The sequence below is a fragment of the Adiantum capillus-veneris genome, chromosome 2 (assembly GCF_014529385.1).
Source record: "Adiantum capillus-veneris isolate H3 chromosome 2, ASM1452938v2, whole genome shotgun sequence".
NCBI lineage: Eukaryota > Viridiplantae > Streptophyta > Polypodiopsida > Polypodiales > Pteridaceae > Adiantum > Adiantum capillus-veneris.
In genome coordinates this window covers 13,574,649-13,718,827 of record NC_140932.1, presented here as the reverse complement: position 1 = coordinate 13,718,827, position 144,179 = coordinate 13,574,649, and the positions used below count along the sequence as shown (strand labels likewise).

General features: G+C 40.6%; 1 pseudogene; it reads left to right on the top strand.

The window, feature by feature from the left end:
- The first annotated feature begins 71,205 nt into the window (after window positions 1–71,205).
- On the top strand, window positions 71,206–75,579 carry LOC147462393 (putative xyloglucan galactosyltransferase GT13; annotated as a pseudogene).
- Window positions 75,580–144,179: the final 68,600 nt, after the last annotated feature.

Genomic DNA, 144,179 nt, shown 5'->3' with positions numbered 1-144,179 from the left:
AGCTTGATGCTCCCTTAATCTATCACTTGCAAGAGAGAAACATCCAACCAGCCAAGAGGTCCCAACCAAGAGGCATGGAACCTTGTTTCTCAAACAATTAGGGTTGAAATCTTCATAGGTTACATCCATGTAAGGATCCACCTTGAGTTCAAGCAGCACTTGCAATGAGCCTAAATGTCAAAGTTCAGTTTCAAGTTAGGCTCAAACATAAGCATGGTGCACATGATTTCTTCTATCATGGTCACAAACTTAGTATATGTGCCATGTAACCTTGCACTTGCAAATTTGGATCCTTAGCCATCCTGTTAGAGGCCAAAAATCAACACATAATAGGATCCTTGTTGCTAAGACCCAAGTGGTATGTTTTAAACAAAGCACTTTCATGCTAGGCTTAATTAAAAAATGTACCCACTTTGAGGTTTTTAACTTGATAATGAACCTCTTCTTACCTACCGACATATGTAGCTTTATTAGATGTCTCAAATTTTGTAGTACAATTGTTAAATGTAGATATTGGGAATAACTCATGTCTCCTAAGAAGAAGAGAACTATCCTTTATTTTTGCTAAAAATATCTCAAGGTAAATTTTTCAAGAGGGATTCATTGTGTGTCAATGAGAATCATGAGAAGAAGTATCAACGTAGTAAAAACCTTCAAGACTCCTTTGCAAATAAGGAATTACAAGAGAAATTGGCAAAGAGATATGAAAGATTGTAGGTGATACAAAGATATTTTTTTGAGCCTATGTATGGGACAATGGTTAAGTGCTTGCATGTACATAATCCAATTCCAACATAATTGCAATCAAATGTGATTGCAAGTTGTTAAATATCCAATGAGGTTTTAGCAAACAGTGTGATTCAGTGAGCCCTTAATGTGACTTGTCAATGGTCATGAATGATTTTGAGGTCATATTTTACTAAGAAGATGATGATATGTGTATTTCTATCCAAAAAATTCAATGTTTCTATAGACGGCTGAGACAATTTCACTAGGTGGGAACCGGCTCCTGTGAGACGGGTAGTGAATTAGTCAGTAATTACTATGGTTATTACCATGGTAGACCCAAGGCATATAAATAGGGCCCATTACATTGTAATCGGGTTGGCAATTGTACTCGGGTTAGCAATCATTGGCAGTTGGTTTCGGATGGGCAGTTGTTGTTGGATGTACTCTGTTCATCCTTTTGTTCATAAGCCACATCATCTTCATTGTAATCCTTCATCTGTAATTCCAATTACAGTAGTACAATATATTCTAGTTATACCTACTCTATACTCACTTACTCTGAATCTCATTCTCAGTACTTAGTCTGGTTCTTATTCTAGTGGATGTATTCCAGTTCAGTTTCTGTTCCTTTGTCCAGTCTACTCTTTGAACTAATACATCACTAGTAGCTGTAAGCTTCTAACACTCGAACTAGCTATCTCAAGAGATCAACTCCAATTCCATTTTGGCGATCACGGTGGATAGAGCTGAAGCTCGTTGACTAAAACACTCTTCTCCTAGTTGGAAGCTCTCAGTTACAGCAATGGCACCCAAAACCAGTCGAGGCCAGAAATCAACCATCCGTGTTGATCCTATTCCTCAGGAGTTGGGAAGAGAATCTGACCCTAAGCAAGAGAGGGTGACCAACACTAAGGCTCATGAGGAGCATAGTCAGGCTGATGAGACGCAGGACTCATAGCATTCCAGTCACTCTAGACCCAGATGGGCAGAAAGGGAAGCATGGAAGGCCAAAAGTTCTCGGTCCAGGCAGGGGGATGAGGGTACCAAAGGTAGTAAAGGCAGTCACCACACTTCCAGTAGAGAGGTCAGAGAGGACACTGACACAGAGACAGAAACAAATATTGATTGGGATGCAGATACTGACAACTATAAGAAGACTCCAAAGCGCTGTTCAGACTCTAAGAAGAGAATTAGCAGAACCAACAGTAATCGGCATGATTACACATCCTCACTGAAAATATCTTTTCCTGTATTCAAAGGAGGCAAGAAGGATGATCCGGATGTTCACATCCAGGATTTTGAGAAGTATGCAGAGATGAAGAATATTGATGAGGATGAGTGGGGTGAATAATTTCCGCAAACCTTGAAGGAGGCAGCGCGAAAGTGGTACTACCATTACCCCGCTTGTCAGCTTCGATCTTATAACAAATTTCTTAAAGCCTTCCGACTAGAGTATTCCGACAATAGAGGTGATGAAGATATTCTTTGTGAATTGGATAAGATCAAGCAGAGGAATCTATCAGTCCGAAGCTATGTGGAGGAGCTGACAAGGCAGTTGCAAGAACCGCCGTCAGAAAAGAGACTGCGTGCATGGTTCTTGAATGGCTTTCAAAGCAAGAATCTTAGAGAGCAGGAGGTACCAACACCAACGAAGAAATTCAGTGATCTGGTACAACGGGCATTGAAGCTGGAACAACAAGCCAAGAAGGAAAAGAGCCATAAAAAGCGAAGATCCATTAGCAGTAGTTCTTCAACTGAGAACTCCGATTCCAATGAAGTGTCCAGCAGTTCTGAAAGTATCTCTAATCAGCGGTCCAAGGATAAGTCAAAAAAGGGGTCCTGGACTAAGAAGATTGAAGAGATGGCTAGGCAGATTGCTGAGATTATCCATAGCAGACAACCAGTTAGGAAAATGGAGACCTGGTGTTCAAAATCCAAATCCAAGGACCATGTTTCTAATGAGTGCCCACAGTGTACTTACTGTAAGGCCTTTGGCCATTTATGGAATAATTGTGGTATTAGGTTCATCACTTTAAGAAGGGAAAAGACTTGTTAGTGGTAGCATATACTGAACCAGTTAGAGTGGAGACCGCCAAAGCCTCTCATGGTACGGTTATTGTTCAGACAGTTATTGTTTTCCTTATGGTTATGGTTATTGTCATTGTCATTGTATAGACATGGTTATTTCTCCTATTCTTGTATAGATATGGTTATGGTTCTTGTTTTGTTTATGGTTATGTTTAACTTTCTGGTTATGCTTATGGTTATTGTTAATTTTGTTTATGGTTATGGTTATCTGCATTATGGTTTTGATCAAAGTGGTTATGGCCGGTTATGGTTTTAATTTGGTTATGGTTTTGCACAAATTAAGTTCGTTTTGGTCATGCTTTTAAGTTGGTACGGTTATGGTTTTGCACAAAGTTCATTTCATTTCTTTCATTGGCCTTAAATCTCATGTGAGATCCTACATGGATAGCATGTAGGAGGCGTATACATGATATGGTCTTTTTTTAAAAGTTTATGTAAAAACAAAGGGAACTCTGTCGAAATTTCTGTGGGAGCACGGTTGATTTTGGTGCTTCTCGCTTTCTTCGGCTGAGGACAGGAAGTCTGGCTGTGGCTGTGTCCATCTTTTCATTGGGCACAGGCCAAGCTGCCTGTCCTCTACCCAAGAACAAATTTTTCTGTTATGGTCGTCGCTATGTGTATCGCTAAGTGCGTCAAAATACGCGTCGATAATATTACCTTTCGACGCGTATATCGACGCATATAGCAACGGTTTCATAGGGACGCGTATATCGACGGGCTTTTCAACGTAATGCGTCGATACCTGCATCGAAGGTCCCCTTTTTTGTTGTAGTGTAACACCAATAGGTCGCTCTCCCTAAGGTCTATGAACCAAAATCCCAACTCAAAAAACCTGGTGCAGAATCACGTAGGATGTCTGACCAAAATTTGCAGGTCATCGTTTTCAAAATCTAAAGTGCCTAATGTGTAGCTCTACTCAATGCGAACACGTGGATATGCTGCAATGCAAAATCGGACAACGTATGCTCACCGAATCACCATATGAAGCTCGTAGATGGAGCTCGCAAAACCGGACTGTACGCGCGCAATGTAGGTATTGGCGCGTAGCTCTCGTCGGGGGCAACACGCTGCACTTCTCTGCACTCGATTCCGACCATTGGTGCGTACGTAGCGTCAAGATGAAGCTCTCACTCTCTCTCGTACACAGTACGCTCACTCACAAACTTCAAAACTTTCTAAAATGACAAAAGATTTTTTCAATAAGGTCAAAAAGTGGTATAAATACCTTACAATTCTCAAACCCTAATGTTCCAATTTAACCATCTATTCAATCTAAATGTCAAAACTGGGATACAATCTGGAAACTTCTATAAGTCCCAATATTTACAAGGTGAAATGTCGGGTTTTTCTCAATAAATGAATAATTACAAAAAATAATACTCTATCGAGTAGTCATTTTCCGTAGGGTGTGTCCAGCTTCTAACACTCCCCCCCTCCTTGCTCATGTCGTCCCCAACATGGTTGTTGAGCTGCTTCTTCATCTTAGGGTTTCTCAAATCTTGAGCAATGACTCATATCTTGCATGTTGAGCCAGTAGTGTTGGGCCGAATATGTCAATGCTGATGGTAAAGAAGCCGGTGTAGAAAGCTTCTTCAAAGGCCTGGAGGTGATAGGATGGCAAAAACATGATCCTTTTATACAATGCATGTATCACCTCCTTGGAAGGTTGACCAGACAGATCATATGCACATCTGTATGTATCTTGAAAAAAGAAGATACTGCCTGTTCGCCTGGTCCGGTTTGAACGTATCGAAGACTGCCAAAAGGGATCTTTCTCATCATAATGCAAGATAGGTCAAACGAGCCAGTGAACAATTTGATGGCACCCGTTAAGGTTTTCACCATGTATTGAACACTTATTATCTTGCCTGCCTTCAAGCCTAGCAGCTTCGGATAGTTAAGCCAAGTGGGTTGGCTTCTTTGCAGTAGCTCATGGGCCTTCGATGTTCGTATCCTTGGTAGAGGGCAAAAACTTAAGTTATCTTTGATGACTTTTGGTGCCTCTACCAGATGGATAAGATGCCGTGGATACTTCGTCAGCCATGCCTTTCTTCACTTGGGCTGGGAGTCGACTATCAACTTTACCCCTTCAGGCTTGGAGATGTCTGCTGTGTACAATGGCACTGTTGGCTCTTCTCTATTCCTCTTGTTGATTGTGGCGGCTTCGTACTTTAGCAAGGGATATGGGAGAGAGTGCTGTAGCCATTCACGCCGAAGGTTGCTGGTGTCTATCTTCTGAATGGTCATTGATTTAAAAACCCTCTGCTCCCATTCCAAAGCTTCTTTGGCCGTTTCTCCGATTTCTGCTTCTATGACCTTTTGTAGTTTCTCTTCTTCTTCTTGTGTCAGATCTTGTGTCTCTTGAGAGGGTCCTACAAGGATTTCCTCTTGCATGGGTGTGTCCACAGGATCTGTCACATTCTCTAGGTCTATTCCTTCCATGGCTGTTGGCCCTGTGATTAGCTGCTCTTCTTCTTGCTGGCCTCTCAGCTCTTCTGATTGCTTTTGGAATGTCTGCTTTTCTGCTTCAGCTTGCTCTCCCATATTCACAAGGAGGTCGTTCAAACCGGCATTGATCTTTTCTGCCTCTTTGAGCTTTTTCTTGATGTTTTCAATCTCATCATGCATTACCTTGTGCTCTTCTTCCATGCGGGTTTGCATGACCACTGACCCCTCGGCCATCATTAGCCTTTGCTTCTTCTCTAAGGTCAACTCCTTCTGGAGCTCTTTCATTTGTTCTTCATAAATCTGACTCTTTGAAGTGGTGTGAGTCGAGCTAGTAGCTCTGACTCTGGCAGCGGATGCCCGTAGCCATTGGATGGTTTGATCTTTAAATTTAAGCTGGTCCTTGAGCTCAATGACCTCATCCTGGCTAGCCTCCTGCTCTTTCTGCCTTCTCTTTGGCATTCCACATTGATTCCACTTCCTTGGACTCTTCAGCAAGTTGTAGGGTTAGGTTATCCCTTTCCCTCTCTGCATCTGTCAATGACTTGCTGAATTTTCCATATTCTTCTTTGGCTCCTTGCAGTCTTTGAGCTACCGCCTGATTCTCTCTTTCCATCTCTTGGCATCTTTGCAATGCCTTTGCCAGACTGGCTTGCAACTCTGCTTCTCTCTCTATATGCCTTTGTCTTTGTTTGTGTAGAGTGTCGACTTTAGACTTGATTAGCCATTTCACTTCAGTGGCTTTGAGATTAGCCATTTCACTTTTTGTGGCCAATGATTGTGCCCTTAGCCCGGTTAGCTTGGTCATCACCACATCCCAATCATTGGTGTGTGGTTGTAGGTCCACTGTATCAGCGGCCATCTTTTTTAGCTCCACTAACCGCAGGCTCTGCATCTACTCTTTGGACCCTGTGCTTGCCAAGTCAAATGCGAATGTGGTTGCCTCTTCTTTTGAATAGCCAGCAGTTAGTAGATCTAGAAACGTGTTATACCTTATTTTATTTGGCTATGGATGCTCACTTTTGGGCTTAGCTTCTTCTTTTTGCTCTTTCTCTTGGCTCTGTTCTTGCCTTGAATCTTCTTGATGTTCATATTTGTCTAGCTCCTCCTTCTGTTGAGTTTGTGGAGGGCTACGAGGAGGTGGTGATGGCGGTGGGCTGGACTTAGGGCTAGACGGTGGAGTTGCCGGCTTTTTCTTGAAGTCTCTATCCGCCTTTGTCTTTCTCTCTCTCTCTTGGCCTTCTTGCTCTTCTAGCAATTGCCATCGAACTTCCTCCACTTCTGCTTCTGTAAATGGTACATGTGGGATATTTTCCGCTGTGGCATCAAGAATCTCAAAATTCTTAATATAATCTTCCAATCTGTCTGTTTGCACCCTTCGGGATGATCCTAACATTGCTTCTAGTGACGGCTTCCATAGCTCTCTCAAATCCCCCTTGAGGGCTCTTTCGGCTCTGAAACTTTCCATAAGCCACTCTAGCCGTGCCGCTCTCTGTGATTTTGTCTCTTTGACCGGCGCTTGGACGCTCTCTTTCTTTCCTTTCTTCAACTCTGGCTGCTCCTCTTGCACGGTTTCTAACCGGCATTTCAACCTTGTGGCAACTCTGGGTGCTTTGGGTTGTTCATCCTCTTTATCTTCCTTGAGCCTTAGCGAGTCATTTTGTGACGGAGGGTCATGCCATCTCCCTTTGGCATGCAATGCCCCATAGACCACTTTCGTGATTAACTCACCCGACACAATATAGGTGGGGTTCTTGTTGCCCATCTGCACCAGATTGTCATGTATATAAGCTGCATAGTTGATTACCTTTGGCTTACTCTTCTGCATTACCCAGGTGAAGGTTGTGGCAATTGCTCCGGGTGGCATTCTGTACTTTTGTGGCCGCTTTGTACACATATGGAAGTACTGGTTGTACAGCTGACTCATGATTTTCACTTTAGGGTTGGCAATGTCTTCAAAGGTGTAGTTTCCTTTCTTTTCTGTGTACACCTTTACTTCGTCTCTTCTTTTGGTTACACTATCCCCTTTGTTGGAGAGGTCTAGTGCAGCTGCCACTACTTTCTCTGTGATTTCAATCACAGTTTCTATCCTGCTCTGCAGATCCGTAACTCTGGCCACTCCATATTCTTTGATTGTAGTCACAAACTCCCATACTCTTTTTATGTCAATTCTTGTCGGCACAGCTTCAAAATAATTGTGGAGATCTATCTTCTCCAGGTACTCTGCCATCTTGCTTCTAACAAATTCATTGAGCTCCCGCGGTAGCATGGGTAGCTCTATTACATTTCCTTCAGTGTCTTTGAATACGCCTTGGTAGATCTTCAGATCATTTGACTCTAGCAAGTCCTCTTGGATCCACGTGTTGGTTGGCTTTAAGATTTCCTTCCGGTATGACGAACGGCTCTACTTCTTCCAAATAATCTTTTATGGTCATCCTCTTTTTCTTTACCAGTGATTTTGTGGCTGCCATAGATCCTACTGCATTCAGTAGTCCGAAGTCTGCGTTTTTTCCATATTAGCTGAGAAACTCAATTTTAACTATCCAAATGACTTCAAAATTGAAAATAAAACTTAAAAGGAACTTGGGAAACTGTGCATGTGCTCATAGTACAATTTTGGCAAAAAAAATCATTTAGACATCCTACACGTAGGATGTCTTTTTCATCAGTTTGTAGTGAAACTTGGCATGCTGGTGGTCCTTGGCCTGTGCAACAAGGCTATGTGATTGGAATTGGGTTTGGGCATCAAAAAGTGCATTTTTGGGCAGATTCAGGCTTTAGGCTCACAAATTGGGTAGAATATCCACAACAGGTGGCAAATGATATCCAAATGGGTTGAAAATTGATATATGGGCTCCTTGCACCATGGTAATGGCTCCCATGATGTCATTTTTTGCACAAAAGGTCAAAAATGAGCTGCACCCTACGCGTAGGAAGTCTATTTCATCAAAATAGCTTGAGATTTGTTCTGTGGGTAGCTCTTGGCTTGTGGAACATGGCCATGCTCTTGGATTTTGATTTGGACAAGATTTGGTGTTGGTAAGACCATGTGTAGTGTTTTTGGGCTCAAAAAGTATATCTTGGAGGTGTTGGGGGCCAAAAACGATTAGAATGGCTTCAAACTTGATATATGAGCTCTTGAAGGTGATGTGAAAAGATCTAGAATTGAAAAATACACTCTGTAGGCCAAAAATGTCAATTAGACATCCTACGCGTAGGATGTCTACTTCATCATTTTTTGCAGGTGACCACACAAATTGGTTGGTAATGTGCTCATGCATGTATTGTGCAAGTTTCATGTAATTTGGACAAGTTTTGGTAGGTTTATGGCCCATTATTGCCTCTATGCCCTAACTTTGCGTTTTTTGGTGCATATGAGGTCAATTTTGGTCCAAATGTGATGAAACTTGGTGGCTAGCATGTAAAGGCTATTTAGAAAATGTGTGTAATGAGAGATGTTGGGTTTTGTGCCCAAAAATGGCCTTGAGACATCCTACACGTAGGATGTCTCATGATGAAATTTTGTGTGAAGTTGCTACTGGTGCCTGCCCTTAGTCCCCCTGAGTCTCTTTTAAGCCTAATTTCAACAAATAAGTCAAATGGATAGAAAGTAACTCCCTGTGTGGATTTCAGATCCTCTGAGTCGTTTTCTAACTTTTGGAGTGATTTTCCGCGATGAAATTTCTTGATGTTGGTCTCCATAGCTTCCCGATCCCTTGGGGATCCTTGCCGTATGGTTTTTGTCGAGTTTGGCTTCACCGGAGCTCCATTTGGCAATTTGTCGCTCTAGAAGCACCCGTGGTTGCGTTTACATGTCTTTGATGACTTGTGGTGGTCTACCACCATAGGTCTTGGTTGTTGATGGTCTAGGAAAGCCGCTCGTGAAGTTTGGTGGAAAACGGACATGCGGTTTGGCCGCGAGAGCTATTTGACGCTTTGTGTGTCTGATGCCGTTTTTGAAGTTTAGTGCCGCTTTAGGTCACCTTTCGGTCATGTGGGCTACATAGACTTATCGAGCATGCCGAGATGCTCCTACCCATGAATTTTGGTAGCATTTGGGCGCCTCTCCGGCCGATTTCCCATTTGGTGGCCTCTTTGCGGGGCTCTAGGAATTAGGGTTTTTCCCGATGGTTTTCTACTTCCTTTGGACATCCAAGACTGGTCTCCTATTCTAGGGTAAGCTGCCGATGAAGTCTCATTGCTTTTGGGTTAGCCCCTCGTTAGGTGGCCACTTCTATTTGTAGGTCTCTACTGCCCGCTTTCTGTGTGAACTCTACGCTAGTTTTCGCGACAAAAAGACAAACATGCGCAAAAATCTCAAGGTGGTGAGCCTACCTCTCATGTCTGAAGCCCGTTGGGTAGTCGTGCGCGTTGTAGAAGCTGCTGGAAGTTTCGTTCGCTCTAGGTGGCAGAAGCTCTCTCTCAAAGGTCAATAGTGGAAATGAGCTTAAAATGAAGTGAAAATTTTTTATAATGGGGGTCCCCAAACCACTTTTCATGAAATTTGACATGTGATTCCAACTTCTTGCGAGATGCGGTTTAGGCTCAAAAATTTCTTGATTTGGACTTTATTTGCCCAGATTACTAGAAATTTGGCATTTCGATCAAAATCTGGCCAAAACATGCTTTCTTCTCCAGTTTCATAATTACACCCCCACTGTACCATAGGTTGTCCTATAGTCACTGATCATCCCCATAATTTGTTTTTTCATTACGACCATTTTTCACCTCCTTTTTGTATTTTTGAAGTTTTTCTGCCAAAAATTAGTAAAAATCAAAAGGAAAATAGCAAATCAAACCCAAAAAATTCCCAAAAATCATAATAAATAAAAAACATCACTGCAAAACACTATATGCACTCACATGCAATTTTTATGGCTGGATTTCTTCGTTTTACTAATATTTTGTCCGGAAAATGGCTATTTTTACTTATATATAAACACCTAGGGGCTTGATTTGGCGTTTAGCCCCATATACCTATAGATTCATGTTGTATAAGGGCATATGTACTTGGGTTAGTCCAAAAAATTTTGCAATCAAACAACAACCCTTAAAATTAGTCAAAAAACATGCCCTTTTTTGCTCTTTTTGCCATTGGGTCCGCATTTGAGAATGCCTCCCCCCCTCCTAGCCGGAGTCCGCCCGAACGACAAGGTATTGCCTCGGAGTATGTGCCGTGCAGGGGTTGAAAAAATTGTGCTAATTCTTGGCCGTGTAATGTGGCCCTATTGTATGCATACTCGGTCCATGCATGGAAAAATTAATGCTGTACAAGAGAAGGGTATAAGCAAGATGCTTATTGGCATTCACCGTCGAGGTTTCCTATCTTCTTTGCAAGTAAAATCTATAACTCTACTACTCTTTGTTTGATTGTCTTTCTTGCAAAAATCGCATGGTTTGCCGCTACTATCGATATGGCTGTAGTTGTCTCCTTGGAGAGAATTGGCTTGGCTGAATTGGCCGTAGACCTTGTCTCTTTTGCTTTCCATTTGTAGCTTTGTTTTTCCGGTCTTTGTAGGTTTATTGCTATTGTCTTGGTTGCCATTGTTTTGTTGCTGATGGGCATCCACATAAGTTGGTTTGTTGGTTTCATATGCACTTGTCTGCCTTATGATGTTGTTTGTACTGAAGGGAGTTCCTTTTGCTTCGGTTTCTGAATCCAAATACGAGTCGCATTTGAGTTTTTGTTGAGCATTTTCTTTGGTATCCATATCTGTTTTTTTTTCTTGGTTTGTGGTTGAATTATCGGCTTTTGTTGATTTCTTCTGTTGTGTTGTGGTTTGTTTGCCAAGTCATTTCTATCCTTCCTCACCCAGACTTGTTTGTCTCGCGTTGCTAACTCTGGTCTTTTCACTACGGTTGGTGACTTCTTATGCATGTAGTGAGCATGGTTGGCAGTTCCCGGTTTGTTTTTTAGTATCACCTTGTCTTTTGGTGATTTATCCAGTGATTGAATTGCTGGCAGCAGCTGATTATTCCGGGGTTGTTGAGCAAATGCTACCATCTGTTGTTCTTGTGCATGTTGAATTTTGACTGCATTGACATTCCAATCTATTTGCACATTGTACTCTTTTTTCCAAGGTTGTCCCAACAACATAATGTGTTGTGTGCTTTCATCCTCGAACACATAAAACTTGTGTGGGTAAATATATTGATGTACTTGTACATGCAATATAGTCCAACCCCATGTTTTCAGTGAATGTGATGTACTACTTTCCAGCACTTGTGGAGTAGGATGAGGTTGACCTGTGGGCTTGAGCTGTTTGTATAATCTGTAAGAGATCAAATTTTTTTGAGCTCCAGAATCAAGCAATGCCGTCGATTCAACTTGATTTCTACCCACTTTGACTGCAATTATTGGCCCCACTGTGTCTTCATCAAAATTTGTTATTCGAATGGCATTGATTCGTAACGGTGATCCACATTGTTGTTGTTGTTGTTGTTGTTGTTGTCGTAGAAGCCTTCTTTTTGCAATGCGTTCTTTTGCTTCTGCTTCTGCTTCGGCTTCTTCTCGTACCCTTTGTTTCTCCTTCATTCGTTTTTTTTCTTGATGGATTTGTTGAAGCATATCCTGTGTTAGTGGTAAATGATATTTCTTCAATCGACACCCACTAATCCAATTTGGCATTTCCTCACCGGCGGCTAATGTAGCAAGCTTGATAGCTCCGCTTTGTGATAGGTCACTAATCACAATGGGTCCCATCCCTCGCTTTTTAAGTTTCTTGGCATGTTGCTTCAAGGTATAAACAAGTACATAATCACCTGTTTTAAACTCTTTCGTGCACACATGCTTGTAAAAAAAACTCCTTCTGTCTTCTCTTTTTAGCATAGATTGAAGCTAGAGCTCTCAAGTGAAGTTCATCTAGCTTTTCAAGATCATCTATTCTTGAAGAGAGCTCATGCCCTGTCCATTCTAAGTGTTTCGCTACTCGTAGAGTTGGAATTAAAAACTCTATGGATAATATAGCATTTGGGCCAAACACCATGTTGTACGGTGTCATTCCTATCGATGTTTTGTAAGCTACCCTGTATGCCCATAGTGTTGAGTGTAGCTGCTGATCCTAGTCTGTTCTTGACTCTGATACAATTTTAGTGAGAACCGTGCATAGTGTTTTATTTGTGGCCTCAGCTTGTCCATTTGCTTGTGGATGATATGGAGCAGATTTTCTATGTATGACCATGAATTCCTCTAGCAGATATTCAATGACTTCATTTAGAAAATGTGTTCCTCGATCACTGACAATTTCTATTGGTAAACCGTATCATACAAAAACATTCTCATACAAAAATTATGCAGTGGTTCGTGCATCTGCTTTTTGTGCTGCCTTGGCTTCTGCCCATTTCGTAAGATAGTCCGTAGCCACAATGATATATTGGGTATGGGTGCAATATGTAGTGGGTGAAATAGGTCCCACAAAATCAATGCCCCATTTTGCAAAATCCCTTGCTCTCATCATTGGCCGTAGTGGCATCTTATCTCTCTTTATCGGCACCTTGGTGCGCTGACATGTGTCACAACGCTTTACAAACTCGTCAGCATCCATATGCAATGTAGGCCACCATATTCCCGCGGTTAAGACAATTTTTGCCATCTTATCGCCTGAAAAATGGCCCCCACTTATTCCGCCATGTGCGTGTTCTAAAATCAGCAGGTATTCACTTTCACTTGCACAGATTCTAAGTTGATTTTCCTTTCCTCGCTTATAGAGTTGGTTCCACGAGCCTCCAGCTCTATAGCCCTTTTCCGTGCTCTTGTTATGTTTTTAGGAAATGTACTTGTGGTTAAGAAATCAATGATATATTGGCTCCATGCAGGTGCAATGTTTACCTGAAACAATGTCGCGTGATCCACTAGTCGGTTGGCACTACATATAGTACAATCGTTAACATAAGCATGTGTGTCCGCGCACATAGTTTGCCAATAAACCCCCAATTTTTTCAATCTCTGGTGTGTTTTTACTGTTGAACAATGAAATGCACAATCCTGGACATGTGCTTCTTCAAGATAACACTCAAATTCCTCCGGATTTATACATAATCGTAGAATCTGGTCCGATCCTAGATAATACAGCCGTCCTGCAATCAACTGGAAGTTTTTTGTTGGTCGAATTGTTTGTTGTTTGGATTTGTCTTCCGTGTTATCAAACCTACCTCCAAAGGAAAGAATGCTAACAATTTTCTGAGACCATTTGCATATCATTTCAATATTGAAAAGATAAGCATCTGGTATGTCATCATCTACTCCTTCAGGAGCTTCCCCGTTTTGTAGCCTTGAAAGATGATCCACCCGTAGATGAGTTTTACCCTTTTTGACTACCACTGTGAAATCAAACTCTAGCAATATAATAAACCATCGTACAATTCTCCCTATATTGCATTGTTTTTTTACCAGATACAAAAGATCTTGATGATCTGTGAAGAACACAAATTTGTTTGCAAGCAAATAATGCCGAAATTTCTTTATAACATAAATCATTCCTAACCCCTCTCTTTCGGTGGTTGTGTAGTTCTTTTCTGCATTTTATAACTGTCGACTTGCATAACAAACTGGAAAATCCATTGTTCCGTCTCCAGGTTGAGCCAGAATACTCCTGATTGCATATGCAGATGCATCAATGTGAACATGGAATATCTTTTCCCAATCCGGTGCTTTAAGTACAAGTGCGAATACAAGGTTTTCTTTCAGCTTTTGGAATGAAGTTTCGCACTCCTCAGTCCAGTCAAACTTAACTAACAAACGATACAGAGGTTGTGCGATGACTGCATACATATATATGAATCTTCGATAATATCCGCAGTGTCCCATGAAGGATTGCACTTGTTTCGCATTAGTAGGCCTGTGAAGGTCTACTATGACTTTGATTTTGTCTAGGTCTGTGTTTATGCCATTTCTTGAGACAATGTGTCCTAAGATGTGGCCTTGCCTAACCATAAAAATACACTCTTCCGGGTTAAGACATATTTGATATGTTCTGCATTTTTCAAATACCTTTTGCAAATGGTCAATATGTTCCTCTCGTAGAACAAAGTGTACACAAAGATCGTCCATGTATATTTCTAAGAATATTCTCAGGTATTCTTTGAACGAATGCGTCATTAACCTTTGAAAGGTAGCTAGGGCATTAGTTAAGCCAAAAGGCATAACTCGATATGCATAAATTTCCCATTATGTGGAAAACTCTGTTTTGTATTGATCCTCTGTTGCAATTGCCAGTTGGTTGTATCCTGAAAAACCATCTAGAAAGGAATAAGCCCGTTTACCGGCCACCCTTTCAAGTACATGTTCTGTGATTGGCAAGGGATAATTATCCCTTATAGTGGCTACATTTACCTTTTTGAGGTTTACACACACTCGCAATTTTTCGTTCTTTTTGGGGATAACCACAATGGGTGACACCCAATTTGTATGTTTGATTTCATAGATGAATTCAGCATCCATCAGCTTGTCAATCTCTTCTTTGATTCATTTAGCAAATGTGTCTTTATATGTATAAGGACGTTGTTTGCTAGGTTTGGACTCTGATTTCAAAGGAATTGTATGTTGGCATATTGATGGATCAACTCCTTTGAGGTCTTTGTAGGACCATGCAAACACATCTTTATACTTCTTGAGAAGTTGTGTTAGCCGTTCTTCTTCTTTAGGCTCTAAATCGGTTGCGATATAGAGCGGATGAGCCTTCTCACCTGGTTCAGCGAGGTCTATCCATTTTTCATTTTTCGGCCCATCATAAGATTCCTGGTTTGTTCTTTCCTTGACTGGTGGTGTCATTATGATTTTTCTGTCCTGGATGGTGAATTTCCGATAGTGTGATGGTACATTCATGTTTCCTTTTTCTGATTCCCCCTTACCATCACTATCTCCCTTTGTAGTCCATACCTCTTGTAAAGACCGTTTCAGTTCTTGGTATTTCTGTTTACCCTCCAGTTTGGTCCACTCTGGATCCTTTGTTGTTTTTGCTTTTTATTTTTGAGATTTTTGTGATTTTGTTTATGTTTTAGCTTTCTGTACTTGTTTTATTTCCTCTTGTGTTCCTTCCCTTTGAACTTTTGAGAATCTTCCTGATATTTGATCTTTTACACAATCCTCTCCTTTTAGAAGCATTAGATAGTGAGTTTTATCTTTTATCCTGGGCATCAGATTCTCTCTCGCTTTATTTTCTGCTCATTTTTTCCTATAGCGTTCCTGGCGTCTAGGGTGCTGATTGGCAAAATCATAAAATTTGATATTCTCTGTTTTCTCCCCACGCTCACTTGAGTTGTCTGAACACTCATTATCTGCATCGTTATTTACCTCCAGATGCTCAGAGGAGTTATAAAACTCTTCTTGTTCTGGTGGTTCTACCATCTCATCTCCTCCTGCTATAAGGCTTACCATGTAATAGGGTAGCACATCATAGCCATCCTTATCGCAAAATTTTGTTGTTGGACTATCTGTAATGGTACAGACATCCAATGTTGCTAGTATGTGTTCCCATTCCAGAGGTTCAAAGGAATCTTCATGAAAAGGTTCCGAAATATAATCCTTGTCCTCAATCGCTCTCCTTAAGACGCATTCCTCTGTTTTTAAGCTCCCACAATGTGAAGCTCCGCACATCCATAGCTCTTTTTGTTGCCCTAACCATGCTGGGAGTTCCGACCCTGCTAATGTAGCTGAATCAAACTGTTCCACTGGTGTCTGGTTCACATCCTTGTAAGTATGGTCTTTTAGGTGTATTTTGGTTGTTGTCTCACCATGTCTGAGGTATATGTGGTCGTAACCCCAATCCTGGACCATCTTTAATTGTCTCATGAATGGTCTTCCCAAGATGATCTCGTAATTTTTCTTTTTGTCGAAATCGACTATTGCAAATGTATGCTCATACTCGATTCCTCACGAGGTGACAATCACTTTTTCTAAGAGTCCTAGAGGCTTCTCCATGAACCCATCTGCCAATTGCAATTTCATTCTGGTAGCTCTCAAAGATGGTTTTCCCCATTTTTTCTAGATTTCCTTGGTGGCGATGGCAACTCCTGCTCCACTATCAAGAATAGCCTTGGAAACTACTCCTTGGAATTCTACTGGTAGCGTGGTGTTTCCATATTCTCCCTCGCAATACTCTCCAACCTTGTTTAAAGGTACTGGCCTAGTGTTTAGTTGAGGCATGTCCAATTCTCCGATTCCTTCCTGAAGCTTCAAGGTGGGGTATTTCACTCCAAATTTTTCTAGGAATTTGCCTACTGTGGTCCACATGTTTGGTCGTAACCTTAGGAGTTCGGCTAATGTGATTGTGCATGCCACCGCGGTGGACAATAACTCAATCAACCCTTGTGAATCCATCACTCTGCTAGAAGAAAGTCTTTGAGATGGGATTGCTCTCACTTCAGACTCGGCTTCATACTCTCCTAGGTAAGAGGGTAGAGTTTTCAGCGAGTCTGGTTGGCTGTGCCCCGAACTAATTGAACCCTGGTCTCCCCCATTTGAATGTATATCAAAGTTCATTTGCAATCTTGCCTCAAATTCTTCAATAGGAGGTAAGATCTCATTTTTCTTTTCTCTCGTGCTATTCATGTGGTAACTCACCCTGTTAGCTTCATTGGCCTCACGGACTCGCTTCCACAGATCATCTAAACCGTTACAATGCTTACCCATTTCTACCAATGTTTTAGGCCGGAACCCGTCACTTGCCTCATCTGTCATATTTGGCACTATGATAGGCTCTCCCCTAGACTCACAAGCCTTCGTGAGTCTTTCCTTTGTTTCTACTTGTTCCTCTAAAGTTGGTTTGATAGGGGTTTGAGTTGGTACTTCATGCCAATTTGCAGGTTTACCAAGCGGGTTTTCTATCAAAGATTGAGCTGTTTCAATCATCTTTCTACACATTTTCAACCTCAATTTTTCTATTTCAGCATATGGATAAGTCATCCTCTTTGCTCTTGGGTTTGGTTCTTTTTTGGTCTGGCTTCGTAAGCTTTTAAAAGTGCATCTAACTGCTCATTTACCTTGTCTGCCAGTACTGATCCTCCTGATCCTGCACTTTTGGGTTCTGCTATTTCCTTGGGTGCTATGGTTACCGCAGTGTGTGAGCTTAGGCTAGCTAGATCCTCTGACCGCTCTAATCTATCCTTCATGTGTTTTAACACTAGAATGGTAACAGGACACTTTTATGTCCTTGGACACTTTTGTGTCCAGTTAAGTGACCATTTTGCTTGAATTATTTGAAGAGTATGAAAATGAATTTCTAGGTGCTATATATCCACAAAGTTGCCTTATGAGCTGAAAAAACTTAGCATTTTTTTTGGAGTATCGATCTCACCATTAACCTTACTCTTGCACAACATTTTTGAACCTAAACTGTGTGAAAAAACGGGTCCTGTTTTTGGCTTTTTTTCAATTTTTGGCAACTATACCACTCTAAACTTCATGTTTGTGAGGTTTAGATGGCTAGAGGTTAGGCCTTCATAGTTCTCAACATGTTTTGATGCTTGTAGGGAGAGCTAAGTGTTAAAATTGAAAGTTATGACCAATTTACAAGAATTGCATAATCCTATTTTTTAGCCAAAATTAGCACTTTTATGATTTTTTTGGTGGCTTTCTTGGTATCCAAATTCAACTTTGATTGTGTAAGTGTAATGTATAGCATAAAGCTAATCTTCCTTGCGTTTTGGGGGACCTAACATGCTATATAGCATAGTATATGATGATGGTTGAGTTTTTTGATTGCTGAAGAATAAGATACATTTTAGAGTAGCAAGTATAACTTTCTCAATATTGCTAGATTCTTAGGCCAATTGTGCGTATTATGTAGGTAGTAACCATATCTAATCATAGACTACAAACTTCGCTAGATATTGAGTAGTTTCTATGGGTTTCTAGAGGTCATAATGCTAAACCCAGCTTTTTCATGTTTGTTGTATTTAGCACTTTATCATTGCCCCCAAGGTTCCAATTGTAAGAGATCCATTATCCTTTTGACATGCTCCATGGCTCCTTTTGAATCCAAAGGCCCAAAGGGAACTAAGAAAACATGTATATAGTATCTGTATTGAGCGTGACTATGGAAACTTTGATGATAGGTCCGCAGAATGGCAAAAATGCAACTTATTTGTACCTATTTTTTTTGCCCAAAAAGAAATAGTGAGGTAAAAGCAACCATATGTTTTGGTCACCAACTCATTGAAGTTAGCAGGGCATATTATCTCATGTCCTACAAAAATCCCCACTCTTATTTATATGCAATCAACCGTAAGAAATTGCTGTTTTGGGCAAAATGCACTGGTCCATCAACTTTGGAGGCTTGTAGTGACCAAGGGATGAGAAAAATTACAAGTTTCTCATTTTTTCCATATGTACTAGTTATTGAACTGTAAGCTCATGAAAGGATTTTTCAAAATGAGTGGATCTACTATGGTTTTGGATTTTTTTCCCAAAACCCTGAAAGGACACTTTTATGTCCTGTTAGGTTACCATTCTAGTGTTAAGGAAATTTCCTAGGCTTTTTGCTAAAGACTACACCGATGTGCATGAAGTAGATGCTGTTCAACACAAAATTGAGTTGAAGCCTGAGGCCACACCTAAAGCTCAAAAGCTACAAAGGCTAGGAGTTATAAAGGAGCAGGCTCTACTCAAGGAGGTAAGAAAGCTTCTAACATCAGGTTTCATTTATCCAGTGGAGAATTCAGAGTGGGTCTCTCCCGTTGTTGTCACTCCTAAGAAAAACGGCAAGTGGAGGGTGTGTTTGGATTACTGACCACTCAATGAGGCAACAAAAAGAGATCACTTTCCCCTCCCATTTCAGGATGAGATACTAAATGAGGTAGCTGGTCATGAGAAGTACATTGTGTGTGATGGCTACTCAGGTTACTTTCAAATAGGTATCGCATTGGAAGATCAATTAAAAACAACCTTCATCACTCCTTGGGGTTGTTATGCTTTTAGAGTTATGCCATTTGGCCTGACAAATGCTCCTGCAACTTTCCAACGCTTCATGAACATGGTGTTTCAAGTAGTCTTTGGAAAGTCCATTAGGGTTTTTATTGATGAATATTGCATTTATAGCTCACAATCATTGCATCCACAAAGAGTAGAAGAAGGTTTAAACAAGCTCTACGACATGGGAGGTCAACTCAACCCCGACAAGTGTCACATAGGTGAGGATGAAGTGATCTTGCTTGGTCACAAGGTTTCCTATAAGGCATTGAGGTGGATCCTTCAAAGACAAAGTCTCTTATTGAGCTCCCATCACCCAAGAATCTCAAAGAGGTCATTTCATTCATTCAAAAGGTGAACTATATGTCACGCTTTATTCACTTAGCTTCGGAGTTGCTTCATCCTTTGCAAAAGTTGACACAACAAGTAAAATTTGCATGGTCTGATGATCTTGAAGAGTACTTTTGTAACATTAAAGTCATTTTGTCAGAGCTACCAACACTCATGCCTCCTTGTTGGGAGTACACATTCTTTGTTAGCTCTAGTGTTGGAAGGGAAACAATTGGTGCTGTGTTGCTACAACAAGATCCCCACAGTACCAGGATGTGACCCATCTACTTTGCTAGTAGGGTCATGAATGCCTTGGAGAGAGACTACACAGAAGCAGAACTCATGATGCTTTCTCTTATGTTTGTGGTGAGAAAGTTTAGATCCTACCTGCTACCAAAACCTTTTGTAATTCTCACTGCAAAAAATTTGTTCCCTTGGGTGTCATCTCAAATGAATCTTAGTACTAGGATCTCAAAGTGGATTATGGATTTGCAAGAGTTTCAATACTCTTTCAAGGTAGAAGATAGTGTGCGTGCACAATTGACAGGGATTCTCACTTATAAGGTACATGAGAAGGAAATAAAGGTGCCTGAAGTAAACACCCTACCATTGCCACCACCTAAAAGTATTCCTGATGCTTTTACCTTGTTCTTTGATGGAGCTTTTCAAAGAGCCACAGGGAAAGCAGGGAGAGGGCTAGTTTTGCTCAACCCAAGTGGAGAGGTGGTCATGAAAGAGAATGTCAATATACCAGGTTCAACTAGCAACAATGAAGCAGGATACGACACACTACTTCATGGTTTAAAGATGTGCATTGTCCAAGGTATACGACGTCTCATGGTAAAGGAAGATGCACTTCTAATTGTGAAGCAGATTTTAGGCATTTGGGCATGCAAGAATGAAAACCTAAGGACACAATTTCATGCCATTCGTAGGTTGTTTAATCAATTTGAAGAAGTGCAACTATATCGTATCCCTAGGAAACAAAATGAAGCTGCACATTTACTTGCACAAAAAGCAGCTGCATGTGTTGAGAGTGAAGTGCAGGTCATCATGGCAGCAACAGTGATAAAGCAATCAAGGTACCAGGGGATGGAGTCATTGGCTCCCATTGTGAGCTACATTTTAGAGGGCGAGTTTCCAGAGGGCTTTACAAAAGCTCAAAAGCGGAGGCTCATTAAGAAGGCGAGTTCATATTTGTTTTTGGAAGGTGCCCTTTAACAAAGGTGAAAAGATCAAGTTTGTAGGAGAATACCAACAACCAAGGAGATTCCAGCCATTCTTGAAGGTTTGCATAAGGAAGCGTGTGGTGGTCATTTTGCATAGGAACTCACTGCAAAAAAGATTTTTCTTTTCGGATATGTTTGGCCAAACTTGCACATTGATGTTCAACATTGGTGTAAAAGCTGCCACAATTGTCAGATTAATGGAAACAAGCATCTGTTACATGGTCCACGTCAGTTAGTCCTTGCAAATGGTCCGTTTGAAAAATGGGGCATTGATGCTATGGGTCCATTGCCCATGACTAAAAATGGAAAATTGTATATATTGGTGGCCATAGACTACATGACTAGGTGGGTAGAAGCTCAAAGTGTGGCAAGAGTGAATGAGAGGACAGTTAGCAAGTTTGTGTACACTCACATTTGTTGCATATTTGGCACACCTTTGGAGATTGTTTCTGATAATGGTCCAGGATTAAGGAAGGGCTTTCTCACAAAAGTTTGTGATGAGCTTCACATTATACATCGGCATAGCACACCCTACTATCCTCAATCAAATGGTTTGGTGGAGAAGGCTAATGGTGTCATTGCAGGAATCATTAGAAAGATGGTGCAAAACAAGACAAAATTATGGGATGACTTCTTGGATGGAGCATTGTGGGCCTATCGAACCACCTACAAGGAAGCAACAGAGTTCACACCCTTCCACCTAGTCTATGGTCAAGAAGCTTTGTAACCCATCGAGCTCAACATTCCCAAGATGCGACTTCATGGAAAGGTGGCACAAGGCGAAGAAGCATCATGGGAAGATCGACTTCTCACCCTCGTAGAACTAGAATGGAAACGGGAGGCGGCTTATGACTGCTATAAAAGAAAGGCTACGCAAATAAAGGACAAGCTCGACAAAAAGGTGAAAGACAAAGGGATCAAGGAAGGATACTTGGTGCTAAGGTACGATAATCGCTTTGACAATCGCTTTGATGTGAATTTCAATACGAGATGGCAGGTACCACACATTGTCAAGAAGACCTTCAACTCTAGCTACTATCAACTCATGGATTTGGATGGCAAGGAGCACCCCAAGAAGGTGAATTGGTATCGATTAAAGCCTTACTTGAGTCGAGTTCTACCAGAGGATCTACAAGAGCATGGAACAACTACAATACCATGTAAGTCTTTGATCTTGGTACTACAAGATGAAGATTCAACTAAGCCACCAAATATCACGAAGGATCGAAAAACACTCTCATTAGAAGATATGCCTTTTGATGGTACATGAATGTACCATCATCTAGGGGAGGGCTAAATGATATCCGTTTTTCGGCTCTCATAGAATAATTTTAAGAAGCCACTTCACCCCACAAAAACACCCTAGCACAATGACTAGGCTCGCTTTTTCATTATAAATAGTGTGCGTGCGTTTAGGTTTTTATTATATTTTTTTATATCAAATCATTGAGCGAGTCATTGGGCTAGGAGACCAAAAAATAAATTTATAATATTACGGTCCTCTTTACATGAAAATGTTTTTTATCAAATAAAGGACCTAAGTATAAAGGGTTTTTTTCAAAAAAAAAAGTATTTATATAAATACATATTCCTAGGTGTGCGTTATCAGACCTAAGTGTGCATTTTTCTAAATCTCTTTGCATCCCTTCATGGCATGAAATATTTCTATGTTAGTGTGTACATACCCCATAATATGTATTTTTACAAAATAAACCCATACATTTCATCCCGCACCCTCGTGGAAGTCGAAATTTCTTTTACACTGTCACTCACTTCCACTAGATATTTTCTCACTTGGATCTTTTACTCTTTCACCCAAAAAAAAAAAAAACTCCTATCATGATAATCCTTCATGGGTCCTGCACATATTTTTTCCATACACCATGTGCTCATAAAGACAAGGGCTAGGAAAAATCCAAGCACTAGGTCTATCATGTGCAATTGTTTTTTATTCTTCAAAATTCATCATCCATGCATGTGGCAAGGGCCACTTGGATTCCTTAGGTCATGGCATGGCTCATGGGGGGATCACCTTTGGATGTATAAGGAGAATTCAACCAAAAAGGGTCCCACATAAGCACCTTTGCAGGCCCACAATACACAGCTTTTTGGGTGAATTTTGGCACCCTTCTATCATCCGAATTAGCAAAAGTTGTCAACATACAAAATGAATCTCGTGACCTAAATTATTTTACATAAATATTTCAGCATTTTTGGAGATAAGCACGAATTTTGGTGAATTGTTTTGTGCGACAAAGCCTGTCCACTTTATGCACACAAGGATCCTCTTACTCTTCTCTCACATTTTCACACTCCCACCCACATACACACTCATCCCTTTCCTTCCCACTCCCAAACCTGCAACTCCCATGTCTTAATTCACCCTCTTCACCATTTCCACTTCTCTCACACCTCCATAGCCTTCATCCTCCATTTCTACACCCCTAGGTGCTCCTCTTTCTCTCTACATATATGTCCATATTACCATACTCTCTTCAGCTTTGTAAAGAACTTCAAAAAAATCAACAAAAATCCAAGGTTAACCTCTGCAAATGAAGGCTTTTATCATGAATTTTCCAAGGTTTGAAGATAACATAGCTTCATTGACACGCGCTACTTCGCCATGCTGATCGCTTCTTCTACCGGTGTTGTAAAGAGGTGAATGTCAACTTCTCCAAAGCTTCAACCTTGCTTTACAAGCTTATCCCTTCTCTAACTTTTCTCATTATATATCTCACCATTTGGTGAATGATTTTGTAAATATTTTGTAGTGATAATTACTAACTACTAACCACTAACCTTATTGAAAAATCCACCCTCTACTAGAGTAGGCACTCCCAAATTATTCACTCAATTCTCTCTCCTTTCATCCTCAATAATTCTCTTCCCTTGATCCCACATCCATGTGACTCAAAGGATAAAAGAGGCCCACCCTCATTTAAAAAAAATAAAAATTTGCATAATCTTTGATTTCTTCAAATAAACTTGATTAGGTCTAATCCTAATCGGGGCTTCTAAAACCTATAAATAGAGCCATTCTCTCCCTTGTAAATTATCACATGATCACACTACACCACACCATTCTCAACACATAACACACCACTCTTCAAGCCTAGTTCTGTAGAGTGTGTGCATTGTGAGTGCTCTATTCCATCACTACACATAGGTGCATGGAGAAGCTTGAAGTTAGTTATGACATCTAGAGGAGTGGAGTGATACCATACTCTGCATCACACTTGTAGCCTACTCTTGTCCATAAATAAGATTTATAGTTTTGGGTGCAATTGTATGCTGCAACTACGACTCTTCTCTCCAACTTGACTTGATAAGTTGGCTCATCAGGTGGTTAACGGTATATTGTCCTTGAAGTCTGTTGTGCTATTTCATGCTTGTTGGTTTGAGGGCTTGTTGAATTGTTTGCCTAAAAGTCAATTGTAAGAGGGTGCTCGGTGAGAGGTCTCCCGTGACCCTAAGACAATTTGTGTATTGGCAACAAGGTCAAGTTTTGTGTTGTCTCTCTATTTCTCATCAAACTTTGTGTGCATCTAGTCTTTAAGGCTAAGACTGAGTTTCTCAAGTTGATTTGTGCTCTTTACCTCTCTCTGGCGTGGTGAATGTTTGTTTTTGGTGCGTGTGGCTATCTTGCACCTTTGTGTGTTTGATTACAAGGAGATATCGCGTGCGTCCTAGTTCGCATCTACAACTAGGTGGTGCCCCTTTCTTGTTTGGTCTCTGGCTGTGGGTTCTTTTTATCTTTGATTGTGCTTGCCCTAGCCCGAATTGAGCAGCACGGGAGCCTCAAAGGGTGTTTAGAGACCACTCTTCTTGTTGCCCGCCCCGGACCGCCTCAATACATGAAAGCTCCCCACTCGATGATGAAAGTGGTCTTCCCTCTATCCTCAGGAGCAATCTATAACTAGTTATAGCCACTATAACCGTCCATAAAACTATACATTTCGTATCCTGCAATCTCATCAAGCAACGGGTCAGTAAAAGGCAATGGGAATGGATCTTTAATAGTTTGGGTGTTGAGTTTCCTATAGTCAACACAGACTCTCAATTTCCCATTATTCTTGGTAACTCTACTATGGGAAACAGTCAATCACTACTGGCCACTTCTGCGATGAACCCAGCCTTGAGAAGATTGTTAATCTCCTCCTTGACCTTCTTACAATAGTTGGGTTTCATGCGGTATCTTTGCAGTCTTACTGGTCGAGCATCTGGCTTCAACGGTATCCTGTGCTGGCATACTTCGGGATCCACCCCTTTCAGGTCCGTGTGTTCCCAGGAAAAGACGTCTTTGTAGTTCTGGAACATCCTGCGTGCTTTTTCCTTCATTGTAGGATTGAGATGCTTATTAACCTTGATCATCCTAGGGCTATCCTCAGAGCTTAGGTTCCATTCTTCAACTTCTTGGTCGTCTGGAAGCAACCAATTAGGCCCGCCTCTTTTTCTCTTGGTCGATTCCTCAGCATAATCCCAAGATGGCCCGTGAAGTTCTGAATCAGCATCCTGATTCACTGTGTGCTCTCCAGAATGCACTGGCTCCTCTGCCATGACAATTTCAACTGATTCCTCCAGCCTCCCAGTTAAATTAACTGATCTTTCTCCTGTATTGATTTCAGTAAACTTATCTGGGAATTGCTTTTTCTGCTTGTCGGCCTACTCTTTGTTCAATAGCACCGCATTCAAGTCAATTTCTGCTAGAGGAAATATGTTCAGAGCTGCTAACATTTGTTCAATCTTCTTTGCCTTGTACTTCTAGAATAATTCCTTAGACCTCAGCTCTTTTCTCCATCTCCTAGTATTGTTCGTCTGGATCTGAATTCTGCCGTTGGCCCCTTGTATGGTTAAGGTTTGATTAGCATAGTCATGAATAGCATGTGCTGTTCTCAACCATGGCTGCATCCCATATGCTCCTTGCACATCAAGAACTAGGAAGCTGGCTTTAAATTTTTCCTTGCCTACTCTTATCTGCATATTTTCAATCATGCCAGTAGCTTTTATTACTCTGTGATCTTCCATTCTCACTTTAAATGGTGTTGGCTTTAGATTTGTGATGCCCATCCTCTGCTGGAGCTGTATTTCCATTATATTAACTCCTGCTCCTCCATCCAAGATAACACTTGAAAGTGGTTCCCATTGCTTTCGAACCTTGTAATCCACCTGAATGAGCGGTACTTCATCATCTCGGACAACTGTCAGATCAAGTGTTATGGCTTCCTCTTTAGCTTTCCTTCGCTATCTTTTGAATTTCGCCACTTCAGGCAAGGTTCTTCTGATATCTTTTAGCTCCACAGTAAGCTTCTGAATTCTATCACAGATCTTAACATGGATTTCTTCCTTCTCCTGATCAGACTGGTTGTCGGAGCTCAAAGAAATGGTCCTATCTTCAAAATTCCATTCCTCCCTTGCAGTGCTTCCAGTTCATCTATCAACTCCCAATTCTCAAATCTTTCCTTGTTTCGCAGCCAGCATGGTCTCAGGTATGCCAGGCTTTAACTGATCTTTCTCAGTAGATTGGGCTGGTATCTTCTGAATGACTCGGGCTTCAGAAATTTCTGGTTGCTCTGGTAGCTTCTTGGCTAAATCCTTCGTGATTTTCGCTGCTAGTTCTCTCTGCTCCTGCCATTCATCTACCACCTTTTCTTTGCCCTTGGCCTTTCCTACCTCTCTCTGTTGAGCCCATTTGTTGCTTTTAGTAGACTGGTTTTTCTGGAGTATCTGGAATTCTTCAACTACTACTCCTTTTCTCCTTGTTACTGCCCGTACTGGAACTGGCTCTGGTGCCTTTGCCTTAGTAGCAGCAGGTGCAGGTGTATCTAGACATTGAGCCGCGAAATGCCCATACTTTCCACAAGTATAGCAATTCAAACTCCGGCTCTGGAAATTGCCACGCCCTTGGCCTCGGCCAGTACCCGCTTGGTATCTTCCACGCCCTTAACCAGCAGTTTAGGATTTAATAATATTTTATTTTGTCATTTTGTCATCTTGTTATTCTGACTTTGTATCAGATCCACCCCATCGTAACTTTCTGGTCTCATAGGTCACTTTGGTCTTTTGAAGACATTAATATAACATTTCATTTCATTTCTTTCTTTAATTTTAATTTTTTACGCATACATTAATTCTCTCGCTCTCTCTCTCTTTAGTTTTAATTTCCTATGCATACATTTTTCTCTCTCTATCTCTCTCTCTCTTTCCTACACACACACACACTTCTCTCTCTCTCTCTCTCTCTCTCTCTCTCTCTCTCTCTCTTTCCTACACACACACACCTCTCTCTCTCTCTCTCTCTCTCTCTCTCTCTCTCTCTCTCTCTCTCTCTCTCTCTCTCTCTCTCTCTCTCTCTATCTCTTTCCTACACACACACAAACACACACGATGTGTACAGAGAGAGAGAGGGGGGTTGGGGGGGGGGAAGAGTGCCATAATACCTGCACAGCAGGTTTCGGCCAAGATCTGAACGCGTGCGTTGAGGGCGAAAATGGTCCCTGCGCACGGGTTCTCCTTTTTTTTGCCCAATTTTTTGGAGTCGATAAGTGCGTCGATATACGCGTTGAAATAGCCATCGATAGACGCATGGAAAATTTTACCTTTCCACGCGTATTTCCATGCTCATATTGATGCACTTATCGACGCGTTATCGACGGGGTCCAAGAACGTCGATATCCGTGTGGAAAGGTACGGGCGTCGATATATAGGGTGTCGATAACTTTGGGTTATGTTGTAGTGTTAGTAGGGTCTCCTTCAAATTCTATGGCTTTTCGAGACTGTTTGATGGGTACTCGGCTCTAGAAAGCGTTGTAGGAAGTTTCCTCTTATGCAATCTTGAAGGCTGTAGCTTAGACATTGGGTAGAGACCTCTGTAGGAATTAGTTAGGAGTCGGTCGAGTGTAGGTTGACACCCTATGCTTCCACGAGCCTGCGGGTCAAGCTTCTCATCCTTAGCTGACAAATCTTTCTAGGTGAGTTCTCGCTGTGCTGTCGTCCGTCACGACGTATCAGTCCAACAACACTTCTCCACTCATCATCCCCATTTCTCTCATCTCTCCTCTCTGCACCCTACTCACCTTCTCCTCAACCTTGAAGAATAAGAGAAACCATGGTGAACTCATGTCTCTTACACACACTTCCATTTCAAAATTGACCACCTAGTCTCATTTTTCCTCCTCCAAACTACCTATATCTATAAAAAAAACCACAAAATTCAGCCTCTTCTCTTGAAAGACATCATCATGGTGATTTATTACTCATATTCAATTACCTTGTCTCCCAAGGAAGGTCAAGAGTGGAGAAAAAACGCACCATCAAAGCTAGTGGACTGTCAACAAGTGTCAAAATTGATCTTACTCAAGACACTTGGAGCATCAACCTTAATTGATCCTACTCAAGACACTTGGAGCATCAACCTTGTAAGAAATCCATCTTTTCTTACCTCTTAAGAGTTTTTCTTCCTTATTTGTATCCTACATGGAGACTCCCATTGTAAATATCCAATTCCATTTGTAAATTAATAAAAATACTAACTCTAGTAATCTACTAACACTAACCCACTATGAAAGTCCTATCACCTCCATTTCTCTCCTATCTCTTTTCTTCATCTGTCCCCACCAACTTCTTGATAATTCCAAGAAAAAGAAATTAGATAAGTGCTGAAAATCTAACCCAACCATGGCTAGAGGAGTAACCCTAGCCCTCAAAATTGCTATAAAAGGAGGGTGTAGCTAGCACAAAAAGGGGTGAGCCATAAGCAAGATGACTATGCTATAGCTTGAGCAGCCAAGCTCAACCTCTTGAGAAGGAGCTCTTGAGTGAAATCTTATTGGCTATGCATATGTATGTGTTGTATTAGGGGTGATTAGCAAGGGAGCTCTATGCCATTGTAAGAGAGAGTGATCATTCAATTGAGAGTATGAAATCTATCATTTCTCCTACTAGTGTAAGCCCAACATTTGCTGAATCAAGGAGGGTGGATTTGGACTAAGCATGGATACTTTGTCTCTCTTCCAACTTGAAGTCATGGACAACAATGATGTGTATGTGTCTTGGTGTTTTATTTAAGTTCTTGATAGCTTGTCTCTGGGTGTTGTTATCAATTTAGCCATAAATCCCACCTACTGTAAGAGGGCAACAGGGTGGAGAGGACTCCCCTGGCCTTAAGGCAGTGATTGGGGTGGCTTTTCTTGTGATGTGTTGCAGTTACTCAAGCTATGTTGAACAAAGACTAATCTCACTTTGATTGATCATGTCAACAGATTTGTAAGAAGGTATTAGTGCAACAAGAAGCCCCTTCTCTCTCTTTCTTACGTATTTATTTGCATTTGCTTGATCACTGTCAATACATTTCAAAGAAGACCGAGCACTATCTCTCTCTCTCTCTCTGTCTCTCTCTCTCTCTATCTATCTCTATCTATCTATCTCTATCTATCTCTTTCTCTCTACGCGTCCTAGTTTGCATCCAAAACTAGGGTGTGCCCCAAGGGTTAGGTTGCGGGTTTGTGTGTGTGTGTGTGTTTTTTTTCCAACCCCAACCCAATTGAGCAGCACAAGAGCCTAGAAGGATCCTTAGAGGCCACTCTTCTTTTTGCCCGCCCCGGACCGCCTCAAATTGGTGCCCCCACGGAGGAGTCAACTTGTGTATGATTTTGTGTAAGATCAATCTTTAGAATAGTCAAGTAGTTTGCATGAATCATGAGGATTTGTATGATCCTTATATTCTCATTGCAAGGCAAAAGGTACACATAATTGTTAGTACTAAGTTGCAATTTCAACGTGTAATTCATAGAATTTTAGGTTCTCTCATTAGGCGAGTGTATTTCACCATTGAGGAAGACTCTTCAGGAAACTTGCGGCCAGAGTTCATGCTTGATAGACTCACATTTGGTGAATTTTTCCCTCATCTGTGTCTTATTAATAGTCTTCCTTTCACTTTCAACAAAGGAGATAGGGAGCTATTTAGGGCTTGTCTTAATAAAGAGAGCATAGAGAAGATTACAAATTTGTATAAATTCTCATCCTTCTCTACTTTCTATGACACTTTGTTCATAGAGACATTGTAAAAGTCTTGATGCTTATGAATGATTTAACCATAATCCTAAGGAGTTTTTGTCCAAAAATTTTGTAGCACAAGTGGAGTCTTTAAATCTTGCAAGCTGGATTGGACTTGATGAGGATGGTCTTCATGACATTGTGAGAAGGTTCCCTCATTCCGACTGTGTGGAACTCGAAAGGAGCTCCTAGTCAATTGCTACTTTCTCACAGCCTTCGACGAGCATGAAGATCTAGTTTTTATACAAACCGCTTGTGTGTTGGGAATTGTAGAGCAAGTGCAATTCATCACTTGGGAAGTGGTTGCTCTTCTGGATCCAGAAAATGAAGTTCTAGAGATTTTTTTTAATCGCCTTATCTTTGAAGAATTTCAACCCTTCTTAGAGCTCATCAATAGTCTACCTTTTTGTTTTGATCAAACAAATCGAGACCTCATTGAAGCTTGGATAGCTGAAGAAGAAAACCTAGAGTGGTACTTTCTTACTTCTTCGTTTGCAGGTGAGTGGTTCTAAATTTCTATTGTATCCCTTGTTGTAACTCATGTTGTAATCTTTCATAATAATGGAAAGCCAACACCAAATGTTCGGATATCCTCTTTTCTTTGGAGAGCCTAGAGAGGATGCAGAATTATTTTTAGCAAATTTCAAGATGTCTTGTCGTATCAAGAGGATAGTAACTCATGATCAAGAATGCGTAGAAATGTTTGAGGTGGTCCTTAGGAAAGATGATAGAACTTGGTTTGAGTCTTTGCCTAAGGAAGTTAAGGATAATTAGACAGGGGTTTTGAATCGTTTCAAGTGATACTTCTTTGATCCCTTAAACACTCAAAAACTATGGCAATACATTATTTCTCATAAGCAAAAATATTTAGATGACTACTACTTGTACAAGCAAGAGTTTCTATGTCTTTGGGCTCTATGGATACGAAATGTTGCTGGACTCTTTCTTGATCTTAAGGTAAAGGTGGAGGCGGATGCACCAACCACCTATGATGCAGCTGAAATTAGAGCTTCCAAGAAGTATAGGAAACTCAAGTGCCTAAGGGGAGAGGTTCCAATAGAAGGTGCTAGACCCAAAGGTAAGTCACAAGCATCGACATCTAGGGAGCTTCCTGAGTTAACAGTTGAAGTAATCGAGAAGTTAAATGAATCTTTAAGTAGCCTGTAAATTCACCTTGCACAAGCCGTAGGTTCAAAGGCACAAGCAAAGAAGTCAGAAGAGAGAGAGCCACGACCTATGAGAGTCTTGCAATGTTGGAATTGCGGAGAGTCTGGACATGGCATGCATAATTTTCCTTCGTCCCGTGGGGAGCCAGGGAGACCTAATTTGAATTACCCAGTAATGAATGTACGTGAAGGAATGGGTCAACAACCAAGGCTTCTACAAAGGCCAAATGGAACAAGACCACCTTCACAAGGGGTAGAAGGAGCTCCACCTTTGCCAGATCCAAATGTGCATGTGGTACAGGTGACGAATTCAAACGAGGTTAACATGGAAGCAAATGGCATTAAGTGTGGCCGAGGAAAAGGTAAGGATAAAGAAGGAATTACGTCACAAAGTGACAATGTACAAGAAAAGAAGGTGAAGGAGACCAAGGAAGCTAAAAGGACTCGACATCATGTCAACATCCAAGACTTCCCTCTTGGACATGGTATGGCTCCATACAACCTGTTGGAAGACATGAGAGGTAAGGGTCCTGATATCTCATGGCCTCAATTTTTTGCATTATGTCCACAAGTTAGGAGGGATTTAACAAAGGCAGTTAGCACTAGGAGAAAGGTAAAAGAGAGTGTGTTTGTTGTAAAAATCGCACAAGATGAATGAATGAGGATATTACACCTGTGATAGATTGTTACATCAAAGGAAGACTGGTTAGGAAGGGTCTAGTGGATGGGGTTTCACAAATTTGCATCATGACAGAGGGACTCATGCAGAGACTAGGCATGCACATCCATGAGACACCTGAAATCAAAGTAAAAATGGCAAGCAATAGCAAGGCTAGGTGCGTAGGCATTTGTAAAAATTTTGTAGAGGCCTTTGGCATGAAGAAGGCAGTGGATTTCTATGTTATGTCTTATTTATCCTAGGAAGACCATGGGTAATGAAAATGCAAGCTTTGCAGGATTGGGAAAGTGGAAAATTAATTTTCAGGAATGACAATCATAAGAAGGTTGTCTTTGACATGAAGGAGCAACGCCAAGAAGAGCTCCATGAAGAATCATCACAAAGTGAGACGGAGGAAGGCTGGACCGGTAGCACTTCAGAAGAAGAAAGTAGCGACAACATTACTGAAGAGGAGTCTTCCATTGAAGTCATCGGGGTAAGGTTTAAACCAAACAACCAAGAGACCGCTTGCCCAGGTTTGGAAGAGGTAGGTTTCCAAGAGAACCAAAATGTGGAAGATGAAGCAATGCTAGAAGGTATGTTGTCTACAACACTTACAAAGGATGAAAGAGAGGAGTTCAAAGGTGTGCTAAGGAAATTTCCTAGGCTTTTTGCTAAATATTACACCATTATGCATGGAGTAGATGTTTTTCAACACAAGATTGAGTTGAAGCCAGAGGTCACACTTAAGGTTCAAAAGCTACGAAGGTTAGGAGTCATCAAGGAGCAGGATTTAGTCAATGAGGTAAGGAAGCTTCTAGTAGTAGGTTTCATTTATCAAGTGGAGAATTCAGAGTGGGTCTCTCTCCTGGTTGTCACTCCCAAGAAAAACGGCAAGTGGAGGGTGTGTGTGGATTATCGTCCACTGAATGAGGCAACAAAAAGAGATCACTCTCCCCTCCCATTTCAGGATGAGATACTAAATGAGGTAGCTGGTCATGAGAAGTACATTGTGTGTGATGGCTACTCAGGCTACTTTCAAATAGGGATTTCATTGGAGGATCAATTGAAAACAACCTTCATCACTCCTTGGGGTTGTTATGCTTTTAGAGTCATGCCATTTGGTCTGACAAATGCTCCTGCAACATTCCAACGTTTCATGAACATGGTGTTTCAAGAGTTATTTGGAAAGTCAATTATGGTGTTCATTGATGATTTTTGCATTTATAGCTCAAAATCATTGCATCTACAAAGGGTAGAAGAAGGTTTAAAGAATCTCTACGACATGGGAGGTCAACTCAACCCCGACAATTGTCCCATAGGTGAGGATGAAGTGATCTTGCTTGGTCACAAGGTTTCCTATAAAGGCATTGAGGTGGATCCTTCAAAGGCAAAGGCTCTTATTGAGCTCCCATCACCCAAGAATCCCAAAGAGGTCATCTCACTCATTCAAAAGGTGAAGTATATGTCACACTTCATTCACTTAGCTTTGGAGTTGCTTCCCCCTTTTGCAAAAGTTGACACAACAAGTAGAATTTGCATGGTCTGATGAGCTTGAAGAGTACCTTTGTAACACTAAAGTCATCCTGTCAGAGCTACCAACACTCATGCCTCCTTGGGAGTACAAATTCTTTGTTAGCTCTAGTATTAGGAAAGAAACAATTGGGGCGGTTTTGCTACAACAAGATCCCCATAGTACCCGGATGCGACCCATCTAATTTGCTTAGTAGGGTCACGAATGCTTTGGAGAGAGGCTACACAGAGACAGAACTCATGTTTGCGGTGAGAAATTTTAGATCCTACTTGCTACCAAAACCTTTTGTAATTCTTACGGCATAAAATTTGTTTCCTTGGGTGTCATCTCAAATGAATCTTAGTACGAGAATCTCAAAGTGGATTATGGAGTTGCAAGAGTTCCAATACTCTTTCAAGGTAGAAGATAGTGTGAGTGCACAATTGGTAGGGATCCTTACTTATAGGGTACATGAAAAGGAGATTAAGGTGCCTGAAATAAAGACCCTACCATTGCCACCACCAAAAAGTATTCCTAATGATTTTACCTTGTTCTTTGATGGAGCTTTTCGATGATCCACATGAAAAGTAGGGGGAGGGCTAGTGTTGCTCAACCCAACTAGAGAGGTGGTCATGAGAGAGAAGATCAATCTACGAGGTTCAACTAGCAACAATGAAGTAGAATACGACACACTATTTCATGGTTTTAAGATATGTATTGACCAAGGTATACAACGTCTCATGGTAAAAGGGGATGCACTTCTCATTGTGAAGCAGATTTTAGGCATTTGGGCATGCAAGAATGAAAGCCTAAGGACAAAAGTTCATGCCATTAGTAGATTGTTTAGTCAGTTTGAAGAAGTGCAACTATATCATATTCCTAGGAAACAAAATGAAGATGCCAATTTACTTGCACAACAAGAAGTTACATGTGTTGAGAAAGAAGTGCAGGTAATCATGGTGATAGCAAATGTCAAGCAACCGAGATACTAGGGATTGGAGTCATTGACTCCCATTATTGGCTACATTTTGGAGGGTGAGTTTCCACACAAGAAGGCTCAGAAGAGGAGACTCATGAAGAAGGCAAGCACGTATCTCTTCCTAGAAGGATCCCTCTATCAAAGACGGAAGGATCAAGTGTACAGAAGAGTACCAACTATCGAGGAAATCCCAGAGATTCTAAAAGGTTTGCATGAAGAGGCATGTGGTGGTCATTTTACCCAAGAGTTAACTGTGAAGAAGATTTTGCTTGTGGGGTATGTTTGGCCAAGTCTGCATGTGGATGTCCAACATTGGTGTAAAAGTTGTCACAATTGTCAGGTAAATGGGAATAGAAGATTGGTGTATGGTCCAAGGCAAATCGTGCTTGAAAATGGACCCTTTGAAAAGTGGGGCATTGATCCTATGGGTCCTCTGGCTAGGACAAAAAATGGTAAACTCTACATTCTAGTGGCTGTAGACTATATGACTAGGTGGGGGGAAGCACAAAGTTTGGCAAAGATAAATGAGAGGACAGTGAGAAAATTCGTCTACACTCACATTTGTTGTAGATTTGTCACACCTTTGGAGACTGTTTCTGATAATGGTCCTAGGTTTAGAAAGGGCTTGCTCACAGAAGTCTGTGAAGAACTTCACATTCTACATCGTCACAGTACACCGTACTATCCCCAGTCAAATGGTTTGGTAGAAAAAGCTAATGGTGTCATTGTAGGCATCATTAGAAAGATGGTGAAAAACAAGACGAAGTTATGGGATGACTTCTTGGATGGTGCCTTGTGGGCGTATCAAACCACATATATGGAAGCCACAAAGTTCACACCATTTCACTTGGTCCATGGTCAAGAAGCTTTACAAGCAATTGAGCTCAACATTCCAACAATGCGATTTCATGGCAAAGCAGCACAAGATAATCAAGAAGCATGGATGGATCGACCTCTTACCTTAGCTGAGCTTGAGTGGAAAAGAGAACCAGCATACGAGTGTTACAAGAGGAAAGCCACACACGAAAAGGAGAAGCTTGACAAGAAACAAAAGGACAAAGGCATTAATGAAGGAGATCTTGTGCTAAGGTATGACAATCGACTCGATAATCATTTTGATGCCAAATTTGAAACTAGCTGGCAGGGGACATACATAGTTAAGAAGGCTTTCAATTCAAGTTACTATCAGCTTACGGACTTGAATGGGAAAGAGCATTCCAGGAAGGTAAACGGGTATTGCTTGAAGCCCTATTTGAGTCCCCTTCTACCAAAGGATCTACCAAAGATCTATGAAAGGACAGCTATCTCATGTAAGTATTGTTCCATGAATCATGAGTGTAACTTGAGCCAAAATGCCAAGGGGCCAAACAATGAAGATCTCCTCAAGGACTGTGAAGCACTCTCTTTGGAAAAGATGCTCTATGATGGTACATGAATATACCATCATCCTGGGGGAGCGCTAATGATAATCATTTTTTGTCTATCTAAATTACCATAATGAGCTACCTCAACCTACCAGAATCACCCAAACACTATGGCTATCCCTACCATTTCACTGTACATAGGCGTATGTGAATTAGGGGACTTTTCTTATATTTTCTTAAAAACCCTCAATTAGCTAGTCACTGGGCTAGCTAAGCAAAAAAATAAAATAAAGTATATTATGGCCTCTTTGTGTGTAAATATTTCATTGTATATAGGGCCTAAATATAAGGATTTTTCATAATTATTTTGGTATTTATTTACATATTTCTACCTAGGTGTGCATTATTTATGCTATGTATATTGACTCACCATTACCATAATGTTTCTTACCATTTTGCATACTCCTTATTCCATATAGAAATAATTTCATGCAAGATTCTCTTATTTTTGGTGTAACTCCACCTCAACAAAAATATATAAAAAAACTAGTTTTATTTATGTGTATTGTGATTTTTTCCTTCCTACATCTATTCTCTTTTACTCTCAAAAATTAGAACACCAAAATATTCATCTTTTTATGGTAGCCTCATAATGAGAGAGATTTATTTTGACCCCTTTATATTTTTTCCACCTATATTATTTATATTTGACATGTACATATTTTTTAGAACCCTCAATATTTGATTTTCTTAGTTGTACTATTCACTTATATCATGATCTCAACAATATCTTCAATTATAGACCCACAAAATAAGATCAAGGATATGTGGCATGCATGCATGCACTATGGACGGGTCACTCTTGGAGGCACTCAAAAGAATCATTTAAAGAAGGACCGCACAAGGACTTTGTGCAATGGGAAAAGATAGTCGGTTTTGTTGAATTTTTAAAGGTCACTCGCTCTCTGAATTTGAAAAGGTGATACAAACAAAAGTTGTAGCTCGTGGAATGAACGTTTGTATCAAATTTTTTCATATTGTTTTGAGCTACGAGCTGTGAGCTATGATTTTATTGGTGGACCTCAGTTTGCCGATGCCATGCAGCCACACTCCCTCTTCCACTTTATCATTTTCCTCTTTCACACACACTTCTCCACTCATGATCCCCATCTCTCTCACCTCTCCTCTTTGCACCCTACTCACCTTCTCCTCAACCTTGAAAAATAAGAGAAACCATGGTGAACTCATGTCTCCTACACACACTTCCATTCCAAAATTGACCACCTAGTCTCATTTTTCCTCCAAATTACCTATATCTATAAAAAATAACACAAAATTCAGCCTCTTCTCTTGAAAGACATCATCATGGTGATTGATTAGTCATATTCAATCCCTTTGCTCCCAAGGAAGTTCAAGAGTGGAGAAAAAACGTACCGTCAAAGCTAGTGGACCATCAACAAGCGTCAAAATTGATCCTCAAGACACTTGGAGCATCAACCTTGTAAGAAATCCATCTTTTTCTACCTCTTAAGAGTTTTTCTTCCTTATTTGTATCCTACATGGATACTCCCATTGTAAATATCCAATTCCATTTGTAAATTAATAAAAAATACTAACTCTACTAGTCTACTAACACTAACCCACTATGAAAGTCCTATCACCTCCATTTCTCTCCTCTCTCTTTTCTTCATCTATCCCCACCAACTTCTTGATAATTCCAAGAAAAAGAAATTAGATAAGTGCTGAAAATCTAACCCAACCATGGTTAGAGGAGTAACCCTAGCCCTCAAAATTGCTATAAAACGAGGGTGTAGCTAGCACAAAAAGGGGTAAGCCATAAGCAAGAGCACTATGCTATAGCTTGAGAAGCCAAGCTCAACCTCTTGAGAAGGAGATCTTGAGTGCAATCTCATTGGCTATGCATATATATGTGTTGTATTACGGGTGATTAGCAAGGGAGCTCTATGCCATTGTAAGAGAGAGGGATCATTCAATTGAGAGTGGGAAATCTATCATTTCTCCTACTAGTGTAAGCCCAAAATTTGTTGAATCAAGGAGGGTGAATTTGGATTAAGCATGGATACTTTGTCTCTCTTCCAACGTGAAGTCATGGAAAACAATGATGTGTAAGTGTCTTGGTATTTTATTTAAGTTCTTGATAGCTTGTCTCTGGGTGTTGTTATCAATTTAGCCATAACTCCCACCTACTGTAAGAGGGTGACAGGGTGGAGAGGACTCCCTTGTCCTTAAGATAGTGATTGGGGTGGATTTTCTTGTGATGTGTTGCGGTTACTCAAGCTATGTTGAACAAAGAATAATCTCACTTTGATTGATCATGACAGATTTGTAAGAAGGTATTAGTGCAACAAGCAGCCCCTTCCCCACTCCTCTCTCTTTCTTATGTATTTATTCGTGTTTGCTGGATCACTATCAATACATTTCAAAGCAGCCAGAGCACTCTCTCTCTCTCTCTCTCTCTCTCTCTCTCTCTCTCTCTCTCTCTCTCTCTCTCTCTCTCTCTCTCTCTCTCTCTCTACGCGTCCTAGTTCGCATTCAAAACTAAGTGGTGCCCAAAAATTGTGTAGGGTTAGGTTGCGGGTTTGTGTGTGTGTGTGTGTGTGTGTGTGTGTGTGTTGTTTTTTCCAACCGCAACCCAATTGAGCAGCACAGGAGCCTAGAATGGAGCTTAGAGGCCACTCTTCTTGTTGCGCGCCCCGGACCGCCTCAATAGGTATGTGTGCATACTATAGACACTTCATAGAAAAGTTCTCACTAATAGCAGGACCATTACATGACCTAACAAAGAAAAACGTTAGGTATACTTGGTCTGCCAAGGAGAACAATGCTTCAAAAAGCTTATCTCTCAACCAGTGCTTTACACTTCTGAATCTCTCAAAGCCATTTCATGTCCAATGTGATGCTTGTGGTGATTGCCGTGGAGTTGTTTTGCTCCAAGAAGGGCACGCCATAGCTTATGCAAGTCGAAGGCTCGACCCAGTTTAGCAAGCTCTAGGCATATATAAAAAGGAACTCCTCGCAGTTCTACATGCCTTAGACTCATAGAAGCACTATTTATTGGGGACTCCTTTCATTCTACAAGCGGATCACCAAAGTCTTAAGTAATTCATGACGCAGACCAAGCTCTTCAACAAACAAATGAGGTGGGAAAATTTCCTTTCGCAATTTCATTTTCATATTGCTCACATTGCTGGAAAGCATAATCAAGTAGCCGATGCACTCTCATGACGGCCGCCGAGAGAATGCGGTTTCCATAGCAACTCACAATGATCTATCTTCTATGATAGATGATTATGATATTGATCCCGAATTTAGAGATGTGATTTCAGCCCTTGCATTAGGGAAGAAAGAGTAACCATTTTCTTTACAAGATGGTTATCTTCTCTATGGCAATAGACTATGCGTTACTCGCTCATTACATGAGAAAGTAATGTATGAATCTCATGCTCCTCCTTATGCAGGGCATAGAGGGATTCAGTCTACCCTAAAAGGGATTGAAACATATTTCTATTGGCCTATCATGAAAGCAAACACACAAGAGTATGTTTCTAAATGTGTGGTATGCCAGAAGACGAAGTTTGATGAGGGAAGCAATCTGGATTGCTTCAACCTTTGCCAATCCCTAATTCACCATGGGAAGTCTATCCATGGGAATACGGGAATATGGACAATCGTAGACAGGTTTAGTAAACAAGCTCATTTTATACCTGTCAAAAAGACTATCAAAGCCCATTAAATGTCAATCCTCTTCATTTCACAAATCTTCAAGTACCAGGCTTGCCAATCTCCATAGTGTTAGATAGAGATCCTAGAATGACCAGCATTTTCTGGAAGGGTCTCTTTGAGAACTTATGGACAAGGCTAAACGTTTCTTCGGCCTATCACCCTCAAACGAATGGCCAAAGTGAAATAGCTAACCTAACAATTCTTGATCTACTAAAAGCCTATGTAACGGAAGTAGATCAAAGGTCCCAATGGGAGAAGTACCTACCCTTAGTGGAGTATGCCTAAAATAATACTGTATATACTTCCACGAGAAAAGCACCTTTTGAGGTAATTGAGGGAAGATAAAAAAGTCCCCTGCTACTTAAGGTACACGAGAAGATCTTCGCTGCAAATGAGTATAGCTGAAACCTACAAGAATCTTTTCAAAAGATTAAGGATACTATCTCTATCTCACAGTCAAGGCAAAAGGCTGCAATTGATAAGAACAGAAGAGCCAAAGCCTTGAAAGAAAATGATTGGGTCTTATTAAAATTTCCCAAGGCTTGATTAAGGCACACGACGGGCAAGAATCCTATGGGACACCAAAACTATGCTAAGTTAGCAAAAAGGTACTATGGTCCCTTCCAGGTTCTTAGGCCAATCAATGAGATGGCTGATGACGCCCAGTATTTTGTGCAGTTTGGCACATTTTTATGGACTACATCGGCAAATCTTTATCATTTTGGCTACAAGAGTTCATAAAATTGATCTTTCCATTGTGAAATATGATCTAATTTGGCTTGGCATATTTAGCGGGTCCGCAAAGTGTAAAATGCCATGTCCAATATATGAGGCGTATCTCAAAAATTGAAGGGTTTTAGGAGTTTTGTTTTAGGTGCAAAATGAAAGGTCAAAGACCTTAGCCAATATTGTACTCATTTCAAAATATGAGTATCAAGAAAGAAAAGGGAAAGGAGAGGAGCCGTGTGAAGGGTGGTTGAGGAATTTGGAAGCTCCCTCTTCCTTTATCAACCTCTCTCACGGATCTTTCAAACTCTCTTGCATTGGCACAACTCTTGCTTCTCTCTTCTCTGCGTGCTTTCTTGCCATATCCATGGAAGGTGAGGGAGAGAGTGAGGATGATGGGGATGATGATTTTCTGTGTGCCATAGCCATTGCTTAATACCTTGAGTGTGTGTGGGGAGTTTCTTGGTTATGAAAGTCTCTTCTTGTAGTTTTCATGGTGAGAGGCCAAGCCTCAAGCATATATTTTGCTGCTTGTAACCCGGGTTGTGTGCATTGACAGCATGGGTGAGAGTCGTGTTCATTTTGGTTCCGTTTTCGGGACAAGCTAGCCGTGGAAGCTGCATTTTTTTGGCTGTTTTGAATGCTCCAACGAGTGCGAGTTCCAAATGCTGATGAAGTCTATGACATAGAAGTCACCAACCAAAATGATAAAGATTTTCGGATGTAGTCCATAAAAAAGTGCCAAACTGCACAAAATACTGGGCGTCATCAATGGCCTATCAACTCAAGTTGCACAGCCATTGGCTCATACACAATGATTTTCATGTGAGCCTACTAAAACCTTACAAAGGAGAGCCACCTCAAGAACCTTCTATTGAAGACCCACCGGAGATCGAGGACCAAGAAGAGGTGCTGCAACCCGAGTCCATTCTCCGACATGAAGACAAGGCATTAAGAGGCGGTAAGGCTATCCGATGATATCTTATTAAGTTTAAGAATTATCCTTTTGAAGATGCTAGATGGATGCAAGGCTTACAATTAAAGGATAAGCTAAACCTTGTCAATGCTTACAATGCTTCCCTAGAGTAAGCAAACGTAAAAATGTTAAAAATGGACAAATTTTTTGTCTTATAAGACTCTCTTTTTATTTATTGTGCACAAAAATGAAGTAGTATGCATGCTTAGATCAAGTTTGTGGAGAGGACGTCTCCCAAACACCAAGTAGAGCCTGTCACTCTACTATGGAAGATTGATAGGACTAATGTGCAGACATGCTTGCGGCAGCTAAGGCTCTCAAGTGCCAAATGGACTAGTCATCCATTCTGGAACGATGTCGTAGGGTAACATAGGGATCCTCTACCCTCTAGAAAAAGGACTAATGAATATGCTTTATCTTCTCTACCTTATAGTCGATGAGACGACTATGATTTCAAGAGAGAGTAATGTCACAATAGCTAATATCTAATTCTCCTAAATGATTTTTTCATGTTAAATTGATCACTTAATATGGGGAAGTGCCTTGGGGGTGGACCAATGAGAGTTAGGCTAGAATAAATCTAGTTTAGTTAATTTAAAACACTTACTAAAAGAACCAATAAGAATTGAGCTCTCTAGAAGACTATTGGACAGTCTCCCAAGGGGTCCAATGAGCATTCAGCAGCCCAATGGCTTGCCTGATTCCTATTGGCCAGAAGGCATAGTTGCATTATTAATTACCTAAAGCTCTCACAAAAGGGGAAAGGGAACACATGTCACAAGGCTATCAATTTTGATCTTGTAATTCCATTGGCTAGGCTTGGGGAGGTCCAAGAGGGTTGCAGCATGAGCAAATAGCAAGAGGGGTTGACCAAGAGAGAGAGGGGGATGATTATCTCAAGGAATTATCCACACACACTCACACAATCTCATGTGTGGAGTAAGAAGACTCTCTCTCTCATTCTCAAGCTTTAATGGAAAGCTTATCACCTACTCCAAGCTTGTGAGAAGGAAGGCCTACACCAACAACTCTTGGCTTTGTGATGAAAATCCAAGCAAGATCCAAGCTTCAGTGCATGCTCATCTCCTCTACCATGCTAACTACTAAGCTAAGCTATGCTAATATGACTGATTATGTGAGGAGATGTACATCTTTCTCGTAAGAATACTCCTTCTTCCTCTCAATCTAATCTCATACCCCGCTAGCTCTCACCATCTTCGAATGTGTGTGAGGTCTTGGGTCTCAGACCGTGAGGGAATTGATGTTGTGTTTGATAACTGTTTTGCTTAGTGCATGAAGTTTCCATCTTCATTGCACTAGCTAGTATTGAAGGAACACAAAGAATTGTATTGTAAAATGTCTCTCTTGATGGGAGAAACCATAACACAAAGCCTTTTGGAGGGGGGACCAGCTCCATGTAAATCCGGTCCTCAACTGTTGTAAATAGCTTAATTTCTCTCTCTTTTGAAGTCTTGTTCACGTTATCTAACTAGGTGTTATGCTTTTTGTTTCTCTGTCCACCCAAGCACTCTTGTTATTCTCATTAGAAATTTATTATAATGAAATGCTCACTATGTTCATGCTATTTCCCGATACACACAAGTTACTAGGGCATTAAATGTTACATATAACTAGACAACCAGGACCGTACGGGCAAATATGAATAAGGTGGCTTTTGTTTTTGTGTTATGATTATTTACAGTAGTCCCTTATGGGGGAAATAATATGATAAGATGTTAATCTATGTTATGATTATAAGCTTGATGCATTTATTTGAGGTCAAATACGTTTATTTGTATGTTATGCATGAACCCAAAAATGGCAAAAAGTTGTTTTCACATACATGTGAAGTTATGGCATGTGCTTGACCAAAGTGGTGGGGCTGTTTTGCATCATGGTTGAGTTGATGGGATGATACCATATGATCTATGGAACCTCATGGATGAATGTGGATACCTCATATGCATGTTTATACAGCTTTCTACTCTTCTAGGTCAAAACTAGTTCTGTGTGCTAGGGCAATAAGCTGAGGTCATAGTACATAAGCTATGCATGGTTAAACATATTGAGCTTATATATGAAGCTACTATAAATATAGCTCTAGGTTCCCTCTATATAGATACCATAATGTGTGCGTATTCTACACACTTTGGGATTGCACTCTTTGTGTATCGTCTCTCTGTTCTTCTCTTCTTCTGTTTTCTCAACATGGTATTAGAGTGTGGTTGTTTTTTCTTCACAAAAATAGGGCGGTCTTGTCCTCTTGCAACTTCGTGGAGTGTAAACATAGCAAAAATCTGCAATTCAGTAAAACACAAAATCGTCATAAATTTCTTTTCAAAACTTGGATTTCAGTGTTTAAAGAGTCGTTCTTAAGGGTTTGGGGCAAAGTAACTTACAATGAATTGGTAGCTATGTTTAATACATTTTTGAATCAACACCATCAAAAGGTAAGAGTTTTTATATTTTAAAATCCATTTGCATTAAGCTTCTTGTTATGAATCTTTGATTTACTTTTCATGCATCATATGCAATTTACTTTGCATAAAATAACTTAGATGAAGAGTTAATTATATTGAAATTATATAGTACTCAACTAGATCTACATATTGATACATATTGAGTTTTTATTGTATATTTCTTGGATTTTCTTTTCATGGATCATGGCTATGCGGATTGTATAAAAGAAATTAGATCAAAAGTTAAGCATATTGAATTTACAATGTTTTCAGTTTGATTTATATATTGAAAGAAGTAGATAAATTGATTGATCTCTATATTTACTCTTTATGTGTATCACATATATTTTGATCTGCATCAAGCTACATCAAAGTCATATTACTTTAAATATTTTTGTTTTGTTTTTTGTTTTGATTGCGTATGATTTATGATAAAGATCAAATCAAGATTTTCTTTCATTAAATTTATTAAGAGTTGCATGATGTTATTGTAGAGAGAGTTATACCCATCATATCTTATTTCACATTGAGATTTTATGCATGACATTTCACTTGAAAAAAAAAAGCAATTTGTATCTATCATAGATATTAAAGGGTTATGGCTTTGATGATTCATAAAGAGTTATGATTACATATATTGAAGGACTATAGTTTTGATAATTTGTGTTCTATTTAAAGATTGATGTTAATAAAGAATCATGTTTGGATAATTCCTTTTTTTCTTTCTATGTGGATACTGAAGTGTTATATTTCAATGATTTATTTAGCTACATCTTAAATACTTACGATTTTGATAATTCATTTTATAACCTTCAGTCAATATTGACGTTTATGCTTTGACAATTCATATTATTTTTCTTCTCTCTGTGAATGCCAACGGTATTGATTTTGATTATTTATCAAACAGTTATATTTTGATGATTTTTTTTTGTTTTTTGATTGTAGGTATCAAAGAGTTATAATTTTGATGACTTGGTTATCATTGATAACTCCTATGTCAAATTGTTATGATTTATTGATTCATGTCACTTCTTTACATATGGATGTTAAAGAGTTAGAATTTTGATAATTTATCAATGATAACAAGAAATATATTTTAACAATTTATTTTTAACTAGAAACGCCAAAGATTTATGGTTTTTACTCATGATAATATCTTATAATCGTTTGTTATTGAGATTGTGATTGTGATTATGGAGATGTTCCATTATTAGAAGTCGTTCGTACTAATCATTTGTTACTGAGATGATTAGAAGTTGTTTTCATGATAATTAGAAGTTGTTTGTACAGATCATTGATTATTGAGATGATTATCCATTTATAGACTTGTTTCATGATACCATGATACACTTTATGGTGATTATAAATATGTGTACTGATTGTTTCTCATTGAGATGATTATTCTTCCAAGGAATTGTTCTTTGATATCATGATACATTTTCATGATTACAAGTTGTTTATATTGATTATTCATTATTGAGATGATTATTATTATCCCATCGAGTTATTCCATGATTCCATGATTAAAATTTGTTCGTACTAATCGTTCATTATAGAGATAGTTATTATTCCGTGGAGTTATTTCATGATGCCATGATGTATTTCCATGATGATTAGAAGTTGTTTGTACTCATCATTCATTTTATTGAGAAGGTTATTATTCCATAGACTTGCTCCATGATGCATTTTCGTGATGATCACAATCCATTCATAATTATCCTTTGTTATTGGGATTCTTATTTCTTAATAGAGTGGTTTCACGATCCATGATGCATTTTCATGATTATTATAATTTTTTCTTCCATGGAGTTGTTCCATGATGCCATGATGCATTTCCATGAATATTAGAATTCATTCATACTAATTGTTTATTATTGATATGATTATTCTTCCATGCAATTGTTCCATGAAATGATAGTGTTTTGCAAGGAGTTTTATTGTAACTTTGCATCTTATGTCTCCTCCTTGGGATGATTGTAATGTTCAGCAAGGTGGTTGTTCTTTGTTCTGTGATCTCATTCTCTATAATTGCCTCTTTTAGTACCAATTGAGTTGTATTTTAGTGCATTGGTTCTTCTTTGTCCTCCTCTCTTTCTTGTAGATATGAGAAATGAATTTTAAGTTGATAATGTGACTTATGTATGTTCAAGAATGGGTCCTCGTTTTACAGATATGGTTCATATAGATAGAGTATATGCTACAAACAATAAAATTGTTAGTGCTTATCATGAGATCCAATTTCCAAATTAGAGAAAATTAAATTATTCTTTTGGAGTCTTTACCTCCCATTAAAGAATCTTCCAAAACATTTCTTATCTTTTAATAAGATTTGGATTCTTCTCCAAATGCACATGGCCACCATGGAAATCTATTTTTGAGAGTAAGACTTCATATTTTTATGTTTACTCGTCTCCCAATGTTGTTGGCTTAATAGATTATGCAAAATCTACATGCAGAAAACACCATTTATCCAAGATAGTAATCTCTACATCCAAAACATAAGAGATGATGGGTAGAGCTAGAAACACTCACTTTGATCTTAGATGGTAGGAATTTTGCTTTATCTCCCACAACCCATCCTCTTGTTAGATAGTGATCTCCTTGCAATAAATACATGAGTAATTTGTTTGAGACCCCCACGTATACAAATCTTCCATTCATATGCATTTTGGCTTTGATTTATGTTATCAACACATTAGCTAGAACTACTCCTTTTTTATAAGAATTATAAAACATGTCAAGGCCTAAGATATTATTCACATGTTGCTCCTAGAAATTGTCAACCTTTTCTTTGGAAAAGTTTTGGGTCAAGTTCTAAATTAATTCAATTTATACGACTAGTGCCCTAAATCCTATTGGCGTTGTTCAAGGGTATGTATATTTGTCTGTTGTCCCATGTCAAAGAGTCTAGTTTATTTGTAATATCTTTAAATTTTCTGTTCCATTTACACATAAGCTAGTTGAAAGGTGATGAATGTAATGTGCATGGTGAATGCATGTCTGAGATAGCCTATAAGTTATCAACCCCATCTCCAAGTATGTTTGAGATAGCCTATAGGTTATCAAACCCATCTCCACCATGAAGTCTATTGAAACCAAAAGTGCATGAAAAGGTGGATTGAAACCTTCCTTGGATCCACAGGATGAAAGTTTCTTTCTATCCATATCTATTTTAATGTTTCCTTGGATTTGTAATTCTTGAGCTTTGTTCCCATGTATAAGGGGCCTTCAATACACAACCCTCCTGGTTGCTTACACTTGGTTGAGATTGATTTCCATCTGGCATAGCTTAACGAGCTTCTCTCCATAGTAGAAATGGTTGGAAGCTTGTGAGGCTAAAGTGATCTTCCTATCCAAAGAAAAATTTGTGAGAAACTTTGGAAATCTTATGAGGGTGAAGAGACCCAAATCATAGCTCTTCTAGCTAGAGAAAAAGTGGTGGTCCTCGGGAGAGAGAAATCTTTGAAATCTTGTGAGGGTGGTCACCCATTTCATCTACATGGAGGTGCTCACCTGCAATTTAACTCTGTATAACATATCCAAAGAGGATTTCATTTTGTAAAAAGATCCGTAAAAAGGTATAATGGACTTAACAACACTAGCAAAGATAGCATTAGAAGAGAAAAGGGAAATCTCGTGAGGGTGAATAGAGCCAAACAAAAGGTCATGGGAGAGAGAGAGAGAGAGAGAGAGAGAGAGAGAGAGAGAGAGAGAGAGAGAGAGAGAGAGAGAGAGAAGGAATTAAGTCTTTGAAAAGTGAAGAAAAAGTTGTTTTCCACCAAGTTACATGAATGAGGACCAACTTTTAGGTGTACCACAAAGGAATAGTGTGAAAAGGATATCTTTTTCTATATCTAGATATATGTACATAGGTATGCTTTAATCCCATAGATACGCTTTAAATACTCAAGTCGCTGTAAATCTTTGGTATAAAAGACCACAAAACTAAATAGACGAAAACAAACTTTGGATATGGAGAACTTGTAGTCAATCATGTCGACTCACATTCAATGTCCCATCACATTTTGTGAGTTGTTGAAGATATAAGACCGCATCTATGGTACCCTAGAAAAAATGGGCATAACGGGGTTAACTAAAGAAAACCTTGAAGAGTTGCTTAAAGAGCATTTTGTGGAGAAAAATTGTTAAGTGCATGCCTATGAACAAAGTAGAAGATTACTACAAGGAAAACGAATGAAACACAACCCCTCCAATACATTACAATGATGTAACAACCATGGATGTTATGGACAGTGGGGCAAGTATCCCCATTGCAACAAAAGAAGTCTAGGAAGCCTAAGAAAAGTCAAGAATTAGACAAACATGAATGAAAGTGCAATTGGCAAATGGGCACATTGAGAAACCCATGAAATTACTAGAAAATGTGATAGTCAACTCTTGTGGAATTGACTACCACATACTTTTGCCATTGTAGATTTTGGGAAAAAGCTAAACTATGAAATCGTTTTGGGATGACCTTTTATGAGGCAAATACAATTGATCAAAACTCGGAACCGACTATCTCTACTTGAAACAAGCTAGATCAATTACACGAGTAAACCTGAAAGACCATTCAATATAAGGATATTCTGAGGACACCAGTCCAAGAATTGGATTTAGGATATCAGGTAGAGCTATATTTCCATCATGATTGATGTGTGGATCCACTGAGAGTGGCACTTTACATTGAGAATATTGTGTCTTAGATTGAGAGGTAAATGATGTTGAACATATACCTAAAACCTTTCTAGAACACTTGTTTGATCCATTCTAGTACACTCAAGTTTTGGCCACTATGGATGTATGTGTCAACAAATCCACACCCACAAAATTTTGGAGTCTTACCTTACACCAAGTGACATTTTCGGAGCGAACCAAAATCCGAGCGTATATTTATAAGGCAAAAAAATGAGTGGGAGAGAATCTTTATAATATGTAATATCTAACTCTTATAATTGAGAGAGATAGGTAATGAGGGAACAGAGAAGAGGTAGCATGATGGCTTAAAAAACACCATGTATCAAAAGCCTAATTGTTGAGCGATATTGAATTTTAAAATTCACAAAAGGGTAACGTTCCTTGAGATGGTGTTTATTCATCTCTAAGACTCTTAAAATTGTTGGAAGCCTAATTGTTCAGCCCTCTTCTTCATGAGAGAGAAACTCTTAAAATTTTTGGAAGCCTAATTCTTTAGCCTTCTTATCCATGAGAGAGAGAGAGAGAGAGAGAGAGAGAGTGAGAGAGAGAGAGAGAGAGAGAGAGAGAGTTCATAATATTCTTGAATGAGAAGAGAGATTTGTCTTACGTACATGTCACACTAGGGCAAGGAAACAAAGGCCATGCGGAGGTGCTAGCCAGTCATTTACAGATAAAAAGAAAAAAGTTGGCGTGCACCCCTTGTTAGAGGGATGGCCTTGTACCCTCGGCCAAGTTCTCAAAGTAGCGGCCAACTACAAAAAGTGCACGTGGGAGTTCTTTCAGAGGCATCGAACCCTGACAAATAGCATCCAAGCTGGAGGTTTAACCATCTCAGCTACTCCCATTCACTGAGAAAAATGTGCAGCTTTTGTTTTCAAGTCCAGAGTGACAGTCACATTAATGGACATTTACAAAAGGAGGGTGGGAGAGTAGCCCTAGTGTGACAAGGGACTTAGAAGTCATTCTAAAATACTAAAGTGAATGGATATTTTTTTTTAGAACTCTTTGATGTGTATAAAGATCGAAAAGAAGTAAGTGAGACTCTCTCTTAGTGTTAAGAAAAAACAGGTCCAATGTATTCGAACCGGTTGAAATTATAAAATTTTGACCAGATTTTGAGGTTGCGGTTAATAAAACCAAAAACTTTATACAAGTTTTAGTGTCATCATTGGCAAAAGATTCAAATTTTGACCTAAGAACTGGGAATCCTATTTTGCCCTTATTTTCACCAGTGAGAGAAAATGTATTTTCTAGCCCTACCCTCTCTCTCTCTCTCTCTCTCTCTCTCTCTCTCTCTCTCTCTCTCTCTCTCTCTCTCTCTCTTTGTAATACAAAAAAATTATTCCTCAAAGGGTCTCTCTCTCTCTCTTTGTAATACAAAAAAATATTCCTCAAAGGGTGTGTCCACACCACACTCACAGCCTTCGAGGGGGATTTTAAAAAAAAAACATTGAAAAGCTTTAAAAAAGAAAAGTGTATTCACTTTTGTACTTCATAGAAAGAGAGAGATAGTTAAAAGAAAACTCTATTCAGTTATCTAGTACATAGAATCTCTCAAGATCCCACTCGAAGCTGGTTGGCTACCTCATAACTTTGATAGGCATGCAACAATTTTCTATCGACGGTCGACCACAAGAGAAATTGTTGGGTTGTGCCATGTCATCGTGACAGCCTAGTTGCTAATTGTTCCAGCTCCTTCATATTAAAAAAACGCTTTGTTGTTGCCTCCCACTGCACACGTCCATGTTCCAACACTCAACAACACTTGGCAACTTCTCAATCCACCACCTATAGTTTTTGTCTTGGATGGCTACTTATCACCTCCATTGTATTTTCCTCTTTTAAATTTCAAAGCCTCCATCAAGATTCCTGCTCAAAAAAATGGGTCCTCCCCTCTTAACTTTTACGTGTGAATGTGTGCATCGATCTCACAATGTCATGATCATAGAACAAGTCCCTAGCTTGAGCCAACATGGAGCACCGCGAGGCCTGTCCCCTTTGCCAAGCCATGCATATCACTAAGCATGATGCAGTGCCATCTCAACCCTCCACATGGAATCACTATCGGAATGGCCTCATGCCCCCCCCCCCCCCACCAACACGCATGTCTCCTCATTGGTGGCGTGCATCGTGCAACACCTGGCAAGTCACCCCTTTAACTTTACTTTCAAAACAAACATGAATCTCCATTGATTCTCGCTAAAGAAATGTGTTCAAATAACCACATAATCATTGTGTATTAACTACAAGAAGAGATAGTTTTCTTTTTCAAAGCCTCCCTAAAGGATTACAAAAAAAGAGAGTTAATAAAAAAAAGACATCCCTAAAGGATGTGTGATGACATAGATCCACGCGGCAACAAACGGCACCTGGTTGCTCTACCGCTTCCACCCGCCACCTGGTTGCCTGGAGTCCCCCCACCTTGCGCATCAACCTACTCGTCATCACGACATGCATGCTACACATCCCCTCCAACTGGCACCCTTGCACCCTTTTCCATTTTAATCATATTCTTACCCTCCCAAAAGGTATCTCCCCCCCCCTCCCCCACAAATTCCGTTTAAACAAACCCTCCCAAATTGTAGCCGACAAACATACTCACTTTGTATTCACTACAAGAGAGAGTTTATATATATATATATATATATAGCCTCCCTAAAGGATTACAAAAAAGGGAGAGTTTTAAAAAAAAGACATCACTATAATAAAAAGAAAAGGCATCCTTAAAGATCTGTGTCGGTGCAGATCCTTTAAGGATGCCCTTTTTTGGCCTGTCCGAAGGGCAAGGCTATAGCGTTTCCTTGTGTGTTTGCTGACTAAAATAGGAAAAAGGTTGAGTTGTATTTTTAAGCATTTTTTGATAGATCAAAAATGTTGATTGGTTGAAATAAGATAGTGGGCACTCATTGAAATGAATTGTGTAAATCTAACGATGGACATGTCTTGAGTTTTGAAATATGAAATGGACTCTCAAGGAAAAGATTTTGGGTTGCCCAATGCCTTTGGAAGCATGAAACGTTGACAGCCTTACATGTTAAATGATGAAGCCTTAGAGGCTCCACAAATCCGAAGAGTCACCTTTTCATTTTAAAATTTGAGAAGTTCTTTTACCCACCTTTTCATTTTGAGAATTTGGTTCACCCATTGAAACTTGAGGTAATAGACTAAAGTTGTCATTTTTGTTAGTTAAAACTTTATAAAAGAAATTTATCATTTAGTGATTTAACCTTTAAAGATTTTTTATTTTTATTTTTAGAGATTTTAAAGCTAAGTTTAGAACTTAAAGATGTAGAACTTTTAAAGTAAGGTCTCCAATGATCCAATGAGGACCTAACGTTTTTTTATATTAGAAAGTAAAACTTTGAATTAAAGAAAGTGAAAATGTTACATGGATCCACAAGTAGGGGGAGGGTCACCCTGAGACACTAGAGTTTTAGGACTTAGAACTTTAAAGCTTTTAAAGTGGGATTTACAACTTAGGGATCTATAGTTTTAAATTTGTAAAAAGATCTCTAGAGCTTAAAAATGTAGAATTTTTAAAGTGGGGTGTAAAGCATAGGGATCTAAAGCTTAGGGTGTAGAGCTTAAAGGTGCTTTTTTAATTCAATTCTATGTGCTGATGTTTTCTTTTTTAAAGCTTAGAGATGTAGTGATTTTAAAGTGGGATCTAGCTTTTGATCAAGGCCTAAAATTGACGCCTATATTTTTTATCAAGGGCTATTTTGCCTATCAAAATTGTCTGTCATTTTTTGTATTTATATATGTAACACTAGTCTTATAAAAATTAGCCACTTTTGTGGCTTTTTGAGACTTTTGTAAAAAAAATATTCCAACACTATGTTAGTTATCTAAATAGAAAACAATTTCAGGGAATTATGACCAATACTCAATATGAGTTGATAAAAAATAGTATAGAGCTAAATGAAGGCCTAAAGGTGTCTTTCCATTGCCATCTTCTACAACAAATTTGTGCAGATGGACAATTTTTTTCTATTTTCTTTTGAAAGTAAATCAAATCATTGTTAAGCAGGCCCAAACTTCTTTGAAAATTCTCTCAATAGGTATGTGACATATGTACCAAGCTTTTTTAATTCATATACAAAGACTGTTCACGTTTTTTACTTCTCCGAGTTAAGTAGTGAAGTGCAATTTTATGTAAAATTTTCTAATTTTAGAAAAGTAATTTTTTTTTATTTTTGAGCTTTTTATGTAGATTTTGTACGCAGAAGATGTTTTTATACCTTGAATACATAATTAAGAAGTTTCATGAAGTTTTGATGTCATATACAAAAGTTATGTTTCATTTACTAGAATTTTGATGTGAGCCATTTTTGTGGCTTCAGTCAGTTTTGTGGCTCATTACAAGTCTAGTGTTAAGTTAACGTTATATAAGGCAAATTATAGAAGTTGATTGCATTACACAAAGCATATGAAAGGGGGCTTGAAAAATTGCATGTCAAAAAGAAATTCTTATCATGCCTGGCAGGCCTTTTTTTTTAACTCTCCCTTCTTTTAAATCCTTTAGGGAGGCTAAAAAAAAAAAACTCTTTTTTTTAAATTATAGTGATGTCTTTTTATTTAACTCTCCCTTTTTTGTAATCCTTTAGGGAGGCTTTAAAAAAAAAAAAAACTCTCTCTTGCAGTGAATACAAAGTAAATATATCGGCTACGATTTCGGAGGGTTTGTTGAAGCAAAATGGTGGGTTTTTTTTGGGGGGGGAGGGGGGAGGAGGGAATACCTTTTGGGAGGTAAATGTATGATTGGTGGGAGTCGAGGCAACCAGGTGGCGGGTGGGAGCAAAAGGGCAACCAGGTGTTGTTTGTTACCACGTGGCCAAGTTGTGGGCAGCATAGAGAAGCAGGGCAGGGAGGGGATATTTTTTTGGATCACTGAGGTCGTAAGCTCTGTACCGAACCTCTTTGAGTGTAGTGGTTTACCACGATGAATTGAGTGTATCAAGGAGGTGCCGAGCTTGATAATTGAGAGCTACATGGCTATTTAATAGTGAGAATGGCCCCAATGGAATCTGCTTAGATTCCACCTAATTCAGACAACATAGAGAAAGTATCTATTGTAAGTATGTATGTATTGTGTCACAAATCTTTTGTTAGCACAAATCAGCAGAGATCCTTGTATAACTGATATGTATCTTGTAGGTAGCTATTCCATGGCTATTGAGAGCTAATAGGTAGCTCAATCGCCTAAATACTTGCATGTAGCTACTTACTAGTTGCCATTAAATATCTAATATCTGACCAACCCAAATGATTTTCTCATATTAAACTGATCATTTACTATGGGATAATAAACGGGAACAAGGGTTAGAATATAGACATGTGCTTACCGATCGATCTCAAAACGGGGCCAATGGTAAAGGGGCCCAAATGAGAGATGGTCTTTCAAAGAGCAAGGTTAACTAATAAAGCTTAACACTAGAATGGTAACATGACACTTTTATGTCCTTGGACACTTTTGTGTCCTGTTAAGTGACCATTTTGCTTGAATTATTTGAAGAGTATGAAAATGAATTTCCAGGTGCTATATATCCACAAAGTTGCCTTATGAGCTGAAAAAAACTTAGCATTTTTTTTGGAGTATCGATCTCACCATTAACCTTACTCTTGCACAACATTTTTGAACCTAAACTGTGTGAAAAAAACGGGTCCTGTTTTTGGTTTTTTTTCAATTTTTGGTAACTATACTGCTCTAAACTTCATGTTTGTGAGGTTTAGATGGCTAGAGGTTAGGCCTTCATAGTTCTCAACATGTTTTGATGCTTTTAGGGAGAGCTAAGTGTTAAAATTGAAAGTTATGACCAATTTACAAGAATTGCATAATCCTGTTTTTTGGGCAAAATTAGCACTTTTATGATTTTTTGGTGGCTTTCTTGATATCCAAATTCAATTTTGGTTGTGTAAGTGTAATGTATAACATAAATCTAATCTTCCTTGAGTTTTGGGGGACCTAATATGCTATATAGCATAGTATATGATGATGGTTGAGTTTTTTGAGTGTTGAAGAATACAATACATTTTAGAGTAGCAAGTATAACTTTCTCAATATTGCTAGTTTCTTAGGCCAATTGTGTGTATTTTGTAGGTAGTAACCATATTTAATCATAGTCTACAAACTTGGCTAGATATTGAGTAGCTTCTATGGGTTTCTAGAGGTCATAATGCTAAACCCAGTTTTTTGATGTTTGCTATACTTAGCACTTTATCATTGCTCCCAAGGTTCCAATTGTAAGAGATCCATTATCGTTTTGACATGCTTCATGGCTCCTTTTGAATCCAAAGGCCCAAAGGGAACTAATAAAACATGTATATAGTATCTATATTGAGCGTGACTATAGAAACTTTGATGATAGGTCCGTAGAATGGCAAAAATGTAACTTTTTTGTACCTATTTTTTTTGCCCAAAAGAAATTTAGTGAGGTAAAAGCAACCATATGTTTTGGTCACCAACCCATTGAAGTTAACGGGGCATTTTATCTCATGTCCTACAAAAATTCCCACTCTTATTTATATGCAATCAACCATAAGAAATTGTTGTTTTGGGCAAAATGCACTGGTCCATTAACTTTGGAGGCTTGTAGTGACCAAGGGATGAGAAAAATTAGAAGTTTCTCAAATTTTTCCATATGTAGTAGTTATTGAACTATAAGCTCATGAAAGTATTTTTCAAAATGAGTGGACCTACTATGGTTTTGGAATTTTTTCCCAAAACCCTGAAGAGACACTTTTATGTCATGTTAGGTTACCATTCTAGTGTTAAAAGACGTTAGGGTTAGCTTCATTAAAGACCTCCAATGGTTAGTGTTAAAAGTCCTTTTGATCTTAAGCTAGCTAGGGTTGTGCTTGAGGTGGGAACCTTAAGCAAGCTAGGATGTGCTTGAGGTGGGAACCTAACCTAGACTTACGCAAGCTAGGGTTGTGCTTGAGGTGGAACCCGACCTAAACTTGGGCAAGCTAGGGCTGTGCTTGAGGTGGGAACTCCACCTAAGGTGCTTGTCATGCTTGATGACTAAGGTACTTGAGGTACTTGTCACATTTAATGAGAAAGTTGCTTGAGAAGCTTCCTATGCATGGGGGGTAAGATGCTTGAGTCAAAAAGAGAACCTACTCACTTAATGAGGAAGTTGCTTCAGAAACTTCCTATGCATAAAAATCTCAAAGTTAGGGAAATTCTAAAAGAGTACATGGGACACATGTCAAACTCTCACTAAGCTTAACCACATGGTGTGCTTGAATGCTATTGGTTGGGTTAAAGAGGGTTCCAATGAGCTTCTACTTCCACCTAACAAATATCTAGATATTTTCAATCTCTCTCTCTCTAAGGGGTATGGAGGACACTTGTCAAAAGACTACCCATGTACTTGACTGCATGCTACATGTGATTGGCAAGGGGGAGAGGGATCCAATGAGCCTGCAGCATGTGGAAAAGTCTCCACTCACCCAAAAATCAAGGAGGGGGGGTGCTAGGGGGATATACACCATCACACACACTCATTTGAGACACCATTCTCACTTGGTGAAAGTTGAGAAACACCACCTCCTTCTCCAAGATTGTGAGAGTGAAAGCCTACACCAACACTCTTGGCTATGGAATGCAAATCCAACCAAGAGTCATGCTTCAATGCTTAAGCTTTCCATATTCCCCATCTCCATTACTATGCTATTGTGTATGCTAGCAAGAAGAGTAATGATAAGTGAGGAACTAATTCTTTCTCCTATGGAATGTTTCTTCTTCCTGTTCCCTATCCTCAATCCTGGCTAGCTCTCTCCACCTTTGGAGGTGTTTGAGGCCTTGGAGTGAATCTTGGGATAGTTAATGCTTTCTTTAAGTTTATGCTATGCTTGTGATGCATGAAGCTTTCCATCTTCATTGCATCACGTAGGTCACAAGGAACACAAATATTGTATTGTACCAAGTCTCTCTTGATGGGAGAAACTATAATACAAATGCCTATTGAAGGGGGGACTGGTTCCGTATGAATCCAGTCCTCAACTATTGTCATGTTCTCTAAACTCTCTCTCTCTTGCAAAAGTATTGTTCATGCCAAGTTAACTAAGTACCATGTTTATGTTGCTACCATCAAAGAAGTTCACCCGCTATGCTCACAAAGAATCTCTCAAAAGTGCTTTACCTAATTTCCTAATTCCGCTACTCTCAAAGTTCATATGCAATATCCATTACATTGGTGTCAGAGCATTTGATTTCTCTTTTCTTGCTTAAGAAGATAGGTTCTTAAGTAGCCTATTAATGGTTGATTTTGTTTATTATATTAGGGTAAGTGGACTGGAATCTATTATCGGTTTTGTTGAGCCCACTATGTGGGGTATGGTGCACACCTCGGGAGCTTTGGACTTAATAATGGAGTCTTTTTAGACTTGCCTACGACTTTACCATTATTGAGCCATGAAAATTTTGAAAGGAGGTATCCCTCCATAACTTCGCTATGTTAGACACTCTCAATTACTCTCTATAATTAACCAATTCGAGCTGTGGGTGTAGATACTTAAGTGTCTACTTTCAAAGGCTAAGAGGAGTAGCAACTAGGGTTTGAATTGCCAAAGCATACACTAAGTAAACACATAAGTTTAATTAGCATGGATGACAATAATCAAGAGAGGAGAATGAACATTGATAACTTTGATTTTTCACAGGAAGGTGCCAATGATGATGCTCCCATGTTTGTTAATTATCTTGTCACTAGGTTGCAACAAGCTATGGGCAATCCCACTTTGCAAGCTGAAGTTACTCAAAAACTTCATGCTTATGGGATTTCCTTTCCTCTCAAAGAGGAGAGAGAGCTTACAAGGCCTCTTGAAGAGACCCCCAAAAGAAGACTCTCTCCCATATGAGAGGAGGAATCCAAAGATCAAGAAAGCAATGAATCCCTAAATTCCTCCGAAGATGTGGCTCCATGAAGAAGGAGGACTAAACGATCGCCAACTCCTCCCAAGAGGCAATGGTTAACCCATAGTCCTTCTCCTCGTCACTCCAAAAGGGAAGAGAGGAAACCAAGGAAGAAAAGGGCAAGAAAGAGGTCACCCTCTTCTCCTTCTTCTTCACCTTCCTCCTCTACCGATGAAATCTATGGCTATTCTCCTAGAGAATACAAGAGGGGAGGACATCGCAAATCTTACCCTGCATGGAAAAGGTCACAAAAGCTCAAGAAGTTCAAAGAGGGAGGAAAGAGTATCTCTTTTCTCACCTATGATGGCACCTTTGGTGCTACCGACAAAGTATTGGCCTTCATCCAACAATTTGATGCGGCCTTTGGAGACGAGGGCTTCATGGAGTCCTCCAAGCTACGCCATGTAGCTATGCACTTCCGAAAATCGGCTCGTCAATGGTGGGCTAGCCTTCGAGGCAATGGTGAAGCACCAAAGACATGGAAAACTCTACGAGTTTCCATCATGAAGCAATTCCTTGCAAGTGATGCAAAGGACAAAGTTCTCACCGAATGGTGGAGTTTAAGGCTTCTCTCTCATGAGTCTATCCACAAATATGTGGACAAGTTTTGGGATTTATATCTCAAGGCTATTGTCTTTCAAAAGATAGACTTTGCTAAGCAAAAACAACAATTCTGTGTGGGATTACCTGAAGAGATGATCGAGTATGTCAACTCTCAACGGCCTGACTCTATCAACAAAGTAATCCACCATACAATGGTTGCTTCACGCATCAATTTCCAACAAGGGGTTAGAGAGAATGTCAAACCCATGGAAAATAAAGACAAAAGTGATGCAAAGGGAAAAATTAATGCCCAAAATTTTTCCCACGGCCATTCCAACAACAACAACAACAATCGGTCCAAGGAGAAAGGAGTTTACAAAGGTTAAAGTAAACTCTCTCCTGAAGAGCTTGAAACTTTTTGCAAGGATCACAAATGTTTTAAGTGTGGGGAGCAAGGACATGTCTATCGTTCTTGCCCCAAAAGAAATGCTTGCAATGAGACTCCTAGAGCTTCCACTATCAAAGCTCCAAAAGAGGATACTCATTGCAAAGGATCACCTCTCTCCTATGCTTGGGGAAAGGTAAGGTAGCATGATGCTTTCATCTTGTTTGACCCTGGTTCTGCTCTCAACTTCATATCAATGGAGTTGGCCACCAAGTTGGGCATTCAAGATTTTGAGATGAGAGATGTTGTAACGGCTGATGCCACTTTCAAGGGACAATAAGCCTCCGTCACTCCCTTGATTGGGAAGTTGAGGCTTCATGTCCAAAGCTATGTCGACAAAGAAGACTTCTTCATCTCTCCTCTCCAACATGAGGATGTTATCTTAGGGATACCATGGTTCAACCACATGGCTGCCAACATGAAGTTCCGTGAAAGGAGAATCTACTTCACCTACACGGGAAAGAATATGTATATAGATGCTAATGAGTTTGGTCGTACTATACCACTTGTAAATCCTCTCGCCCTTGATAAATCAATGAAAAGCTCAGTTTCTACGTACATAATTTTTTGTCAAAGAATCCCTAAAAAGTCCTAATGTTTCATCAAAGGTGAATGGTAGGAATCAAGAAGAGTTAGACTTGTCTAACTTTCTAAAAGGATTCCAAGATGTGTTCATTGATGATATCCCTATGGACTTACCTCCAAAATGAGGAGATGATGACCATCGAATTGAGCTCCTATCAGGAAGCTCACCGCCTAACAAACCTCTTTCTCGAGTTTCACAAGCTCAATAAGAGGAGATCATGAGGCAAGTACAAGAATTGGTAGACAAAGGAATGGTGAGGCCTAGCTCCTCTCCCTTTTGCTCTCCAGTCCTTTTAGTGCAAAAGAAAGATGGTACATACCGCATGTGTGTGGACTATCACGCACTAAACCATATCACTATCAAAAACAAATTTCCCGTACCCCGGGTAGAAGATATATTTGATAAGCTACAAGGCTCTATCTACTTCAGTAGGATTGACCTTGAAAGTGGCTACCATCAAATAAGGATAGTGAATGAAGATATCCTAAAGACCGTGTTTTGTACAACGTTTGGCCTTTATGAATATCTAGTCATGCCTTTTGGCTTGACTAATGCACCAGCTACATTCAATCGATTAATGGAGAAAACTTTTAGACCCTACCGCAAATTCATTGGAGTGTTCTTTGATGATATCATCATCTACTCCAATTCCTTGGAGGAACACAAGCAACATCTCCAAGTGATTTTTCAAGCATTAAGGGAGAATAAGCTTTTTCTCAATCAAAAGAAAAACGAAATTTTCCTTCAAGAGATTCAATACTTAGGTCATATTATCTCTCGAGATGGTATCCGTATGGATCCATCAAAGTTGGAGGTAGTAAAAGCATGGCCTAATCTAAGGAATCTACATGAGCTAAGAAGCTTTATTGGTATGTGTGCATACTATAGACGCTTCATAGAAAAATTCTCTTAAATAACAGGACCATTACATGACTTAACAAAGAAAAATGTTAAATATTCATAGACTGCTAAGGAGCAAAGTGCTTTTGACAAGCTCAAAGAGAAGCTTATCTCCCAACCAATCCTTATGCTTCCGAATCTCTCAAAGCCATTTGAGGTCCAATGTGATGCTTGTGGTGATTGCCTTGGAGTAGTCTTGCTTCAAGAAGGGCACGCCATAGCTTATGAGAGCTGAAGGCTCAATAGGGATGAACGGGTCTTAGGCATTTAAGAGAAAGACCTGTTAGTTGTTCTACATGCCCTAGACACATGGAAGCACTATCTATTGGGGACTCCATTCATCTTACAAACAGACCATCAAAGTCTCAAGTACTTCATGACACAAACAAAGCTTTCCGACAAACAAATGAAGTGGAAAAATTTTCTTTCACAATTTAATTTCCACATTGCTCACATTGCTGGTAAGCATAATCAAGTGGCTGATGAACTTTCACGACGACCAAAAGTTAATGCTTTGTCAATAGCAACTCACAATGATCTATCTTCAATGATAGATGAGTATGCTACTGACCCTGAATTTAAAGACATAATGTCAGCCCTTGCTTTGGGAAAGAAAGAGGAACCATTCACCTTGCAGGATGGTTATCTTCTCCATGGAAATAGGGTATGTGTTACCCACTCCCTTCGTGAGAAAGTCATGTATGAATCCCACTCTCCTCCCTATGCGGGGCATAGAGGCATTCAACCTACTCTTTGAGGAGTAGAGACGTAATTTTATTGGCCTACCATGAAAGTGGACATACAAGAGTATGTTTCAAAATGTGTAGTATGCCAAAAGACCAAGTATGATAGATGGAAGCAACCTGGATTACTCCAGCCATTGCCAAGTACTAATTCACCATGGGAGAGTATATCCATGGATTTTATCTTTGGATTATCAAAATCTATCCATGGGAATACGGGAATATGGACAATAGTCGACAGGTTTAGCAAGCAAACACACTTTATCCCTTTCAAGAAGACTATTAAGGCACACTAAATGGCAACTCTCTTCATATCACAGACTTTCAAACACCATGGATTGCCAACATCCATCGTGTCACATAGAGATCCTAGAATGACCAGTAATTTCTAGAAAGGTCTCTTCGAAAATCTAGGTACAAGATTGAATTTCTCTTCAGCCTATCAACCACAAATGAATGGCCAAAGAGCCAATCTTACAATTCTTGATCTACTAAAGACCTATGTTACAGAAGTAGATCAACGCTCACAATGGGAAAAGTACTTACCTGTTGTAGAGTATGCGTATAATAATATTGTCCACACTTCTACGGGAAAAGCACCTTTTGAAATCATAGAAGGAAGACCTAAAAGTCCCTTGCTACTTAAAATACATAGGAAGATATTCGTTGCCGATGAGTATAGTCGTGACCTGCAAACATCGTTTAAAAAGATCAAGGAGGCTATATCCATCTCCCAACTAAGGCAAAAAGATACTACTGACAGGCACAGAAGGGCCTTAACGTTCAAAGAAAATGATTGGGTCTTACTTAAGTTTCCTAAGGCTTGATTGAGGCAAATGACGGGCAAAAATCGTACGGGCCATCAAAAGTATTATGCTAAACTAGCAAAAAGATACTATGGTCCTTTTCAAATTTTGAAGCCAATCAATGAGATAGCTTATCAACTCAAGTTACTTAACCATTGGCTCATACACAATGCTTTTCATGTGAGCCTACTCAAGCCCTACAAAGGAGAGCCTCCAAATGAACCAATTATTGAAGACCCTCCTGAAATCGAAGATCAAGAAGAGGTACTACAACCCGAAGCTATCCTTTGGCATGAAGACAAGGTACTACGACATGGTAAGATTATATGACGGTATCTTATTAAGTTCAAAAATTATCCTTTTGAAGATGCTAGATGGATGCAAGGAATCGAGCTTAAGGATAGTATGAACCTTGTCAATGCTTACAATGCTACATTAGAGTAACCAAATGTACATGTTTCTTTTAAATGATCAATGTTTTTGTCTTATAAGGCTAATTCTCTCTTTATTGTGCACAAATTTAAGTAGAATGCATACTAAGAATCATGTTTGGGATGATGACGTCTCTCAAACACCATGTAGAATTTGTCGCTCTACTTGGGAGGATGAAATGGACTAAAGAGCAGACATGCTTGCAACAGCTATGTCTCCCAAGCACTAAATGGATTAGTCATCCATCTTGGAATGATGTCGTAGGGTAGAAAGGGATCCTCTACCCCGAAGACAAATTGACTAATGACTATGACTTTATCTCTTTTACCTCATAGTCGAGGACGACTATGATTTCAAGAGAGAGGTAATGTCATTAAATATCTAGTATCTAACCAACCCAAATGATTTTCTCATATTAAACTGATCAATTAATATGGGATAATAAACGGGAACAAGGGTTAGAATATAGACATGTGCTTATGGATCTATCTCAACACGGGGCCAATGGTAAAGGGGTCCAAATGAGAGATGGTCTGTCAAAGAGCAAGGTTAACTAATGAAGTTTAAAAGACCTTAGGGTTAGCTTCATTAAAGACCTCCAATGGTTAGTGTTAAAAGTCCTTTTGACCTTAAGCAAGCTAGGGTTTTTCTTGAGGTGGGAACCTTAAGCAAGCTAGGGATGTGCTTGAGGTGGGAACCTGACCTAGACTTAGCCAAGCTAGGGTTGTGCTTGAGGTGGGAACCCGACCTAAACTTAGGCAAGGTAGGGCTGTGCTTGAGGTGGGAACCCGACCTAAACTTAGGCATGCTAGGGATGTGCTTGAGGTGGGAACTCCACCTGAGGTGCTTGTCATGCTTGATGACTAAGGTACTTGAGGTACTTGTCACATTTAATAAGGAAGTTGCTTGAGAAAAGTCTCCATTCGACCAAAGCAAGGTGCTACAATCGGAAGTCGTGGGGTCCCTGCAAAATATACAAATACTATGCTATATACAACGAAATACACGAATCTGCATACCTGACGCATCCACTAGTACGAAATCATCGATGTACACGAACAGAGAGAGACAGAGTGCGAGAGAGAGGAAGAGAACGGGAGAGTGGCTGCCCTGCGAAATACCCAAAATAACAAAATAAACAACATAAAACAGGCTAATCGGCATACCTGGCACAATCACGTGGTTGCATGATCGCAAGATACACGAACAGAGAGAGACAGAGAGAGAGAGAGAGAGAGAGAGAGAGAGAGAGAGAGAGAGAGAGAGAGAGAGAGAGAGAGAGAGAGAGAGAGAGAGATTGAGAAAGCACGTGCAGGCGCACCTCCTAGAGCGGAGTGCTACGCCGACACGGCGAGAGAGAAGAGGGGAGATATGAGAAAAGCAATGCAGACATTGGGTGCAATCTCCCCCCGTGCAAGAGTGACCATTTCCCTCTTGCAAGTATTTAATTTGTAGATTTCTTGAATGGTCAAAATGAGTACAAACTCGCCGGCCGGTCATAAATGGCCAAAGCTCATAAAGAGCATTTGAATAATAAAGTGTACAATATATATATTTTCATTCACAAAGTCCTAGCTCGGTCTAGTCTTTTCCACCTGTCACATCTGCAATGAATAATAAAATATCAATTCCATAACATACCTCTCCATTGGAAAGCAACTGTCCTCAGTTGCGAAGATAAAAATCTGCAAACAATACTTGTCAAAAACAGTGATTAGTATGTTGTGTCAAAAAAATCACATAATAAAAGAAAAGTTTATGAAACTAAAAAATCATTAGCTTATGCCTGCCGTCATCCACATACTACCTATTCTAGTGTCCCATACCACTAGAATAAGTAGTATATGTCATACCCTGATGAATCAGGATATCATTGGTCACACTCATCATCAATATTATATTGTCAAGCCTCATCACATGAACACTGCCGTGATAAAATCATTAAATACCAAATCCCAATCCAATTCCAATTCCGCAATATATATAAGTCCAAATCCAAATCATTTTCATTATGTACCCGGGTAACAAAATCATACCAGTTGAAGTGGTGGCCAGCCACTGCAGTATGATTTCGTGATCGGTGTTGCCTCAACGGGAGAATCTACACCAATAAGATGTGCTGCCTAGATCGGCGAATCTGCACTAATGCTGCCTATATCGGCGAATCTGCATTTACCTTTGTGACTTTGCAATTTGTTAGTGTGCTGCCTAAATTGGCGAATCTACACAAATAACTGGTGTTGCCTAAATCGGCGAATCTGCACTGGATGTTGTTTAAAAATCATGAATCTTCTATTTTATCAATGTGCTGCCTAAATCGGCGAATCTGCACCAAGATGAGTATCTACACACTGCCTAAATCGGCGAATCTGTGTGTATGTGACCAATGGACTAGGTTAGGCATAAAAGTAAAAAATAGATGACCTGTTTGATATGAAATTGGAATAGAGTGGAATGTGGAAGCATGTATCACATCTTATTGATTATTGCACACCAACTGAGCTCATGTAAGTAGTGGTATGACAAATCATCTCAAGAAAGAGTTCAATCAAAGAAAGTAGAACTCATGACATTAGAAATAATAGATTTTGCAACATAATGTAAACAAATAAGAGAGCATCTGAAAAAAATTATTGCTTGCTGCAAAGGTGTTGATGTATCTATAGGTGGTGAGAATATCTGCAAAAAGACTCACTTAAAAGAAATCAAATAGAATAAATATTAATTTATCAAACCACTATTAAACTAGAGGATTCGTGCATAAGGAGATGTGGTGAAGGGTGGGAAATTTGGAGGGGTCAAGGTAAGAGAGGAGATGGGATAGGTACTTGTGTTGAATTAGATAATATTACTTTGAGGTCTAAAGATACATAGATAGATCTTACTTATCAAGAATAATTGAAATGATGTTTCAAGAGGGGTATTATCAGAATGCATTAAGAAATGACATACCTGGAGCTTCATTTGAGAACATTGTATTTAGATTTTATCTGCAAAACTTGTCTAAAATAATAAAAAAGCACTAAAAACGACTTTGTGTTAAATTCAACAATAATCTAATCATACACTAAATTTACATGGCCAAAAGGCGGAATATCTTGAGGCTATTGAAACAAAGATCAAGATCAAAATTCATTATTCTGAGTAATGTTAAGCAAGTTAGAACAAACCAAAGTACAGATTCCATAACATTCAAGCCGCACAGATGGGTGTCAGGTATCGGTGAGGTGGATTGTATATGTGAGGAAATTTTTAAACCATCGATTGTTGTCAGAAGAAAATTAGAAGCTAGTAAAATTGCACGAGTGTTATTGAAACTAGTTAAAATAGCAAAACATCGGCTAGATTCCATGCTTTCCTTCAAGTAAATCGACCAAGTTTTACAAATTTTAGTCTGAATACCTGCAAATATTTGAATTTTGACCTAAAAAACAAAAGAGTTTTAGATGTGCCCTTAGTTTCTTCAGTTAGTTTTTTTTTTTTTGTTTTTGGCAAGCACTAACTCGATTAACAAACATTGTTATGACTACTTTGATCCAAAGTTTGATTTCCATCACTGCTCTCTCAAAGAGAATTTCTTGTGAAAAAATAAAAAAATAAAGAATTTCATAGGAACGACTTTCAATGGGCATCTTTGAATCGATACAACAAACACTAAAATACCAAGAGATTACATTGTAGCGCTTATCTCCACCTTAAATATAGACACACAAATCTCAAAGCCAAAAAGAAAATAGGCACAGATCGGCAAGGTTGAAAACTATAACCCTCCTCACTTGGAGAAAGTGTGTCTAAGCTTACAATAATCATTCCGCTTGAAACTTAAGAGACACAGTGTAAAAAGAAGAAAAATTCAAGTCATTCTTCTAAACTTTCTTCTTTCTGTGTATGGTTAGGAAAAATGATTTGTCTCGAACACTGCTCTCCATCACAAGCATGGTAAAATATTGTAGCGCTTTCCACCACTGACACGCAAGTTGCTCAATAAGAAATTTCTCAAGCTAAAGAACCCTACACAATGAAGGGTCCATCTTTTGGAAGCCCTTCAAATATTGACTCTTAAATCATAGGAATTTTATAAATGGATAATCGTTCTATAGCCTTGTGGATGACTATATTGTGTTTAATATAACATGAGAAGAAAACCGTGGAAAGTAAAGTGTGTTGCTGTGATTGAAGGCAAAACCAACTATCACTACATGCCAAGAATCTGAGAGAACAATAAAATTGCGCAAGAAACAAACCCAAGGTGCTCTTGTTCATCAAAATAGGGACAGGAGTGTGGTAGCATCCTCGGGAAGCTGACGACGGAGGAAAAAAAAGAACATTGGCGGAGGTTGTGGAGTTCAAGATGCTCGGGGTTGTGCAAAAAAGTATTGCAATGGCTGCGGCCGATCAAGCTTCGTGAAGGGGCCACCACAGTAGGTAGTCTCACTAGGAAGGGGAATAGAGATGGAGAAATGAAATGTTATATCAACAGTTTACAAAAGGCTAAAATTCCATATGAAGCCACACAGATACAATTCGTGTGAATCTAATCTGTGTGAATCTAATACAATGGTGGGGTACAAATTAAAACAAAGTAAGGTTTAAAAAATTTTAAATTTTAAATTAAAATCAGTAGCATCGTTGTCGTTGTCGTCAAGACTTCGCAGAACATATTGCTGAATGAGTGTTCGCTTATGTAAGTAGCCATACTGGGAGGAGGGGGAGAGAGTGCTCCCAAGCACCAAGGGGCATGCCCTGCTGACGCTTCTTGGAAGGTGTCCATCTCCTCGAGCTTCTTGCTCCCTCTCTCTGCATTAAGTCACGCCAGGACCAGGACAGAGCGGCGCAATGCAAGCATGCGAACCCGAGAGAAAGAGCTGTTGTTTAGTGCAAGGTGCTTCTCTCTGCAAGCGCCGCTTGCATGAGACTGCCTCAACAGATTCTGCTAGCCATTCTAGCTGGATGCGTGCTACCTTTCTCCCCATTATGGAATGGCATAGTCTTCCGTAGCTGCAACAACGATTATGACATACATAATAAGCTATTTCCGCAATTGGTGAGCGGCGCCAAGCTGGGGCCGGATGAGGCATGACGTATATTGGAATTGGTAATTCACACCAAAGGCAGCGGAAGGAATGCAGTAGCAAAGCTGAGCTACGGCCCAAACCAGCACTCATGGTGGACACTAGCTAATGCTGCCTGGCACGACTCTGCCATTAATGAGAGTTTCTTTTTTTTTTCTTTTTTTGGGGGCAGGACCGCTGGAAGCCCATGAGATAAACAAATGGCGGAAATTGGGTGTGTCTGTGTGTGTTTGTGGTGGTTACTGGCCAGGCCCATGACAGACCGAACACAAAAGCGAGAGTGAGACGGTCGCATGGCATCACCCACTCTCCACCACTCAAGCTGAAAGTGTTGAGACTTGAACTATTGAAGGCGGTACTACCCAATCACTGGCAGCCGTCAATGGACGCGAGAGAGAGAGTGAGGGTTGGTTGGTAAAGGTATGTTGCAAACAGCAACCGACCACGTGGTTGGTGGTAGGCGAACTGCAGAGACGGCCACTTGCATGGGTTGGTAGACTTCGAGCTGGAGTCGCTCGTTAACTGAGAGTAGAAGAGAAAAGTGAGAGAGAGAGAGAGGGAGTTTGCTACGGTTCACCACAGTCTGAGAGAGGGAGAGAGTGGTCGAGGTTTGTGTGCGCCGGTGGTTGGCAGAGGGAGAGAGAACCGCTGCATGGTGGCTGACGGGCTGTGCTACTCCCGCTAGTGTATGGAGCCGATGACTTGTGTGTGCGTGGTTGGAAGATTGCAGTGTTTATATGAGGGTGTGGATGGCTGTGCGACGCCATGCAGGGTGTGTGTGTGGGTCCTATGTGTGCTCTGACCTTACTTCAGTCAGTCCTACTGCACCTGGTTCTGCTTCACTTGGTTCTGCTACTACTTGATTGGCCCTAAGGTTTCTATTCACTGCAACTACCAAGCCAAGCTTCAAGTCGCCACTAGATCATGGCTTTCTAAAGCTCGATTGGCCGAGTTCTGTACTGGGCCCGATTACAACCCGCCTTAATTGGCTCGATTATCCTGCAATCGAATGCCTTTGACCTTGGTGCTCCCAAATGTCCTACCCTTGCAAGCTCGCTCGTCTTTCCTTTGCAACCCATTCACGACAGCTCGGGGTGCTACATACCTAGATTTGAGTCGATACTACTGTTGGCGAACTACATGCACCGCGAGTCTCATAGCGGCTGCATGTGAGTAGGACAATGGATGCTTTGATTAGGTGTTCAAAACATTTTGGATTGACATCATTGGTTGTCGCCGACACTGCGCACTCAAGGTGAATAGGTAGCCGGTACCTGTATCCATTACTCTAGTAGCAACCACCTAATCACTGCTGCGTAGCGCCGCTTATACTGTGCCACGCTTTTTCAACTGAGCCGCATTGGTACTGTCGTCCAGGTCTGCGCATGACAGAGTGTCACAGCTACGAACTCTACTCAATGGACACTTGTGATTCGTTCCCACTAAACGGAGAGAAGGTAGATTAAGCAATTGAGTTCCTGTTTTCTTCCCGTTTACTTCTTCACTCAGACACTCACCAAGGTCGCTTGGGTATATTCCTAAAACAATCTATCGTAAAATCTGCTGCTACTACTACTTCTTCTTCTTCTTTTTTTTTTTTTGAACATTCTATGTGACAGAATTCGGCTATACTTGCTATTTACAAAGGGTCATCATAGGTAAATTAAATACATTGTCTCTTGCAATATATTCTTTTGTAATATCCTATCTACGGCCGTATGCTAATCCCTTCTTAATATTGAGTATTTTCATAAAGTTTAATATGTTCAATTATGACGTTTAATTATCATACTTACACTAGTAATTACTATATCATAACAATAAAGAAGAAATTATCTTTAATTTCAATGATGACTAGTTGTATTATACAATCAACACTAATTACTGCAGGCTGAAGCAACTAACAACACTAACAAGCATGAGAGAACAAAATACTTAGCTGATGTTTGTCTAAATCCATTATCCGGGAGCGTAGCCCTGGCTCTGATACCACTGCTACAATCAGAAGTCGTGGCGTCCCTGCAAAATAGAAAAATACTATGCTATATACAACGAAATACACGAATCTGCATACCTGACGCATCCACTAGCACGTAATCATCGATGTGCACGAACAGAGAGATACAGAGTGCGAGAGAGAGAGGAAGAGAACGGGAGAGTGGCTGCCCTGCGAAATACCCAAAATAACAAAATAAACAACATAAAACAGGCTAATCGGCATACCTGGCACAATCACGTGGTTGCATGATCGCAAGATACACAAACAGAGAGAGACAGAGAGCGAGAGAGATTGAGAGAGCACGTGCAGGCGCACCTCCTAGAGCGGAGTGCTACGCCGGCACGGCGAGAGAGAAGAGGGGAGAGATGAGAAGAGCAACGCAGACACTGGGTGCAATCTCCCCCCGTGCAAGAGTGACCATTTCCCTCTTGCACGTATTTAATTTATAGATTTCTTGAATGGTCAAAATGAGTACAAACTGGCCGGCCGGTCATAAATGGCCAAAGCTCATAAAGAGCATTTGAATAATAAAGTGTACAATATATATATTTTCATTCGCAAAGTCCTAGCTCGGTCTAGTCTTTTCCACCTGTCACATGTGCAATGAATAATAAAATATCAATTCCATAACAAAGGAGGGGGGTGCTAGGGGGATATACACCATCACACACACTCATTTGAGACACCATTCTCACTTGGTGAAAGTTGAGGAACACCACCTCCTTTTCCAAGCTTGTGAGAGTGAAAGCCTACACCAACACTCTTGGCTATGGAATGCAAATCCAACCAAGAGTCATGCTTCAATGCTTAAGCTTGCCATCTTCTCCATCTCCATTACTATGCTATTATGTATGCTAGCAAGAAGAGTAATGATAAGTGAGGAACTACTTCTTTCTCCTATGGAATGTTTCTTCTTCCTCTTCCCTATCCTCATTCCCCGCTAGCTCTCTCCACCTTTGAAGGTGTTTGAGGCCTTGTGACTGAGGCTTGGGATAGTTAATTATTTCTTTAAGTTTATGCTATGCTTGTGATGCATGAAGCTTTCCATCTTCATTGCATCACGTAGGTCACAAGGAACACAAAGATTGTATTGTACCAAGTCTCTCTTGATGGGAGAAACTATAATACAAATGCCTATAGGAGGGGGGACCGGCTCCATATGAATCCGGTTGTCAACTATTGTCATGTTCTGTAAACTCTCTCTCTCTTGCAAAAGTATTGTTCATGCCAAGTTAACTAAGTACCATGTTTATGTTGCTACCATCAAATAAGTTCACCCGCTATGCTCACAAAGAATCTCTCAAAAGTGCTTCACCTAATTTCCTAATTCTGCTACTCTCAAAGTTCATAGGCAATATCCATTACACTAGCTATTGATAGCTAGCACCCCCCCGATCTAATGCCGAAAGGGTCACAAGATACCAAGAGGGGCTGGGTCGAGAGCTTTTCTCTCTGTTCACTCTCCTCGCTTGAATTGGCAAGTCTTTCAATGCTACTACCTTGCCTTCTATATTGCTCTAATTCTTAGAGTGCTTTCAAGCGCTACAACATCTTGAAGGTTTTCCATCACTACTGTAGGAGGCTTCTACTTACTAGTGCTACTCTATCAAGGCCAATTTCAACATTCACTGTTGTTTTAATTTGGTGTTTTTCTCCTTTGCACTTTGCACTAATGCTGAGCTTGTAGATTTTCCCGATTGTAGATCTTTATCCTCTCGCTCACTAGGCAACAATCTAGACACTGTTTGATTTGAAATTTTCCACTCTGTAGACCTTAGTGCTAGCAACCATAGGCTTTACATGAAGCCCGTATACACACAGAGAAGGAGATGACCACCTTGCTCTAATACCACTTGTGGAGTGCGCATGTGCGGATGCGTGCGTGCAAGAGAGAAGGAGAGACAGATTTGTGGTGAAGCTCAGAGTTAGTTATCCTCACACTCCTTATTCAACTTTATGTAAAGAATAAGTGAGTTAGTGATGTGTTAGTAACGAGAGTCTTGCGTGTTGGCTTGAACCCCAACATTTTAGAAAAAACTAGTCTTGGTATCTATTGGATAGTTATCACTAGCTAATCATTGTTTGAAACCTGACAAATAGCTACGACATAGTTGTCACTTATAGCTACATGATAGCTTTTCATGATTCACAATACCAACCAAGATACCAACCCAATAGTTGTTTAAAAGCTATTGTAATAGCTTATTTGATAGCTCTAAAGGAACCAAATTGTCTATAGATAAGTATATGATGCCTAGGGAAGCTACTTATAGCTATTATCTTCTTGTAGATGTCAAATAGCTATCAACCGATTGCTATTTTATCTGATAGCTTTTGCTAGATAATAGTTATCCCAAACACTACTTGTCTGATAGTTTATATAGCTAAGAAATAGATATGTGTGAACCAATTGTCCAATAACTATATTAAGAGTTTTCTAATAGCTGCTGAAAGAGTTATGCATGAAGCATGTTGTTTGTGCATAGCTATATGGTAGCTATTGAAAAGCTATTACTAATTGATAGCTATCACATATTTATGTGCTAAAGCAAGTTAGTCACTTATTAATACCCAACACCAATGCTTAGTAGATGCCTCATGACTATTACTCACATATTGACAGCCAATAGCTATATTTCACCTAATAGCCAATACATAGCAAAGACAGGTAATGGCATCCACCAATAGCTACCTTAAAACTATCAAGCAACTGTAGTTATCCAATAGATGTATGATAGTCCTTTTATAACTAATGTTAGATAGGTATCTTGTAGGTAGCTATTCCATGGCTATTGAGAGCTAATAGGTGACTCAATCGCCTAAAAGCCTAAAAAACCTGCATGTAGCTACTTACTAGCTATTGATAGCTAGCAGCTATCCATTTGCGTGGCTTTCCTACTCTCATAAAGGGGTGAAAACGATCCAAAGCCAGCTCCCCTAAAATCATTTTGCAGAGTTGCCTGTGGCAGTTAGTGCCAACGGGAAATGAAAATGTATTTTCAGTCGAACCACGTCCACTACGACATCTTTAAAGCCAGTATATAAGCGCACACACATCGCGCGCGCGCGCACATCTCATGCAAATAGATTTCGACACTGGCAAAGCAAAAAATTTCGACACTGGCAGACACAGTGCGGAGAGACTCGTTGCCATCATCATGGGGTATGTTGATAAGAGCAAAGCCTCTTACAAGAAGCTGGATATGGTCCAAGCGAAGCTTAATTACCACAGAGAGCACCCCCCATTGAAAGTGCCTTCTTCAAGCTGCTTCAAGGCATGTGTCCTTCCATGTCTTTGCTGCCTTCTCCCCTGCTTAACTGCTCTCTGCCTTCTGCAAGCTACCGACATGAGCCATATCAGAGAGCTCTCTTTAGCGGTCTATCCGAATGTAGCAAAATTGATACAAGAAAATGTGCTACATGTGCTCAGAGATGGAGCTGCAAGGGGGCATGAAACCCATGACATGTGTACAGGAAGGTATGTGTACATGTATGACGTACCTGCCAAATTCAATGCAGATCTTGCTGAGGAGTGCATCGTAGCGGGCAGAGGCGCATGTAGAGAGAGCTGCGGATGCCTCTACTGTGGAGGCCTTGAAAATGAAGGTAGAGGGCCTCATGTACCTAGCCTCACAGAAGCAGAGAATTTAACAATAATCAGCCAAAATAGGTATAGCTACAATTATTCCATAAAGTTGCGGCCAGTAGAGGCATGGTACAGAACCCATCAATTCTCTTTGGAGGTGCTCTTCCATGCCAAGATGAAGAAGTATACATGCCTTACAACGGACATGGCTAGGGCAGATGCGTTCTATGTTCCTTACTACGCAGGCCAGGATGCAGCGCTGTCGTTGCGATGCAATGCCCTAGAGGTTCGGGACCGTCGTGTGAACTTCTTCCTAGGGTGGCTGAGGGGGCAGGAGACTTGGCAGCACATGAGGGGCCACAAGCATTTCATGGTGTTGGGCAGGCAGCCTCTGGACATGAATCGGACGGTTACGACGAGAAGGTGGGGTTTGCCCATCATCACTCAGCCTGAGCTGGCCAACCTTACCTTCTTGTGGTGGGAAAAGGCATTTTCAAGCTCTATTCATGAAATTGGTGTTCCTTACCCTACTTCTTTCCACCCCACCTCCGATGCCCATCTTAAAATTTGGCAGGTACAAATTTCCCTCCCCCCCCCCTTTTTTTTGAGAGAGAGGGGAGAGACCAGCTGGTACAGCCATTGGGAGTCGTTGGTGTGATGGTGTGTTCGACTCTCCAAATCATCATCACATAAATGTATGGTGGCATGCGAAGTTGTCATAGAAAAAAAGTTTCTTTTTGTAAATCTTTGGGATTAATTTACAAATGGTAGACCTCAAGGTGAGGAAAACCCACAGAAAAGATCATGCGAGGACACATACATGTTTATGTATGTGTGTATGCATAGGGAGATGTCATAGTCTGGCATGACTGCCATATAAAAACCCACATGCGAGGACACGCGCACACATATGTTTGTATGTATAGGTATGCAAACATGTGTGCATTTTTGTATACCTAGAAAACCTGGGCCAGTTTAGGGTAAAGGTGCTAGTATTAGGGGGCCCCACAAAAAAAAAGGTTGCATCTTGCTTGAAAGAGGAAAGACCCTCAAGCTCAATTATGTGATAGCAAGATTAGGGGGTCCTTTTCATGGATCCTTGTCTACATTTGAATATGTATGATTGGTCTCCTTTTCATATATGGGGCTGAATTGCCCTTACTAATAGAAGTTTTATGGGGGCACTCTAAACTCCCATCATAACAAGTGTTTGCCTCTCTCTTAACAAAAAGAGGACGAAAACATGTTCGTTATCGTTAACTTTGCCATGTGGCACTAGTCAACAAGCTTTATCCAACGGTCCACAATTTATCAGGGTTGAGGCTCTTATCAAAGGTATGCCGCATACCTTTGGGGCTAAGCTCCAAATGCTCAAATGCAACCCGTGTATTCTTGAGAGAAATGGGCTAACTAACAAAGTTTTAGAAGAAAAAGACATGCAAGACAAGCCCAGTACAATAATTTATGGTTGGGAAAAGTAGGTTTAAATGTGTGTGTGTGTATGAAAAGAATGTCATATGCTCCAAGGACTCTCATGTCCCAGGATGTCTATGTCAATATGCTGTAATATGATGCACCCATGGCTCCATGTTTCATGCTTAAAACAAAAAAGAGGTAGCCTAGGAATGCCCTCTACATACATGTATGTATGACAATCCTAGTACGACAGTTGCCATGTCTTGTGCACATCATGGTTTCAAAAAGGGAAAAGCTAGAGATTTGTGTGTGCATCAAATGTTATGCGCTCCAACTTCCAAGTACTCCCATGTCCATACATGTTTATTTCAATATGCTATAGGATTTTCAAGCATTCTCATTGAGAGAGAGAGAGAGAGGTGCTGTCCATTTTGGTAATGCATCATTGGGTATGACATGGTCATTTTGCTGGAGACAATAATGGGAGCAAAGAGGGAGTGGCTGGTGAGCTACTTGGGATCAGCCAAAAGAAAATTTAGACATGACAGCATGCTACGTTTTCGGCAAGAGCTCAAGCGGCAGTGCGAGCAAGAGAAAGACAAGTGCAGGTCTTTGGATTGCACACTCCGGTACACACCATGGGAAATTCCATGTGAAAGTGAGCCTGAGATTGTCGCGCTCGAGTCGACCAATGCAGTGTTTTGCTTGCAACCAGAGGGTGACATGCCCACCCGGAAGGGAAGAGCATTTTCGACAGCCTCCTGGCTGGGTGCATTCCTGTTGTCTTTTCCAACCACACTGCTCACCTTCAATATGATGCCTACCTGCCCCCTGACCCCGCCAATTACTCCGTCTTCCTCAACAAAGATGACTTTGCTCTGGGTCAAAGAAATTTTGTGCAAGCACTTGCCAACATCTCTACTCATAGAGTCCAATCAATGCAAGACAATATTCGGGAGCGTATCCTTCCTCGCATAGTCTACGCTTCGCCCACTTCTTCCATGTCTTTCCCTGATGCTTTAGACATTGCTCTCCAACAACTCTTCACTACTTTCAGCAATGCGATCATGACCTAGTGGTTTAGTTGAAAGTATGGTATAAATTTCAATTGTGCTTCCAAAAAAAAAGGACTTCTCCAATTTCACCTGCTCGACTTACGATGGCATCATCTTATCCTACTATAGCGGAAACTATCGATTTTTAACGATCCATGCAAGGGTTCCACTCACAGAGGGCAACGGCCCCAAAGAGTGCTGCCCCTTTTGGTACTTCTTTATTTTTGGTTCATAAAGCTACAACTCGATTAGCTCAAAAATATGAGGGTCATTCTGAAGGTCCATCTTCTCAGGGTTGTTTGGAGAATCAATCAATGTTTCTCATTCCATAACAATGCAACACAGATGATCACTTATGCAAGAGCTCCAACAAAGAGACTGGCATGGACCACCTTTCTAGAGAGTTCAAGAGAGAGTCTATGATTGGCCAAACAATTATAGTGATCAAATGCATCTATGACCTCGATGCAAAAACCCTGACCCTAAAATCCATCATAATCTATAAGAGCTAGTTTCCACCTCCTTCCCTTCCTTGAAATTTTTTCATCTACAAAATTTCAGGTTCTGAGTTAGGTTTAAAACATTTTCTTAGGATTCCTCTTATTGAGAGCCTTCTTCACTTCTTTTTACATCTTGAGCTGTTCTTATGCTGGGGCTGGCCACCGGGCTGGCCACCGCTTGCTGGGTGGGGAGTGCTCGAAATTTATTTTTCCTTCTACATAATTTGATAAATGGCCTCTTACCCCAGTTTTTTCCGTGCTTTCAATTTAGATCTCTATATCATAGGGTGTCGAGGGATGCCAGGTCTTTGTGTCTACAGATGGATGCAGTACAGATCCACCCAATTGGGTATGGCTGATGAGCTTTGATCCATGCTTCAAACAATATCTCAAAAATCTCTGTAAACTAAGGTTTTGAAATAGCTTCACTAGCTAGTTCCTTTTTAGGAATTTTGGAATCTTCGTCTGACAGCAGAAGCAATCCATTTGTGTACCTTATCAATTGTCTCACCTAAGATTTCCATTGGGTCAACATGTCTATGAAGTTGATAAGGTAATCTTTGAGCTTTGAGAATGTGTCTTTCTTTTGAGTGTCATTGAACACTGACTTCCATGACACCCATAAAACAGTACTTTGCTCATACCATTCTCTAATTTAATCTATAATTTGGATATATCTCACTTTATCTATTGGTTCATTGTAAATCAAGTATAGTAGTGGATAAAACCTGGGTAGTTCATCCTCCTTCATGGAAAGGAATACATTAGAACAAGTGAGTCTAACATAGCCTCACTATAATTCAACACAATCCAATTTTCCTATTGCAGCATCTTCCTCAAGACTCTGACCAAATGGAATAGACTCTTCAAGGCTTGTTCATGCTCTGTGATCATCATTCTTGTGAACTTGCCTTTGCTCTTGGACACATTATTTTTTAGTAAAACAATCCTTTTGTGTTCCAAAACCCTTCTACCAATCTATAAGTTTAGCAGCATCTCTTTGACCTTAATCTTAATAATTTGCATACATCTGTAAGCTGGTCTATTGCTTAGTAGTACTTCTAGTGGAATGTCCAGACTCTGGGTATCCATCATTTTGTGAGCTTTCATGTCTGAGGACTTCCTTCAGTTTCAACCTGTACAAACTTATATATTCAAGCATTTGCTTGAGCACTTGGACCACATTTGGATGAGGAGGAAACTTCATTGATCATGGTAGTTTAGAGCCTTTCATTGCTTTGCCTCTTCTTAGCACCAACAAAAAGCATATGATACCTCTCCAATATTAGTAAGCATCGTCATCTTAGAGGTAAGTTTGTATATAAAGCCTTGCTTTTATTTCGTTAATTCTTACTTAGAGTGAGACATTGATTAGAAAACTCAGAGGTATGACCTAAGTCTGGTTCCACCTGGACTGTTCCCCTTGTTCCTGCATGTAAAGGCCAACAATTGCTTACTAACATCAGTCTGTTGGTATGGGGTTTGTTCTACCTGGCTACTAGGTGTTTGATATGGCCTACTATCTTGTGCCTAATCGGGTGGTGGTTCTTGAGATTGGTCAAGTGTTTGATCATCCTCACCCGCTTTTTCGTTGTAATCCCCTTAGCTGTGACATTTATAAAACCCCAAGGATGTCGGCATGAACTTTCATCATTTTTCCTACATCATTTACAATTGGATTAAGCTTGTTTGGATTGTGAATATGCAACCATCTATAATGGTATTCACATTGGTGCTCACAGTCTCATATCTGATCACAATAACATTGTATGGCACAACCATCCGATGTGTAGTACTGATGATTAGATTCCCCACCAGTTGTTGCTTTTGTAGATCATAGAGTTTATCTGGGAGGCATTGAACCACCATGGTAAACATTGTATTTGCCTATACCATACGGGTGGTTGCGTGTCTAGATGATTCTAGTCTCTCACTTTTTTGGGGTGGCCTTGTTTGTAAATTGATGGCGGTTTCTAGAGTAGTACTCGGTAGTGGTATTGTTGCCTTGTCTTCTAATGTGCCTCCAGGTAGTTCAATGGTTTCTTATATCTTCTTTACTTCAGAGGTACTCCCTATGTTCTTTGTCCAGGCATTAAGATGGTCCCATTACTCTTTTGAGAGTCTTTGTTTATTTGTGAGCTTTTTAGATGCCTCTATGGTCTCATATTCTAGGCTATGCTTCTTCGTATCTAGTTTTGTTTATTTAACCTGCCATGTTGCTCCTATTAAGGCCATTATTTGGTGTTCTAGTTTCTTTGGTTTCAAAACCAAAAGCTTGCGATTGTCTGTAGCTCACATGTTATCCATTATGAGAACTGCCATGCACGCCACACGGATATTCACTTTGGCAGTGCGGGAAACCACACTATTATGCAATATTGAGGTCGCATAATAGTGAGCTCATATTGATTGGGACCCTCGCCATCCAAAGCTTTGGGCGTAATCACTTCTAGTGAAGGGATTGGAAAAAAACATAGAGAAATACATTCTACAAAACTCTACAACACTTTATCACTTCAAACAATTTAAATAATTGAGAGAGAGAGAGAGAGAGAGAGAGAGAGAGAGAGAGAGAGAGAGAGAGAGAGAATCCATGCAAGAGAGATATGGAGTGGTAGAGTTACACTTTTAAACAACACTAGCCTCAAAGTTTAGGACCCATTTTCTTCAAGGGTACTCCCTAAATTTTTTTTGTCTTGGCACTGAGCTTGTCCCAATATAATTTTGAGAGTCTTTGTTTCTTTGTGGATTTTTGGATGCCTTTACAGTATCAAAGCCTATTCTATGCTTCTTCGTAGCTAGTTTTTTTTTGTTCAGACTATCCTACTGCCCTTGTTCATGCCAATATGTGGTATTCTAGATTCTTTGGTTTTAAATCCAGAAGTTTGGGACTATCTGGCTCACATGTTATCCTTTAGAAGAACTTCCATACATACAAGGCCTTGAAAAGGTATTGTATTTTCACTTTGGCAATTTGGGCAAACCACATTGTCATGCAAGATTGAGCTTAGATTGATTGGGAGACTAGCTATGAAAAGATCTGGTGTAATCATTTCTAGCGAGGGATCAGACGAAAACATAGAGATGACTACAATCTGCAAAACTTTGCAACACTTATCACTTCAACCAATTTTAGTAATTGAGAGAGAGAGAGAGAGAGAGAGAGAGAGAGAGAGAGAGAGAAGGTGGCGGAGTTCCACTCCTAGGCAACACTATCCCCAAAAATTAGTGCCCATTCTTGTATTTCTTTATTTTGGTGTTTCCCCTCGACAAACTCAATCCAGCAAGTTAAAAAACTTGAGGCTCATTCCAAGAATCAATTAGTCTTTTCCATTCCAGAGATGGACTGCATATGCAAGTATAGGACGTAAAAGAGGAAAGAAAATATGTGTGCGACATAGTGGATTCTAGCTCTAACAAATATATTGGCATGGACCACCTTTCTAGAGAGAGAGAGAGAGAGAGAGAGAGAGAGAGAGAGAGAGAGAGAGAGAGAGAGAGAGACAGTCAGTCTATGACTGACCATCCAAACGCGATGATTAGTTGCTTCTATGACCTTGACGCAAAAACCCTAACTCTAAAGCCCATCACATACCGCCAAAGCAATTATCCTCGATTGTAGGATATAGAAAAAGAAAAAGAAAGTAATAAAATGGTAGATCCACACTTCCTAACAATAACACAATTTGTCCCCAAAGTGGAGCGCAGAAGTGATCATTCAATCATGCATACTTGTGCAGTGATGGCCGTGTGCATAAAAGGGATAAAGCTAGCTGTAGACACCTCAAGTGCATTTGAAAATGTTCAATATGGCGGGCATCATAACCAATGACTATAAAAGACATTGGATCTTCCTTGGATGCCAATCACACACCCAAGATCATCATTATCATAAGCATAATCATTATTTGTCATAAATTCATTCAAAATCAAAACAAAATTCATGGTTCTTATCGTGAATCTAAAAATTATCAAATTCATTCCAAAGCTCCCAAATGCTTTCAGATGTCTGTTCCTTGCTCCTATTCTTTGCTATCTGCACACAACTAACAAGAGCTTCCAAAAATATTAATTTTACACATACTGAAATTTTCTACAGCGACCCTAATTTGCTATTGGCAATCTTAAGGTTTTTTAAGTTATCAAAATAAAAGTCCGATTGTGTCAATGGTTAGGGCTCCTTGAGAGGATCTAATTTGACTTCTGTTGTATCCAAATTCTCAACTACTGAAGATATTTTCAAAGGCCCCTCCAACATAGAGAAACAATAAAAAGTATGTATTTAGAGATTTTGAAGGCAAAAACAAACTCTTATTTCTTTTCTCCTCCTTCTCTTGTCATTTCTTCTTCATCCAACTCCATAGCTTCCAAATGTAAGTTGATCTAGTACAAATTAATCCAATCATCTGTCCATGCTCTACTTTTGTTACTTGAGTAGATGCACCGATTGTTGAACCACGTACTGGCATGAGTCTCCTCTGGATGCTTTTGGGTCAATGAATTTTTCCCTTCTCGGTTGTGATCTACACATTCTATGTCCATGTTCTCAGGATCGTGCTTTGATTTGCAGGGGTCAAGAAAGCAAGTTGAGCTATGATACCACTAGAATCACTTCCATCCGATCCCTCACTTTCAATGACGAATTGGATGGAAACATAGAAATAACTACAATCATTAAAACTCTAAAACACTTTACCACTTAAAACAATTTGAACAATTGAAAGAGAGAGAGAGAGACTCTACGTGAGAGATACATGGAGTTGCCGAGTTTTACTCCTAGACATCACTTGCCCCAAACACTGACACCCCTTTCGGTATTTCTTTATTATTTCTTTGCAAAGGTGCATCTCCTTGAGGCTCATTCTTTGAGACTCTGTGTCTAGATGCCTCAAAAGAATGGCCCTAAGGACACTTATAAACAATACAAGGGATGCCCAAATCCACAGCTCCAAAAGCACTAGTCCAAAAGCACCTTCTCGCCAAAAAGCGTGGTGTAAAACTACTAGATCGACCACCGTAATTTTAAAAAAAATCCATACAGCATGCCATGTCATCATTTGTTACGCAAGTAAGTATGTGTGTGTGTGTGTGTGTGTGTGTGTGTGTGTGTCCCACTTAATTTTTTCCCTCGGCCAATGTTCTATAAGTTGGTTGGGTTAGGACTTTTAATCCTAACCCCCACATCTGAGATCTGCAAAACTCAATCAAGTTAGTTGAGAAACCCCAGGGTCATTTCAAGAGTCAATCAATGTTTTTCATTCCACATATGATTACATATGCAAGTACCCATCATAAAAGAGGAGAGAAAATTTATGCACGGCATAGAGGATTCTGGCTTAGACAAAGAGACTTTCTTTGTTTGCTGGTGTTAAATCATAGTCTAAAGATGTGCAAAATGACTTTATTAGTCAACTCAAGCAGCCTTCCCTTGATGGTTATTGTTGTTGTGTCTAGGTTGAAGGTTTCCACTACCTGTTCAATCAAAGTCATATCAATGGGGATTTTTGTTGCTTCCATCAAGAGTCACATTCCCCAATTTTTTAGTAGATGCTTCTCTTCATCCTGCAAGGCATACTTACAATGGCCTGATAAGAGATGGAGATCTGTTGTTCTGTTGCTATTGTAGGTCGGAGTCGACAAAAATACGCCTACAACACAATATTAGTAAATTTGGGAATTTCCCAATCCCCACTTTCAAAATGATCTTAAGATTCTTAGCCAAGTTTTTGAGAGCATGGCTCAAAAGAGCTTTTCAAGTAGTACCTTGAGGAAGGATTTGGCCCTAAAAAATGATTTGAGATTTTTCCATACGGCCACAGATTGGCTCTAAAGTCTCAAATTCTCTAATATGGTGTTCTACATAGTCTGCAACAAGATTGAGGCACTCTTTGGAGATCTTTTCACCATATTTGAAGTTTGAGAAGCTCCTTGGTTGGAGATTAAGAACTCAATATAGGTCTTGGTGATGGAAACCATGCATGAATAGGGTTGCTCACTTGCACACATGACTCTTTTGCAAAGGGTTGTGTGTGCATAGGAGGCTATTAAATGGTCTTAAAGTCATGCACATGGCGCATGGAAACTCTAATTCAGGCCATGAATGACCCACTTCTCTAAAACCTTGGGGAGATAACAATGGTTATTGACATGTTGTGCATGCATTTGCCACTCCTTAAGATCGTTATTGGCCTAATTCCCAACAAGATTTGTTCTTTAATATTATGCCACTAACCAATAGGCACTTCAAACTCTAGTGCCATGGTTACTTCACTCACTAGTCCACTCTTGAGGTGCCCTCTCTAAGTACCATCATTAGGAAACGTTTGGACTTCTTCCACGAGGAGCTCAGGGAGACTACTACTCTTCTTATATGCAAGTCAAAAAAATGCCTTGATTGTTTAGATGATTCTTGGGATGTCCATGATTATCATGGCATCTTGTGCAACGTGGCTAAGAAGTCTATTGTGTATAAGCACATGATAGCCTCTCAAAACTTCAAAGATTCCTTCCACTAAATATAGTGGCATCGAGTGAATGGTCCCTTGGTAGCTGTGGACCAAGATTTATCTGATGCCATAAATCATCCTTTAGGGATTCTTAAGGTGTGGTGCGTGGACCTGGATTTATGCATGATTTATTGGTATACTAGGTACCAAATTTTGGGGATGGAGGCAAGAAACTAGTCGAGTTGGTGGCAGGGAGGAACATGTCTTAGATTTCAAATATAATAAGGGCAAGCTATCTAATAAAGTAGTATTGTAGGTCTTTTCAGTCATCTCAGTCAATTTAGTGGACAAAGAAACTTCAAAAACTTATCTTCTTAGTGGAGGTCGATACTGCAGAATTCCTAGCCATCATGAAGCCTTCCCATCGTTCGCAATAGGGGGGGCCCTTTTGGGAGCTACTGTGGTAAGGCAAACATCCTAGGAGTGGGAGGGAAGCAGTCAGGGAAGGCCAATCAAGTGAGAGTGAGAGATACACCTCCTCAAGAGTCTTTGATAAATTATACAATCTATATTTTAATACAATTCAATATTAGGAAAAATATAAACCCTCTAGGGGCTCTTTGGGATTAAGATTAATTAAAGGTGAGCCAATAGGAAGAGGTGGTGGACACACTCTATGCCATCAAAATAGTAGGGGGACAAAGTAGTCTCATACTTCTTAATGATCGCTTACCTAGTGAGAAGGTGAGGAAGGGGGGGGGGGACTTGGAAGCTCCAAGTCTCCCCCTTTTTTGGCTTGGCTTTTAAGAACTCAAATTTTTTATATTTTTATATTTTTTAAAATTCAAATTTTATCTCCTTAAAACTCCCAAAACCTATTTTATGGTCAAAAAAATATTTTTTGGACCTCCAAAAGTAAAAAAAGTACACCCAAAAATAAAAAACTTAGAACTTTTCAAAAACATTGAAACATCCTTTTCTACTCTTCAAAGCCTTCCTAGACCTATCCCATACCTAAAAAGTGAATCTTTATCTCTAAAATCCATTTCCCAAGCCCTCCATTGCTACAACCATCACACTTACCCTTTACTCCAGCACACTCTCTCTGCTACCACCTCCACTGCAACACCAAGGAAGCTCCTAGCCCTCAACAAATCTATCACTGACACTATCACACTTGTGTGAAAGGGGTTCTTGTAGTAGAGAAAATTCATGTGGTAGAGGAATATTTTCAAGCCATGCAAGCCAATGTTGTGGCTGTAAGGATGCCTACTCCAATACATCCCCCCAAGGAGTCCAAGATTGTGGTTGTAGTGAAGTCATGCATTGACTTGGGTGCCAAGGGTAATAGAGAGGAGGAGGACAAGCAGTAAGATCTAAATTCTATCCTAATTTATTTTCATGTTTATTCATAGCTTAATATCTATTTTCTTACCCTTGATTGGTTTGTGACAAGATGTCCTCGAGCTTGAAGAGTTTTTGACATGGACAGGTGGCAAGCACATGGTCTTTGTATCATGGTCTTAGCTTGTATATTACATTCAAAAACTATCCATTGCAATGTTACGATTTTACACAATGAATTCACTCCCTAAGGTCATTTCATTGTGTGGTCATTGAAGGCCTTGAGCAAAGTCTTGTGCTTAAGCACCATTACCAAAATTCCTCATGTTCTATTCGCAGTGCATATATCCTTGGCATGCAGTACATATCGGATCGACTTTTGCATGGCAATGTGCTTGCGCAAATAGGGATACATGTCACTATTGGCACGGTTGAACGTGAAGCAATAGCACACTTTGTCTTGCTCGAGGGGTTGCCTTATACACAGAAGAGACACCAAGAAATGGCTAAGAAAATTTTGAGCACCTCATATTCATGATGTAATTTTACTTTATTGAAGCATTTATGAAATATTTATAGTTTCCTTTCTATCTTGTACATTTTGTTCAGTTATGTTTCTAAGTATTTTAAGCATGGTAAACTATGAAGTGTCATTTATTATGGTGCACACTCACTATGAAACTTTGAGAATGTTTATCGCGGTCTTTTATCGTGGTTTTTAGAGAGAGAGAGAGAGAGTCCAAAATGGGTTGGCCAAAGAAGAGAGAGGGGACGGGAGGACATTCTTTTTCACTCTAACCATGATTATTCCCGCTTCTATTATTGCTCTTATTACCGACCCCAAAACCATTCAAATTTGGGTATTTTCCTCTATTTTGCTGTGAAAAAAAAACATGATTTTCACTTTTTTATAAAAAACAGGCCAAAAATATTATTAAAACATGAAACAATGGCTATTTGGATAAATTAAGTTACACAAGGCATGTGACTGCTCTATCACAATTGGGTTGCAAGTAAAACATGCACCGTGCATGAAATAGAAGAGGCTCGCATTCTTCCTCCGAATACCACACATGCATTTCACCCAAGTGACTGCATCCATGCATTCATCACATATTTTCAAAGGCTTTTCATGGTGGTGGCGATGAACTCTCTTGCTAGGTAGAGGTGTTGAACAAGGAGCACAAGGAACTCTTCTTCAATTAGTCGTCAATAGAGGAAGAGCTCTCTCACTACGCACAACATAGAACGTTGACTCCACTCGCACCCGTCACTCTTCAAAACAACAATAGGCAAAAATATGTGAAGTTTCCAATAACAGTAGCACTCTCTCACTATGCACCACACAAAACACTGACTCCACTTGCACCCATAACTCTTCAGAACAACAACAAAAGAAAATATGTGAAGGTGGATGTTAGAAAGGGAGAGACGTTATAACCAACAGTATTGTCTCTAGCATTATCGTGCAATATTTAGAGCCAAAATATAAAAAATTGATGTTGGAATTAGGGTTGCAGAGAAACACACACAGCTTGGAGAAGACGAAGGAAGCTCAAGGCACACAATAGAGAGTTTGTTACTTAGTGTGCAATGGAAAGATAGATAGCCCTAGAATGATGGGCGTATATACAATGCACGGGGGAAAAAACCTCCTAAAGAGGGAAAAAATGCCCCGGCGGTCCTAGTGTGTTCACACACATCACTACCACATGTATATGGTAACAAATCCCCCCTGGAGTGATGCGGTGAACGAGAGCTGGCACATGAGTAAAGGGAAGTGCCATGCCCTGAGGACAGGATCAGTCCACAAAGGGGAGTAAGCCCAAAGCTTTGCGGAAAGCTTCAAGCTTCTCACGAGACAATGCCTTTGTGAAAAGATCTGCAAGGTTGTCCTGTGTTGGCACATAAGCCAAGTTGATCTCTCCTGCTGAGAGCCTCTCCCTGACATAGTGGTAATGCACCTCAATGTGCTTTGTGTGAGCATGAAAAATTGGGTTCCTCGCAACTGCCAATGTGCTCTGACTATCAGTGTAGATAGTGTTGGCAGTGTCCTGTCCAACACCCAAGTCAGCCATAAGGCGTCTGAGCCATACACACTCAACCGTAGCTGTGAAGACTGCCCTGTACTCAGCCTCACAACTCGAAGTGGCCACAATAGGTTGCTTCTTGCTCAACCATGATATACATGAACTGCCAAGCATGAAACAAAAACCACTTGTGGACACTCGCGTGTTAAAACAACCAGCCCAATCTGAGTCCGAAAAAGCATGTAAGTCTGGCAGCAATGATCCCCCCTTGGGATAAAACAAGCCAAGATGTATAGTGCCACTAAGGTAGCGGAAAATCCTCTTGACAGCCTGCCAATGCTTAGACCCTGGGCTATGCATAAATCTGCTGACCTGCAAGACTGCAAACTGAATATCTGGCCTCGTGTTGCATACATAAATGAGGCAGCCAACAACAGTTTGGTAAAGAGTGACATCAGCAAGATCGCCAGCATCATGTAGACTCAACTTCAAACCTGTTTCCATGGGAGTGGCAATAGGTTTGCAATCCTCAAGTCCAAACTTACATAGCAATGTCTCTATGTAACTTTTCTGACACAAGGCAATACCACCATCACACTGCTTAAACTGTATACCCAAGTAATGATGCAACAGCCCCAAATCTTTCATCTTGAAAGTAGCATTCAAATCAGCCTTAAATTCAGCAATATGTCTCTCATTTGGTCCAGTGATCAGCAAATCATCAACATAAAGAACCACAATGAGAAATACATCATCCTCACGCTTTACATACAATGTGCTTTCTGTTGGACTGTTACGAAAGCCTCGTTTAACCAAATGAGTGTCAGCTTTCTCATACCAAGCACGAGGAGATTGCTTCAACCCATACAAAGCCTTCTTACATTTGCACACTATGTCCTCTTGTCCTTTTATGACAAAACCGCAAGGCTGCGTTACATAAACTTCCTCAAATATGTCACCATTCAAGAAAGCAGTAACAATGTCTGATTGATGTACATCCCAACCAAAATGAGCTGCCAATGCACATAGAAAACGTACAGTAGTCATACGACAAGTGGGAGCAAAAGTCTCTTCATAATCTATGCCTTTTTGTTGTGCATAACCCTTTGCAACAAGTCGAGCCTTATGGCGATCGATCTCACCATCCGGCTTGCGTTTCAACTTGTAAACCCACTTCGTACCAATGGCCTTTTTGCCAGGAGGCAAATCACATAAAGTCCATGTGTCATTCTCTATAAGTGCATCATATTCTGATTTCATGGCAGCAATCCAATTTTCTGAATTCTGTGCTTCATCAAAAGACAGAGGCTTCTCAACATCATGTAAACTAGACACAGCCAAAGCATAACAATCTGATGCATGGCGAGAGCCTGAACGAGTACGACTAGATAAAGGTGCATCCAATTTACTGTCACGCAAAGTGTGCACCAGCCATTTTGGCATACCTCTAGCCTGCTCATTTTCAGCCCTTTCCTCATCAAGTACATCATGTACATCTGCATCAGTAATAGGCTGTTCTAAAACATTTTCAGAAACCCCCATAGGCTGTACATTTGCCTCATTGGAACTTACATTCGTATTTCCACCACTGAAAAGAGGCAACAAAGTGTCATAAATGTCCTGTGAGCTTACATTACTGTCTCTAGTACATGACAGCAAGGGCTGAACAGAATCTTCCACAAATACTACATCCCGTGAAACCAGAAGACGTTTTGTTTGCGGATGATACAACCTGTAACCTTTGCTTTCAGCACTATAACCAACAAAAATACATTTGACAGCCTTATCATCCAATTTTCTGCGCTGCACTTGTGGCACCAAAGCATATGCCAAACAGCCAAAAACATGCATGTGCTCAATAGAAGGTTTTCTATCATGCCATGCTTCATATGGAGTAATAGACTGCAAAGCTTTCGTAGGACACCTGTTAAGTACATAAGTGGCACACATGATGGCCTCAAGCCAAAAAGAATGCGGCAAAGCTTGACTTTTGACCATACATTGTGCCATTTCCGTTAGTGACCTGTTTTTCCTCTCAGCAACACCATTTTGCTGAGGTGTATAAGGCACTGTACATTGGTGTTTTATCCCACGACTAGCCAGAAATGCATTAAATTCATGAGACATATACTCCCCCCCTCGATCGGAACGGAGGGTGCCCATAGTACATTTTGAGACATTTTCAGCCATAGCCAAAAATTGTTTGAAGCACATAAAAACTTCGGACTTTGCTTTAAGCGGAAATACCCATGCATGCCTGGAGTAATCATCAATGAAAGTTACGAAGTACAGGTAATTGCCCAAGGACGGAGTTTGCATGGGCCCACAAACATCACTATGCACAAGCTGCAACCTACATGTGGCCCTAACTGAACCATCCTTTGGAAACTTAGAACGCTGCATTTTACCCAGAATACAACCTTCACAAACATGTTTGACAGGTGCTTCAAGAGGCGGCAAAGAAGCAACCATATCAGATTTCTGCAAACGCAGCAAACTGGCAAAATTCAGATGACCAAAACGTGCATGCCAAAGTTTTGCATCTGAAATAGCCCTTGAATCTGCAACAGCATTTGCAAAATTTTGTCCACACTTGTCATACAAAGTGAGCTTATACAGCCCACGGCACAAAAGCCCAGATGCAACAATTTCATCACCAAAACTGAGATCATGAACTGTACATCTGTCATCCACAAATTTGACTATAAGTCCAAGTCTAGCAAGTGCGGATACAGACAAGAGATTCTTCTTGATCCCAGGTACATAAAGTGCATCAACAAGTGTGAAGGAACTGCCATTAGCAGCAGTGAGCACAATCTTTCCAACTCCCTGAACTGGATAAGAGGCGTTGTTGGCACAAGTGACTGAATTCCCATGAGGGACAGACTCGAGAGAGGTAAACAATTCACGATGTGAGGTAATGTGCTTTGTAGCACCACTGTCGAAATACCACACATGTGAATCTGCAGCAACTGACAAGCATGCATCATGGACAGCAGGATTGTAAGTGCACTCTGCGCTAAAAGCCCATTCTGCATCAACATCAGCATCACAATCTCCTTTCACAGAAGACTCAACAATGGCTGCATTTGTAGTGGAACCAGCATTTGCAGTGGAACCACCCTCTTTCTTCTTAGCCTCTTTGGCCTTCAACTTAGGACACGACTTGATCAAGTGATCATTGGCTTTACAATAATGGCAACGCATCTTCTTTTTGCCCTTATCACCAGAATTGCCAGACAAAGTGCTGCCAGCAGAAGCATTAGGAACAGAATTTTTGCCACTCGCAGCAGAACCATAAGAAGTGGCTGCATTACTATTACCACCCTTTCTTTGAGAAGCAATAAAAGCCTGTTCAACTGCACGCTGCCTAGTCCTGTTTTTTCTAGAAAGTGACTCTTGCAACAGCAATGTGCATAATGCATCAAACTTGACAACTTCAGGATTTCCTTGGGTCATGAGTCTCCAAGTACTAGCAAAAGTCTGGTAGGAATCTAGTAAGGCATCAAGAACAGTCTGCACAAGGGAACTGTCCGAAATGACTTCACCTGCAGAAATGAGTTGCTCATTGATATCCTTGACACTAGCAAGGAAAGTGTCCATATCATCTTCCTCATGCATAATCTTCGACTCTAGCTCTTTACGCAGCAAAGCAATTTTAGCCTCATTGCGGCTTGCATAAAGACCTGCTAGAATATCCCAAGCCTGTTTTGCAGATTTTGCTGAACGGATGTGAGGAATAATGGTGCGCTTCACAGACAACGCAATCAATTCATGAGCCTGCGCATCCTTAACATCCCAACGAGCTTGTTCTGCCGTAGGCAAAACAACTCTAACAGCTGTAATCCTTGCAGCAAGACCTGCAACATCCTCAACATCGCCTACATCTTCAGAACCAGGACGTACATCAATGCTCTGCACAATGTTCCAGACACCTTTTGACACAAGAACATGTTGCATCATATAAGCCCACATAGGGTAGTTGTCCCCATCCAACCTGTCCTTAGCAGCAAACATCTTGAACACATCTGTGTTGTTGTTGTCAGCCATGGTAAATGCTGCACCTAATGTGAAAACTGCCCGAAAATAGGAGAAATGGAGCGGGAACAACTTGTGCTATATAGCACAAACCGTAGAAGACTATAAGGCACCTGTTATGCAGAAAACGGCACTGACAAAAAATCTGCACAAAATGACGAAATAGCCTGTGCAGTACTGCCTGTAGTGGAAACGGAGGCCGAAATGAGCCCAAATCAAAATTCTGAGCAGACCAAGCTCTTCGACCTTGCCCAAAATATTTGTCGACCTGCGAACGCTCGCCAAAGCTCACTGAAATCGGAGAAAGTGAGCAGGCGTGTGCTGGAGCAGCTGGCGACTAAGCCCGGGAGGACGTGACCTGCTCTGATACCAATTGTTGGAATTAGGGTTGCAGAGAAACACACACAGCTTGGAGAAGACGAAGGAAGCTCAAGGCACACAATAGAGAGTGTGTTACTTAGTGTGCAATGGAAAGATAGATAGCCCTAGAGTGATGGGCGTATATACAATGCACGGGGGAAAAAACCTCCTAAAGAGGGAAAAAATGCCCCGGCGGTCCTAGTGTGTTCACACACATCACTACCACATGTATATGGTAACAATTGAGTACTTCTTTCTATTTATTTAAAAAATTACAAAGCATTTGTTCTTTTTCATGAAAACTTGTACCAAAAAATGATAGATATTTTATCATTAAATTAATAACACCCATTTGATTAACATAAATTATCATGCTTGACAAAATGAGAGAGAGAGAGAGAGAGAGAGAGAGAGAGAGAGAGAGAGAGAGATGAATGGGCAACACGACAAAAAAATTTCATGGAATAAAATATAGTAAATGTTTATAAACCATCTTCTAAAGGATCTCTACAAGTAACTTGATCTAAATCTAAACCCGTGGCTCCTAAATCAATAAAGAGAAAAATTGAATTTCCGTTTGTGGATGTGCTGGCTTTATCATTTTCCAACTCTCTATCTTCCATCTCATCATTGTCATCATGGCAATCATCCTTTTTGAGATTGGTGGCATTGGGACTTGAATCATCGATCCCTCTCATCCCCATCTTCCCCTCATCCAAAGTAGTAGGTGGGAGAGGGTCAAAGATGGTCTCCACTCCATTAGTGGTAAAGATGGTTCTTCCTACAGAAACTACAAACAGGTGTTTTGGTTTATGTATTGATGGGATGTATATTATAGATGACCTATATAGGAGAATTCAAAGTGAGTGAAATTGTTATTATGTTATAATCAAATAAGGGTAAAGAAGGTTTACACTCACCAACTCACAATTGTGTGGCAAAACTAACTTGTCATACCTCCTCGTGTGATATAGACTAGACTCCACCATGTAGAGCCTATTCTCATGCCATCTAGACACATTTACAAACCACTTGTACTCGAAGATGAAGGTATGAAAGGTTCTAAAATTGAACTTTAGTATCCTTTCAATAGTCCCACAATACTTAGATTCATCACTATTTGTGTCAAAGTTCCCCATGATACCACAATCCATGGTGAATCTACGCTCGTCTGGATGTGGCATGTACAAAAGTGTCGACTCTTTGACCACATAGAGTTAAAGAAAAGGCACTATAAAATAGAAAAACTTATACAATCAATTACAAAGATAGAAGAAAGAAAAGAATCTTCAATATGATTTAAGCATACGAGTACTATACCTTTGGCATGCAACCTCGTGCATGCTTCCATTCTTTGTCGGTGATGTCCTCTTTGTCTGCCTTTGCTTCAATCTTTCTCTCATGGATCCACTTGGCACTAATGAGATATGAGAAACATACAAGGTGTTGAGGAACCAAGGGTGCCCTCCTTCCTCCATGAGCTTGCTTCCATGCTTCCTGCTCTTGCAAACACCTTGCCTTTGTCACTGTCCACAAGTCCACCCACTTGTTCATAACCTTTGCATTGAGGATGCAAAAGTTGTTGATGACTTGATGTAGATCCATATCCATGTTAAATAAGTTTCCCTTTACACTTGGAAAGTGGATTCATCCTTGCATTCTCCTCATTTGACCACATGTGAGGCATTGAGGGATGAACTTGTGCCAAATACTATGAAATGTAAAATGTAAACGTGTGTGTGTGTGTGTGTATGGGGATTTAGGAAGCACAATCTTCCCATTGGGGCTACCCATGGAGTGGTAGAGGCAAGGAGATGTTTCAAGGCCCTCAAATTCTCCCTAGCCCCCAAAGAATCCTTTTGTCCACACACACACACGCGGACACACACACACACACACACACACACACACACACACACACACACACACACACACACACACACACACACAGAGGTAGAGGTTTATATGCATGTGTGTGTGTGTGTGTGTATATATATATATATATATATATATATATATATAGTTATATAGTTATATAGTTATATAGTTATATATAGTTATGTGTGTGTGTATATGCATGTATCTATAATGAGGAGAAAGCATCGTACGTAAGAAAATTCACTTGTCAAAATATTCCTTTTTTTGCCGGAATATTATGACTGTACGATGACAGGAAAGTGGTCGGAAAATGGCCAATCGGTTGTCCAATTGGCACGTGGCCGGCAGTCAATGGCGGGTGGGTGGAAGTATTTGGCAGGTGCCGAATTTAATGGCAGACTTATCTTCTCAAGGGCGGCCACACATGGGCAGACTTGTCTATACAAGGGCGGTTACACACGGCTACCTCTCATGAGAGAGGGAAGCACTTTTGGCCTATAAAAGGAGGCCTCTTCTACACACAAAATGCATTGTAGTGCTTTGTGAAGTTGATAAAACAAGGTGGCTGATTTCTCGTGGACGTAGCTCACATTGGGTGGACCACGTATATTGTGATGTCTATCTCTCTCTCTCTCTCTCTCTCTCTCTCTAATCTCTTGTGTGTGAAAATTCTCTCTCCATTACGTAAACTACTATTATATCCACTTAGCTACACCCTATTCCTTTACATATACATATGTGTGTATGCATGTATATAGGCACTAAGTAGGGGAGCAGAACACCCGATGGTCAAACGCTTTAGTCCCTTTTAAATCGTGGCATTTTGGTGTTCAATCCACTCATGTATGGATTATCACAATGTGCCCTTGGTTTTACCACGGTTGGGATTGTGATGATATCTAAAGAGGTGCCAGTAGACTATTGACGATACCAGCCCTTACTTAGGACTAATAGTATATGTGTATGCATGTAGATATGTATCTATGTGAGTGAGTGTGTATATATGTTTCTATGCGAGTGTGTATGTGTATATAAGCACTAAGTATGCTTGTACATATGGATCTATGTGAGTGTGTGTATGTATGTACCTTTATATGTTTTTATACATATGATAGAGCTTGCATGTATACATCTAATACCTCTCTTTGAAGACTAGGTGTACCATAAGGTGGAAAAGAAGAGGTATGTAGATTATTTAATGTTAAGGTGTAGATAGGGACATATAGATTAGGGAAAACTTAGGTGGTGAAAGAGAGAAAGAAAGGTGTAGAGAGAGAATATTGGGTGTAGACATGTAGAGGTATGTAGATTAGGTATATGGAGAGTAAAAGTTGGCTAGGTCGTAATAATTTCCAACAAATCTTCTGTAGATATTGCGGAAAAGAGACCAACTATTGGGAGTAGCCGTCACACTCTTCCTTTGGTTTGTTCACGTTGGAGAGGGGGAATGGGGGAACACACCCGACACATAAAATCGGCCCTCTCTATAGCTCAGGGCATACACAACACCCCAATCCACTAGAGTTCACCTTCAAAACTCACAACACACACTGGAAGGCCACCGCCCGCACACACACCGATGCGCGTAAACACGCAAACACTCAACTACCCAAGCATTTTACTGCTCGTTTTGAGCCACACACCGCTACCACACACGAAACCACATTCACTTCCATTTCGCACACAAGAAGGGGCCCGGGGAGGCACACACATTCGCATCGGCACTGCACACACAAGCAGAAAAAGCATAGAAGGGGGGGGCAAGGGAAACGTCGCAAGAGAAACACAATGTAGGCTTCACCACTGCTTAAACACTCTCTACCACTCATTTACATCAAATAGTGCACCCACATGGTCATCGGGCAAGAAAACGCACACTTGGGGATTTGCACACACACACCTTTGCACAAAAAATCCAACCCAAGAACTCACACACACTCTCTATCTTGGCTCTCTGCAGGCTCACCGGCTCAAGGCCTTGGTCAAAAGCCTACAATGACAAAAAGCATAAAAAATGGCTCAATTTTGGGTGCCCCTTTCAATTTAGGCATACGGGCTCTGATTGGTCCACCTTGCATCCTTTTTTGGCAATTTTGGAAGGGTTCACTACCTTTGGCCTCATCTGCTCTTGCTTTCTCCTCTTTTGGAATTTGGGGGGGCACTAGCGACATCGCTAGTGCCCTTTGGCATTATTTTTTAATTTTACTTTTTATTCGTTTATTTTTTTCCTAACCTTACCTCCTTTTACCCTTGAATTTGCCACATGTGCCCATCTTGGTTAACTCTTAACTGCCCCCTTGGGCTTGGATCCTTTCAATGCTCTCTCTTTCTCAATTGCGTCTTGGCTTGCTTTGACCTGCCCTCTTTGATAGCCCTTTGGGCTCTCTCCTTTCCCCCTTGTCCGGCTCGGTTTGAACCGCCCTTGACCGGTTCTCTCTCTCTCTCTCTCTCTCTCTCTCTCTCTCTCTCTCTCTCTCTCTCTCTCTCTCTCTCTCTCTCTCTCTCTCATCCCATAGAACTCATCTCCTCCTCCCTTGCACTAGTGAGGTCGCTTGGATTGGGGAGGGGGGGGTTTGCACTTGACTTTGCTTCAAAAGGGGCCCTTGTGGTGGGAATGGCCACTTTCGGGGTGCACTACCACATCATCACTATGTGGGAGAGCCCACCGACCACCACCAATGGTGGTGACGCTTAAAGCAACCATTGCACCACCTCTACACGCCAAAACCGTCGATTTTAACACCCTGAGTAGTGTTTGCTCTTTCAGACCATGCACACGCCATTGTTGAGCTCCCGGGGAGCTCTCTCCCCCTGCATACTTGCCTAATGGATCATGCCATAGCCTTTGTAGGCTTTCTTTTGATTAAGATACTACGCATGTGGGATTCGATTGACGCCACATGGCAGCCCACTGGCTCTATGGCCCCTCAAGCCCCACAAAAACCCCCAAATGCATATTAAAAAATCCTTTTTTGGCCTCCTTCCCTCGGCTTGCATATCTTGCTCGATGGTCCAAATCTAGAGCCGCCAAGCCGTGCCAAAGCTCCACCACATTGAATCCATGGCGTGCAAACCCCGCTGAATTCCAACCTCATCATGGCCTTGAACTACTCATCTAAAAATAAAAAAAATGTCATCTGTTCCCACTTGATTGGTACCGGCCTCCAGATTCATCTTGCCATATCTCGCTGACCGAGCACCCGAATGTCACCGTCACTTGCTATCAACTCCACACAGTATGCACTACTTGCTCGAACCCTTTTGAGACCCAAAAAATGCAAGATGGAACAACTCCTAATGCAAGTGAGCACCAATGCGGTCCCCAAAAAATCTTCTGATGGCCATAACTTGCAATCCAAGACTCCGATCCGCAATCCCAAAAGATAGGCATTGCTCCATAATTCAAGCACTACAACTCTATCCACTGACATCTTCTCTAGACATTTGTTGCCAGCTGTTCTATCCGTCTCAGATCTGCTAGACCTTGCAACTTCAAACTCAGGTATCTTGCACACCGAACCTCTGTTTGACGATCCGTCTAGACCAGGTTTCACAGCACCTCAAACTCCACATCTAGATCACAAATATAGAAGTTGGGGCACCTTGGCCTATCATCCTATCTGAACCATCTTTTAAGATTTTTGGCCTAAAAAGCCGCATTAAGAATACACTCCCGCTGCCACTAGTGTGCCAAGGGACTTCTTACCTGCTCTAGCCTTCTGCACTGCAACTCCTTGTAGCCTTCGCCTGATAGTGCACACTTTCTCGCTTGGACCAACTTTGGTTGCACCATCATTGCCCACCCCCTAGTTGAACATTTATGTTCAACCACACACAGGCTTATTGAGCTAAAAAACTATCACACCAAAACAAACATTCTGTACACTACCAAAACACCTAACATATATAAAAAACCCTTCACCTACTACCTACCATTTCTTCACCTACAACTCATTGCACAACTCCTTTTATCACCATCCCCTTCAACCACCACTCACAAATCCCTTTGGAAATCTTGGACACCGCCTCGGAATCCGCATCACTTGTCATAGGGTGCACTTGTAGAACTAGAAGCTCTTCTACCTTTGGCTCCACACTTACCTTCTCACCCGCCATGCACTCAATTCCCGCATCATCGAGCTCTTCCTCGTCAATTGGCCCTTCAAGATCAATTAGCACCACCTGCTTGTCGGCTTCAACTACCTATTCTTTTGTTGCATCATGATCCACTACCATAGGCAAGGCTACCCCATCTCTTTTGGCAAGATTCTGCACCTATTGCACCACTATGATGCATTCCAAAGCTACCTTCATCTATGGCCATCAACATGGCATCGCACACCAGTTTTACCTGCTCGCCATCACCTGTAGGCCTAGACTGCACCACTTGGTCTTTATTAAGCATCCTCGCTTGCATTTTATCCTGCTCCTTGCATGCATTCACTGCCTCTCCACTCACATGTAAGAGATCGAACTCATCATACCTGGATTGAGACGACTTGATCTCCCAACTCGTGTCGGCATCCATAGAGCTACTATCACTCGGCTCGGTCTCTTCCTATGTCTCTAGCTCGGGAACCTCCTCCAACTTCACTTCTTTGACCTCGTCTGCAAACTGCACTCTTTGGTCTTTACCACACTTAAATCCTTCAGCAGTCACACTCGAACTTGGTAGTGCATCCTTTGTCCACTCTGAAACCACTTGCACATCCTCCACGATTGGAGCTTCTCTAGCCGGTATTCTTGGCATAAGAACCATTATGTCTCTATTTAGCCAAAAAAAACTTGGTTCTTCTCGCACATGCACTTCCCTTTGCACCACTTGTGGCTCAGTGCTTCCATGGCACGTATGTGAGCTCTGTTTGCTAAATATGATGGTAGATATAGCTATATGGTGGATGGTTCAACATGTACATGGATCTATGGTTGAGGCCTCCACTTTACTTGGTTGGGAGGGAGGGTCAGACATGTGTTCAAGCTTTTTGTCAGGTACATGTTTTTTGGATGATGGTATGCTTGGTGATGCTTGGTATGGAGGAGATGCCTGTTTGTGGAGCGATGCATGGAGTGTTGAAGGCAGGCTATGGGTAGCCTATACACATGATGGTCTATGTGCTAGAGTGTAACACTATGGTGAGTAGTTACAAATGGGTGGAGGACACCAATGGCAAGTGTGTGGAATAAAGCTCTTTTTTGGTTGAACATAAATGTTTAGCTAGGAGGTGGGCAATGATGGTGCAACCAAAGTTGGTCGACCATAGAAGATGACATGGATAGGTATGTGCAGGCTAGAAGAAGATTGGCAAAGGGCCAGAGCAGCTATAAAGATCCTAGGTAGACATGTAGCAGTTGATATGTATGGCTGATGCGGTTTATAGGCCAAGAAGGGCTCCAAAAGGGCTAATTTGCATGGCAGATGAAGGAGTCTCAAGGGGTAGTCTTTGGGTCTAAAAATGTAGAGCTTGAAGTGGTAAAGAAGGAGGTCTAAAAGGATTACCAAACAGAGCTATGGAGCCCAAGATATTGGAGTTTGAAGTTGCAATGCATTGCAAATCCTTGACGGATAGGTCAGGTGTCCCAAGTGGATGTCACTGTATAGGTGGGTATAGCTTGAAATATGGAAAATGGCCATCTTTTTGGATTGCAGATTGGAGCTATCTAGATTGTTGGTTATGGTCATTTGAAGTTCTGTCAAGAGCTAGGTTTGTGTTGGGCTGGACGCATTGGTAGACATGCCATCTGATGATTTTGGAGCTTCACTAGGGATAGTATGCATTCTATGCGGTGTATGGAGATAACAGGAATTGATTTCTCATCAAAAAAAGTTACAGACTCTAAGTTATGGCCAGACAAAGATAGGGTGTGATTGCTTGAGGTTGGTTGCAGATAAAGTTTAGCGTTTTCGTGGCCTCAGATGGCGAGCTTGGAAATCTCAAAATGCGGCAAGCATGGGGAGATTCAAAGTCGAGAACCGACTTCATCATACGAGTTTTGCAACATAAGCATCGAGTGCCCGAGTGAGGAGTTGGAGGAGGTTGAAGGTGGCAGAAGAATAAGGTTTTTAAAAAGTTAAGTGGGGAATTTTCGAAGGGTGTAATGGGAAATTTATGAACAGTTGCCACATGGAAGGAAGCATAATTCCATATGCGCAAGGTGGTGTTGAGCACCAGGGGTATGCGGATGTCCTCGTGAGCCCCTATTGGGAGTTTATGAGGGAGTGAGAGCTCCTTTTGAGCATGGCTATGATGGAGCACCGGGGATGGCTCTATCGAGCGCTGAGTGGGTGGTCGTTGTCTCTCGGGCGTGCGGGCGTGGTGGTTCTGACTAGTGTAGTTGTCGATGTCAATGGCAACGGTGCACTACACGAGTGGTTGACTTTGGAAGCTAGATGATGTGGCATGGCGCTCAATGGGTCCGAGATCACACGGGCGATAACCTCACCCCATCTTTTGAAGACAAACCTACCTCCCCACTAGCGATATCGCTAGTGGTGAGGTAAGGGGCAGTTCTTGTGGAGAGAGAGAGAGAGAGAGAGAGAGAGAGAGAGAGAGAGAGAGAGAGAGAGAGAGAGAGAGAGAGAGAGAGAGAGAGAGAGAGAGAGAGAGAGAGAGGGACGACATGTGCCTAGGGGGTGTCCGACGACAACTGGCAGAGAGGGAGAAGGAGGGAATCCCGTGGTGGCAGGCGGCAATTGTAAGTCAAAGAGAAAGAGGGAAAGGGTCCAAGGGAACTTAAAGGCAAGGGAGCAAGCACATATGAGAGATAAAGGGCAAGTGAATGGCCAAGCCGGGCGGCCTAGAGGGTAATTTGAACTGGAAAAAGCCAAGAGGGCAATTCTAAGCGGCCAAACATAGGAGAAGTGTCCACACGGCAAGGGTTTCCAAAAAGGAGTAGACCAAATGCAAGCAATGCAAGAAAAATTATATATGAGCTAACAGTTTAAGTACACGAGCAAAGAAGCTCCATTTTTTTTTTGGACTTAGCCACTCCTATAAAAGGAGATGAACGTGATTTCTCAAGGGCTTTTTTTCGGGCCATTAGGCTTGTTGGCCATAGCATTTTTTTGGCCAAGGGTTGTGTTGGCAGGGAATTGATTGTAAACGGTTGTATGTATGCAAGGAAAGTCATCATTGCTATCTCTTCGGATCGACTCCCCCTTCTCTTGTTTGCAAGTGTGCGTGTGTTTTAGAGCGTGCGTCGTCGTGTGTGCCCCCCCGAATTTTGTCTTGCAAAGAGAGATAGAGAGAGGCTGTGTGCATGTGGATGGTTGTGTTTTGGGTAGAGCATAATGACTGTAAGGTCTCTACCTGCCCTAGAAAAGGGTTACCTATTTTAAATTTTTAGCCTAAATATCAGTGTGGCAAAAGATGCACTTTTTGTAGGTTTCAATGATCAGATGTCATTTTTGTGTTGTGATTCTGGCTAAATTCAATTTTTGTGGCTAAATTGAATTCAACTTTTAATTCTGGCTAAATTCAATTTTTTTGAAAAATTTCCAAAAATAGAAAGTTTTTGACCATCGATATGGTCTAAGATTGATCGGCTCGTCAAGCTGTGCACCGACCCCAATTTCCTTGAAAATAGGGTCCGAACGTCGGAGGCTAATATTTATGGCAGGTAGTCGTATATGTTACCTGCAGGTCTGTCTTGACTTAACAAGTTTCTTAATTGAATTTGGGTTAGTATAGATCAAGTTAGCCTAAGGTTAGTAAATTCCTAAGGTATGTGTATGGCATGGATGTACATATGCATGTATGGGTACGCATGGTAATGGGTGTGCATGCGTGGTCGTGGATGCATGGTCATGTATCCCCATCACGTATGGCCATGGGTCATGTGTATAGATAGTGTCGGGTCAAGTGGCACGGAGGCTAAGTATAGACTAGAGAGGTGTATCACTTAATTAGGTAAATGGGGACACCTTTTAGTGGTTAGTGAGAGGCTTGTGACACCTCTACTTCTTCTTTTGGAAAGAGGGGGTGAGCAAGGGAGGTATGGGCAAGCCTTGGCCATCAAGCAACCCCAGAAGTCTATATAAGGGGCATTCCCACCCAATTTTACACACACACAATCCCCAAGTCTTACAAGAAAGTGTTGCTGCCAGAGCTTCCATTGGAGGAGCTTACTTACATCAATTAGCATATACAATGAGGCTTAATCAAGGTGATTTAATTCAAGTTATGTTACTCTAATTGGTCCATAGCCTGTTCTCTCTGGAGGATCTATGTTGAGCCTACCCTATTCTATTATTAATGCTATATGGCTACAATATAATTAATGTGGGTGATTATCAATAGACTCTTACCTAGTGATCATTCTTTTCGTGGCGGGATTAAAAAGAACTAAAGTTAATCTCCCATCTTATACTCTAGTTAATAAATGATAAAATGGTGAAATCAATCTCTCTTTGTGTATTAAATTTTTGCATGATTATGTTCTCTTGTGCATTAAAGATTATGTATGATTAGAGTTCTATTTGCACTAATCTAATTGCACATATTTATGCATGGTAGAGTATATTTTGATCTTCTCTTTTACCCAAGTCTATGCATGGTTATAGGCATACATTGTGCATAGTATTGATGAGTCAAAAGTGATGCATGGATGTGATTCCCATATTGCATATGGTGGATGTAGTTAAGGTAATATTATGATAAAGATTATGCATGTGTGTTTATGGTAAGCTTATTTTCTTCATTCTTGGTCAAGTGACTAATTAGGGAAGAATTACCCTCCTTTCTATGTAACATTAGATACCTAATTAGGGAAAGAATTCTTTTACTCTAAATCACTTGTGCATATCGAGGAGTTTCAAACTCCGAGCGAGACTTTCTGAGCAAAACCTAAATCGAGTAAGAGTTAAAAAAAATGAAAACCACAATATAAACCACACAAAGTATTGTTTAAAATTACTCTTAAAATTATATGTATGTGTGTCTTTTTCTCTCGCATACTTTTTGACTCTCTCTCTCTCTCTCTCTCTCTCTCTCTCTCTCTCTCTCTATTTTTGTTTATTGTGGCAGTTTGCTCTATCATTTCTTTATCCATTTTTTCATGTTGTGGAGTAACGTGTTCTATATCATCTCTCTCTTTCTCTCTCTCTCTCTCTCTCTAGAAATTAAATGCCTCTTGATTAATTAGGAAATTATGAGAACCATAGCCATGTTCTGGATGAACACAATATATGGGTGCGAAGAGTGCAAAAAAGGACCCTACAATACGGACACCAACCACTTCATGTTGTCATCAACAACTGCCAATTTTTTTCTAAGTTGCACTTGAGGAAGCTTAAAAAATGTGAGACTTCCAATTTCTTGTGAAGCTTAAGCTTTTGTAGACCCTTGGGTAGATGATTGAAATGGAGACTTAGTTATGAGTAGGTCTTGCCCATCTTTTTTTTTAATTTTGAGGGGCTAATTAAGAAGAATCTCCAAAGATGTGTATCGGGTAGATGGGTAAAAAGAAAGGAGGAGGCAGAGACATGAGTCACAAGAAAATCTTTTTTTAATGGTATGGACAATGGTTGCGTATTGGGCTTAATTTAAATGGAGCTACCTCTCTCTCTCTCTCTCTCTCTCTCTCTCTCTCTTTTATAGATATTTTCCTCTCGCGCTCTATTTGTGAAGACTCTTGCAAAGACAATGTGGGTGTGGTGGGAGGCAGTGCAGGGTATAGACGGAGAGTCATCTAGGAGGATCTATCATAGGCTTGGAGGTCTAGAGTGTGAGGGGAGGGGTTCCAGCGAGCTTTCATTTCAACGATGTATAAGATCGATCTGGGAGATTGTTTATTTTGTTTTGTTTCCCTTGTGTGGTGATGGTGTATTTGTATGTGTTGCTCTTTTGCGATAGTTGGAAGCTTTGGTGAAGATAGAAGTGAAGGGAAGGAAGGGTGACTCATGTGAGGCGTAGGGAGGGCTCTACAACGAGGCTTGAAGGTGGAGTATATGTGCTCAAGGTAGGAAGGCCCAAAGCAAAGGATTTAACTGCAAAGCTTGAGAGTCAAGTCAGGAGCTTAGTTAGAAGGCATGCATAGCAAGCGAAGGGGAAGGGGGGAGAACCAAGGATGGGGAGGGTGTTCTTCCGATTTGTCTAGCATTTGAACGACAAATTGATTGACAGTTTTGAATTCTCTATTATTCCTCTGTAGGGGAGGCGCCACGTCCAAAACGAGCAACGAGAGTCTCGCGAGATGCATTTGTTTTCTCTATCTCATTTATCTGCATGCTTCGAGAGTGGGCCTTGGTAGGCGAAGGACATGAATCTTGCCTCAAGAGGAGAGAAGCGTATTTGCTGGGAGGGCGAGCATCGGTTGTCATCGCAAATAGAAAGGGAGAAGAACAAACAAACAGAGAGAGCTATGCAATGTCTAGTGGCGAAGATATATAGATAGAGGGAGACTGCATGTTTTGTGTGTGTGTATGTGTGTGTGTGTGTTTGAGAGAGAGAGAGAGAGAGAGAGAGGTCGCAATTGCGATACTGAACACTTGCGCAAAGGCGAGGGGGAGGGAGATGATGGTGACAATTGGGAAGCAAATAGGATTAACTCTTAGAACTTGAAGTTCAAACGTTGGACTCCAAAGTGTTATAGCTTTTAAAATTTTGAATTTCTTATAATGCCAAGTCACTTACTTGTCCTTCTTTCAAAGGAGAAAATAAAAACAAAAATCCCTCAAGCACCACTCACGCCGGCGCTTGGTCCTTGAGAGAGTTTTATTTTTATTTAGCTACATCTAAACCTTATCCCTCTCCCTTTTTTCAACTTGAGAGAAGAAGCTTTACTTTTGAGTGTGCATGCGCGCATGTGTGTGTGTGTGTGTGTGTGTGTGTGTGTGAGAGAGAGAGAGAGAGAGAGAGAGAGAGAGAGAGTAGGGTAAAGAGGCCAATTAAAATCCGCCCCCTTTACAACTTTACAAGGACGCGGGAGCCCCCAAAAGTAAGATTATTATTACCTAGTTGTAGGACACTGAGTTACATGAGTTGGTCGAAGGATCTGGTCCACACGATTTGTGTTCAATCCTTGTTGGTAGTATGGGCACTTATACTCCCCAATATGGCTTGTTTCTCACGATCAATTTTGTTACACAAGAATTTTTTGACGTTGCTGTGTGTCGCCTGCAAATCTTTGTCAACACTAATGTTTTTACAGCTTGTGCACTCAACAGTGAGCTGTCGATTGCATTCTTCCAAGCGAAAATCGGATAAGCTTGCTACCAGATAATCGTACGTCTCCTTATGTGGCCTTGTATCGGCCCCTTTACCCTACATGTGCTTGCAAAATTTTTATGTATGTTTTTTTTAGGGGGAGGGGGAGAGAGAGAGTGTGAGAGAGAAACTATATGTGCATGCAAATTTTTTATGTATGTATATTTTAGGGAGAGAGAGAGAGAGAGAGAGAGAGAGAGAGAGAGAGAGAGAGAGTCTAGAGAGAGAGAGAGGGCACAAAGAGACTAAGGCCACGTTATAGAGACTCCATAGGGAGAGAGTGTGTTTGAGAGTGAGAGAGAGAGAGAGAGAGAGAGAGAGAGAGAGAGAGTTTGTGTATTCCACAAACTATGAGACATAGAGAGAGATAGAAAGGGAGAGAAAATGTGCATGATATGGTTTATAAATTCCAAAAAATAAGAGACAGATTATGAATATATGTGCAATAAGAGAGAGATAGAGATAGTGTGTGCGTGTGTTTAATATTTAATGCTCTACCATGAGCAAAGAGAGAGAGAGAGAGAGAGAGAGAGAGAGAGAGAGAGAGAAAGATAGATTTTGTGTGTGTAGCTTGGGGGGGGGGGGGGGGGGGGGTTTCATTGTATAACATTTATCCAAAAATGTTATAAGAACTCGCTCGCTTTTTGACTTGCTCGGAATGTTTTGCTCGGTGTTTGGTAAGACTCGTGCATATCAGCTTGTCCATTAATCTTAACTAGTTTTCCCTTGTCAGTGTTGCTTCACACAAGTTTATGTGTGATTATCCACAACTCAAATCAACTTCTACTTGAGGAAAGCTAGGGCTTAAAAGTCATTTCATTTCACTCTCCTAGATGTAGAGTATTGTTATGCGTAAGATTAGGTACTCTTTTTTCTAATCCTTATGGATGCTTAATCATTGTGGTATGGTTACTTAATACCATATTTTAGCCCTTCTTTCTTCTAAGTTTTTCTAACCCAAAGTAGTGAGATATGTCCCCCAAGAGGACACGTTTTGGTGGTGCTAATGACCGCGAGGCAGGAACTAGCAACATGGTGAACAACGGTAAAGCACCGATGAGAGAGGAAAATCCGGTCATCTCATGAGGCATAGAAGAGGAAATTCATGAGTTAGATGGAATTTATTTTGTATTTTACATAAGCATTGCATTACGATAACTTTAGGAATGTTTAAACTTCCCAAAATATGTTGGAAATCCAACTGAGACAACGGCATTAGTATTTTAAAGGGTTTATTTAAATTTAAGTTTGAATTAATAGAAAAGAAATGGTTTATGGAAAGATTGTTTTGAGGTAGGAAAGAATGGTTGTTAGGAAAAATTATCTCAAACAATTTTCATTCATTATTCCCATGTCAACTTAGTCTACATCCCCTACTAATCACAAGGCGGTAGCTCGTGAAGTTATCGGAGACACTAAACCAACGACTTGCTTTCTATGCGGTGGATATGTCCATGGCTTGCTTTTGATGTGGTGGATACATGATTTTTATCCGAAGAGTTACTCCATGAATTGGGTGGATCATGGACTGGTTGTATGGATGGCCAGTTGACAACGGGTGCAGTTAATACTCGCTGGAGGTCCTCACGACTCCAAGACATTGGAATTTTTAATGAAGTATTGTGTATTGAGTACTTTTTCCTAAGAAAGATATGTTTTGGTGCCGATTTGACAATGTTTGAAGGGCTGTCTTAACGAACTTGTGATGAAAACCATAAAAAGGAACCTTAAGTGTTGAACAACAATGTGTTAGTAACTAGGCCACACAAAGACTCTGTGTGAGTGCGGGGTGGAAAGTGGGGGTTTGGCTTAGGTTGCCAAAGCCTACGAGATGACCGGTCCTGATTAGTTGGGAACTCTCTGCCCTATGTAATAGAGTGCAAAATTAGATAGCTCATTACGCCAGAGCGGAAGGCACTCGATGTACGTGCCTCGGAAAGCTACGAGGAAAAAGGCACCGAAGTTAATTCTCCTCCTGGAAATTGAGAATAGGTCCGATAATTCATAATTACGCTCCCCTTGGGGGGCGGATCTAGATTCCTTTCAATGGTGGCTTGGACTCAAATCACTAAGTGATGACAGACCATCCAATGGTTTTCTTTTTAGCCAATTTTATTGTTTGCTTCCATATAGGATCTAGCGACCATCAGGTGTCCTCCAGTTCCGTCAAGATGAGAGGGGGAGGGGACGTCACAGTTGGTATCAGAGCCTAGGGTTCAAAGCCTAGGTTATTTTGGAAAATTTTGTTCTGTCTGAAAATTTTAAAAATAGGAAAAATTGGATAGCTAATCCAAGGTTTCTGCGTCAATAGTGATCCTGTGGTTGAATATCACAAGTCTTTGACCTTATTTATGAGAGTGCCTGTCGTTCTCCAAACTATCTTTCCGACGGAGCATGATGCAACTGCTGATGAAGGCTCACAATCCTCATTCGACTCAGATAGGTAAAGGATGGGAGCTCGAATGGAGCAATGAAGGTGGGACTTATTACATCAATGCTTGGAAGCTGGGATGTCTTACCACGGACTTAAAGAAACTACGTTGGGCAGAGGAATTGAGAGTAGTTCAGTTGTACTACTGCTTGGGTACAAACTTGAGTATCACTGTTCCCTCTTATCCAGGAGGCACGGGGAAACCCCTAAACGAATGGGTATGGGAGAAAGTGGTGGAGATAATTTCATATTGAAGGATCAAAACTTTTTCTCAGAATACCCTTAAGAATATGGATCTTGTAATTTACTTCCCGATTTCCAATGAGTATAAGAACTACTATACCAATCAGTTAGAAGATTTTAGAAATGTGACTACAAACACCCATCGCTTGTATCACCATATTCCAAGTCAGCCAGCTATGCGGATTCTTTAGATTCTGAAGAAATTTGTAATAATGTAGGATAAGATACGCTAAGCCTCTTTTTTTTGTAAGGCTATCCTTGTAAATATTCACTTTATGAATAAAGAACCAAGTCTTTTGAATTGAGTATCTTGATCTTGTGTCTATTCTGAAGTTGAATCTTAATCGTGTGCTAAGTCTTTAAAATTGTTAGTCTATCGATCTTATGAAATCATGTAGGTACCTGCTTCTGCTCTTTATACCGCAGTTCAGGAGAAAAAAATTCTTCTCAAGCAAGCGCAACCTCCCAACTTCAAAGGTGAAGGGATTAACGTGGAATGAGATGCAGAGGTTTGGATCAATGCCATGAAGGATTATTTTGAGGCTATGGGAACTCATCCGCAGAATCAAACTATGCTTGCCATGTTCCAACTTACCGAAGATGCCAAAATATGGTGGAAAAAACTTTTCCGAGACTCCGACATTGTTGGATCTTCTCAGTCATGAGAAGAAGTTAAGACTGCAGTGGTTGAACGCTACTTACCGCCTGCTCATAGGGCCATCAAAATGAACAAGTTTTTCTCACTCAAGCAGCTATCCTTGACTATAGCGGAGTATTACTCCAAGTTCGTGACTCTAAAGAGATATGTGCCAAAGATGACCTTGGAACATCAAGTGGCCAGGTTCTACCAAGGCCTCATAGAGCCATTGAACAGTAGGTTGGAAGTTCTTGACCAACAAGATTGCAAGATGCTTTGTTAAGAGCCAAGTCGTTAGCTATGGAAATCATGAAAGCTGCTCAAGGCAGAAGAAATTATTTAGCGAAGATGGCCATACCAAAAAATTGGGATAGCAAACCGGCAAACCTTGCTTATCAGAATCATCCCATGGTAGCTACTTCAACTGCTACCGAATTTCCCAATGTGTGCTACTATGAATTCCAAGAGTATGGCCATTACAGAAACAAATGTCCAAAGAAGACTCGTGCATCTAGTGCAAATGTAGTACCTCTCAATGCCAATGGAAGAGGTCAACCGAACAATCGCGAAGGACGAGGAAGAGGAGGCAGAGGACGAGGACGTGGTGTAGTCGCTAGGGTAAATGCTGTAGTTGGACAACCGACTGTAGGAGATGAAGCAGATGAAAGGGCAGTGCTACTTGCTGCCATAGACAATCTTGGTGCTCACCAACAGTTTGTTGTAATTCAAGCTCTTGGATGCGCCAAGGTGGTAAAGTTGAATTCCTCATAGACTGTGGAAGTACTCATTCATTTCTATCTCCTAGATGCATGAGAAAGTTAAAGCTAAGCCAATATCTTGCAAGTAAACTAGTAGTAGAACTAGCTAATGGAAAGGAAGTGTTATCTCAACATTCTGCAGGCTTGATAGATTTTGAATTAGGGGGTTGTGCTACTTCTCCACAGTTCTGTACTTTACCTTTAGGAATTTATGACACAATTTTAGGAATGTACTGGATGAAAAGGAACCAAGCCCATATTCATTATGCTCATGGAAACTTTACGTTCATAGATAACCTCGAGAATGAAGTTCTAGTTCAAGGGAAAAATGGGACGCGCAAGGCTCATTTAGTTAAACCGAGTAGACTTCTAAAGGGACTCAAGAAGGGACAACAAATTTATGATGTGAAGCTTAACAAGGTGAAACAACCAGATTCAAAATTTCATCCAGAGTGGTTGAGAGAATATGCCGATGTTTTCCTAGAAGACTTGACCAATCTGCCATCGTATCGTGAAGTAGACCATGAGATAGAAACTATACCAGGGTGTGAACTTGTTTCTAAGAGACCGTACAAGATGTCTTTACCAGAAGCTATAGAACTTAAAGAATGGCTTAGGCAATTGATTGAGCAAGTGTTCATTAGACCTAGTACTTCTCCTTGGGGTGCACCAGTTCTTTTTCAAAAGAAGAAGGATGTATCTTTGTGGCTATGCATAGATTATCATGGACTTAACCAAGTGACTGCCAAGAACAAATATCTGATTCCGAGAATTGACAAATTGTTGGATAGACTCCATGGATCCAAGATCTTTTCAAAGATTGATCTTCGATCAGGATATTATCAGATCAAAATCAAAGAATCAGACATACCAAAAATAGCTTTTAATACTATGTATGGGCATTATGAATTCACAATTATGTCCTTTGGTCTTACAAATGCGCCTGCAAGCTTTAATCGACTAGTGCAGGATATCTTTAGGCCTTACTTGGATGACTTTGTCCTAGTCTTTTTTTATGATATTTTGTTTTACTCTAAAGACTAAGCAGAGCATGAAGAACATGTCCGAAAAGTGTTATAAATTCTACGTCAGCATCAACTTTATGCTAAGGATAGCAAATGTACTTTCTATACTCCCCAAGTTAGTTATTTAGGTTTCATTATATGTGCCAATGGAGTTTCAATTGATTCGAGAAGATCAAGGATATAGTGGATTAGCCTCAGCCTTCTTCTGTGAGTGAAGTCAGAGGATTTCTTGGAATTACAGGGTGGTACAGGATTTTTGTCAAAGATTATGCTCTTATTGTTGCACCTTTGACAGGACTTCTAAAGAAAGGAATGCGAATCAATTGGAAAGTAGAGCATGAAGCTAGTTTGTAGAGTTAAAGAGATATTTAGTGTCTTCTCTTGTTTTAAAGATTCAGATTTCAGTAAGCATTTTGAAGTTGTTACTGACGCCAGCAGTCTTGCCTTAGGAGGAGTTCTTACTCAAGAAGGGGACCAGTAACTTTTACCTCTCGCAAGCTCTGAGATCATGAGAAGAATTACCCGACTCACAATCTAGAACTTCTCGCTGTCATCCATGCATTGAAGCTATAGAGACATTATCTTTTGAGTTGCAAATTTCAGCTAGTTTTACCGATCAGAAAAGCTTAAAGTGGATCTTTACGCAACCCAACCTCAACATGAGGCAAAGGAGATGGATTGAAATTCTTCAAGAGTACGATTTTGATATCAAGTACCGACCTGGGAAGAAAAATGTAATTGCATATGGACTCAGTTGTAAGTCTTTCCTCAATGCTATCTCTATACCCAATAATCCTATTATGGAAAGGATTAGAGAAGGTTCTTCAAATGACTCAGAATATCAATGTCTGTTAGCGCAGATTCAACAAGGCCAAGGATCTAAAGTAACTTTTAGACTGGCCAAAGACTATTCTCTTCAAGGGGAATTTCTTTATCTTGGTCAAAGATTTTATGTACCTAAGGATCCAACACTAAAGAAAGAAATTTTATTTGAGGCTCATGATAGCCCAACTTTTGGACATCCAGGGTATGCAAAGATCTTGAACACAATCAGAAGGAGTTATTTTTGGCCAGCAATGAAAGGTGATGTTCTTCATTACGTAAAGCAGTGTTTATCTCATCAGTGAATTAAAGCCAAATGAATCAAGCTTCCCGGGCAACTCAAACCTCTTGATATACCTCAAATGAAATGGGAGTGTATCAGTATGGATTTTGTCACCGGATTACCTTCTGTTGGAGACTATGATTCTATATTTGTGGTTGTCGATATTCTCACTAAGGTGGCTCACTTGATACGTGTCAAGACAACCTACAGTGCTTCTGACATCAGTAGGGTTTTCATCAAGGAAATCTTTAGATTTCACGGGTTACTGAGAAGAATTGTCAGTGATAGGAATGTGAAGTTTACTTTGAAATTTTTGACTTCTCTTTTTCAAGCTATGCTTCAGTACAGTATATCATCCTCAGACTGAAATGGTAAACCAAGTAATCGAGGATATTCTTAGAGATTACTGTCCACAAGAGCCAAGGAAATGGTTACAACATCTTCCTTTAATAGAGTACGCTTATAATTCTCTCGATCATAGGAGCATAGAAATGTCACCATTCAAGGCACTCTATGGACATGAGTGTATAGCTCCATTGAACCACCCTAGTTAACTATTAAAGTGGCGGCCTCAAAGAAAATGTTAGAAGACAAGAAGCGCAAAATAAAGCAATTCGCAAAGATATTCAAGCAACTCAGGACAGACAGAAGCATTATGCAGACAAGAAGAGATCTGAAAGAACTTTTAAGTTAAAGGATAAGATATTTCTCAGGGTTAAATCCAAGCAAAGTAATTTATCCTTGGGAAAATTCAAGAAGCTTAGCCCAAGATATTGTGGACCTTACGAGATTGTAAAGGTTGTAAGTGACCAAGCTTACAAGTTGCAGTTACCTTCAAACCTTAATGTTCATGACATTTTTCATGTAAGTTTGCTTAAAACCTATATTCCCAATCCCGATCATCTTGTAGATGCAGAACAAGTCGTTATTCCTACTCAAGGCATTCTCAAGCTACAATCTGATTACATCCTTGAGATGTGGGAAAGAAAACTGAGGAATAGAAACATCATCGAACATCTAGTCAAGTGGATGGATTTTCCAGAAGAAGACTGAACGTGGGAAGATCAACTAACACTTCAGAGGGATTATCCAGACTTACCCTTGAGATGAGGGCATCTCAATTATTTCACGTTGGGTAGAATGTAAGGTTTCTACTTGCCCTAGAAAAGGGTTACCTATGTAAAATTTTAAGCCTAAGTTTGGCAAAAGATACTATTTTTAGTAGGTTTCAGTTATCAGACATCATTTTTGTGTTCTGATCCTTGTAGAACTTTTAATTCTGGCAAAATTTAATTTTTGTGAAAAATTTCCAAAAATAGAAAGTTTTTTACCACTAGTATGGTCTAGGATCGACCAGCTCGTCAAACTGTGCACTGACCCAGATTTCTTTAAAAATAGGGTCTGGACGTCGAAAGCTGCTATTTATGGCAGGTAGTCATATCTGTTACCTGCAGGTCTGTCTCGAGTTAGCAAGTTTCTTAATTGAGTTTGGATTAGTATAGATCAAGTTAGCCTAAGGTTAGTAAATTCCTAAGGTATGTGTATGGCATGGATGTGCATATGCATGTATGGGTATGCATGCATGGTCATGTATCCCCATCATGTATGGCCATGGATCATGTGTATAGATAGTCTTGTGCCAAGTGTGGGAGTGTGGCATGGAGGCTAAGTATGGACTAGAGAGGTGTATCACTTAATTAGGTAAAAGGGGACACCTCTAGTGGTTTGTGAGAGGCTTGTGACATCTCTACTTGTTTTTTTGGCAAGAGGGGCCGAGCAAGGGAGGTATGGGCAAGCCTTGGCCATCAAGCAACCCCAGAAGTCTATATAAGGGGCATTCCCACCCAATTTTACACACACACAACCCCCAAGTCTTACAAGAAAGTGTTGTTGCCGTAGCTTCCATTGGAGGAGCTTACTTATTTCAATTAGCATACACAAGGAGGCTTAATCAAGGTGATTTAATTCAAGTTATGTTACTCTAATTGCTCCATAGCCTCTTCTCTCTGGAGGATCTATGTTGAGCCTACCCTATTCTATTATTTCTTCTAGATGGTTACAATATAATTAATGCGGGTGATTATCAATAGACTCTTACCTAGTGATTATTCTTTCCTTGCCGGATTAAAGAGCACTAAAGTGACCATAATCTCTCAATTATGCATAATTAATGTTTAATTGTTTCCTACCCACTTATGTGATTTTAGTACATGATTAAGAAGGAATCAATCTCCCCTCTTATACTCTAGTTAATACTTGATAAAATGGTGAAATCAATCTCTCTTTGTGCATTAAATTTTTGCATGATTATGTTTCCTTGTGCATTCAATATTATGTATGATTAGAGTTCTATTTGCACTACTCTAACTGCACATGTTTATGCATGGTAGAGTAGGATTTGATCCTCTCTTTTACCCAAGTCTATGCATAGTTATAGGCATACATTTTGCATAGTATTGATGAGTCAAAAGTGATGCATGGATGTGATTCCTATATTGCATATGGTGGATGTAGTTAAGGTAATACTATGATAGAGATTATGCATGTGTGTTTATGGTAAGCTTATTTTATTCATTCTTGGTCAAGTGACTAATAAGGGAAAAATTACCCTCCTTTCTATGTAACATTAGATACCTAATTAGGGAAAGAATTTTTTACTCTAAATCACTTGTGCATATCAGCATGTCGATTAATCTTAGCTAGTTTTCCCTTGTCAATATTTCTTTACACAAGTTTATGTGTGATTATCCATAACTAAAATCAACTTCTACTTGAGGAAAGTTATGGCTTAAAAAGCATTTCATTGCACTCTCCTAGATGTAGAGTATTGTTATGAGTAAGATTAGGTACTCTTTTTCCTAATCCTTGTGGATGCCTAATCATTGTTGATATGGTTACTTAGTACCATATTTTAGCCCTTCTTTCTTCGAAGTTTTCTAACCCAAAGTAGTGAGATATGGCCCCCAAGAGGACACATTTTGATGGTGCTAATGACCGCAAGGCAGGAACTAGCAACATGGTGAACAATGATAAAGCACCGATGAGAGAGGAAAATTCGATCATCTCATGAGGAATCGAAGAGGAAATTCATGAGGTAGATGGATTTTGTTGTGTATTTTACATAAGCATTGCATTATGATAGCTTTTGAAATGTTTAAACTCCCCAAAATATGTTGGAAATCCAACTGAGACAACGGCATTAGTATTTTCAAGGGTTTATTTAAATTTAAGTTTGAAGTAATATAAAAATGCTTTATGGAAAGACTGTTTTATGGCGATGGCGAGTGTCTAATAGCACGTAGTTGTCCTTGCGTAGGAGACTTGTGAGAAAGAATGCCTACCCGCCTTACTGTTATACTGTTATACGCGTACACGCCATAAAAGCTCCACTACTTGCTGCTCCTAGAGTTTTGTGCATCGTTGGCGACATGGCACACATGCATTGGCCAATTTTTCCCATAATCCCTTTAATGATTACCACATTCATTCATGTTGTCCCTTTTCCCCATAGGAACTTGTACTGACTCTGGAATTCGCCTGACGTTGTCACTGGCACTGTTTTGTCACTTTGAGACTTTTCTAGCACTGTCACTATTTTTGGTACTTCTTGTACTTGGAAGAGATTTAGAATTGTTGAATCTGAAAGTCTCTGGTCATCAGTACCCAAAATACCAGTATCTTCTCCTCTGGAAGTCTCTTTCTCATTAGAATAATATAGCTTGATCTTGGCCCCATTGTAGACACCTGGCAACAGTAATCTAGATAAATCGTTCAACCTTACTCTGCGATTGGAAAATACCCAGTCGACTTCATATGGCCCAGCCCAAGCTATCTTTAAATTTGGTTTCTTATGGCCTAGTTTGGATTGATAGAGTAAAACTAAGCTGACCTTTTGGAACCCCCTAACTTTGATTCTTCTATCATGCCAGTGCTTCCTTCTTTGATGAACAATCTCCTGTTCTAGCATGGCATGTTCTCTTATCTCATCCAACTATGCTAATTCCTCTGGTCTATGTTTGAAATTATGATTAAAATCCAATCCATAACCAACCGCCATTCTGAGCCTAGGAATCATGAATTCCATAGGCACTACAACTTCAGTACCATACACCATTCTAAAAGGTGTCAATCCAGTGGTGACTTTATAAGCTGTTCTGTCAGCCCATAGAGTAGTCTGGAGCTTAAGATCCCACTGGTGTGGCTCCTTCTTCACAATCTTGGTGAGAATGTTCTTGATGGTTTTGTTACTACTCTCTGCTTGCCCATTGCACCGAAGATAATACGGTGTTGACTTCCTGTGCTTAACTGAGAGCATGTCCATCCAAATTTCCATAGTATCATTAATAAAATGTGGCATACCTTCAAAAAAAAAAAACCCAAACAACTAGTACCAAAAAAATCCAACATCAGTATGCAGTCAAGCCAAACCCCCAATTTCCAATTTAGCCAGTATTTTGCATGACTCGTGTCAAGTTTAGAGAAAACAACTAGTATGAGTAACAAAGTCCAAAACCAATAAACACCCGAGGTATACCCCCCATCAAAAGATTTTTTTAAATAGTATGCACCAGAAGTACGTCATGTGACCATGCATAGAATCAACAGAGTATTGTATTTTAAAGCCAATTGGAAGCAATCACTATAACGTCCCCTAATAACTTTAATCAAACCAATGAATAGTTTACGCAGAGGAACCGAAAACTAGTTGCATGTTCATCGCTTTGCTTAAGAGTGTTAAATCATTCAGCCATTACCACATAATGTCAAGCATAGCCAACCCACATAGTGGACCTTACTAGGCTAAGCGACGGGGATCAAGGTTCCACAGTAGTGCCTCTTATTGTCAAGCAAAGCCAACCACATAGTGGTCCTTACCAGGCTAAGCGACAGGGTATGCTAACCAATAAGCCCAGTTGTTTACAATATCCTAAGACAAGTAAGAAGAGAAAAACCATAATTCCAAGCTCAGTGAACAGTAGCCAACCTGTGTTGGTTGAGTAGCAAGATCCATGATTGGTTCAACAGCGAGTGAACAAACACACACAATCCTTACTATTTACGCAAGTAAAACATACACAAGGCTAAGGAGGGGCACAATGCGCCCTCACCTCTTTAAATAGGAGAAGGAAGATCACGATCACTCATGGTGAATTGCGTGCAGAATCATTATCACCCCACGCACTGAGTAGGCGAGGTGCCACTCCTTCTGGGGAAGCCAAATATATGTAGCCGCCTCTTATGCTTTCCATCACAGCAGAGCAGCCATTACGCCTAAGGTAGGGCAGGTGAGGCCCGGTTCAAGAGTAAGAAAGAAGTTTTACTACGCTGATAGTATCTAGCTAAGGACTTCTAACCATCATAACCCTATAGGGGTTCCTTCCCACGGTGGATACCGACATGATGTAGCTGAGGAAAGCCATTTTATTAAAATCGAAGTACATAGCCAAGATGATAGCACTAGGGGATAGTTTAGTTTTTTTATCCATAAACATAAAGACAAGTATCAATGTGTGTGAGTCATTCACCGTCCCACTATGGTTTCATTTGCCATCGCAAGGGTTCTGCTTACCTCCTTGAGATTCTTAACTTTAACAACTCAAATTCCACATGAAATTCATTAATTTCTATGTGGCACTGCACTCCTAGAAACAAATAAAAGAAAAAAAAAGCCCATCTTTTACTTTTTGATCCACTTTTTGTTCCTTTTGGTTTTCAATCAACATCTCCTCACCATCTACTTGTTGGGAATTCTGGGCTTTGTCCTAGAGTGTGAGTGAATGAGAGAAGAGGTGGATTATCCCACACGTTAAGGTGTGAAGATGTAGAGCTACATAAAGTTCCCTTTATGAATAAACAATTCAAGTTCAAGTTTTGCATTACATGTCTCTTGTCTACTGTGAGCTTGTGATGGGCTAGCCAACTACTCAAGATCGTGTATGTATGTGTGTGTGTGTGTGTGTGTGTGTGTGTGTGAGAGAGAGAGAGAGAGAGAGAGAGAGAGAGAGAGAGAGAGAGAGAGGGGGGGGGGGGGGGGGGGGGGGGGGAGGTGTGAGGGGAATTGGAAATTGTAAAATGATGTGTGTGTGTGTGTGTGTGTGTGTGTGTGTGTGTGTGAGAGAGAGAGAGAGAGAGAGAGAGAGAGAGAGAGAGGAGAGGATATGAGGCAACATTGCTCCATGCTAATATGCGTCTGCGTATCAATTTGGGTGGATGAAAAATTAGGCAAGTGCTGGCAGAGCTAGAAAGCATATTGGGGGGTTAGAGCTTTTGTTGGAAGAACAATTTTTCTCAAGGATTAGCCAATGAGGAGAGATCAATTTTCTTGGGGTGGTCTCTCTCTCTCTCTCTCTCTCTCTCTCTCTCTCTCTCTAGTGAAGTTGACCAGAGGCAAGCGCGAAGGTCTAAGGCTATGGTCACACGAGGCTTAGTTATCAGTTATTTGAACAAATAACTAAGCCTCATTCTTGGTCACACAAAAAAAGGAGCATTAAACAAATAATTTTGTGTATTTTGGCATAGTTGTGAGGTTCAAGGCTTAATTGGGGGGATGAATGAATAACTAAGCCTCGCGTGACCATGCAAGAGGCTTCATTATTCATTTAATGCTCTATTTTGCCATAGTTGGCTTAGTTATCTATAACTGATAACTAAGCCTCAAGTGACCATAGCCTAAGTGAAGAAAGTATGGATGTGAGCGAGAGGGGGGAGGGGGAGAGGATTAATGTGTCTTATTTTATGTCTTCCAAGTACGTCGGTACTTTGGCAAAAACTACATAGTCATATACACTTCGTTGACATAAGTAAACAGCATGGTACCAGGTAGAAGCCCACTTTAGTCTGTTTTTTGTTGTTGCAAAACTCACAATTGCGAGTGGCAGGTATATTATCATAGCCAAAAAGAATACGTCAGCAGCATGCTCACACCAAGCCATGGCATCACGGACACCACATGACCATCATCAGCATACCACCCAAAAAGAAAAAAAAAGCTCAACAAGATGAGCTAGAGTATCTAAACAAACATAGAGACCATTGGTGAACATGGGAGCCACCTCAACGAAAATATCATATCAAGAAGCAAACATAGCCAAAGAGAACCTGGGTAAGACACCTCAGTTGCCATCGGAAGGCAAGCATCTACCACATGCTTGATCTCCACCAAGGGAGAAGCACCCAAGCTTGAACATAGAGCCGAAAGACAGGCGGAACCCAATAGTCTGCATCACCGAAGTAGAAAGAAGATGTACATTGCCATAGATAAAGCCACACCACACCATACGGAACCACAACATACGGCTAGATCCAGCCATAGGCAATCAAGCGGGGCCACCAACATAAGAGGATTTTAAAGGAAGAGCCAAACACCTTCTGGAGAAACACTCGCCGTTGCCACCATCTCAGACGAAGTCTGCCACCCCTCGCCAGACATGCCGAAGAGCATGTGAGTCGTCCCTCAAAGCCAGCCCAAACTTAGATTTGATCATTTATATGCACGCAGATATACATTCAACCCCGAACCAAACCCTCACAACAATGCCCTGCATCTCAAAAGATCGACCCCGTGCTCTACATCCCAGGACAGAGCCCGCCCCAAGCAACAAACCCTTCCAAATGTCCAACCTTACTGCCAACACCCAACCGCACTTGGAGGTTATTCTCCTCCCCGAGAGGCCCGCGGGAGGACCTCCGTCCCTTATAGCTTCAAAATGATGGGTTATTTGTGGCTGGGAACCCCCGGCCTTGCCTTGCCACATTGTCCCCAATGGGTCCCCCAACCCTAGGACCGACCTCACATGCTAAAAGGCCGTGCAGGCCCAACCCGCAGCAAGCCCTAGCTTTGTAGAAGCCCACCTAGGTCTTAAAAACTACAATATGGGATGAGCTATGTATGAACATTGTCAAAGTAAAGATCCTATGATAAAATAGCTTTAAAATACCCTAATCCAAATTTGTGGTCTCACTAGCTAAACAGGACCAAGCTTGGGCTATCATGACCAAGGAAAAGCTGGATGCAGTAAAACTGGGATCGAAAGGGGGAAAGTGGAAGGGGGTTGTGATGCATGACAAACTTCTCGCCCCGAAGTGGTCTTATCTTAGATCTGGTGGACTCTCATAGGAATTGATGAGGAAGTGCAAAAGAGTACCTGAGGTTTTGGAATGGGGGGAAGCAACCAGATACTTTAAGAAATCCATTTTGCACTGGTCCCCTTGGATCTCTAAAATATTGGGGCCGCCGCAAAGCCCCTATTGGATAGAAATGGCCAGGAATGTGAATAATAAGGGGCTCGTTCGACTAGAGCAATTCTGGGATGGCAACACTAAATGCTGGAAAACTGCTGACTCTTTAGCCAACCAATTTCAACTGAATTTTTTTGAGATCTTACTAGTCTACAGGGTGATGAAAGGGCTTGATAAGGTGGTGATGCCAATTTGTGAATCCAACTTTGAATGGGACGCTTGGAGATGGCCCGGGAGTAGCCTCTTTTGGAAACCACATTCTAAAGGCATTTACCATGCATTCATGCACAAGGCTAATTGGTGTAGGCCCCTCAACAAATTATGGAAGAGGCACTGGACGGAAAAACGGTGGGAGGGAGTCATGGAGAACATCTGGAAGCCAAGGTGGCCTCAATATATGAAGATATTTCTGTGGAAGGTGATGTGGGGTGCTCTATCGACAGGCGTAAAGATACAAGAAAGAGGAATCGGGTCCGATCGTTGCTCGAGGTGCAAAATAGCTAGTGAAGACGGATGCTAGGCAATCAGTGGCATGGATGGGAAATTATGCAAGTGGATTTAAAGGACATGGCAAATTAAGTTTTTCAAGACTGATCTGTTCTTTGGTAGTAACAGGTTGGGAAGTCCTGCTCTTCTTGTCTGCACTCAAATAATCAGGTACTACTTCTTTCACCAGATTTGGCAAGCAAGGAACCGTCGCGTGTTTGAGGGGGATGTGGTTGTGGCAAGCTTTTGTGAAATCATACAAGAGAGCAGAGTGACAATCCACATGATCGGAGGGAAACAAGCCTCAGAGGACTGGTCTAGAACAATACATGTCATGATGATGACATCTTGTAATAAGTAAAGCATAGGAGTATTGGTAGTTTCTCTATCAAGCAGAAAATTTGTAATCCTTGGACCCTCAAGGCTCGGTCCGAGCTCGAGGTTGGTGTATATTTTTGTTGGTCTTAATACTATCCACTCACAATTGTGAGTTTTGCAAAAAAAAAAAAAAAAAAAGGCTTTAAAATAGAAACCTGAAGTTGACAATAGGAAAACCTATGGAGTATCCTCTAATCTTTTTGAGGTGTCAAAGTAAAGATCCTATAATAAAATAGCTTTAAAATAGAAACCTAAAGTGGACAATAGGAAAACTTATATGGTTCAAACGTTTTTTCATTTCTTTTTTAAGGAATACAGAAAGATGCTTTCTTGATGTGAACGAGGGCAGGTGGCTAGCATGAGCTCTCTCTCTCTCTCTCTCTCTCTCTCTCTCTCTCTCTCTCTCTCAAAAACGCAGCCGTTTTTTGACCTAGTAGACAGCAGTCCACTCTTTTGATCATAACTTCTTCATCCGAACTCCGATTTGGGTGATCTATAGCCTCAATCGAAGAGCACGAAGTCCTCTACGCATTGATGTAAAGACAGAAATTTTCAGAGTTATGGAAGGCGTTTCTGTAGCAGCATTTCTGAAGTGAACAGGTTCAACAAAATTTATTCTCATCTCCTATTTTACATACAATGTCTTCCGGCACTCGTAAGGGTTCTTCTTCTTCAACAAGGTCCACAACCATTGTGGAAAATGATCCAAAATCTCCTAAGTGTGGAGATAGCAACACAACCACCCAACCAACGACATCGGAAACCATGATCATGGCGTACTTGGTATCATTGCAAGAGACCGTAAACAAACAAGGCGAAGACTTACGAGCACTTGCAATGGAGAATGGCACACTAAGGGTACTTGTGGTTGAGAATGAGAATCTCAAGAGGACACTTGAGATGCAAACAACACGGTTGATGCAACTTGAAGAGGAAGTCAAGGAATGTAAACGCTCTCTTGTGGACTTGAATGCTTTGAAGGAGCGGATGAGCAAAGTAGAGCATGACCATGTATTGAAAGAGGAGAAATTTGACACTATGAGCCGAGATGTATGCGACATGAAAAATGTATGCACAAATAAGTCTTGGGCTGATGTATGTGGTAGCAATGTGGTTTCTAATTCCTCACTCATGCAAGCTATGGTTCAAACAAAGAATGTTGAGAATGTGGATGTGGAGGAGTTGAAGGAACGGGAGCGACGTTCCAAGAACATTGTTATTCGTGGAATTCCCGAAGAGAAGTTAGAAACACCTCCTTCTCTTGCCATTGTTATTGAAGATTTCTTCAAAACCCACTTTGGCATGTCCGGAGTTATGGTCTATGGAGCACATAGAGTGGGGAAGCAAGGAGCTCCCCGCTCGGGAGAACGGCCAATTGTATGCACCATGGCGAATGAGACCAAGCGAAAGATTATCCTTGATAATAGTTGGATCTACTTGAGGGATACAAAATGTTTTGTATGTGAAGATCGCACTATTAAGCAACAAAATATGCGTCGCAAGGCATATGAGGAAAAGAATAATAAAAGCAAGGAGATCTCTCATGAAGAAAATGTGCCCAAGGAGGAGGAAAGTCTCTCAAGCAAATAGGGATGCGTGACCTATGAGACCGAGTTACAATTGAAAATATGCTTTTGGAATTGTAATGGATACCCATGGAATGCGGGGGTTGGCATTGATGAACTAACAAGCAAAGCCGATGTCGTACTTCTTGTTGAAACTTGGGAGCATGATACACAAAGGATTAATGGCTTGGAGGTTTACAATGTACATTCATTGATGTGGTCAAAGAATCTCAAGCAACGAAGAGGACAAGGAGGGTTGGCATGTATGGTTAAGAAAGGATTGGAAGATTTTGTATCAATTGTGAAAGATGACAAGTACAAACGTTATGTATGGCTGAAAATTATGACACCAAAAAGAGCACCCATTTTTGTAGCTGGTTGTTACATTCCTCATCATGATTCTCCCTTTTATGCTTGCATGGATAGAGATCAACCATTTTCTAATTTGGAAGAGGACATTGCTTATTTCAAAGGTGAAGGTGATGTTATTGTATTTGGGGATATGAATGCTCGCACAAAAACGTTGCAACATGATACTCAACAATTTGATATGCCATACATTTCAAGGGAGTTGGAGGAAGTTCACTTGTATGATCGTACTTCAATGGATGAGAAAGAGCCGGATCACTATGGAAAGTTACTTTTACACATGTGTAATAGCACGGGTATGCTCATTGCCAATGGTGTATCTTTGTGGAGTGGAACCAATGGATTTACATGTAGAAGACATAATGGGGATAGTGTGATTGACTATATGCTACTCTCTGAAGCCATCATGTATCGCATAAAGAGTTTTATGTTTGGTCAATGGACCCCGGAATCCGACCATCGCACCTTATGTATTGACCTTTCATGTGGAGAAGCAACGAAGCATGATAATCTCAGCCAAAGGAAAGAGAACTTATCACTATGTATGGATTTCAAACGGGCACCAATGTACATTGAAATGGTTGAGCAAAAATTATGGATGACAAAGCTTCAATGTGATGCACCATTGGAAACTAAATGGGAAGCTTTCAAGAAAGCTATTTGTTCTTGTGCGGAAGAATGCTTTGCCATAAAGCATCTCCATGGTATCAACAAAGATAGATCACGCAAAAGGTGGTTTGATAAAGAATGTCAAGATGCTCGAAAGTCCTTGATAAAGCTTGATGCAACTATGGACAAAGACAACTATCAAAGTCATTTGCATACATACAAGGCATTGATTCAAAAGAAGAGAAAAAGATGGGAAGTAAAGCAACAAGAATTTCAAGTCCAAGAAAAGGCACATGCATGTGGAAGATTTTGGAGAAACTTGAGAGGCAAGCGGGTTGAGAATTTTGGTAACTTGAGTCTAGTGGATATGTACACACATTGTATGCAATTATATGAGCAAGAAAATACTGAAAAAATGTCATTTTATGGTTCACTCCCATATATGCCGTCTTTTTTTACTATTGAGGATGTATGCGGTGGGCTTGAAAAGTTGGCCACTCGCAAAGCGGGAGATCTTCAAGGTATCAAGCCGGAGATGATCAAATGGACGGGAGATTTTACCCATGAGTGGATGTGTGATATGTTCAACCTTGCACTTCAACATGGTATGCCTTATGATTGGAGTACTAATTGGGTTAAGCCTTTGCATAAAGGAGGGGATGTAAAGAATGTAAGCAACTACCGGACTATAATGATTGGGTCTCTTATGGCAAAGTTGTTTGGGTGCATAATGGAGATGAAATTGAGTGATTGGGCTGAAGAGAATGACAAGCGTGCAAAGGGACAAGCGGGTTTTCGTCGATGCCATAGCACCATTGATCATCTTGTCACTCTTCGTGTTCTCATGGAGGAAAGTCGGTTGAAAGGCAAGCGATTGTATTGTTGTTTTGTGGACTTTAAGAAAGCCTTTGATATGATTCCACGTAACAATTTGTGGAGAAGGATGGAAGAACTCCAAGTGCCAAGTGAGTTTATGCTTGCGGTTTCTCGAATCTATGAGAAGGTGATTTGTCAATTGCGCATGGGAAGAGAAATTTCAGAAATTTTTGTAAGCACTATTGGGGTTAAACAAGGATGTCCATTGTCACCAACTCTCTTTGGTCTATGCATCGATCAATTGGAACAAATGGTACTTGACTTTATGCAAGAAGAAGGCATTGAAGAGGTCACTATTTGCAATGCGGTAATCATGCTTTTGTTGTATGCGGATGATGTAGTGCTTCTAGCACACACTTTAGAAGATGCACAAAAGCTTATGGTTGTCCTTGAGAACTTTTGCTTGCATAGTGGGCTGATTGTAAATGAATCCAAAACAAAGGTTATGCTTGTGAAAACCAACCATAAGGAGAAGCAATGCATTGTGTGCAACAACGAGACACTTGATGTTGTTGAGAGCTTTAAGTACCTTGGCCTTGAGGTTCCATCCAATCACAAGTGGCATGAATGTGCTATGCGTCGTTTGGAAGCAGGAAAGAGAGCATATTATGCATTTGAGAACATGTGTAATGCGAGAAACATCAAGTGTTGGGTTCTCAAGAAGTATCTTTTTGATGCATTGGTGACACCGGTTCTTCTTTATGGAGTTGAAGTGTGGGGTGGGAGCATCTCAAAGTCTACTTGGAAAGAGTTTGAGAATGTCCAAAAGCGTTTTCTTACAAACTTTCTCCAAGTTAAGACACAAACACCATATATGCTCCTACTTCTTGAGTCAGGATCTCTTCCAATTGAGGTTATGGGCATGGAAAGGGTTGTGGAGTACATGATAAAGATGCGTCAAAACCCCTCACATCGACTTCCTACAATTGCATGGGAAGCAAGCAAAAAAGTTCAAAAGACGCATAAAAGCAAGATCTTGAGCATGGGATGGATGCAAGACATAAAGAAATGGTTTGGGAGATGGGATGCATTACACTTGCTACATGATGCTCCAATTGACTCTCAAGTGAATGAAGCTTTTCTACAACGCCAATGTATTACGGCTTGGGAGAAATCCGATGGGTCACGCTTCATACATTACACCACCTATATTGCCCCCAACTACAAAACCATGTTCTTCGCTGAGAGAGAAAACCGTACTCACACTTACATGCTTGAGCCTATTCCCTTGTCCGCGATACGCACTATCGCAGCAATTCGGCTTAGCTCCCATTTCCTTCGATGCGAGATAGGGCGTTGGGGCAATGGAGAAGAGTCAAATCGATTGTGCACATTATGCTCACTGCAAGTTCGAGAGTCTGAGTACCACACACTACTAGAGTGCTCAGCTTTTGATCACATCCGAACTTGCTTCTCTCACATTTTCAGCCATAACTTAGACCTACACACTTTCCTCTCCCAGCCAAAGTGTGGGCTCTCCATTGCGACTCTCATCACTACAATTTTGGAGCATCGAGAGTCACTCATCAGCCATACACATACTACATCACATGTAACTTTGATCCCATAGGTCATATTTGACCTCCGAGGACGATAATAAAATCTATCTATCTATCTCTCTCTCTCTCTCTCTCTCTCTCTCTCTCTCTCTCTCTCTCTCTCTATTCGTCACTTTCTCTCTCTACTTGGTGCTACAGCTGCGCACGCAACATAGGGAAAGAGAGGGAGGCTTTTCTTCATTATGAAAGTTCGGTGCTGGAGCATGCCTCTCCCGCCCCCTCTCTCTCTCTCTCTCTCTCTCTCTCTTGTTTTGTCACGTTCATCTGTAGGGGAGAAGCAAGTGAAGGCGAACGGGGTGGTTTGTCAGAGGGCGGTGACAAGGGACAGAGAGATATGCCCTCAATGGTGAGAGCGAAGTTGTGTGTGTGTGTGTGTGTGTGTGTGTGTGTGTGTGTGTGAGAGAGAGAGAGAGAGAGAGAGAGAGAGAGAGAGAGAGAGAGAGAGAGAGAGAGATGGCTGCGCGCGCACGAGAGACTCCAGCATTCTCGATGGAGTTGCCCTGCCGTGAATGCTGGCACATCTTGTGGACTAAGTAGTGTCAAGTCTGACGGAATAGACGGGAGAGGGAGAGAGAGAGAGAACAGGCGCTGTGGACCAAGGAAACAAGGAGCAATCACTCCGCAGAACGAGCCATGGCGACGGCAACACGGCAGGCTGTGAGCACGATGGAGGTGGGACAGGGCGCAGAGGGTGCGGAGTGCAACACCAAAACTAGACCTCTTCTCAAAGGAGAGAGTGCAAAAGCAATTGGACTCCACCTTTACTTTGCCTAAAAAGTCCACAAATGTGTGAGAACATATTGACCATGACAAGATCCACAAAACATAACCATATCAATACTTGCAAACCATAATCGTCATGTAAATTGCAAAACATAACCGTAATTGAATTATGAGACCATAACCATAAATATAAGCATAACCAAAACTTTATGATAACCACACTAAAACCAATATCAAAGTCCAAAACCATAACCATATTTCTAACCCAATTCTGAAAGCATAACCTCAAACCATAACCATAACCAGATTTTAAAACCATAACCATAACCAAATTTTGAAACCATAACCATAACCAAATTTGAAAACCATAACCATAACCTTAAACATACCCATAATAAAAAATGACATAACCATAAATATAATAAAAACTTAACCATAACCAAAATTTGAAACCATAACCATAACCTTAAACAAAACCATAATCAAAATGGACATAACCATAACATCATAGCTACCGTGTAAAAGTATATATGAACCAAAACATAAGTAGCTATACATCAATACGTACAAATAAAAGTATACCACACGTTGAGATTGATTAAGGTAAGGCCTCCAATCGATGTCCTCTCCCTTAAGCCGCAGAAGAAGAGTTGATAGTCTATGATTGAATCCATATTTCTCCTCTCTATCCGTTATAGTACGCTTCATGGCAAGCTCTTGTAATATAAACAAAGCTGGTGCACCTTTGACGCATGGCCTTTTTAGCCTTATCCATAACTGGTACACTGTCTCTGGTCTTGTACACCTTGGTAGGATCAAACTCATGTGATCCACAATGTGTACGTTGTCGTTGTATTATCTATTGAAGAGAGATGTGAACACTCTCTTGGAGAGGTGTGGAAACATTGATAGCGCCACTATCACAACAATCACTGCTACCTCCTAAAGGATGACCTCTACATCTTGAAGAGGAGAGAGAAAGCGTAGTCTTTGATGTAGATCGAGTAGTCGGTGTAACTGATACGTTGGTCTGAGGTGTGAATCCACCAATTGGTGTGATTGAAATGTTGGTATGAGGGGTCGGAGAAGTTGTAGATGGTCTAGAAGAACCTGCTGTCCAAAATTGATGTGCCATCGTACATTATTGCTCTGGTGAAAATTGTGAGAAGAAGGTCTGCATCTGCTTTGGTGACATGCTGACTAGAGGAACTGGGAAACTGAAACTCAAGCCCTGTCCACAAGATCTGGAGCTCTTCTATAAGTGGTTCTAGAGAAACAACCATGTTCTTTATCTTGTACTTCCCTGGAATAATCGATAACAACAACAAATGGCCCTTCTTGATAGCCAACCATGGTGGAAGATTATAGTTCACCAAGCAAATAGGCCATATGCTCCATGAGGAACTCCAAATTCCAAATGGGTTTACTCCATCCATTCCAAACCAAAACAGTCACAACGAGGCTCTTCTTTAAATGCAGGCCATTGTTCCTCTATGTGCTTCCATGGAAGAGAATTAGCAGCCACCCGCATCACCTCATCTGTAGATCTAGTGTTTTGATGCCATGTCATCAAAGTTGCTATAGATTTGCACCTAAACATACTCTTTATCCTTGGAATGATTGGAAAGTGTCGTAGAATCTTTGCAAGGACAATTTCCCTTGTCATGTGTCCTCTCTATACCTATCTGATCTGCATTTGGGACATTGTTCCAAAGATTCATACTCATTTTGAATGAGTACATAGTCATTAGGACATGCATGGAATTTATTATAATCCATCCCCAAGTTTGTAAGCAGCTAGTTGGCGGTGGTTCGGGTAGGAGGCATGTGATTGCCTTCTAGAAAAATCTGCTCATTGAGAAATCTGTTAGAACCATTTAACCCTAAGCGGCCCAAAACGGCCAAAATGCTAAGTAATAACACTTAAGCAACTAGCCTTAAGTGGCAAGCCCTAAGAAACTAACCCTGAGTGGAGTGAAACAGTCTAGCTGCTTATCCTAAGAGGCGTACCCTAAGTGGATTACTACAATGGCTAAAGTAATGGGACACTAAGCTGATTTAGAGCGGCCACATCAAAAACCTCTAATTAATCCTAAGTGGGTAGCCCTAGGCGACCTAAAACAACAGATTACAAAGAATGTTAACTAACACCTAATTAAGCGGCCAGCCCTAAGTGGACTAAAATAGCCCAACCACTTATCTTAAGCGGCATACCCTAAGTAGATTACTTAAATGGATAAAGTAATACGACACTGAGCTGATTTAGAGAGAACAAATCCTAAGCAGCTAATGTACCCTAAGTGGCTTGAAACAACCAAATTACAAAGAGCTAGAACCTTAAGTGGATAACCCTAAACGGACTGAACCTAAGCAATCGGCTAACCCTAAGCAAATTGAAACAACTCAACTTCCTTTATTAAAAAGCACGAGCCACCGACATAGCAACATTGATTTACCTTAAGCAATAAATTAACGTAGCACTATAACCTAAACCTAAACCTAACTCTCTAATCCTAATAATTTAATGTAGACGTATTAAGATGGCCAAACAATCAAATGTAATTAAAACCTTACACTAAATCCTAGCTAAAACATTCTAAATAATATAACAATAACATTTACAACACCTACAATAGGTCACAATTTAATTAAAAGTACAAAATAAAATATTCATTTTAAAATAATATTGTATAAAAATAATAAAATTAATTATAACTTATGTTAAATCAAAAAATAAAAGCTAAAATAATAAAATTGATCTAAATCAAAATAATTTTTCTTTAATCATCAAATTTCATTATATTTTTTTGAATGATAATACTTAATCAAAATTTAACGAGACTAATTTTTAAAATTTTTTTATTTGGAAATTTGTGTGTGTGCATAGTGTGTTTAATTATGTTTAAATTAATTTGCATTTTTATTTATTTGTGTGTTAAATTATTTGTATGTGTGTGTGTGTATGTGTGCAAGAGAAGAAAAGGATAGAGCACTCACATGCAACCTATATGAGCACAAAAAACTTGAAATAATGCAGCCAAATCTACAAACACACACACACACACACACACACACACAAACAAAGAAATCCAGGAGAAATCTTGAAAATAATCTTACCTTGTTGATGCAGGAGAGTATGTGAATGAATATTCCCAGCTTTGTAAGCCCCACAATAGTAGATCTAAAGCAAGAGAGGAGGAAAAGAGCAAGAGAGATTTAAAAAAATGGGGCAGAAAACGCAGAAGAGAAGCCATGGGTTTTGTTTTTGCAGGTGACATCGATATAACCCTCAGTATTGACGTCGGTATGCAAGTTGGTCGCCAGTATCATCGTCGGAATTCAGATTTTTTTTTTCATTTCTCCCTCCAAATTGAGCTACACATATACCGATGCCCGCCATCAACATCGGTTTTGCATCGGTATTGAGTTGATCTCTTGTAGTGATTCACAAATTTCCAACATACCCTTGCATCACATTGGGATGGATTTGCCCCAAATTTTGCATAGTCTAACGTTTATAACAATGGAAATTTATTGTTTATTGTCTTAGATAAAATTATTCACCAATGAGCTCACAAATGGAGGTATCTGTGTTCAATGAACAATTTTATCTGAAGAGCCCTAAATACCATCTAAAATCTTAGTTTTATCATCTGCTATTGAGGAGAACCACGCTTCCTATGAAAAATTGTAAAGGAAATTGTTTATAGAGATATTTTTGAGGTTAATTAGGGGTGTTTTGGAAAATTGAAGGGCATTTTGGGAAATTTTGGCGGAGAGAACAACAAAAAGTATTTAAGTTTACTTGTGGACATATCAAATAAGGGAATGAACTCGACAATTCCTGAAGTAGCAAGTTCTGAGTCTGTGAGAGTTACTGAATTAGCAAGTTATGACTCTATGGGTAGTGATTGTTTACCTGTGGACATATCAAATAATGGAACAAACTCAAAAATTGCTAAGGAAGCAACTTCCAAGCTGTTGTGGGAGCGACTCACACACCCATGAAGTGCATGCAAACAGTACCTAGATCAACATAATGTCAATCGAGGACACAGATGACACGATAGGCACACGAAGGAAATCTCTTTAGCTTGTCAGGCTGAGACCATCCTACACATACAACACTCTGGAAGGCCAACTATACCACAATCAAGAACCTCACTGCCCTCAACTACACCACCTAGCCACATACACACAAACGGAAGGTAACTCACCTTATCATGCGAGATTCGTATGAAACTTAAGGAACACCATCCCCTCACTATGATACACCTGTCCCTAAGCTTCTACACTCAAAACCCTCACTCTAAACCCATCTGCGGAAAACGCGTAGGATGACAGAGCAGAATTTTGAAAGTGCCCGAAACTGAAATTTATGAGTACCTATGCGTAGCTTATGTTGCCACGATTCTATAGACTACTAGCACGCAGAAAACAGACATCGTTCGATACACTTATGGCGGCCACAATTAGCTCGTAGATGCATCAGCGTGTGCGCTTCGTCTTGCGTGGAATGCTTGGCGTTGTCACGTAGCTCTCCTCGAGTGTACAACAATGGTGCAGTTGGATCTCCAATGTGTTGAGCGAGCTGGGTGTAGCTAGAGGATAAAGCTCACGCTCACTCTCTTTCTCTCTCACACACAGTAGACGACAGCGCTAAAGTTTTTTATTAGATTAAAGTCTCTTTTTACAAAATGACCTAGGTACCCTATATACTAAGGCTACCTTAGGTTTAACCAAAAAATGGGGTTGAAAGGGTCAAATGGCTTTGTATTTAAAATCTGGAAGTGTCATTGCACCCCGGCTTCTGAAACTAGAATAACTACTCATTACAAATGACGTTTATAGCCATAATCCGCAGCATTTCATAACTCGCAAAAGATAAGACTTTGGTACGAAACTTGAGTTATGTTGTGTTGTTGACCCAGCGGTCAACACTCCCCCCTTCCGCGTTCATGTCGTCCCCGAAATGACCTGATTGTCGATGGTGATGTGGTCTTTGCTGCCATTTTGGCTTCATCTGTTGCACTGCTTGTAACTTTGTCGAATCACAACAAGAACTATGATCCATTAGAGCGGACATCTATCATCATAACCATTCATCTTTTGAGATCCTCTGATGACTTTTATGTCTGCTCTTCTTCATTGGGGACTTCTTTGTTCTTGTGGAATCATGTTGTTAGTGTTGTCTGCAGCTTTGTCATTGTAGGCCATTCTTCGACTCGCCATTGAGGAGAAGTATGCTATGATCTGAAATTGGTGCTCCAATTCATTTGTCAATTGATTTGAGTAGCATTTTCTTATTGTTGATGTAGAAGGAATATGTACAAGAGGATGGTGATAGGTGTCTTTAGATTAGGGTCTAAAACCTGGATGACCAAAGGGAAAAAACCCGGTGGGAAAAAAATGCCTTTGGTATATGCTCTTATTGGAGTTGAGCAGTTGAACGTGAAGTACATGTTCATGAAAGGTGAGTGCTTGGGTGAAACACGGAAAGAGTGCCTGATGCAAGTGCCAATTATGGGACACTCTACATGCATATGAGAAATTTGTCACCAAAAGCATGCAATGTGAAAGAAGGAGATGATGGGTGTTTCGAGGAATAAATGTAGCACATGTGACATCAAAAGATGTCTCAATAGCTTCCAACTTTCCAAGAAGGGTTTTCGGTGTAGAAGTTTCTCCACTCGTATCTCACTGTGCTCAGTACGTGAGTGTCTTTTGGACCTTCTCCTTCACTTCACCAGACTTAAGTACTTAAACTTCGACTCTTTTGCTCACCTATACCAGCATGAGCGACACAACGTAAATATGCTCAACTCTTCCATCTTGAGCAGTACCTAGAATAGCTAAGACGCTTAGACCACAGAGAATATTACTTGAAGCTTTGGGACTAACACCTCACTCATTTTGTGGCTTAGCTACTCGACTCTGACTTTTATGACTTGTCTGTTGCCTGTTGACACTGCTTTGTGACAAGTTCTTCGGCTGTTGTAGTGGTTGCTGAGACATACTTCGTGAAGTTTCATCGTTTCCCTATACCTTCTTCTCTTTGTAGTGCTCAGGCCTCTCGTCAGTCTTTTCTTCATGTGGATTATGGATTTTTTTATTTTTTCTTAATAATAAACAAAGAAAATGTTTAAAAAAACTTAACAAAAGAAAAATCATTCAAATAGAAATCTAAATGCTATGTACACTACACACATATCCCTAGGGGCTCATATATGGATTTTGTCCCCATACTCCTCTGTAACACTACTATGAGGGCATATACTCTAAATTTCGTAAAAAAATTATCACAATAAAACGAAAAAATTCAATGCCTCTCACAAAACATTGCCCTCTAATAGTCATTATGTTAGGTCCGCATTCAAAATGCCTCCCCCCTTCCTATTTGGAGTCATCCTTTACGATAGAAAATCGCAAAGGGTATGTGTTGTGCTTGGGCAATTAAAAGTTGTGCCTATGCAGGCCTTGTAATGTAGCCCTATTATGCATACACAGCCAATGCATGGAAAAGATTTATATTGTGCAAGATGTGGGTATAAGCAATTTGCTTATTGGCCTTTGTTGGCGAGGCTTCCTATTCTAAGCAATGTAATGGTCTTTGAAGCTTCTGTATCGTTGCTTGATTGAAGCGACTTGCTCTCTTCTAACTGTACTGTAATCGTAGGAAGAATTGTAAGAATTCAAGTGGCGATGCACTGTCAGCAGTTTTGTTGTTCTTCTTTGGGACCCATTTCTTTGAGATTATTGGTTGTTTTGTTGCTGGCTCTCGTTTGGGAACCCATACTTGCTCGTGCTTCGTTTGTGTCTGAAGAGACTTCTTTGGGATCCACCTTTTTGTTGTGTGAGTCAACAGTGGTCTTTGCTTTAGCCCTTGTATGCTTGGTTGGGGACGGGATTTAAGGTTTGAAAGTTGATACTGTGGTTGTTTTGGAATCAAAATGAATTTCTGACTTTTTTGTGCTTGAATCAACTTCATTGGAGCCCAAACCTGAGTTGTGAAAGCTTGCAATTTTGTGATATTCTTACCCGTTCGTGCAAGCTTTCCTTGTTTTTGTTTTGGTGTTGGATCTTGTGATTTGTCATTAGAGATCTTTGTCTTCTTGATCCATATCTGTTTTTGGCAGATCTGGCTTTTTGGTATCCAGATTTGTCGAGCTTTTTGGCTTTGACTTGTTGTCCTGTTCTTTTGACCTGTCATGGTTGTTGCTGAAGGGGTTGGTGATAGTGATGGCCTGAGTTGATGATAGGGGATGTCGTAAGATTCATCACTATCACTACTATCCTCAGCAAGGTTGACTTCTTGTACTTTCCCTTGATTTTTTGGCTTGTAGTGGAAAGTTACAGTTTTTTTGCTCGTGGGTGGTAGTTTCTTGGAGGACTATTCTAATCCATTGATTAGAGCATTGTTAGCTCGTTGCTCTGGTCATATTCCTCCTAGATGAGTCTTTGCATCCTTATTAGGAGCCATGTATCCACCTCTTTCTAGTATAGTCTGTGGATTTGTGCTTTCTACAACTCTGTATTCTCGTCCATACTTGTCGACAACTATAGATCTCCATTGACAGTCGACTCCGTGTGTGTAGACATATAAGAGCTTGTAATACGTTATCTCTTCTAGGTATGGATCTGAGCACCTATAAAGATTGACCTCATTGTCGTCAATGTATCTATATAGTCCTTCACTCTCATGACCAATCATCCAAACTCTCTCAACAAGATGGATCTTTATCAATTGCAAGTTTGGAAGATCCATTGTGGGAGGATATTCCTCTATCGTAGGGATCTCCAAGCTTGTGTACGCTGCGTTTGAATCTAGGGTAGACATAATTTATGGGCTTAAGAGCTTTTTCTTGGTTCAAGTAGACTTAGCCCACTGTGTTCAAGTTCTTTGGTTAGGGAAAAGTCGAAACTATGTCCAAAACCGCAACCGTTTCGTCACAATTCTCGCAAATTGTCGCTTTCAGACACCCCTAACTTGCGGATGTATTTTGAGGCCTCAGACGACGTTTTTTGCAAAGTTGACCTAAATGGTTGTTGTAGGGTTGCTCTAAGATCTGTAGAGTCTCTCTCAGGCTACGTTTTGATACACAAACTTTTCCGATCCGATACCGTTTGTGAAAGTTATGGCCAAAATAGTGAAATGCAGTTTAGACTGGTGAAAATGAGTCCAAATTCAATTTTAAAAGAAGATTTGGGATCTCTGTGACGCTGTGAACACTCTTGTATGGTCAAAAGTACAGTTGGACCCTAAAACTGGCCTAGAGACATCCTACGCGTAGGATGTCTATATGCTCAGAATTTAACAAAATTTGGTCCAAAGACTCCCCTTAAGTCCAGCAACACAATGGTATGCTCAGAATTTCATTTGGACCTAAAAATGACCTTGAGACATCCTACGCGTAGGATGTCTTTTGCTCAGAATGACTTGAAATTTTCACCCCAGCTTCTCCTTGATGTACTGATCACAGTGGTGTGTTCATAAGCTGGTTTGGAGTCCTAAATCAAGCTGGAGACATCCTACGCGTAGGATGTCTAACTGCTCAGATTTTGTCCAAACTTGATCCCAAGATTCTCCTAGTGCTCAACAACCCAATGGTATACTCAAAATTAAATTTGGATGCCAATAGGTCAAGATTTAGGCTGCAAGAGCTTCTAGTGCACTCCAAGAGTAGGATGTCTGACAATTCTTGTCTTTGCTTGGTAAATAGGCCAAACAAGGTCCAAATTCACTTTTGAAAAAAGTTTTGGAATCCTTGAGACACTTAGAACCTTCCTTTATGGCTACAATAGAATTTTGACCACTTTATGACCCTGGAGACATCCTACGCGTAGGATGTCTTTTTGCTCTGTTTCAGCTCAAACTTGCACTGTAGCTTCCCCTTGATGTGCTAAACTCACAACTATTTTTACTTTTTGATTCTGACATCTATAGGTTGGTCAAATGATCAAAAATCTGTTCCAAAAGCCTGATGTCTGTTCTGATGAATTCCCAAGTCAAATCAACTCCAAATTGGACCAAAATTGATCAGGAGGCTTGCCTAAGGCTATACAACACCCTGCTATGTCCACAGTTTGAATTTAGCCTCTAAATCATGCCTTAGACATCCTACGTGTAGGATGTCTAACTGCTCAGAATTGCCCCAAATTTGAGCCACAGACTCTCCTTAAGGTGCTGATCATTGTGGTATGCTCAGAGGTTGATTTGGAGTGCTAAATCATGGTGAAGACATCCTACGCGTAGGATGTCTAAGTTCTTAGAATTGCCCCAAACTTGAGCCACAGCTTCCCCTTAATGTCAGCAACCCAATGCTATGCTTAGATTTTAATTTGGATGTCAAAAGACCCCAAAACTAGCTATCCTTGCCTTTTTCAGTCAAAAATGCTAGTCTGTTCAATCTTCACTTTCACTGACCCAAATGAGATGAAATTTATCACATGCACTCAATACAACATTTAGAACATGCCTATGGTTTGGTCTCAAAATTAGGCCTTGGACACAATTTGGGTAGGATGTCTGGCAATCTTCGTCTTTTGGCTTTGATCTGTCAAAATTTGGTCAAATTTCCACTTTCCAGGTGAAAATAGGGTAAAACCTACCTTCTGAACACACTGGTCCACTCAGAATTTCAAAACTTCCACCAGATCACCCTGTAAACATCCTACGCATAGGATGTTTACTGCTGATTTTTTGAGACTGAAGTGTCCCTGATGCTTCCTTATGCTCTCAACAAGTGCAAGTATGCTTCACAATTGCAAAAACATGCAAAAATCACTCAATTTAAGCCTTTCCTGAAATTTTACGTTTTCTGACTCCGCCTTTTGGCTTTTGGTCAACAAAAATAGGGAAAAACACCCAACTCAAGATGTTATAAGGGTAAAACCTACCCTCTGAACCCACTAGTACAATCAGAATTTTCAATTTTGGTCTCCAAAACCCCCTTGAGACATCCTACGCGTAGGATGTCTATGTTTATAGAATTGCAGGTTTTCTTCACAGAACCCTTGCAAATGCTCTTTTATATGCACAACATCAGTCAGTCATACAAAAATATCCACAAAAGCTTGTTTAATGCACTTTTATCCTCAAAAGCACACTTTTTCGTGATTTCAAATGCAATCAAGCACTTAGCAAATAATTCAGTGTTGAATAGCTCTAGATCAGAATCGGATCACTTACCTAAAGCTACTCCTACAAATCATATGGGGTTTTGCATCTATGAGTAGAAAAACGCTTCACTGCCACACATGGACTAGTAAACGCTTTTATCACCTCACAAATCACTCGACCACCAACAACTACTCTAATCCACAGATCCTAACTAAACCTATCTAGTCGCAGACCCTCGGCAAGACACACGCTTCCTTGCTATCCACTTGATCACGGAATATCCTCTTCCGGATCCACTTAAGAAAAACGCTTTCTTTAGCCGAAACTAAATCAAGCAACCATCACACGAGTGTTAGTAGGAAACCTACTTAGGTCCTTGTGTCCCCGGCAATGGTGCCAATGTTGCGGGAGCGACTCACACACCCATGAAGTGCATGCAAACACTACCTAGATCAACATAATGTCAATCGAGGACACAGATGACACGATAGGCACACGGAGGAAATCTCTTTAGCTTGTCAGGCTGAGACCATCCTACACATACAACACTCTGGAAGGCCAACTATACCACAATCAAGAACCTCACTGCCCTCAACTACACCACCTAGCCACATACACACATACGGAAGGTAACTCACCTAATCATGCCAGATTCGTACGAAACTTAAGGAACACCATCCCCTCACTAGGATACACCTGTCCCTAAGCTTCTACACTCAAACCCTCACTCTAAACCCATCTGTGGAAAACGCGTAGGATGACAGAGCAGAATTTTGAAAGTGCCCGAACCTGAATTTATGAGTACCTATGCGTAGCTTATGTCGCCACGATTCTATAGACTACTAGCACGCAGAAAACAGACATCGTTTGATACACTTATGGCGGCCACAATTAGCTCGTAGATGTGTCGGCGTGTGCGCTTCGTCTTGCGTGGAATGCTTGGCGTTGTCACGTAGCTCTCCTCGAGTGTACAACAATGGTGCAGTTGGATCTCCAATGTGTTGAGCGAGCTGGGCGTAGCTAGAGGATAAAGCTCACGCTCACTCTCTTTCTCTCTCACACACAGTAGACGACAGCGCTAAAGTTTTTGATTAGATTAAAGTCTCTTTTTACAAAATGACGTAGGTACCTTATATACTAAAGCTACCTTAGGTTTAACCAAAAAATGGGGTTGAAAGGGTCAAATGGCTTTGTATTTTCAATCTGAAAGTGTCATTGCACCCCTGCTTCTGAAACTAGAATAACTACTCATTACAAATGACGTTTATAGCCATAATCCGCAGCATTCATAACTCGCAAAAGATAAGACTTTGGTACGAAACTTGAGGTATGTTGTGTTGTTGACCCAGCGATGAACACAAGCCTATAATCAAAGGTGACTATTTTACTCTCCCAACTTACAATGTTGGATTCTTGATGTCACACCCTACAAATCCATTTCTAACCATCTGGCCATCTGCTTTGTCTTCTGGTCTACATTTATGTGATGGTCTGCTCATCTGCCTATGCTAATTACAAACTATCCCCAATAAGACTGAGAGAGAGAGAGAGAGAGAGAGAGAGAGAGAGAGAAACTTCTTCTTGTTGAGTGATCCTTCCATTCAAACACGACACAACCCCTAAGTAGCAATCTGTTCATGAACTCTCAACAGCCTGTAGTCCAGTTTCACAAGTTGCGATCTATCCAACGATAGGAGAGAGAAGTTTTTGATGTTATAGGAACAATCCCAAGAGACTCCAATGAGTCTTACATTCAAGACCTCTTATTCAATAGGGAATTGAGATAACCAATCTACCACAATCGGGTGATACACAACACCTTAACATACTTACAAAAGAGAAGTTTTTTTTTTCAAAACTCACAATTGTAGAAGAAAGTAAGGAGTTAAAATGTAAGGTAGCCTTCTATCCCCCAAGGCTCGGCATGAGCTTGAGGCTGCTTTGTAATTTACCTTTTCTGACTTTATAATACAACAACCACTCACAAAAGACAAGCTTAAAGAAAAAAAAGAATATCGTGTCACTCAAACATATACTGTTTAAAGGACATCCAATCATCTACACATCATCCTCATGTAGCACTTCCACACCAAGACTCCAAGGCCATGTACATGTGGGACACCGAAGAGACTCGAACGTTGTAAAAATCGATTTATTTTGTTATTTGGTGTAGCACTAGCCACTCTAAGAGCGAAGAAGTTTGTGTAAAACTTTGAACAAAAAACTCTTAGAGGGGCAGGTGCTACCTTTGCTTTACTTATGTCTCTATTCACAATGGTTTGATCCTAGCTAGATGTACAACAAGTTGTAGCACAAGCACTTTAGCTAAGGTGCAATAAATCTCCTTGAATTATGCTTCCTTGGGTTCCCTTTCATGTGGCTGCAAAACAACAATAAAGTCGATGCAAAAAACATGGTTTCTCCTTTTATCTTCCTTTGGTTATGTAGGTATCTAAGATTTTAGTAAAGAAAACTACTCCTGTGCCAAACATCCCACATATACTGCCCATATCAATAAAACATTCATTAAAACACCGCATAAAATCCCGCAATGATAACTGCTTGCATTGCTTTTGTTTCCCTTCATGATTCTACATTGACCCATAGAAAGCCAAATTATGTCTGCATTGAACACATAAAAAATATTAAGATATTTCTCGCAAAACATGTAGATGTGCCAAGATTATTGCAGCCATGTGACGAGCTTTACGTGCTCCATCTTGTGTCAAATATACAAGAGCCATTTGGACAGTGTTGTCATAATAACTAATAACTAATTCTCCTAGATGATTTTCTCATGTTAAACTGATCATTTAATATGGGGAAGTGCCAGGGGAGAAAAAGCTAGAATATTGGTTAAGCTGGTAGACCGGCCACAATAGGGATCCAAAGGAGGGAAAATAGGGATCCAAAGGGGGAGCCATCTGCAAAAGATCAAGGTGCAACAATGGGCTTAAAAGACCGTAAGGTTCAGCCCATTAAGACTTCCAAAATGCTAACGTTCCAAAATTCAAAGGTCCAAAGGTAGAAAGCCTAGAAAAATTGGATGCTTTGTGTGTGCTCAAAAAGTCTTCATGCATCTCTACATAGGAGAGGGGCAAGCCCTAGAAGTAGGAGATTACACACACACACACACCACACACACACAAGCTCCCTTTACACAAAGAGAATGAGGGACATGTAAGGAAATATGACGTAGCTAAGTAGATAATTGAGTAGATTACTTAATGGAGAGAGATAATTTACACACACAAGAGATTATAGAGTAGAGAGAGAGAGAGAGAGAGAGAGAGAGAGAGAGAGAGAGAGAGTACACACGATATACGTGGTTCACCCAATGTGGGCTACGTCCACGGAAAAGTAGAGAGAGAGAGAGAGAGAGAGAGTAGAGAGAGAGAGAGTACACATGATATATGTGGTTCACCCAATGTGGGTTACGTCCACGAAAAAGCTGCCACTCAATGGCTTTAGTACTTCAAAACAAGAAGTAGGTTACAAAGGGATTATACCCTTTTGGAGCTACCACCTTGCTTCACTCTCACCATCTCATACCCACCTTGTTGCATCAACTTCACAATATGACATGTGTGTAGAAATGACCTCCTTTTATAGGCCAAAAGGGCTGCCCTCTCTCATGAGAGGCAGCCATGTGTAGCCACCCTTGTGTAGAGAAGTCCAAATCGGACCCTCGAATCCGCCATGTGTGGCCGCCCTTGAGAAGACAAATCCGTTTTTGAATTCGGCCACCAACCATTGACTTCCGACCACTGGCCACTGGCCAACCGGCCAACCGGACAACCGTTTTCTGACCACTTTTCGATCGCCGTCCTGTCATAATATTCTGGCAAAAAGGAATATTCCGACGAAGCCAGTCTCGAGCTTAGGGTCGAGACTGGGCATTAAAATTTTGGTTTTTGGCGAGTGATTTTATTTTTTGGCAAGTTATTTTTCTTCACGCACGATGGCTTCTCCTCATAATGGGGCCTTCCAAATGTGTGTCTTTAACACAGAAAATTACAAGGGGTAAATCAGGCTCCATACTTAACAGGACACATGTTAGCTCCCTAGGCCAGATGCCCACAAGGTGTACTCAAATCCTATTGGATGGCCATGTAGTTGGACCAATGAGAATTAGACTAGAGTAAATCTAGTTTAATTAATTTAAAAACATGTAATAAAATAGCCAATAGGAATTAAGCTCTCTAGAAGACTATTGGACAGTCTCCCAGGGGATCCAATGAGCATTCAACAACCCAATGGCTTGCCTGATTCCTATTGGCTAGGAGACAAAGGGGTCCAATGAGAAGTTAATTGCATTAATGAATTACCTAAAGATCTCACAAAAGGGGAAAGTGGGACACATGTCAGAAGACTATCACTTATGCAACTTAAATTTCATTGGCTAAACTGGGAGAGGTCCAATGAGGTGCTAGCAAGAGCAAATAGCAAGAGGGGTCGACCAAGAGAGAGAGAGAGAGGGCTGATTTTTCAAAGGCAATTATCCACACACATTGACACAAGTCTATGTGTGAAGCATGAAGACTCTCTCTCTCCTTCTCAAGCTTTAATCGAAAGCTTATCACCTACTCCAAGCTTGTCAGAATGGAGGCCTACACCAACAACTCTTGGCTTTGTGATGCAAATCCAACCAAGAGACAAGCTTCAATGCATGCTCATCTCCTTTACCATGCTAATTACTACTAAGGTATGCTAATATGAGTGATTATGTAAGGAGATGTACATCTTTCTTGTAAGAATACTCCTTCCTCTCAATCTACTCTCATACCCCGCTAGCCTTCACCATCTTTGAAAGTGTGTGAGGTCTTGGGTCTCAGACCATGAGGGAATTGATGTTGTGTTTGATAAGTGTTTTGTTTAGTGCATGGAGTTTCCATCTTCATTGCACTAGCTAGTATTGAAGGAACACAAAGAATTGTATTGTACAATGTCCTCTTGATGGGAGAAACCATAATACAAAGCCTTTTGAAGGGGGGATCGGATCCATGAAAATCCGGTCCTCAATTGTTGTCAATAGATTAATTTCTCCTTCTTTTGAAGTATTGTTGATGCTATCTAACTAGGTGTTATGTTTTTTGTTGCTCTCTCCACCCAAGCACTCTTGTTATTCTCATTAGGAATCTATTGTAATGAAATGCTCACTAAGCTCATGCTATTTTCCGCTACAGACAAGTTACTAGGCCATTAAATGTTACATTGGTATCAGAGCATAAGGTTTCTCTTTTCTTGCTCAAGAAGGGAGGTCCTCAAGCTAGCTATAAATGGTTGGTATTATTAATTGCATGTGAGTAAGTAGAATAGGGATTTTTCAGCCTTACAGTGCGCCTGCCTTCGTGCAGATAATGGGGCATCACCATCGAGAGCTATGGTCTTAATAGTGGAGTCCTACGAGGATTGCCTATGGCTTAACCACTATTAATCTATTAGAAGCTTGACAGGAGCCGATGTTGTTTTGGTGTTGAAAAACCCTCTCTTCTATTCCTTGCAATTAATGGTATTTGAGCCACGGGCACAATAGCTTGAGTGCTTTTTCTAAAGGGGTAAAGAGGAGTAGCAACTAGGGCTTGAAGTGCCAAAGTACACCTAAAATGTTTACACCTAAAAGTTGCTAGAATGGCTGACAATAGTAAAGAGAGTGAAATTAATGTTGATAACTTTGATTTTGCTAATGAGCAGGCTACTAATGATGCCCCTATGCTTGTTAACTACCTTGTTTCTAGGCTTCAACAAGCCATGGGCAATCCATTCCTCCAAAGTGAAGTGCAACGGCAACTTCATGCTCACGTGACTCTCCAAAACCCCCACCATGACGAGAGAGCACCAAGAAAGCCTCCTTGTGAGACTTCCAAAAGAGATCTCTCTCCGATTCGGGAAGAAGAAGAGGATCCATATGAAGCAAGGGCTCAAAAATTTGCTCCTTGATGATGCATCTCCTTCCCAAAGGAGAACTCAAGAGCCCCCACCGAAGGAATGAGAAATAAGTGAGTCCCCTGCCACCTCGGTGGAGATGGCTCTACGAAGACGGCAGGCTAAACGCTCTCCATCACCTCTGAAATGGAGAAGACCATCACACACTTCTCCACACCATACTTCAAAGAGGGATGACAAAAAGCAAGAGAAGAAAAAGGTGAGAAAAGAGCAAGAAAAAGGCAAGAAAGAGGTTACCCTCTTCTCCATCTTCCTCAAATTCTTCATGTTCTGAAGAAAGTGATGGTGCAACTTTTGAACCATAAAAAAGAAGAGGCCATAGGAAATCATATGCCGCATGGAAGAGGTCGTCCAAGCTCAAGAAGTTCAAAAAGAGAGGAAATAGCATCTCTTTCCTTACCTACAATGGGACCTTTGGTGCTATGGACAAAGTCTTGGCCTTTATCCAACAGTTCGATGCGGCGTTTGGAGATGAGGGCTTAACGGAGTCCTCTAAGCTACACCATGTAGCTATGCACTTTCAAAAGTCTGCCAGACAATGGTGGTATAACCTACGGGATGACGGTGAAGCTCCATGAACATGGAAAGCTTTAAGAGCTTCCATTATGAAGCAATTTTTGGCCACTAATGCCAAAGACAAAGTACTCACCGAATGGAAAAGCTTGAAGCTCTCTCCCTACAGATCCATTTACAAATCTGTAAACAAGTTTTGGGACTTATAACTCAAAGACACTGTCTTCAAAAAGTTGGATTTTGGAGAGAAAAAGAAACAATTCTTTGCAGGCTTAACTAAAGAAATGGTGGAGTATGTCAACTCCCAAAGGCCACGCACCATATTGGCGGTTATACACCATACTATGGTGGCCTCTCGAATCAATTTCCAAAGAGGGGCTAAGAGAAATTCTAAGCCCACGGAAAACAAGAGTTCCAATGAGCCTAAGGGGAAGGTTGTCCAAAAGTCTCCTAAGGGCAATTCCAACAAAGCTAAGGAGAAGGGAGTTTACAAAGGCAAGAACAAACTCTCTCCTGAAGAGCTTGAGCATTATCGCAAGGATAACCGCTGTTTTAAGTGCGACGAGCAAGGGCATGCGTACTGCACTTGTCCCCAAAAGAACACCCGTGACCCGCCATGAACCTCCTAGAGCTACCTTGGTCAAAATCCAAAAGGAGGAAACTCACCGCAAAGGATCTTCTCTATGCCATGCTTGGGAAAAGGTAAGAGAACTTGATGCTTTTATTCTCTTTGACCCTGGTTCTACTCACAATTTCATAGTTGGCCACCAAGCTAGGCATACAATCCTACGAGATGGGAGACGTCCTACCCGCAGACGGTGCTTTCAAGGGGCAAGAAGCTTCAGTCACTCCCTTAATCGGGAAATTGAGGCTTCATGTCCAAAGCTATGTGGACAAAGAGGAATTCTTTATCTCTCCTCAAGCATGAGGATGTAATCCTAGGGGCACCATGGTTTGATCGCATGGCTGCCAATGTTAAATTCCCTGAAAAAATAATCTACTTTAGGCTCAGGGAAAAAGATATGCACATAGATGTTAAGGAAATGGGTAACACCATACCCATTTTACATACGCCAGATTTCAATAAGTCAATGAAGAGCTCTATTTCTGTGTACATGATTTTTGTTAAAGATTCTCAAAATGAACCTAATGTTTTAGCAAAAGAAAATAAATACACTCATAAGGAATTAGAGTTGTCCAACTTTCTCAAGGGATTTCGAGATGTTTTTATTGAAGACATCCCTTGTGAACTACCTCCTAAACGAGGCAATGATGACCATGCAATTGAACTTCTTCCAGGAAGTTCACCGCCTAATAAACCTCCTTATAGAGTTTCTCAACCTCAACTAGAGGAGATAATGCGGCAAGTGCATGAGTTAGTTAGAAGGGCATGGTTAGGCCTAGATCATCTCCATTTTGCTCACCTGTGCTATTAGTGCAAAAGAAAGACGACACATATTGAATGTGTGTCGACTATAGAGCACTAAATAGGATCACTATCAAGAATAGGTTTCCCGTTCCATGAGTATAAGACCTATTTCATAAGCTACAAGGATTGAACTACTTCAGTAGGATTGACCTAAAAAGTGGCTATCATCAAATAAGGATAGTTGATCAAGACATTGTAAAGATCACATTTTGCACTACGTTTGGTCTTTACGAATACATTGTCATGCCTTTTGTCTTGACCAATGCACCAGCCACATTCAACCTCTTGATGGAGAAGCTATTCAGGCCTCACCAAACCTTTACTGGAGTGTTCTTTGATGATATCATCATCTACTCTAATTCATTAGACGAAAACAACAAACACCTCTAGGTAATATTTCACATTCTAAGAGAGATTAAACTTTATGTTAATCGAAAGAAAAGTGATTTTGTTTTACAAGAGATTCAATATTTAGGTCACATTATCTCTCAAGATGGCATCCAAATGGATCCACAAAGTTAGAGGTAATAAAAGGATGGCCAAAAGCAAGGAATCTTCATGAACTAAGAAGCTTTATAGGTATGTGTGAATACTATAGATGCTTCATAGCAAAGTTCTCACTAATAGCAGGATTATTACATGACCTAACAAAGAAAAACGTTAGGTATACTTAGTCTACCAAGGAGAACAATGCTTTCAAAAAGCTTATCTCTCAACCAATGCTTACACTTCCGAATCTCTCAAAGCCATTTGAGGTCCAATGTGATGCTTGTGGTGATTGCCTTGGAGCTATTTTGATCCAAGAAGGGAATGCCATAGCTTATGAAAGTCGAAGGCTCGACCCTGTTGAGCAATCTCTAGGCATATATGAAAAGGAATGCCTTGTAGTTCTACATGCCTTAGACTCATGGAAGCACTATTTATTGGGGACTCCTTTCATTCTGCGAACAAATCACCAAAGTCTTAAGTACTTCATGACGCAGACCAAGCTTTTCGACAAACAAATAAGGTGGGCAAATTTTCTTTTGCAATTTCATTTTCATATTTCTAACATTGTTGGCAAGCATAATCAAGTAGCCGATGCACTCTCAAGACAATTGAGAGTGAATGCGGTTTCCATAGCAACTCACAATGATCTATCTTCTATGATAGACGAGTATGCTATTGATCCCAATTTTAGAGATGTGATGTCAGCCCTTGCACTAGGGAAGAAAGAGGAACCATTTACCTTACAAGATGGTTATCTTCTCTATGGCAATAGACTATGCGCTACTAACTCACTATGTCAGAAAGTAATGTATGAATCTCATGCTACTCCTTATGCTGGTCATAGAGGGGTTCAGTCTACCCTAAAAGGGATTGAAATATATTTCTATTGGCCTACCATGAAAGAAAACTTACAAGAGTATGTTTCTAAATGTGTGGTACGCCAAAAGACAAAGTTTGATAGAGGGAAGCAACCTGGATTGCTTCAACCTTTGCCAATCCCTAATTCACCATGGGAGAGCATATCCATGGATTTTATCTTTGGATTGCCTAAGTCTATCCATGGGAATACGGGAAAATGGACGATAGTAGACAAGTTTAGTAAACAAGCTCATTTATACCTGTCAAAAAGATATTCAGAGCCCATCAAATAGCAACCCTCTTCATTTCACAAATCTTCAAGTACCATGGCTTGCCAATGTCCATAGTGTCGGATAGAGATCCTAGAATGACGAGTAATTTTTGGAAGGGTCTCTTTGAGAATTTAGGGACAAGGCTAAACTTCTCTTCGGCCTATCACCCGCAAACGGATGGCCAAAGTGAAATAGCTAACCTAACAATTCCTGATCTACTAAAAGCCTATGTAACGAAAGTAGATCAAAGATCCCAATGGGAGAAGTAATTACCCTTAGTGGAGTATGCCTACGACAACACTGTACATACTTCCATGGGAAAAGCACCTTTTGAGGTAATTGAGGGAAGATCAAAAATTCCCCTGCTACTTAAGGTACACGAGAAGATCTTCGTTGCAGATGAGTATAGCTGAGACCTATAAGAATATTTCCAAAAGATTAAGGATTCTATCTCTATCTCACAACAACAAAGGCAAAAGGCTGCTATTGACAAGTACAGAAGAGCCCAAGCCTTTAAAGAAAATTATTGGTCCTACAGGACATCAAAAGTACTATGCTAAGTTAGAAAAAAGGTACTATAATCCCTTCCAGATTCTTAGGCCAATCAATGAAATGGCCTATCAACTCAAGTTGCCTAGCCATTGGCTCATACAAAATGCTTTCCATGTGAGCCTATTAAAGCCTTACAAAGGAGAGCCACATCAAGAACCAACAATTGAAGACCCACCGGAGATCGAGGACCGAGAAGAGGTGCTGTAGTCCGAGTCCATTCTCCGACATGAAGACAAGGTACTAAGAGGCGGTAAGACTATCCAATGATATCTTATTAAGTTTAAAAATTATCCTTTTGAAGATGCTAGATGGATGCAAGGCATACAATTAAAGGATAACCTAAACCTTGTCAATGCTTACAATGCTTCCCTAGAGTAAGCAAATGTACAAATGTTAAAAATGAACAACGTTTTTGTCTTATAAGACTCTCTTTTTCTTTATTGTGCACAAAAATGAAGTAGTATGAATGCTTATATCAAGTTTGCGGAGATGACGTCTCCCAACACCAAGTAGAGCTTGTCACTCTACTATGGAAGATTGATAGGACTAATGTGTAGACATGCTTGCGGAAGCTTAGGCTCTCAAGTGCCAAATGGACTAGTCATACATTTTGCAACGATGTCCGAGGGTAACA